Below are 143749 nucleotides of genomic sequence, written 5' to 3'. Positions count from 1 at the left end.
GTGACAGGCATTTAGACACCTTCTTCGCTCACAAATGCTGTGTGTTTAGTGTTTTCTGCTGTTTTTTCTTGACTGGAGCATTGTCACTAGAGCAGATGATGACTCCTGCCTCCTCCATGTTCTTGATATTCACTCTGCTACGCACTGTCACACATCTGCTCTCTTTTTTGGGGGGGTTACTTAATGCCAGTCCACCTTCATGTGGTGAGCAGCTTATTTCAAATAAGTGGTGTGTTGCAGGGGAAATATTGTCATTGCTCTTTTCCCAGCATCCTAGCTTAAGCTTTTGAAGAAAAATGGCTGCTTATTTAAATTTAGCTTTAATGTATGCTAGGCTGCAGTGTGTAATTGCTCACCACACCTCCTCGTGCAGAGGAAAGATTCAAAAAGTCTCAGAAGTAACTTGCAGACTCAGTGCCGAGCCTCCTCCCAGGCAGCTGATGGCTTTGGGGTTGCTCTCTCTCAGATCAGAGTCTCTTTTTGACACTGTTGTTTTTCTGCCAGCTTGACTTGAATCTAAGTGTCAGGCAGGTGTAGGAATGGCTAACCTTAGGAAACTCAAAGGAAAATAAATCCAAGTGAGTGCTTCCAAATGTCTTGCTGAAATGTGTACAAAACCACTTGTTCTTTATTAGTGTATGTTGCAGCCTGTCATGTTTTTTACTTTCAAGACCCATTTTTTGTGGTGGCAATCATGTTTATGTTTATACTGGAGCTCTTCCACATATAGGGAATTAAAGTCCAGTTGCCAGGGGATGACTTGTCGCAAACCTATCAAGTGTCTGTCTGCTCAGCCCTGCTGAAATGTCTCCATGTAAAAGGGAAATTATTACCTATTATGTCCCCTTTCTCTGTGTTGGACACTTTTGGGCCACTTGTCACTAAAGCCAGATTGAAAAACAGCTTACTCAGAGGGAACCCAGCAAGTCCTCGGACTGCCTCCTTTATCCTGTGCTAATGGGAGCCAAGCTCATCTCATGTATTGTATTTAGGTAAAAGACATTAAGGATTGTTAGTACAATGTCTGTCTGGTGTAGACTGTGCCCTGGTTATCTGTGCCTTAGTGTCTCCACCGCACACCACTATTTGCACAATCCAGCGGTTACTCTGAGAGCAAATGAATCGGTTTTCTGCCAAAGCACTGACCTCCTGTGATTGATTGACCTGGCGAACAGCCCTCTGCTGACAACGAGGTATAAAAAAGGGACTTCTGAGTAAATGAATGACAGTAGATTCCAAACTGCTTGGAGCCATGAGGGTGATACTGCTGGCTGTGGTTTACATCCCGTTCACCGTGGCTGTGGAACGGTAGGAAAACATCTCTAGCATTGCTGGCGCATGTCTCAGCTGGCTTTTTGGGGTGACCCATGCTTGTTGCTACCCAAGGTCTCAAAAAAGAGACAAATTTTTTAAAAAAAGAGTATATGAGAGCCCTAGAAAGGAGATCCAGTTAATTTTTTGTATGTTTATTTAATTTGCATAGAATCCCCCTTGTTCGATTCAAATCTATCAAGAAACAGCTGAAGGAAAAGGGAGAACTAGAAGAATTTTGGAGGAATCACAACCCTGACGTTTTTGCCCGGAGGTACCTGCATTGCTTCCCTGCAGATATTGCCTTATCAGTAGGAACCACTTCAGAAATGCTGTATGATTACATGAATGTAAGTACAGTTTTGGTAATGCAATCATAAGGACTTGTTGTTCTCTTGAAGGCAGATTTTTTTCCCAGTACATTTCAAATCTAGTCCCTCAATGAAATTATAGGGCTTGAGGTGGCTTGTTGCTCTATGCCATAAATATTAGATGATAAAAAATTAGTTTACCAGTCTGCAAAATAAAGCACATAGAGATCTAGATTAGCACGCGATTCAGGTAGAAAGCTGGCGTAGTCTAGCAGTAGTAGTCCTCTGACAAGTTCTTTTTTTTTTAGATCTGTATTGGACTTGGTTGGGTCTCTAAACAAATGTGGAAGGTTCGCCTGTATCAATCTTGGTTCAGGACTGGGTTTTTAGTAGCAGAATCTGATTATTTTATTTAGCTGTGTTCTATTTACCAGAAATTTGGTGTTTGCATGTTATAAAAAATCCCTCAAATCTCATTGATTTGATCACGTGGAGTCATAAATCTGTGATAAAAAAGACCCAAATAGAGTTTTTCTTTTTCTGCTTTTATCTCCTGTGTATTAAATATTAGAGACTGACCTAGGTCTCCCACTAACCTAGCTGAATTTACCATCCAAACTGAAAAAGGAAAAATATGAGTTTCATTGGATCTCAGACAGGCAAGTCAGCAGGTCAACCATTTTGTAAACTAACTGTCTTGGATTTAGGATTTTGTCCATTTGGATGGTCTCTGTTTTCTGTTTTGTTTTGGTTCTTCTCTTATGCTTACCAAAAGGAAAGCTAAATTGCAGAAATGTTGTGGAGGGTTCATCTGAACAGGGAAGGGAAAGCCAAATTAATTAATCAGGATCTTCCTGACACTTGAGGGCCATAAATAATATGTCAAGATGATCTAGAGATGTGTGTGAAGAACAAAGGAGACTGAAATCTTTCAGCCTGCTTTATAGCTTATCAAAGAGGGAAAAATCTCAAAATGACAAAAAAACCCACTTCCCCAGCATGTTCAGCTTGCAAAAGGAACAGTTCTGTAGAGGTTTCAGTGCAGTGTGTTTGTGGGTTTTCTGGGATTGTTTTTGTTTTTGGATGAGCTGCCTCACTTTACAGATTAATAGATAAAGGTTTGTTTAATACTGGAAAGAATAAAATCCTGCTGCACAGCTGGATATTCTCTTAAATGTCAAGTTTGCTTGCCTTTTCATGATTATCTCATTCAGACCATAAACTCCAGGGTCAGAAACTATATTCAGTGTATTCATTAACAAGTACGCACTTGAAGATACATATTCAAATATTTGTATTGCAACAAGAGGCTTGGGACTGGCTATTGCTTTTCTATCTGTGTGTGAATTCCAGAAATGCCTCTTCCCAAAAATAGGTCTCTTAATGCTGAAGTGCTCTTCCAGGGCCAAATAGGGGCACTTAGACACTTGCATTTGGGATGTGGATAAGCCCTTCACTCCAGCATTCACATGTTCACAGATTATCTCTAGCCTCAATTGGTATCCAGGGATGGTCAGTGGTTTCTTTATCCACTGGATGAACTTTGTTCAGTACGTCACATACAGTCTGTGCAACAGAATTCGGTTTTTGATTTGCTAATAGCTGCTAATTACAAAGGAATAATCCCAGCCATATGTGGCAGCGTTTGTGTCACCGGTCGGGGCCCTCTGACACTGGCAGAGGCGGGTCGTGCTGTCTTTGCTTCACTGATTTCTTACTGACATCAGTAGGGAGCTGCCTGAAAGCCTGCATGGTCGTGCAAGAGCTTTGTCTTGGGGTTAACCTTGCCGCCACTGAAGTCAGTGCAAGTCAACCATTGTTGACTTAATGGAGAACCCGACAGAGCGTTTGCTTAAAAGGCTTTAAGAATGCCGCACAGTTATGCACACAGCTGGAGTGAAATCTGCTGTCCTCAGCCACTCGTGGAGTCAGACACACTTCCCTGTGGCGTGCATTTATGTTTAAATGAAATTGCACCGAACTCCCTGGGAAGGCGTTGCACGATGCTCCCAGGTCTGCCTTTTCCTCAGGAACAGCTCACCGGGAGGCAGCCCGGGGCTGACCGGGTTGTTCCTCCCCCAGGCGCAGTACTACGGAGTTGTGAGCGTTGGCACGCCGCCCCAGAGGTTCACCGTCGTGTTTGACACCGGCTCCTCCAATTTTTGGGTCCCTTCTGCTTATTGCATCAGCGAAGCATGCAGTAAGAAACATTACCACCCTCCCTTACACTCCTTCTATCTCGGGAACCTTGGCCACTTCTCTGTTCCCAAGGAGCTCGCCTGCAGCAGGGATTTGGGAGGGGAGGATTTGGAGCACCCCGAGGGCCGCTCTCCCCTTCCTGGCTTGCTCCTCCATCTCTGCCCCTTCGTGCCACCCTGCAGCCAGGGCAGGGGCTGGATGCAGCTGCCAAGCACCCCTCCGCACCATGGGATGCCTGATGTAAAAGGCATGAAAATAAACCTAGGAGAGCTACAGATAGTGGTGGAAATGCCCATTTTTGTTTTAATTTGTCTTTAAAACCCCAAATAACTTCTGAGGTACAGAAAAACTGGGGTGCCTACAAGGAAACTGGCACCTCCATCAACACCGTCCTCATAAGACAAGCAAAAATCTGCCTCTCCTGCATCTAGGCTGGTTGTGCATTGAGGAGCAGGTGTGTTGCCGAGACCTCCCCTCGGTGCACAGGTGTCATTTGTTTTGTGTAGGGGTGCACCAGAAATTTAAGTCTTTTCTCTCGGACTCGTACGAGCACGGTGGGGAAGCCTTCTCCTTGCAGTACGGCACGGGACAGCTTCTGGGCATTGCTGGCAAAGACACGCTGCAGGTGAGCATCCACCTACAATGGGTGTCAGCCTCCAGGTCAACCGGGTTTTTAAGGCAGTTCAGATACTGGCCTTGCCCTGGTAAACCTTGCCTGGTTTAGGTAAGGGCAGGGTGAAGTCTCACCAATCTGCGTCTACCCAGACAAATCCCTAAGATTTTATTTTCCATTTCTGCTTCTCTCCTTGGGTTCTGTCCTGGGTTTATGAAGAAACACCCACAGAATTAATGTATTAAAAGGAATCAGTGCAGCCTACCTGCCAAATGGGCACCTGCTATATTGATGCACGTCACACAAGGATATCCAGGCTTTATAACCTGAATTAATCCATTGATCTGAATGTGAAACGTGACTAATTTATTGTAATTGATGGTGGTTTTACATTCACTTGTACCAAACAGATAAGTAACATCTCCATCAAGGGACAGGACTTTGGTGAGTCGGTGTTTGAGCCAGGAACAACCTTTGCCTTTGCCCACTTTGATGGTGTGCTGGGCTTGGGCTACCCCTCCTTAGCAGTGGGCAATGCTCTGCCCGTGTTCGACAGCATCATGAACCAGCAGCTGGTAGAGGAGCCGGTCTTCTCTTTTTATCTGAAAAGGTCAGTCTTAAAAGTGACACTACCAAAAAAGTAGTAAATCTGTTTTAATTGTTGATATAGACAACCATGCATTTATATAAAGCTTCAACTCTAGAAAGTAATTTCACCCATTTCTTGGGTTTTGATGTTTGGTTGGGGTTTTTTGTTTGTTTTTTTTGTTTTGTTTTTTTTTCAATTTGACACTGAAAAATATGGAGTGAAAAGGAAAAATGCTATGGGGAGGCCCATGAATTTTTGGACAGAGAGTTATTCTTGTTGGAGCTGGTCATAAACAAAAGAAAAGCTCCCAGCTCAGACTCACCATGTCTGAGTTGCCACAGGTTTCCTTCTGGCTCGTGGAGATGAACAGAAATGCCATGTTAAACCCAAATAGCCACATTTCAGAAAAGATATGTTGTTCCATAGTCTGGACCTAGCTGTAACCACCAATTTATCTGTTGTGAGGTGAGGGTAGCAACTGGCTCAACCTGCTCATGATGCCTATCTTAGCTCTCGGCAGCCTACAGTAAATCTTCTCAGAGGTTGTTTGGAGGCGCTGAGTTGGGATAGAGGCAGTTATAATTTAGAAATAATCCCTTTCAGCCATCCATATCTGAATTTAGGAAGGGCTGTGATTAATATTTTGATTTTTAAGTGTAACCTCATCAGTGCATGCTGGCACAATCCCATGTCTGTGTTAAACTGTCTTCTGCTTTCAGAGGAGATGACACCGAGAATGGTGGTGAGTTGATTCTGGGGGGGATAGACCATTCTCTCTACAAAGGTTCAATCCACTGGGTCCCAGTCACCGAGAAAAGCTACTGGCAAATACACCTGAACAAGTATGTATGTATGTATGAATACCTGGTGGAATTCACCTCCCCAGCTAAAACCCACAGAGACAGAAACACCTAGCAATACAGACGCAGGAGGACTCAACCGCACTGTGCCCTTGTGCCTCTCAAAGAGAAGGTTCACCAGCATGAGACCAGGGTTTATTAGCTCTCTAAATATGCTGTGATATGTATTGCTGGTTTCTGGGAGAGCGTGTTAATATGTTTTAATATGATACACCAGGGGTCAAGTTGACTCTTGGACTATTCAGTTAAGTGGTTGAGGCACCCAGGAACTGAATCCAGCTCCAGGTCCTGCTCTCATCCTTCTTGTTAACCTTGATCAAAGTAGTCAGTGTTCCTTTGTTCCTCCTTCTGCTCTGTAAAGTGATGAGGACACGTACCCGCGGGTGAGGACAAATTCATCGGCAGGAGGCAAATAATTAGGGCTGCAGGAGTCCTGACAGAGAAAATTGGGTCCACAGACGGGAAGTCTTCCTCATGCAGTTTCCTTTTATTGCTTTCTTGTCTTTTAAAGATGTTCTTGTCTTTTAAGACTGGGAAAGCTTGGCAACTAGTTTTAACTTCAGACTGTGCTCTGGTACTTCAGCTAGCAATAATGTGTTGCTTCAGTCATGATGTATATACCACTTGTTTAAAGATGCTTTATTTTTCACTTGTAGCATAAAGATCCAGGGCCGGGTGGCATTTTGCTCCCACGGCTGTGAAGCCATCGTTGACTCAGGCACCTCTCTTATCACCGGCCCCTCTTCACAAATCAGGAGATTACAGGAGTATATTGGGTCAAGTCCATCGCATACTGGAGAGGTAAAAACTATACAGTCAGAAAACAGCCAGAGAGGAAGAGAAACTGGTATTTGGTGCAAAGAGCTTATAGGGTGGGAAAATAACTGAAATTACTGTTCAGCAAGGTCTCAGGGAAAACCTTGTTTCCAGAACAACACTGAACTCAAAGCTCTACTGGTTTTGACCCATTTGCCTTGCTGCCCCAGCCTTCCTCCTAGATGCCCACCTTCTCTCCCATACTTGTCAGTACTGGTGCGTAAGGAAATAATGAGGGTTTCAGTTTGAGGAATTGTTCTGTATTCTGTCAGAGATCATTTTCTTTTGGAAAATCAGAGGAGCACTTCCTTTCAAAGTCCCTGGCTACAGCCATTGGCTCACTTGAGCTGGGAAGGGGTTTGGTGCTGATGGCCAGCCCCATCAGCATCAAATGGAAAGGGGAAGGTATTGTAATTACAGCCTGACAACAGCTCCCTTGACAGGAGCTCTCGCTGTCGGCTTGCAGCGGAGCAGGCGGTGCCGTGCTGGGCTCCCGGGAGGGTTGCACAGCTGTGATGCTCACAACACTGTCTCCTGGCAAATGAATCACAGGGTGTGGGACAGGCCTTGCCATCTCTTATTCTCCGTCCTGAACCTTATTCCTCTGTCTCCTTGCCGGTTTGCCTCTCTTCCCCGCTGCTCTCTTCTGCATTCCCCTTGCTGATGCTCCCCACTGCTCCTCCTCATCCCTGTCTGCCCTCCGAGGAGTACCTCCACCTCCTCCAGCAGGCCAAAATGGCCTTGATGTATCACTTCATGGCCTCTCTGGCCCCACACCTCCAGTCCCCTGCTCCCCGTGTCCCTCTGGGGGGCTTGTGTGAGCTGAGGTTGCTCGAGGTAGGTTAGGCTTTCCCACCACCTTGCCCAAGGGACAGGCTGGGATGTCTCTCTGCTGCTCTTCGCATCTTCCCGCTGGCAATTTGCAGATGACATGACCTTGTAACATCTAAAGCATTGAGATAACAAGCCTGAGACAGCTAAACCCACCTGAGTCCAGAGGAAGAACAGTTTTTTTTTTTAGTGTGCCTTATTGCTGGCCCTTGGCTGACTCCCACAGGTAATTACTACGTCGCCACAGCTCCTGTGCCCCGAGTAAAGCTGTCATGTACAGCTTCTGTCAGCTTCACAGTTGGCTTGGTCCTGACACAAAACTGCACTTGGAAGAAAATTAGGTGTTAAGGTTGCCCAGTGCACTGGGCAAAGATCAAAGTAGACCTTTAATCTGCCTCCTTTTGTAAAAGGAGGACCTGAAGTGACATCTGAGTAACTCCTGAGGCTTCTGATTCTTTCTCAGTTAAACCTTAAAGTTTGTTTTCATTCAAATTTTCAGATACATGTCAAACTGAATGCTTTAATGACAAGTTGGTACATACTAATGGATATAGATAAAATATGTATTTTCAATGCACTTATATTAGTGTAATATAAATGAGAAAGTAGTCATTGAAGTACATGTTTATATATTCCAGTGCTGATGTAAGAACACTCAGCCAGCACCACAGATTCTGCAAAAAAGCATCTTGAAAATAAGACTTTCTATGACTGTTTTTCCAGAAACCACAGACAGGCTGAGTATATTGGCTCAAATTTATCCCTGTATAAGTGGGTCCATCCATTTTACCAGAACTTTTATCTCTTTCCAGCAAGGATTAATTTGTTCTGGACCTACTAGCTGTGTAAATGCATTATGACTTGCCTCTCGTATCCTACACACTATTATACTGGTTTTTTTACTCTTGTCCTCTGTATCCCATGATTTTTTTTTTCTAATGGTACGACACCTGATAAGTGTGGACAAGATTTAGGATTGTGTTTTCGTAAAGCAGATTTAACAACAACAAGAAGTAGATTCTTCTTTCTAGGAAGTCTCTAAAACAATCACTTTAAACACTACAGTTTACATCAAAGATCCCTCTGGGGCTTGGAGCATTCTGCAGTGCCTTTTAAGATGCCAGTTGTTTCATGAAATAACTAGAAAGGCCAGGAAATGATCTTCTGTGTTACTGTAAGTGAATGTATTATTTATGGAAATTAATGACCATGCCTGAGTTTAGTCCTTCTTCTGCTCTTTAAATCCCACTCCAAGGCAGAGTATAAGTATAAAGTGCTGTATTCCTCACTGGCTTTTTTTTTTTTTTTTTTTTCCTAAAACAATGATGTTACGGAGGGATAGAGGTGAACTACAGCCGTAGGACTCACTCCACCCAGCCCAGGCCAGAGCATTGGAGGACTTTGCTAATATGGGCAAGCAGACCTTGCTAATATGGGTTTGTTGGGGCTCTCACACATTCAGTTTTGCTTCTGAGTTGTGCAGGACAGACATCAGACTTCCCTTTCACCTCGTTCCTTTTGGGGCTTGCAAGGATTTTCGTCAGCCCTGGATCCCTAGGGGCTTTGGTGCCATGGTCTGGGCTGCTGGGTTGGTTTGACCTCATGCAGGAGCTGGAAAGCCGGAGGGCAGTGTCGGGCCGTAAGTCAGCCTGATGCTGTTTCTCTGCAGTAAATTCGCTGTTACCTGATGCAAAAGTCTTGAATTCAAAGGGCAATAATTAAAAAAAAGGCAAATCAATCCCGTCTCAATCGGTGCTTCGCATACAGTTTCTCATAGACTGCAGAAGACTGTCCAGCTTGCCTCACATAAGCTTCACGATCGGACACCGCGAGTACAAGCTGACACCAGAGCAATACATCATAATGGTGCGTATCCATGGCCTCCCCGCTCCCCGTCCCCTGTTCCCCACTCCCCAAGCTGGGCCTGGAGTGGGCAGCAGCAAGGACACGTGCTTTCCCTTCCAGGAGTCTATTGAAGACCAAACCTTCTGCATGAGCGGCTTTCAGTCTCTTGACATCACCACTCGCGCCGGCCCGCTCTGGATTTTAGGAGATGTCTTTATGTCTGCATTTTACTGCATTTTTGACCGTGGGAATGACAGAGTGGGATTTGCAAAAGCTGTTCATAGAAAGGATTCCTACTGAGTTGTGATAATGTTTATTGTGCCTTAACCTGAATCTTAATGTAATGGTCTTTAACACATGTGTGAAGAAGGGCTTTAACTGAAACTCTGGACCTAAATGCAGTTGTGTTGACCCCTTCAGGTTTTAAGGGTTTTGAGGTGATCCTTGTCCCAAATTATACAGTTTGGTTCAATTTCTGTATGTTTACAACTGAGAAACATTTTTTTCCGAACAACTGATGGACACCGCAGCTTTCGGGATGAAACAGAAACAGCTCAGCACTCAGTTTTGCAAAAAAGAGAAGGGAGAATAAAAATTCTGAACAGTGCGAGGCTGAGAAGATAGCAGTTACGAGTGGGGGAAACTAGTCCCTGTCTGGCCTGGGTATCCTTTTTTCTTCCTGAGTGCTAGTTTCCACCTCACTTTCTGTTGACTTCCTTTTCCTCATTATTTTCCATGATTGGGGTTTTGTCCAACCTCATTTCCTCATTGCCACATAAATTCTCTTTATATGGGCTTGCTCCAACCAATTTATATAAAGAGGAATGTGACCGATGTCTGTGTGACTGCTATGCTTTCCACTCCTGTTCCTTGCACGCAATTTCCTGCTCCTTACACCATCTCTCAAACCTGCTTTTGCCCTTGGGTTCATTCTCACCTGACACATTTTTCCTCTTTTGGGTCTCGGTGTTTAATGTCCATGTCTTAGGTCAGATGCTGCTTTTAGAATCTGACGCCTCTGCCCCTTGGCGGTGCGGGCAGCTGGGAGCAGCACCTATTCGCATTACAAATCCCATGAGTTGTGATGCCGTGTGAAGTACAAACCTCACGTGAGTTACGAGACCACCACGAAACATCTACTGTCCCTCGCTCAGCTACTTCTTGCCAGCAGCAGCTTCAGAGGCGGCAGAGGTGTGAAACAGCCACAGGTAGCTGCGCTGATTTGGCAAAAGAAGATTCACCTGAATTATACCCATTGGAGTATTTGTTTGCATTGCTAAAGCTGGCACTGCCCCCGTACTCAAGTAGAATGTAACCAAGCAAAATCTGCTTTGGACTTAACACTGTTTCAGTTTCATTTTATGTTTTCTTACAGCAGCCTCTGTGCCGTGAGGCTGGAGAGGACAGGGAGAAGAGGGTGCAACAGCAATTGAAAATCCAGGTTGCTCTGTGTCCTGGAGAGGAGAGATGGGACATGTTGGGGTGTTGGGGCTGCTTGTATCTCCCTAAAGCTGTAAAACACCTGCAGCCCCAGCTCCGGTCACCTCCCAGGCAGGGCAGGGCTGTGGGGAGCTGGAGACCGGCCGCGCTGCAGCATCCCCGGGGCAGGGGCTGGTGGCCCCGGGGGACTTGCTGCTGCTGCCTGTCTGGATGTGCTTAGCACAGACCAAATGCGACATCCATTAGTGACCTTGGCAGTGCTAAGTTCATGGCCCTTTAGATTTTCAGGCTTCGGTTGTAAGACTCGGTAAGTATTACTGAAGTGAGACAGCTTGTGTGTGGGTATCATCTCTGAAGTACTAATCTTGCCTTCCAGTGTGAAATACCCCCTCTCTCCAGTGCATGTTTTCATGACTCTCTATTTGCAGCCACGTTGTGTTACACATTTGGCATCCAGGCTATCAGCCTCTAGCAACAGGGGCTCTGCTGCCAGTTGTCTCTTTTTGTAGACAAAATTGAGCTGTATGAAGTTACCGTGTATTTCAGGCTAATCTTGACTTGTTTCCCCTTTGTCCATACCACTCTTAAAGAACAGAGTGACCATGAACTAACTTATTTGTCTGGAAAATATAATTTGTTTGGTTGTAAACCAAGACCAACAAACAGCTATAAAACCCTATCACTCATTTAGCAGCAGTGGGGTATTTTTGTTTTCTCTACCATGCAGCATACTTAACACTCTGCTACATTTCCATTGTTTCTAAAATGCATATATATTCCTCAAACATGAACTCGCAGTCAGAGTTAGAGATCTGTTATTTATGACAGAGGGTTTTAAAGGTGGCGGGACATATCCCTGCACCGACATCTTGGCTCTACGAATTCCAGTGAAGAGCATTAGTGCATCCTAGAAATAGGTGGAAAGTCAGGCAGCACATGCAGGGATCAGCCCTCTCTTTGTTCTTATATATCTCACACCCTGCTCAAGATTAACACCATTCGATGACAGCAAGCTGCTGCTCTGGTCTATCCTGGCCCTATTATCTCCTCAGTCTTTTCCAGCTTTGCCAACTCCTGTAGGTCTGCCTCGCTGTTCATGGTAGACATCAAGTGGACTTACATTGTAGGTCAAACCTTTCCCAGCAGTGCTTCTTGACAGTTCAATACAGTCAAGACAGCTGTGTTTCTCAAAGTGCCTTTATTCATGCCATAATTCGACATTGTTTATACCAGTGAACATGAACTGTAAATTGTTGGGTTTGCTAAAATGGTCCATTTACCATGCTAAAGCAAAGAGTTTATCGAGAGAAGTGCCTGAGAGAGCACATAATCCTAGCAGGTAATTTAATACAAATCAGAGCCTGCAGATGTTTGCAAAAGTGAGATAACAGATTAAATGAGGAGAAGAAATTTTTCTGGTAATTCATCCCAGCACTAGCTTCTTCACAAGCAATGAACAGAATATTACAGCTAACCTGGAGCACAGCAGCCTGCTATGTGTGAAATGCTATTTGTGCATTGCAGATTACATTGTGAGACTTCAGAGCTGTCATTCCTAATTTAACATGCGTCTACATGTCTAATAGACATTTCTGTGGGACTTAACTGAAGCTTTTATCTACCTAATGGCTACTGTGTGCCCACCCTTAGCCTCCATCGGAGAATGAATACAGTTGCTGGGCCAGGGAGTGCTGGCAGAGCAAGTGGGAGAGGTAACAAAGTCGTTGCTCATGAGATGCATAATGTCCTGGTGGAAAGCAGCAGTGTGCATCCTAGGTAGCGGCCCGGCTGAGAAGAAGATGGTGGAAGATGAGCAGAGCTGGAGGATGAGAAGCTGGGAAGGCTTCTTCAGGTTTAGCAGTGCCAGCATGAAACATGCTGATCCCTGGGTTGGGGAGGATGAGCACTTGGCTCCAACACCTTAAGCCCTGGTGGAAACTGTGTGAAGAAGGCAAGGAGGTGTGATGGGACTGGGTCCTCAGTGCAGATTTGTAGTGGGCACTTCACAGTAATCTCTAATTTCTGATTTAAATTCCCTTACAGAGAGAAGCACAGTTCCTCAAACTTATGTACTGTGATGAGAGAGCTAGATAATAGGCCAGACTTTCTCCACAGCTACTGAAAATCCTTCCTATACATGTGCATCTGGGAGGAGTATGGCCAAATTCCCCTGAAACCTGTAGTGCTCTCTTGTCTTTGATGAAGTGCTATGGAGGAGTGCTTCGGGGTCCCAAGGAGAGCAGTAGTTACTTCATCTTTGGGCCTAGGTGTGTGTCTGGAGCTGTCTGGGTATGCTTAAAATGTCTCATTTATGCTGTAAATTTGCCATTTGTTAAAGTTAAGCTCGGTGGTAAATAAAGTTCCTTGACAGTTGCAGATGCAATTAAATTGAGAAAATATTGAATTGAAAAGTGTAGCTTCAGCTAGAAGAAGAAATAGGGAATAATGAAGAAAGAGAGAAAGCTGGAAGAAATTTTTTTTTCTCTGTTGATATAGAGAAGGGAAAACTATGTGTTTCCAGCATTGTCAGAGGCCAAGAGAGCCCTCTTCCCCTGGGACAATCAGCATTCTGGGGCTTTGATGACTGAAAAGCTACCAGTCCTATCTTTTAGATGGTCCTTTCTAGGGCTGCTAGGCTAAGGTGCTGTTTATTTCAATATAATTTCACTTTGTTGGGGTCCTCATTGCGTTGGTCAAACCTGAACAGAGCAACTTGATTTGCTTGAGGACTTGTGAAGTGGCAGGGGTGAGGTTGCACCAGGAACGCCTTACTCCAAAACTGTGATCAAACCTTGCTACTCAGCTGCTGTCAGACACCGGCGTCACCTCATCTCACAGTGTGAAGAAGTGTCTCTGTAAGTGCCTGGGAAATCTGTACTTGGCTTTTCCCATCATAATTCCCATCACATGAGTTTAAACCGCTCTTCCTTGGGCTAAGCATCCTCTGGTTCCTAAACTGATGGGGATACACATGCTTTTGTCTAGTGTCTTTGGAAGGTTTGAAAGGGTGGCACTGCTCAGACCATGTCTAATGCACACATTATCAGGAGCCAGTTCCCAGACTGAAACAAAGATGGAAGAAATGGAAGTGGGGAGGGAAGCTGATTGTTTTTCAAAGCCTACCCAGATGAGATAGCAGAGTCCTGCTGTATGTGATAGCCTACTGGAAGGGCTCCTCACCTAAGTTGCTGGCCAAAGGAGCAGGAGCAGGTAGGTCTGTTCATTTCCTTCCCAGCTTCAGGTGGTCCTGAAGACTCACAGAAACCATTGGTGCTATTGGTTACCCTGGTAGAGATGCTGGTTTATTGTCTGAAGTGCAACCTTCCAAGCAAAAGATCTGGGTGGACTTGCTGTCCACACAGTCCACACTGCTTGCTGACTGTTTCAGCCCCCATACTTTTCCGTGTCTCCCCCTCTCTCTGTTCCTCCCAGCCCCTGAGTTACCTGGTGTCTCTCTTGTCTAAGGAGACTGTCTACTTGGATACTTACTTTCAGGCAATGATGGCATTGCACTCTGGACTGTGTTCATGTAGATGTGGATGAGATCTAAAACCAAAGAGCTGCCGCTGCTTTCAGGGCCTGCTTTGAGATTTCTTGAAGGAGCAGCAGCTGAAAGGCCAGGTTGCTACCAGGAGGTTTAGGGAGGTGACTTGGACACCCCTGGAGCAGCTGGAGCCACCTAATGCTGGCTTGGGTTTGGGTTAATGGAGAATGTGTGTGGTACATCTGGGCAGCATGGGAATGGGGTGGGGGGATAGGAAACAGAGAGCAATATTTGCTAGCAGTCCTTGGCTATGTGGTTGTCTCCCTGGGATGACTGCAGTCTGTGTGCTTCCAGATGAAGATCTCTGCAAGAGTGGAGCCCTAAACTCAGTTGCCCCTGCAGCTCCATCACCTCCTGAGAGTGTCACAGCCCTGTCATCACGAGGGAGGGCACCTGGGAATGGCATTTTACAATAAACGACCACTAGGTACACCACATACATGCTCCAAGAAGCAGAGACCAAGGCTCAGACCTCCCATGCCCAGCTTATCAGCAGTTTTGCCTCTTCGATTTTTCTTAATGAATTTAAACATTTAATCCTTTTATTTTTCCAGTATGTAGTGGCATAGCTTCAGTAGGAGTGGGGCAGGCTCCTGCCCCACAGAACGAGGAGCCTGCTTTTTCAAACATTCCTCCAGGTGCTGAGAGATGCTGGACTGAATCTCTCCAGGCTGAGGAGGGAATTGAGCTCACACCTCCCCTTCTAGCCACTTGAGTAGAAACTAAAATTGTTGGTGGGTCTTACAAGGATGTCATGGACTTTGATCTGAAGGAGCACCCAAAGGTAGCAGTGCTCAGGGTGGATCCAAAGTGGACAGAGCCACCTCTGCTCTTCTGATAAACCTTAGTGTTTCCTCCAGGTGAGCCTACACAGCTTGCTGCTGTGTGTGCTGGCTAGTTTGCGTCCACTCCTGAGGCTCCCAGCTCTCCCCACAAATTTTTTCCCCACAGGGTCACAGATTTCAAGCCAGCAACCAAGTGAGTTAAAGCATGCCGCCACAAAGACTCCCATTTAGGTGCCCAAATCTTGCTCAGGACTTGTCTGAGCATCGTGTCTGCACTTTCAGCAAACCTGTGTGAGAACCACTTTCAAGAGAAGATGAGAAGTTCAGTGAAACCCAGGGGAAGAACAGTCAAAGTTTTCTTTCAGTTTTTTCATTAGAAAATTCTACTATGGCTGTTTCTTTACTATCCAGATTTTCCCATAAGTGCTGCATCTCAAACACCTCTGGAGCAGCAGCAGAAGTAACATTATTTCCATTACTGAAGGTCCTTTGTTGTGAAGTTGTCCCAGAATCTGCTACAGGTGGTGCAGTGTCAGCATTTGACACTGTACTAGGACTATGGAAGCTCGGTAAACTCCATCGCTGAAGGTTTCTCTCATGATCTGTTATGAAACCAGCTATGTTACTACCATGAGGTTCATGTTTGGGCTCCCCTATCACAGTAGGAAGTGACTGATGCACCTCAGAGCCTGGGAGGTATGTAGTCATTTCTGGGGGGAAAAAAGGATCGTCCAGAAGAGTCACATTTGCCTCAGTTAGGCTCCTTTGGAGCTTCTCTTCTGACAGGCTTGCGGTGCGCTTCATTTGCAGATCTGGTTTGCCCAGCACATCAGGTGCTTGCTCCTCGGCTTTAGAGATGATGACCTCAGGAACTGGCTTGTTTGTCTCGGATGAGGTGTCGCTGTCGCCGAAATGTGCCTCGTTCCTTGTGGTTTCAGTTATGGGTCCTAGATCTCTGCTACTGTGAAGCCTGTTCCTTCTGTCAACTGCTTCATGTTTCTTCTTGAAGCTCGAGGTAGAGTGTCTCCCCTTCGTGTGCATTTCCTGCAACCGTCTGATGTGCCCCTTCTCATCTGCAGGGAAAAACACCGAATTCTCACTTGTCTGCCGACTGTAGCGCCGGTGAGCCGGTGATGAAGGGCCCTCATGAACACTGAGAAATCTCTTGACTCTTCTCAGCACCGAATGTTGTCGTCGATGTTTCTCCTCTTCCCAAGGCCACTCTTCCCCATAGAGGAATTCGGTATCAGCCAGCCTGTCAAATAAAGCCAGGTAGTAGGTGTCACTCATGTATAGCAAGAGTGCGATCTGCATGCACATATATCCTGCTGTCTCAGCAGGAAGACATAGGAACTGAAGCCCTAGCGTGTCCCCAGAGAAGGGCATAGAAGGGTTGAAAAAGGGATGGGGGTGATAGGAAATAGTGCCTGTGTCTTTGGATCAGCCAAATCACACAGAAAGCTCTCCACATCCAGATGTCTCTTCTCCTGAGGACCAGGCTGGGAGGGCATCCAGCCAGTAATCTGGCACCATTTCATATTAGGACTGCAGCCTTCTGTGGAAGCTCCACATGGTTAATCTTGTGCTTCAGGTGACAGAAAGGGGAGAAAGAAACACTGCTTGGTGCTCTAGATACTTTTTTCAGCAGAATCCTTTGCACAAAAATAACAACAGTGAAAAAGCTACTCCTGGAAGCAGAGTGCGACAGTTTAAAAAAATGTTGGAATTACTCAGATGGCCAAATCTCACTTACTTCTGAAGCATGACAGTGTTGTCTGAAAGTGCCACCTGTACCTGGTACTATTCTCCTGCCTGGCCTCGGTCGTTCATGAGAACAACTGTTTCTGTGTCTGCCAGGCAATTCAGTACACATTACTGACTCAGTGCAACCCACAAGACAAGCCAAACTGGCCCAGTTACCTGTCCTAAGGGCAAGGATGGCAAAGGGACTCAGGCCAAATCTGAGGTGAGGAGCACAGGGAGGCATCTTTAACCCGGAAAGGCAGAGGAACCTCATCCAGCATTTGTGAAGACCATAGAATGGTTTGGTCTGGAAGAGACCCTTAAAGGCCCTCTTGTCCAATCCCACCCTGCAATGAGCAGGGGCATCTTCAGCTAGAGACCTGTCCAACCTGAGCTCGAATGTTTCCAGGGATAGGGCACCTACCACCCCTCTGGGCAACCTGTTACAGATGTTGGCTTGAGGAGGCTGGTGAAGACTTGGGTTCAAGTTTTATATATTGCTTTGGAATTGGATGAATCTTTAGACCTCATTTTTGAAGTCTGCATAAGAACTACCTTTTCTTTTTTTTTAGACAGAGATGACAGAGAAACAGTTCAGAGGAGAAAAGAAATAATAAAAATGTCAAAACATCAGAGCTCTTTGCATTTCACAGGAGCTAACATGGAGCTGTTTTTCATTCACTTTCCCCTTAATTTTTTGTGTGAAGTGCTTCTTATTAAAAAATAGTTTGCAGACTTAATAATGTTTCTTCGTTGCCACTTTTTTTCCCCTAAGAATTTCAGTAAAATAAATTTTATCCTGTGAGTTTCTCTTCTTTACTTTTTTACTTTCTTCTTTGCTTTTCTTTTGGCCATTTTATAGTTTTACCAGAAGGAAATAAATTCTGAAAATGTTGTATGTGATAAAAGGAACTCATATAAACCATTGTTCTTTATAGTAGAATGCATGCAATAATGGAAAAATAAGAGGAATGAAAATGAAAAAACACCAATTTTCAGGCCAAATGAAGCAAAAAATTAACCACATTTTATTTTGATAAAAGCTGGAAAATTTTGGAAAAATGGAAAACTTCTTGAGATAAGTTTTAAAGGTTAAAAAAGGGCTACTATAAAGTTTTTTAAAAGATTTTTCAGCTAAAAATGTCTACTTGCCCTGGTACTTGTTCGGGCATGGTGGCATTTACACTTACTGACCTGTTCTATATTAAAGCACGTCACAAATGTTTAAACTCAACAGCTGCTAAGCTAACTGGTTTATCACCAATTTCTCATATAGAACCTGACAACATGGGCCAATCCTATATCCTCTATATGTTTCCTTATAATGATGGTTCTTGTGTTGATCTCTGCAAATAACTCCTTTATCCCTTCACAAAATCTGACCGCTGTGACTTCCATGCCTAGATTATTAGTCAATGAAATGTCATACTATGTTTAAGATAATTTCTTGTTTATATTCACAAAAATCTGGACTGATTTTAGCCATCATCTGCTAGCTAAAGAAGCAAAGGAATAGCTATTTTTCTAACTAGGGTGTGTGTGAAGAAGCTGTAGTAGATAAAGAACTGTTAAGAAAAGTCAAGTCACCGTCTTCAGGTTCCATCCTGGGCTCAGAGACTATCAACAATTTAAGCTATGGATGCACAATTCCTATAAGCACATTGACCACTGGAGACATCATCCCACCAACACCAGCCTGTACACTCCCTTCTAACATAATTTTCCATCTTTCCCACTCACAGTATCATCACAGCCCGTAGCCCTATGCTGACTGTCCGTCAATCAATGTGGGCTGTAGGGGTGGTGACCTTTCTGATGGCATTAAGGACCCTTAGTGCCACTCACCCCATTTCAATAGTCGATCCAAGAAATGAAGGAATACAGTAATCAGCAGCTGCTTTTGTGTAGGGTGGCCGGGCAGAGGAATCATTCCAGTAAATATCTTTCTCCATCCTTGGCAAATTCATGTGCATCTCGTCCACCGCCAGAAGTGAGACCTTAGATTTTTTTGGTATAAATCATGTCATTTTCAACATAGTACAATATAAGAAATAATCTGCTTTTTACTCCCTGGGTCAACATTTCTTTCACAAATCTTTTAAAGTAAGCTGTGTATGCTGGGCTGGGCATTGGGAAGAGACTCAGTATTATAAAATATGCCCCCTAGATCCTCCTATACTCATGAAAGCATACATTTGATTGTAATTTGCGTCTTCTATGCTGCAAAGATATTTGAGTCAGATTGAAGTCCCTTCCTCATGCTTGTTATAGTCAAATGGACATGTGATTCTCCATGTGCTATGGGAAGTCTGTATAGACTATTAATTGTGCTCCTTAAAACGTCCAGAGGTCGAGAAGCTTTCTGATAGGCTTTGTTCACATTTTAAGACATTCAGAACCAAGCATCTGACCATCCTGTTCTAGGCCTCCCAATATATTTTATACAAAGGGCTCTGAGGCACAAGTAGACTAAAATGGTGTTAAGGCAGGGAGCATCTTTGACAGTGTGAAGGCCTTTCCCACTCCTGCGCGTACCTGCATTACTTGCTTTGCTTCATATGCTGGTTTGCTTGCCTTGCCCTTGCTCCCTCTAACACCTGGGCTCTGCTTTGCAGTCTCAGTTGTCCCCAGCAGATGCGGGGTCCAGCGGCAGCTCAACCCTATATTTGGCTCTTCCTGCAAGGGGAGCAGCAAGTGCCATGGGAACTCTTCATGTTTTTGGGCTCCTTCATTGCATGACAGACAGGGCCTGTTTAGGAACTGGGGGTAATTGGAATAAATTGGTACCCTGGCCATTTTACAGCTCCTGCCACTGAGGACACTGGCCGACCACAGATGCCATGGGCAGCAGCATCACAACACGAATTATGGTATGGGCCCTGCCTATTAGTTCAGGACCCTGCTTGGTCTTTTTGGTATCTTCACTGCCTTTTTTTTTTTTTTTTTTTTAAGGAAGTTTCATATACAATATTGTAATCTCTAGACATTCAGATTAACAAAAATTGTTCTTATCTATGTGGGAATAGATGGCTTTTGGATTTTGCAGGATTGACCTACATTACATGTTTTTCCAGGCATAAAGAGAGATTATGGTTTCAGGTCAGCTGTTTGCATGTTTAGTCAGGCATCATAAATGCCAAATACCAAAATCAAGCTGCATTAGCTTGTAAAAAACAAAAGCTGGGGATCACAGCCATAGGTACTCCTTCAGGGAAAGATTTTGTTTTGCTGACACTTGTTGCCCTTAATTTCTACCTCAATATAAGAAACAGGACTAAATGCAATGATAACCTATAGTACAGTAAAGCCGGAAGTAGAAATAACAACAGCAACCTGTAAATTTCTATCGATACACCAGTTAGTTTCAAAATCATCATCATCTTCTCCAAATGGATTAATAAGTTGTTCAGCGACCTGAAAGGAAAATGAGACAGTGAATAGAGGTTGGCATGCCATGTCAGGACTGCTGCCGCAGAGAAAATAGGATCAGATTTTTCTCTCTCTCCCTGCCTGTCACTTGCAATCATAGCTTGAGCTGCCATATGATAGGTTTGCCAGCCTAGTGAAGGAACATCTTGCTTTCCCTATGGATTCATACCTCCCTGCCTCATTGGTGCTGTCAATCATGATTGTTGGAGCTGGCCTACGGGGAATTGAGACACGTCTGGGCCACGGTAATTGTCACATAAGACAGTCATTACTTTCCCTTACTGTTGTCTTTGGCTGATTTAAATGAATGGTTTAGCAGCTAGAGGCTCTGTTATTTCATTATGGTCACAACACTCCACCAGCCCATTGGGTCAGCATGCCTGAGCCCTGCAGCGGGCGTCTGCCGGAGGGAGTACAGCTCGTCTCCCCAGCTCAGCCCTGAGCCCCTGACTCTTTATCGGGGGTGATGCTGATGGCATCCCTCTGAGGCTTTTCAGGAAAAGCAGCCCACCAAAAGGCTTGACTTAAGTAGACACCGGGAATCATGCTACCCAAAGCCAAGAAAAAGGATCTGAGTTTGTTATTTAATTCAGCCTGCTAGTTTGGGTTTCTGTACATGAAGTGATTAAAACTGCAGGGGAGAAGCCCATCCTGTGGAGAAGATAACCAAACAGTGTGCTCAGGCACCTTTGTGGTGAGACTTCTTAGTCTGGGAACTAGGCTGGGAAAGGAAACCTCTCTGGCTGCCCACAGCCTTATCCAGTCCTTCCCTAAGAAATAAATAAATGGAAAATCAACCAGAGACGGCCTCTGCCCCACCCATGATCACCAAAGTACATTGGGGGGGGGGGGGGTGGGAAATTCATAGCTGCTGAGAGAGAAGAAAAAAAGATGAAATAAGAAAATTTTAAAAAGATAAAAAATTTTAGGAAATTCAGACTGATTCTCTATTTCTCAGTCACTTGATACACTGAGTTTAATATCATCTCCCCTCCGTGCTTTTATCCTTCTGTTTGTCTTTTTAAGCCCCAGTTTGGAAGCGTGTTACATCCTTGCTGACCCCCCAAGCTTTCCTGGTGTTCACCAGGGCCATGTGTAGGAGCAGTGGCGAGATCATCGGTTTAATGTGGATATGGGTGAAGCGACTGTATGATTAAATAGACCTGCTCATGGACCTTGCTATGGACAGCTATGAGCTAAATAACTTATAATAGTAAGGCAGTCACTCCCTGGCTATTTATCCCAATGTGCCTCTAGGTTGTACCAGTGGGTAAGCACTCTCCTAGGCCACCACTTTAGAGACCAGTGGTCAAGACAAATGAACTGCTGAGCAGACTAACACGACAAAAACACCTGTAAGGCAGGAGGAATAAAAAGGAGATGGGGACACCTCTGCTCACACTCGCTGACCTGGCCCACGGCGTTACATTTTGGGTATAGCTATGGAAGTGCTGCAATAGGAATGATCCAGAACGCAGACTGTATTGTAGGTCTCCAGGGAAGACACTGGAACAGCTCAGTGTGAACCAGGGGATCACCACCCAAAAATCCACTGCAAAACCTGTCATATGAGCTAAAAAGATTGAGCAGAACTGGGACAGAGGCAACAGCAGCGCTGGCCTTTTCCTTCATTAACCTGGTCCTGACATGTGAGACATGACTTTATTCTCAGGAAAGGAATATAGTGCTGGACAACTAAGCCCTGTATTTGGATGGTCTGTCTATTCCTGTAATGAAAATGGGGATTTAGAAGTGTCTCATGTGATGGGAAACTTTGTCCCTGTATTGTAGGTATAAAAAAACAGGCCCAAGGCCAACAAATGAGCTCAGTTTAGTCATCATTTCTGAGGAATTGCCAGGTTACTGGAAGTCAATGGCTCGGGGTCCTTTCTGCAGCCTGGCAGCCAAAGCCCAACACACTCAGCAGGAAACCGGCTGTAACCTTCAAGACAGAAATATTCTGACTCAGGGGCACCGCAGCTTTAAACAAACCTCCAGTCTGAGGGAGCATTGCTGATATTAAATTTGCTTTTTAAGCCTGCTTCTCCTCCGTTTCACTTCCTTATGCAGAAGATTTTTCTGTTACAATGTCATCTTGTACCTGATGCAGCCAGGAGTTGGCTGGAAGTTCTGAGTCTAATTGAAAGAGATGCTACTAACAGCCTTGGGTGCCGATGAAGGGGAAACCATTCTCCCCTCAGGAGCACCAGCAGAGTGGTCAAGAGGAACAGCTTACAGTTTTGTAACCTGCTAGTAAAACCCTGGAAGACATTGCCTAGAGAAAAAAACCTCAAATTTCTGCAGGAGCAAAGCGCTCTCTCCTCTCGGTTGGTCCCTATGCAGCAGACCCCTTTGCCCCCCCTCCCTGATTTCCTAGGACACAGGACTGGACGAGCTTGCCCTGCAGGGATTTTACTTTCCCCCACAATCTGCCAGCTTGGTGTGCTGCCCTCTCTTCTCTGCCCTTTGGAGTTGGCTGTGAGAATGGCTGTGAGAAGGGGGCTCTAAAGCTGGCCAATTTTGTGCAATTTATATTCTCACAGAAAAGTTAGCTCTAAGTTTCCAGCCATGATTGATAATCCCAAAAGGAAATCTTAATGCACATAGACCCTAATGTACTAGCTTGCTTTTTATTTGAAACTTTTTTCCAGTTAGTCTACCTTGATACTCACTACAGAGGAGAGAACTGGCATGAGGTATGTGGCTTAATTACTCGACTATCAGATCAATGGCGATATGTTAACTGAGCAGGCATCAGTGGGCTGATGAGTAGCATCCAATTCTTTCTATAATTCTTCTTTTTAATGAACATTTTTATGCGTTGGGGTTGTAGCCATTATTGGCTGTCGCTGTTTGATAGCTCTCTGGAACCGGAGACCTTTAATTGCCTGCATCTGATTAAGTTAATAGCAGATACTAAAGGCTGGCTTTGATCAGAAGAAGTAAGATGCAGTCTCTTTCAACCCACGCGAGGTCTGCAGCAGTATCTCCCCATTGCACAGTGGAGTGGGAGAAAGGGTTCTTTTTAAATCTTTCATCTGTCATTTTATAGGCCAAGTCCTGGGACCCAATCCTGATGGAGTAATACTCCACTGGGGAGTTGTGGCTGCACTGGTCCTTTTAAAATGGGCTCTTTCAGGTTCCCAATCATTTCTTACTGTAAGATCTGACAGGGGATTAAAAATGTATTGCATGATGTTTGTTTGTGACTACAGGACACTTCGGGCTGAATTCAGCTTTGGTGTAACTCCATTTACCTTCGTTGATTTTACAGTATGCCAGAAATCTGACAACTTTGATTTCAGCTCTGACATCTTCATCAGCCTCCCCCCAGGAGGGTTCCCCCATGACCTTTCTAGAAAGCTAGTTTACCTTGAGCCATCCTGCGTAGAAGAAGAACTGTAGCAGTGTGAAGATTGGAATGTAAAGATCTAAGTCATGTCCCTGGTATCCTTGGTCAGTATCCAAAAATTGGCGCCCTATCAGGCAGGCAAAGAAAAAAGTATAGACTGCAAGAGTAACAACCTGCAAAGAACAAAACTTCATTGAATTAATGTAATAATACAATCTTATGAATAAGGCAACACATACTCAAAGGTCTCTGACCGCCTTTTGCGTATAATTTGCCAATCTATAGGGAGGTATTACAAATAGAGAGTCCACGGGAATAATTATGAGCAGGAAGAAGACTCAGGAAACATAAAAACATTTCAGTGCTTTCCTCCCCTCTCCCAGATCATGCAAGGACTTCATCTCCCCATTAAATATGACTTAAATAGTTAGCCAGGCCTCCGTGATCACGAGGGACTCAACGAGTGCTCAACAGCTCGGAGACCCTGGTTGAGTCTATGGGTGTTTAGAACCAAGCTCCCCTTTTATGAAAATTGTGTTTTGAATTTTGTAAAGGATGATAGCTCAGTACCTGGGTATAGACCAATGGAATTCCAACCCAGTCATAACCAAACAAAAGACTACACCAAGACCGGTACTTATTCATCTCCTAAAAAGAAAAAAAAAAAAAAAAAAGAAAAAAAAAAAAAAAGAAAAAACAAACCCCAACAAACTAAAATTGCATGGGGTTCAATTCAAATTACAAATATTTTGTTACAGTTTACTTTTGCACATATAAATAGACAGAGAGATATGCAAGTATAGTATGTATAAATCGATACTGTAATTATATCCAACACCCCATTGTCAAATTTGAATATTCACTTAGTTTACGGAGTTGGAATGCTTAGTATATTACATATTTCTTCACAAATTATCTCGTCTTTCTATCTTATCCACACTCTAGTGATACATGAAAGAGAATACATCATATCATAAAAAGGGTGTTTGACCACTCAATGAAATATTGAGGGAGGTTATCTTCCCTGAAACTGATATTAGAATCTTCAAAATGTCAAATTACTCTCATTTTTTTTCCCTGCAGCAATAGAACAAGTATGAATTTACAGTGATGTTACAATAATTTTTTACTCATCAATTTGCTGCTTCAGTTAATCCTTCTTAATCATATAAACACAATCCCAGCAAACTGCTGCTGTGTGTGCTTGAGTGTACATCGTTACACAGAGAAAAGTGGTATAAATCCTGAGTTAAGACCATTTAGATGACACTGGAGAGCTGTGTGTGCTAAATCAAATTATGTAAGTGAAAAGCTACCACATAGCATTTTCAGATTAATTTTCTGTAGATTTACTTTTTCTACTTACATTCATCAGAGTCTGCAGATCTACACTGTCTCGGATTCTTCCCTCTTTTCGTGCCTTCGATGCCAAATTTCCAAACCAAACAAATGGAACCCAGTATTTCAGGTGGGGAGACTTAAGGTCATCAAAAATTTTTCTTTCATATCTTGTCATAAAACCTGTTTATTTCCCCGCCCGCCCCCACCCCCCCCAAAAAAAAGACTTAATTTATTCCATGCTTTCGATGCTACTGATATTATAAATTTTTAATATGTTTGAATCTGTTTATGCTATATTTTCATAGAACTATGCAAAACACTATTTATAATTCTAACTAGTAGCTTCCTCCTTTTTTTTCTTTTTAGGCTTTTTTTGCCAGGGTAGATGTTGCTTGAAACAACTTCTCTTTTGCAAGAACTACCTACGCAAAATCCCTTTTGATCAATTCTTGCAATAATTTGCTATTACTGTGTTCTCATATCTGACCTCTGACATATTGTAGATACATATAATACTAGGAATTGTACAGATTACTCTAGTTTCATATTCTACTTTCAGAAAAATAAGGAACAAGATATATCAGTCAAGAAACTGTCACCTTTCAGCAATGATGGCATCTCAACACATGTTGTAAGGGCAGTTATGTGACCTTCTGATTCTGATAATTTTTTGGTAAATCTGCAAAGCAGTGAGCAAGCAACAGAGGATACAAGTGCATGCATGAAACAGAGCTCAACAGAGAGTGTGCCTTCTGCCAGCGAAATACTTCCCTGCCAGATTGTTTCATGTTTTCTTTGGGGTTGCGAAGGCGTGCAAAGAGATGGAAAAGGAATCCTGCACAGAAATCCCGCTGCTAGTGGGACGAGGGGCCAGATGACGTGCTGTGGGGCTGCGGGCTGAAGCTGCTCTCTGCCTGGCAGTTTGCCTCGCTGGGGTGCTGGGAAGGCATCATGTTTCCTGCAGAGTTCCCCTGGCCTTGTGAAGCCCTGCTTCCCCCTGCTGCAAGCAAGTCCAAGGTCAGGTAGCAGGGGAGCCAGGGCTGCGTGTGGCAAAACCTGCATCAGAGCTGCTCGCTGCCTGGGACTGGCACGGGAGCAACCCTGCTACCCCCTTGGGTAAGAAAGCTCCGCTCTGCTGTCCTCCTTCCACCCACCTTTTGAGAAAAACAACCTCAGAGAATTCATGAGGGGGAACCTCATATTTCCTTTGTCCAAATCCTGGATATTCTGGGATTGGATCAATCTTTCAGGTTTCTTCTTAGCTTTTGCTCAGGTGTGTGCCACCTACCAGGGTGGGTATAAGGATTCTTCTGTTGTGTTGACATTAGCTCCAAAACAGGACAAAGTTAGTAACATGGCAGCCCCAAAATAAGTGGCTCAGCCAATCAGTTACAAGTTTGAGTGCTGAAAATTCAGTAAGGGAATTGAGAGTAGATGGGATTTTTTTTTCTAGTCTCCAACTAGTAACTAAGAATTGGCCCATTGTTGCTAACATTGCTAAAGATACACAAATGAGCAAAAAAATAAATATACACAAACTCAGGTGTGTTTTGTATAAAAATGTGAGTAAGGTAAAAGGAGATTTGTTAAACATGGCAACCTTCTTAAATATTCTCTTGAGGAAAATGCCACTGCTGCACAGTTGCAACAAGTCAACACAGGAGGTATGAAATACTGCAGCTACTGAGAAGGAACGCAAAGACAAGACAGAAAATTATGTGGAAGGGGAAAAAATCAGTAGCAAGACACAGTACTCCTGCAGTATCCTAGAATCTAAGAACAGAATAAGATATAGCTTTTAAAAGGTCCCTGGACAGTTTGCAGCTAGCTCTCATAATCAACTGCACAGAAATAATCAGGCAACCAGACAAATTGACCTGCTAGTCATGACTCCTGACTCCTAAAAGTCAGTCTTTCAGGCTTCCTTTGATTTTTGGCTGGCCAGCCTGCTCATTATGAGACAGGAAATGATGTTTCTATCAGGCTGAAAGATAGTCAGAATATCAGAAAATTGACAGTCTGGAGTAAACACTGCATGCAAGTCATTTGAGAAGCTCTGGGAAGTCATTATCTGGAAGGACACAGCCTGAGGGGGTCACAAAGAACAGCAAATCTCCAAGGATTAGTTCAGCTCTCCACTGAAACTGGGTAACTTTTTGTTCAGAAAAGCTCAACAACACCTGGTTCTTTTAACAATAACATTCAAATTGTCATTATTTTAAAAGTTAAGGTGTTCATGTTTGTATTAATTAAATATTCTCTTTGATGGATATTAATAATGCAGAGTATCCTTATCACAGAAAATATTAAGCAAATCTAGATTGCTCTTACTGCTGGTGGAGGTTATGGCAACAATATACAGTTCAGAACTGCTTGCTATTATTGCAGCAGTAAAGAAACACTATATTCCATCAAATACAGGGTAGGATATTATACCTCAGTTATTAAAATCAAATGGTTTCTAAATATGGTCATACTATTTTTATTCATGAGTATTCAAAGATATAGCTGAGGAACAATCTGAACAGTAACTCTTGTTTTGACAAGCACTGGAAAACGGGAGCAGTTGCAGAAAACTGGAAATATTTGGCAAATACTGTGCCATGGTGTTGAAAAGGATGATCTAAGGAATGACAGGGCACTGAATCCTTGTGAAAGTATGAGCAGGTTGACATGGGATGCAATCAGTAAAGAATCAAAGGACACTAATGTGAACAGTGTCAGCCAGAGTGATCTTATGGGGAAATTACTGATGAGAACACAAGCCTGGCTGGAATAAGTCACTCGTGCTCTCCTTCAAGTGATTCGAATAGCATTCAGTTCTCTCATCAAAACTGAATGGTTGGAGACAAGATAGGTTGAGGGTACCCACATCAAATACTCTGAAGACTAGAGGTTAGAGAAGGAACTGAACAGCAGTCATCTCCCACATCTCCGGAGTGTGCTAACAACGATCGAGCAGATGAAAGTTTCACTTTCTGCTTCTGTGTTATGTGGGAAAGAATTAATTCAGGTGCTTCATTCCAGTAGAGGGTTTGGCACTGCAAACTTCAGCTGTCCGTAGGTATTCATGTAGTTGGGCTCACACCTCATGTTTCTCTTCAGCATTTCCTACCAGCTGCTTTGGGCTGCTCTCCGCTGAGCTGCTGATTCATTACTCATGTTCTTGAGCACCCAACTTCCCTCTTGCACCTTGCAGCCAACAGGATTGGTATGCTCGGGACTGCTGCTAGGCATTTGACAGTTACAGCAAGTGTGCCTCAGTGCTCAGCATCGTAATGTCACGAACCTAGATACATCTACTGCCCTCAGCTTCGTAAAGAATGTTAAAAAATATAAAAAAAAAAAAGTTTAGAAAATAATTAGGAGGAAGATCCAGCACTGAAGACCATCCCTTGTAGGGAGATACTACAGAAGGTGAAGCTCCTAAGTTTATTCAAGTCTTTATACACTCTGCTAACAGGTAGCTACTGAGAGAAAATGGTGTTAATTAGAATCTAACGTTAAAATCTAATTAAGAAAAGAATAACCCAAATGCATTACAAAATCTGATGACTAGAAGATGACTCTCTGCAAGTTTAGACTGAGAATAAAATTTCACTTTTCAACAGCAAGTTCACCCTTGTGAATGTCCATTCACCTAAGGTGTGATGTAGTCTCCATTATACCCAGTTGAATTTTAAACCAGGGCTGGTTATATTCCTAGAAGGTAATACAGCTCAGTCAGAAATTGCACCATGATAAAGACTGTTGTGAGTAAGCTTTTATGTCTTGTGTTATGGATGAGTCAGACTAGAATATTATGATACTGTTCTCAGATTTTAAATTTATGAATTTAAGCAGTTCATTTGCTGAGAAGGGAAATGTGTAGCAATAGTTATGCTGTGGCAGTTCTCTGATAGAGAAACGCAAAATCGGCAAAATTTGCTTCAATGATGACTGTGATGTAAGTATTAGATTCTGCCACTCACATTCATATTAAATGTTGCATCCCCATGCAGTCTGATATGCCATAGGGAGCTGTGGGGGGGATGGGGAATAATTGCAGAGTACTGTCTTAATCACTGGATGTTAATAGGAGCAAAATATACCCTCAGGTGCTCAGTACTGCATCGACAAAAAAATCTGTGGCACAATATGTATTAAAAGCTACAAAATAAGTACTGAAATCCACAGAGCTAACTACACTATCAATACTTAGTTATACAGTTTATAGTAGAGTATTTTCCACTGCTAAAAACCAAAACAAAACTTGTTTTTCAGTCTACAATTTTTGTACAACCATGCAACATTTTGTCTCTTTTGGAACAGATTGTCTTTAGCAATAGGGAGGCAGAGCTGGATTAGCCTGCTGGAAATGTTGTAATTTTCCAGTGTGTACTAGAAGCAGATTGCTGGGGAGAGTGACAGAAGCTTCCTTGACCTCTCACAGGCTCAGGTAAACAGTTTTGTTGAACAGCACAAGGAAGAGAACTTAAAAATCCAACTGAATCTAACATAAATGATTTTTTTTTTGGTAAGGTCAGTGCATTCTGTATTTTGCCTGGATTTTTTTCTTTAATATCCAAAGTTTCTCACACATATTTGAAATGTGTATATGTATATATACACTGAATATTTTCACTTGCTACAACTTTACTTACTGATCTCTGCCAAGAAGAAGAATTTTAAGAAATGTAAGATGTTCAGTAAAAAAATGTATGACTTCTCCTATTTGGAACATATCCCCACATCTCTGTGCTGGTGTCCTACCCATGACCGACCAAACCAGTCAGAAGGCATGGCGTTACACCTTGCCTTTAAATACTCCGTGGTCAGTTCTTCATAGACAAGCAAAGTAGTCTTACATGGTTTAACTCTCTTCCCCATCATCACACTTGCTGTGTTATCAAAACAAACAGAAAATAAAGACACACTTAATACTTAGTATATTTATCCCTGAAAAAACTAAGTTTAAGGTGAGGTTGTAAATTCAAATAAAATACCCTTGGGACTGGGTTTTTTTAAGTGTATCACAGTAAATCTATGACCTATGCAATCTACTTACAAATAATTGAGATAAATCTGTACTTGTGAATGACTGCAGAGCCCAGTCTCTGATACTCAAGACAAGGTAATATTCTAGACAATGAGGCAATGCTGTATAACAAGTCACCATTATTATTGCATCATACTACAGCACAACTACATTATTTTTCACGCTTTGGAGAATGTTGTACCTGTTCTGTATGCCCGTGTGTTCGGGGCAGGCCTACTGCCTCCATGATGTCTGAGAGCAGATCCACGCAAGAGCCTGAAACTCATTGGATTTCCATTGTGTCACTAGATGAAGACTTTAAGAGTATTAAAGATGCACGCTTAAGGGCATGTTATTTAAGCCACTGACAAAAATGTGGTAGCTTTGACATGAGTTAGTATGAAGCACACATGGGGCCAAAGAGGAAAGAAAAAATTGGTCTGGCTCCTTCCGTCCCTGTTCCCCACCTCTGAGGGAAAGGGAAGACATTCTGGGGAGAAGGACTCGGCAATACCTGCTCCTACGACGTGGTCCATGGTGGGAAACCTTTTGTACACGGCTGTGCTCACAGAGCGAAAGATCAGCAGAGATGTTAAATTCACATAACGCATGAGAGTCCTCCTTAACAAGCGCCCATATTCATCTCTGCCCTGGACACAGCTGGAGATGAGGAACATCAGTCGATCTGGCCACGGCAAGTTCACAAATTGGTTCCACCAGCGATTCACCACCAAAGTAACATAGAAACCTGTAGGTTAGAAAGAAAGAACAAAACTCCAGTGCCTATTAGGATTTCTGTTTAGGATACTTTTAGTTTGCGGAGTGTTACTCATATCACTAAGCTGCTACACTTCCCAGAATAAATGTAGTAAGTCATGTCAAAACCCAGGATGCAATCAATGTAAATTATTTAATAGACACTGCAACTTAATGGCCCATTCCAGCTGAGTACCTCATACTCATGAACTTTCAAATTTCCTCTTCTGTAGTAAACTTTGAGTGGATTTAGTGCTTTGAAAGATCAAGCACAATGTATCAGTGTTAGTGGGCACTGTATACACATATACATCATATACATATACATATATGGAAAGTTTACTCTTTTATTGGTATATTAAGAACATGAGCATAAATGTTGATGTGACAAAAGTGACTTGAATTTAAGGAGACCTGTTGGAAGCTGATGATTTTATTGTGAGCCTCTAACATCCCATATGCCCCTCAGCACTGAAATTCTTCCATGCATGGACATTCACAGAATGCCTGAACAAAGACAGTGTTAGAGAATAATTTCACACATAACCAGTACTTACCAAGCACAAAAGTTACTGGGATTTGTTCAGCATATTTGTCACAGTAAATTGATAATTTTTCAAAGAACCGTTTTTGGCTACCTGTAAGAAAAAATCTGCAGCAAAAATAAAATGTATCTGTCCTTTCATCATATTCTGGCACTAGCTACAAAGTGTGAATACATATAAATAATCAGGTACGTGCAATCAGGAGCAACTTTGGCTAATATCTTCAAACAAATTCTTAAAGGTAAACTGCTGAACACTTTTGACGTAATAAAGAAGCTGGAGGAGAATACAATATTATTCCCTGGTTGATGCAGTTTTCTCATGACTAATTTGAATAGTACTGCTAATTAGGATCAATATACCTGGAGAATTAGCTTGCTATCTCATACAGACCAATGATGATAGTAAGCCATAAGTCTGCAGGTAGAGCTTGCTCTCATTTTTCAGAGGGCTACTTAATAAAAATGCTCAGATCAGCTTGAATTGTAAAAGGTTACCAATCTATGATTGCTCTTATTTGAAAATGCTACATCGTTGTAGCATTTTTTACTCTTACTCCTATGAAATTTCTCTTTTCCACAAGATTAAAAATACAACAACTATATTTATTTTGCAGTGAGGAAAATATTCACCAGATAATAGAAAATAAGTGGAGCATGGTAGCTTCTGCTCATGGAGAAAGATATCTAATGAAATACAACAAACTTAAATATAAAGAATTATTTTATTTGTATAGATTAGTATTACAGTTATTCCTGGATTTCATATGAAAGGAACACATAACAAATATTTGGTGGGTTTTGCTTACAATTGTGCAATAAAACCTGCAGTTCATATAGAAGGCTTTCCATGGTGTATTTACCATGGTCTTTAATTGCCTAACATTTCAGTAAAACTAGATTAATTTAAACAAATGTGTGACTCTGGTGTTTCTTTATGTATAAATGCTGTAATCTTCTTTCTGAGTTCACAGGTATAGATTACCGAACCTTTTGGAAGATTAGTGATTAATCACAGACAAACTAAAGCTCATTTTCTCTTTGCTTCACATAAAAAGAAAACACTGAAGTCTAATTACAGATCAAGGTAAGAGCTGAAGTATGATTTTGATACTTCTGTGTAGTGTACTTCATCAGTTAAAAATTTCATTGTGCTAATTGATGCACTGCATCTACCACACAGGTGTTTAATTCACACATAGGTGGAAGAAGCAACTCTCCTTTTAATGTGACCCTCCCAGGTGCTGGATGACACACAGGTAATAACCACGTCTGGTTTCCATGCAGTTTTGCTTGGCTCTCTGCAAGCTTAAAAATAAAGTTTGCATGCTGTCCTAGCTTTAAGCAAAACTTTGCTTTTCCTGACTATATAATGTGGCTCACAAATTATTACTTTTTGGAGTTGTTAAAGAAATTACCACTGAGCAACTGAAGACACAGTTCTGCAAGTAGAACAAAAGGTCTATACTTATCATGTAAAGCAGAGAGGCAGGCTCGCCACTGCCAACTCAACATCAGAATGATAAAAACTATGTAACAGAGGCTAGCTATGGGTGTTTATTTAGCCTAACTTCAGTAGAGCGGTTTCTCCATACTGGACTGAAAGTAGAATCAGCTGAATATGACAGGCAGTATTATACTTATATACTACATGCTTTCTGCGGAATGCTAAAGTAAATGTAGAAATGAAAGGACATTTGAAAAGGTCCAAGGAAAAGACAATAATTATGGAGTAACCTCCCCCCCAACCATCATTCATCAGCCTAATACTATGAAATGTGAAACTTCAGTATAACATTTAATGATATGTGAATTGGAAAGAGTGTACCTGTATAATACACTTATTGCTGTGTAAAGAGTAGCAAAAACAATAAATTCTCTGTACAGCAATTTGTAGATGCTGCCTTTCCACTTTAGGAGTAATCTGTGAAATCCAAAGAAAGTGGCATTCGCTACTTTGCTGGAATAAGTGACTGTCATCGTCTTGGCAGGCTGTGCCTAGAAACAGTAGAAGAGAAGCAGGAAACCAACAACATTTTAGACAGTGTATCTTAACCTGAATTCATCTTGCATAGACAGATATATAGATATACACGCACATACATACATATAATAGTATACATATACATAGATAAATACATGCTGTGTGTACTTATATATATGGAAAGGGAGAGAGAAATGAAAAACTTGCAATTACAAACCCCATTAAGACCTGCAGATTGACGTATGTGAGGCTGCATTTGGGCTTTATTTCAAAGACCACCCAAAAGCAAGAGCTATCACCAAATGTGACCCTGCCTGGGTGGCAGCAGCAAGAACACATTACACCTTTGCAGCCTCTGCTTACTTTCAGTTTGCTCCAGTCCGGTGTGAGCAAAGAAAAGGAAGCAAATAAGCTTGAAAATTTTTTTAGAATTTTGTCAGCACTCCAGCAAGAGAAATAAAACTAAATTCCACAAATGCACCTTCCTCCCCAGTCAATATTTTTAGCTGGCTTTGTTAATTATACTCATCTAAAACCAAATGAGATTTGGAGACTGCCTCTTTCATTAACAGTTACGACAGCAGCTGAGATCAGCTGGGGAACCCTGTTATTTCTTGTCTTGGCAGCTAGATGTGCTCATCAATACTTCAGCATTGCATGGCCATTCAAAAAATGCCACAGGGTTGCTCAGGTAGGCAGCGTGCAACACAATGTAATTAAAGGAGTACTAAAAGTATACAGGTAAATATTTTATGCTGGGTTTGTTACTTGTTTTCCCAGTGTAGGGAGATGCTACAGGATCTTTTATGTTCTTATAAAAAACCCACTAACTCCAAATGTGGATGAAATCAATTTTGTACAGCTTACAAGAAAGGAAGTAACTAAGACAAGCACAAAACCTCAGTGTAGTTATTGGGTATCATAAATATGATTTTTGTCTATAGTTGCTTGATGCCACTGTAGGTCATTTACTCTCAGAAAAAAAATCTAAACCCCTAGTTAATAGATAGCTTGATAATATTTGATTCAACTTGGCTGTGTCTCTGATGCAGAGCATAAAGTAAGCCATTAAAATTCAGCTGTAAAAGTGCCACTTTCTCTTTTAGTCACCAAGGGAATCAGCAGGGAAAAGACACCATAAGCTTTCTATTGCTGACAGACTGTCTCTTCTCATCTGCAGAATGGCTGCTTGAGGTTTGCTAGCATGGGTTCAGAGATTTTGTGTTATTGTTTTTTTTAAGATGCATGGGTTTTATTCTTTAGCATCCAAATGATAGCTTTCCTGTTTCTGAGACTTGGCACAGGACTTTAATTTTTTTTTGTTGTCATTGCTGATCTCCAGAAAGTTCAATTCAGGAGCCATACTGGCTGACTGGCATGCAGAAATGCAGTTCTGTCTGCTGAAAAGCCTGTGGTCAGGATGCAACGCTTAAGAAAATGGAAGCAGAGATTTCCATTCTCCAGCAGAAATGGGGCATTATAAACAAGGGGAGAAGTCTATTGCTGGTCCACAGGGGAGGAATGGGGTAAAAAATACTCTTAACAATACACTGAGTTTCCTGGGATCACTGTGGGAGGCTTTAGTCCTTGCCTATTGATGTTGGGGAGTAGGTGTGTCCAAGCCATATTGTCAAGAAGCATGTCTCTATCTCCCCACTAATATCCAATTTGTAATGGAAACCTCCAGTGGGACTGTCTGCATCTAGGGACTTAGATCTAGAAAAGATACTGGATAATGTGAGGGCTTGTAGTCTGGCAGTAACCCAGACCCCCAGTGTAACACAGTGCAATGATTAGAAGATGAAGTTAGACAAATGCAGTGTGAAGTAAAACATAAATTGCTAACTGTGGTGGCAACCAAATATCAGAACAGGGGAGTGGATGGACACCCTGTGGTTTAAGATCTTTAAGATGAGGGCAGATACTTGAACAAAAGATGAACTTCAGGAAGAATTGACTTAGCTGGGACATACAGAGTTGGGGCTGAGTGACTCTGCTGGTCTCCCCTGCTATCTGGGCATCTGTGAAACTTTCTGTCCAGTCCCTTCTGTCATGGACCATGAAGGGAACAAGATTACTTGCAGCCCCCTCACAGTATCTGCAGCTCTGCAGGAAGGCAGCAATTAGTGTCAAATCCACGGCTCTGTTTCTGCATCTGGGGTTCAGGAAGGAGTCATCCTTCCAGGCATCAGTGACTGGATGGTGCCAGAAACTGTCCAGTAGCTGCGCTGGACAAAATGGGTCCACCTCCTCTACAGAGCTGCAGCAAATCCTGTCTTGCATGACCTAGTGGATGGGTTTTGGCCTCAGTTGCAGAGCTGTAATGATAATAGGATTCAGGATTAAAAATATTTTCCTCCCCATTAGACTGGGAGAGAAGAGTTTTCTCCATGAAGTGCAATTTGCCTGCTTAATTTAAGCAACTATATTTCACTTAATTAGATTCCATCCATCTCTCTTAGCACTTTACTTGATTCCTTTGGCTCTGAACAGAAATTCTTCACATTAGATTGGGAGGCACTGTGTACCTGCAGCTTTTTATTTCTGCCACTGAAATGGGGCAAAGAAGAGTGGGACTGTTACAGCAATTTCAGGCTTTGGTTCCTTGGTTTTCTTGCCCTGCCTTGCATGTGATGCACTGTGTTTTATCTTCCTGCTAAGCAAATGCTTTATTGAACATTTATCATTAGGTTCATACAGGGATTTCAGGGTAATGTAATTAAACATCCTAAAATACACATTAAGTCATATTAGGTGATTTAAGAACACTTCAGAATATATGAAGCTATGAAAGAGAGCTATGTGTCTGTTCGATTAGATTTTACAACATAGCAAATGTAGATTTAAATCTGAACTCTTGTTTCTTTTTCTAGAAGCAACTACAGCTGCTTGGGTACAGTCCCCCCTCCCCCGTCCCCACAATGAGAAGTTTTGGCGTAAAGCCTTGTGCTGGGTCTCGTTCTTGCACCGTGGTCCCATGCCCTTGGTTCATGGGCAGCATGTTGATTGAGAGTCCTTCCAACATTAGTCATGGTCACAGGAAATTAAAAAGCTACAGCTGAGACGGACAGGAAGAGCAAAGCATAATGATGTCCCCCAGCACATTCCTGCCTAAGCGCTGTTTTGGTCGGGATCGAAGAAGGACAGAGAGAGTTAGATTAGATACCACAGGCACTGGTGTAATGAAAAACTTTCCTATTAGTTGTGTTGCCCTTAACTTCATTAGCAGATATAGAGCTAGGTTTTCTGCTGGTATAGATTTATGAGCTTTGAGGACATAACGCAAGTTATGCCTATTTTATGCCTGCAGAGACTTTGGCTCATATCTATGACACTGCTTTTCCTTTTGCTCAGTGATTTTTCCCTCTCTGAAACTTTCTCAAACACAGGCTGAAAGGTGAGTTATATATTATTCCACTTCTGGTAAGATCATCAGAAGCCTTTAGGCATAAACACCTAAAAATAAAAGATTTTTTTCCCTCCCTACTAATACTGAGCCCAACTGTAAATGGATTTTTGTCTGGCTGAGAATTTCAGGATGCATTAGAATTCAGAGAGAAACCACAGTAAAAATTAACAGCCATAAGTGTTTCCTAACTGACCATGAAAGGCACATTACAGAATGTATAAATAAATACTGCCTCTGTGTGGACCTACCCCTTGTTATTGTATCACCTTATTTCTTGGTTTATGGCATAGTAGAGAAAGTGAGCGAGAGAGAGTTAAGCCAACTATAAAAGCATATTAAGTTCACACTATATCCACTGACCTGCTATTTTGATTCAGCAATCCAAGCCTGAAGGCAAATCCTGGACCCTTCCTCTTTCTCAGACGTCCGAAACAAAGTCCCCTTCAAGTCTGCAATAGTCACCTTGCTCTTCCCTTAACCTGAAGCAAGGGGTTGCTGCTGCCGAGCAGGAGGAGTGGACTGACAAGAACAGGGGTTAAAATGTCTTTCCACTTCTGGAAGTCTGTTTTTGCCAAGTACTCTGTCCTGTCAGTTACAGAGGGAACAAACGCAAGCAGCAGCAGCAGCAGCAGCTGCTGATCTTGCTCTTTTCTAGTCTATAATTACAACGCCACTTGCCTTCAGAAGGACCCCTTTCATTTGAATAAAGAATCTTGCGATGGTTTGTCTGGCACCTCCAGTTTTCTACATTTTATTTCCTGTCCCCAAAATGGGATGGAAAAGAAGGGAGCATTTTTCTCAGAGACTCCTCTTGAAAAGAGTGATTGCTCTGAGCCAGCCCTGTGAAGACACATCAATGAATAGCACTGACGACATCTAAATGGGAAGACCGGAGACAACCCCACCAAACTTGGGAATGTGTCCCAGCTGCACCCTGAAGCACACCTTTGCTGTGCTGCTGCACTGCTGATTTGAATGGGGAAATCAGGACTCTGGTATATGCTGTAGAAATCACCCATCCCTCAAAATAGGCAGAGTTGCTGTTACCAAAAAACTCAATGAACCTATTCGTGATGGTGCATTCAGAGTGCGAAAGCCTTTCTGCAACTGCAGGATCTGCACAGGACTTCTCCCTTCCCCTTTGCAAAATGAGATGAACTCTGTCTTTTATGACCCATGTCATTAAGAGGGAGCTGTAAAAAGTGATAGACTGTGAAAGCCCAGGAGATGTCATACAATGTTGCCATAAATCTCTACAGAGATTGAAATAATGTGACTGTGAAGTAAATAAAAAGAAATTGCAAGGGGAAAGAGTAAGCAAGATTTATAAATTTTATACATTTTATGATGAAAGGTTTTTTCCCCCTGCCTTAGTCCCATTAAGCTATTTGAGACTACTTAGTTAATTAAAACTCTCTCGGAAAGAAAATAAGTTGCTGCCATTGTTTGCCTTTATTCTCACTGGCAATGGCAGAAGGAAGACACTGATGTCAAAGCAGGCAAGACATTAGACTGTGGCATGTGTGTGTCAGGCAGTGGCCTGTGGTGAAAGATGACAAATCATTTTAGCATTCAGTGACTTGGCATGAAGAAATATACTGCCTGATCCTATTACAGTGACTGCCCTCTGCAAGAAAAACTCCTAACAACAGGGATATTTTAAGGTCACTGGTAAAATAATTACTTAGACCTAAAACATTTCTCTTTGCTGAGTGTAATCGTTTGCTGGTCTTGCTGAGCAGTAAATAATAGCACCTCTGTGTGTCAGTGGGTATCAGGTGGTTTTCCTGGCAGGTCTTTGGTCTTCCTGCAGATTGGAGCAGCTGGGATTGCTCCACTGGCTCTGAGTTGTTCTGCAGAAGACATGAGTTTTAAAGCTCCTATGTGTTCAGAAGCAGAAATAAATACAGGTTTCCAGCCGTGTAGCTCCTTTGTGACTGGTTCTGTAGGAAATACTCCTATTTTTATCACTAGGGTGCCCCTAAGTCCTTGCTGGATATTTCCCAAAGACAAGTGATGTTTTTATCTCTCCTTCTCCATTTCCCCTCTCCCCAAGAGAAGCATACTCGATGGGTGTAGAAGCCCTTGCCAACAGAGTCTGCTGTGTGGCTTTACTGCACCCTCTGATTTGGCTGGGGACATCCTTTCCCAGCTAGTGGTTCTCCCATTTTAGGGGATATTTGGGGGTCCAATCCCCATAGGTTGCCTGGGTCCACCTGAATGTTGGAATAAGGGGGGAGGGAATAACAGCTTGTAACTGCAATGGCAAAGTTCTCAGTTAATGAATTTACGACCCTTTCTAGCTGATGCTAACATCTGTGTTAGCATGAGTGAACAGAGACCTTTACTGTAAATTTTAAGGCAGTCTTACATTTAGAGTCAGCTCTTCAGTTTAGCTTTGTATTGTTATTTTGAATCCACAACATTAACAACACATTGGTGGTGGGCTCCAAAAACTCATTTATTACAGAACGGCTGTGAAAGCCATCACAATAATTCTTTGGTTCAGCAAGGACTAGCTACAGAGCTCCACAAAAATCCTTTTTTCCAAGACATTAGAAGTTGTCTTTTGCTTTAGAGACAGAGGATAAAGATGGGGGCTTGGGAGGGAGGAAATAGCAGCGGATGCTTCTCCCAGCCTCTGACAAGTGTCAGCTAAGGCTAAAGACTGAGAAAACATTGGTTAATGACAGTCACATTCCTTTGCTTCCGGGTGATGTTGACATGGCCGTGACAGTCCTGCTGTACAAAAAATGCCTGCTGGAGGTTTGAGAGGGATGATGGCAAAGCAGCCACATGCAGGACATTGTGGCAGTGAGCACACAGCTAAGCAGAACTGTAGGGAAGCATTAGGGCACAGGGAGGCCTGTGGCACCCGTTCCTCTGCCCCTCCACCGCTGGGCTGCAGTCTCACAGGGGTGTTACAGCACCAGGGATGGAGAGACGCCGGGCACAACTGTCTCACGTCCTCCTCCCCACCGTTACTGGCCACCACATACCAGCGGCCAGAGACAACGTGGCAGTGGAAGCAGGGTGCCCAACTTTGGGCCTCTCTGAGGAGGAGAGATGGAGCTGGCAGGCAGAGGGATGAAGGGAGCGGTTTCATGGATACTGCTGAGCTCCTGGCCTCCTCGCAGGTAGCAGCAGTGCCCAGTCGAGGTTGGATTGCTCCCCTAAGGCAAATCACCCTCCGGAGCAGGGGTCTTTCCTGCAGCCTCCCTGCAACTTGTCTAGCAATAAATCCCCATTGCTGCATGCTGCTCATTGCTGATGAGCTTTCAACAAGGCTGGGATTGATACACTGTGTTGGGCCAGTGAGCATTAGCCGGGCAAGGCAGCCTTGGGCAATTTGACAGGAAAGGAGACACGGGTTTTCTGGAGCATTATCAGTCTGGAGTTATCAAGGAATGAGCCTGGACTAGTTCCCAGAGAGTCAAGAGAAAGAATTTTTTAAAAATGATTTCTTCCAAGCTGGTATGGTAAAGACTACTCCATCAAACACTGAACTTGGGAACAGACTGAAGAACGGTGAGACCTGCAGTCTGCAACCTGTTACTAGGATCTAGAACTCACCTCTCATATTTTCTCATAACCCTGTCTTTTTGCCAATTTTGTTGAATGAGTACACCTATGCTATGAAGAGCCACCTGGGCAATCTGAAAGATGTCCTAGCACTTTAATACATTATTTAGTGAAGAAGCACATTCACATAGGGTGCCAACTGATTAATTGTCTAATAGGCAGCAGATGCATACAACATATAAAGGAAATAAATAAATATATATATTTGAAGGAAAAAAAGAAGAAATACTTCCATAAGGATTCATATTTTTATTTTTTCCCCTCTGCTTTGTGACTGTTTCCACCGTAAGATATATGAGTGGTCATTTATTAGTCCACTGAGTGCACTGCAGCAAATGATGTTTTACGGCAAATTCTTAAAAACTCATAATGAGCAAAGACCTGCAAACTGTTGCTATAATTCCAGTGCTCTTTATACTATAAACCATTAATTCTTTTCACCTTTGTATTTAAGAAATGATTTTGCAGATCTTGGAGACCATTTAAAATCTATATGGAGTCTTATTATGGACTATTAATCCAAATGAAGTTATCTTCAAGCCATGATAAGTAAGTAATACTTTGTTAAGATATTCACACCTTTGTGATCACATGCAATTATCTTTAACAGGTCTCATATTGCAGACAGCATGCAGAAATTCTGTTTGTGTACACTATGTTCCTACAAGGTTACCAAAAAAGGATGGATTTGTGAAGTGTGTAAAATAGTATTTCACATTTGCAGCGAACAGTTTATCACTTGTCCTTTTTCTGACCTTTTCTGATGGACACCCTTAGCAAATGTTGTTGCATCATCATGAAATAGGAGCAAAAGGGGTTCTTTTGTTTTACAAGTGTATATAGTAGACAAGAATTTGAGAGGTCTCATCTACAAAAATACTTTTCAGAAGTTCATCTGTATATGCAGATCTACTAATTATCACTGCTAATGGTGTATTTCGCATTCCTGTTCTCTTGATGTGCTTTGGACACATAAGTCACACAGAGACAAAAACCAAGTGCTGTGTAACTAGTCGGGTTTCTGCTACTATCATCCACAGCTGTTTAACAAGACAGTGCAGTGCAACAGATGGTAGAAATCCATGAAATACAAGTTATTTCATTTATTTGTGCTTCCTGCTCCTCTTTCCTCTTGATTTTTGTGCCCATCTATACTGGAAGATTTCTGGAAGAGACACTAATTCACACTGTGTGTTAGTGAAGCTTCAAGCAAACCATCAGTATCTGTAATGACAATGCATAATGCCAATATCCAAAGAAATGCCGTAATAACTAGGCTAAAATGTGGTCTGAACAACATAAAAAAAATTTCTTATTGAAAAGCAGTGAATAATTAAAGTGTTAGGAAGAGGGCAGTATTAAAGAAGCTGCTGTCATAGTCTCTCCGACAAGAATATATTGAGTTTTGCTTTATTTTTCTACTTACTGTCACTTGCTTCTGGAATTTCTGTCTTAAACAAATTAGTAAATTAGCATAAAATGTCCTCTGCCCATAGAATGAATGTATAGAGAGCTGCTGTGATATCTTACAGTCTGTTTCATGAGAAAAATGGCAATAATTAAAAGTTAATCTAGTGGGAGAGATACCACTGTACTTAGCATCACTCAGTGTGGGTTGTGGAAATATACTTTAAAGGAGGCTCTTTTATCTCTGGAAGTCACATGATAGAATACTTCAGAGGATTACAAATGAATTTGTCTGCAGGATAAAGCCTGCTGCCCCGACAGATTAATTCTTTGAGTACTGTAAAACCATATTCAGAAACACTTTGCTTTGCAACTTCCTTGTAATGAAATAAACATAATTTGTTATGTGGTACTGCTGAGTTTGGTATTAGAAATATTATTATTACTGTGACTATCATCAGCCTCGGCAATCCTCTTATTGCCGGAAGGCACAGAGACACAAAAGCAAACTGATGTTACGGTACAGGACCCATCAGATGGAAGATGGGATCAACAAAGCAACCAGGAATAAGGTGTCCAGGAACTGGGCTCAAAAGCCAATGCCTGGATTGACCAGGAAAGTTTTCTCTTGACTTAAGACCTATCTATCCAAAGTGCTACTTATCTTGTTCATCTGAAATTGGCTGGGTTGCTTAGTTAATACACGGTAACGTAGCATCAGCTTAAGTGAAAGCCAAATGGTCAAAAAGGCAATCTCAGAAGGAGAGGTGCTTGATTTTGCTCCATGGACTGGCTCTTCTGAAGTCGGTGTCTGTGCAGGACCTCAGCTGGACTGAGGCCCTGGGAAGGAACGACTTTGACCTTGGAAGGATTCCAAACTACTCCTGAGACATCAAACAAGAACAGGAGGAGCTGCAAGATGAGCAAGTTTATCGACTGCAGTAAGAGACCATAACAACTCTGAACCAATAAGAGACACATTGGAAGAACTGATAACCCTGTACTTGGAACTAGTTTTAGGTGGATAGATACTAGAAAGCTTGGGAGCCTGAACTTTTGAACTTTTCATCTTACTACGCTTGCGTGATGAGCTTATGCATATTAACTTCTGTGCCCTGGCAAGAGCCAGGGTTCATTTCCATGAACATGCAATGTATGAAAACATACATGAAGGGGCGCGTTGGTAGGCGATCTGGAAAATCTGTACACCCTGTAGAAAAAGTATAAAGGAACAAAGGAGGAGAGCAATAAAGGCTTTTTGAGGCTTTTTGCTTTGGGCTTTGATGTTAACTTGCTTTAAAGAAGAATCTGTCTTGTAGTTTTGTCTGTCTCGACTGTAGTTTTGTCCGTCTCAACTGAGACAGGTGTCATTCTGCTTCACAAGATGACCAGGGTTTCAAATCTTCTTGCACAATGTCAATCATTTGATATTGGATAATTTCCTTGCTTGCCTAAAAATGCAGCTGATTGCATACCATTTGCATAATCATCCTTTTGTACATGCAGAATACTGCAAAACTGTGATTTCTTTTATTTTTTTAATGAAATTATGCTAACAGAATTTTGTATCGTTATGGACATTGAATAATATTGATGGTTGACAAATAGCCTGTGCTTTATAATGTATATTAATGTCTCCTGCACTTCCTGGGGAGTTATATTTGAGAAGTGGTGATCTTTTCTCACATTGGAATGTTTCTTTTATAAGAATACCAAAAGTGTTTATTTGTATTAGAGTTAATAATGCATCTTTCTTTGTAAAACAGGCATGTTTGTGTTCTCAGTCAAGATTTTTAAGGTATCACTGGAGGCGTCATAAACTCATGTTCTCTATGGCTTAAGGGGCTAGGTTTTTAATGAATGGTGTTATATCTCTGAGAGTGTGAAAGGATAACTCTTGTTCCCTGCATGGAAATATAACAACAACAACAATAATAACAATAACAGTGATAATAACAATACAATAATAACAACATAACAATGGACAATACACATAACGGCAGAACGGAACCATTCTGTTTCTCCCGTTTAATAATTAGCAAGGACAGCTTTGCTTATTCTTTGAAGAAATTCCCTGTACAAACGTATTTTGATTTGTGTATATGAGAAACCACCTGTAAGAATGGTGATCCAGATTAGTGTACAACTTCAAGAGAATAACACTGTGCAGTAACGACCAATGCAAAGCTGTGATGTAATTTACCATATACAGCACTGTTACAAACTGGATTAAACCATGCTGCAGCTGGTGGGAGAAACGATACCCTTCATTATCTATATTCAAATTAAAGGGGACCTCAACGCAAAATATAGAGCCATGTTACCACTGAATCCAACTGGGATTGTAAGGATGGAGGATTTCCTTGACTCGTGTCTTGGGCAGAGAGATTTGGGGAAGTATCTGCTTGTATGAGAGAGAAAGGGAAAGATGAGACAGAAGAGACTGAAAGAACGAGAGGGAGACTAAGAACAGACAGAAAAGCATTTGAAGGGAAAACTATTTAGAAAAGGCAAGTTCTTTTGAGTTAGGTATTGTCTGGAAATGACTTGGAATGGTTGAGAATAAGATTATTGGTATTTGTGCATAAAAAAGGATTACATCGTGGTGGCTGACCACTTTTTGTAAAGGGAACAACTCACAAGAGTTCTTTTTCTTATTTATCTAGTTTTAGTTCAAAAAATCATAATAATACTTACTGCTATTAAAAAAGGTACTCGATACACATTTGAAAAGGTTAAAACTGAGGACTTTACTCTGCGACCCAGGTGGTCCCACCAGTCCTGTACTAAAATTAGCTCTGGCTCTCCTCCCTTGCATACTTCAATGCTAAACATTTCCCTCAGAACTTCGTTTGTTCACTTTGTGGATATTGATTAAGAGGGGAAAAAAAACGGAGTATAAAAAGGTAAAGTAGCATCCAGGAAACAGAATAATAAGTTTATTGAACCAACAGAGATAAACCGCTAGCCTTTCCTTTTTCTGTAGGCAACAAACCCAATCATTTCTACCTGAACTGCAACAAACCTTCCCATTCTCTGCTTTCTGCAACTTTTCACTTAGAAAAAAATGCCTAAACAGCCTGGGTAGCTTTTGCAAAATACGCAATAAGCTGTGCTTGTTTACGTTGGTTCAAAGTCAAAAGTCTCATTGCTCCCCCGGACACGAGGTTTAGTCTGTGAGTCATGAGCGGATGAAACAAACCCTGCGCTTGTCGCGTCGGTGCTGAACCAGTACATGTCCCAGAACAGGCACAGGCATCGACTGGTGCTGGGCGGGGAATCTATTCTTCACACTCCTCTGTGTAAATCCACACTTTGACTATTCTAGTGAGATGATGGAGAAGTTTTCCTGCCATGGTAAGTGAGGCCACATTTCCAATCAAGGTAACACGGATGTAAATGCTAGTGGAGGCAAGGCTCCTCAGGGGCCTGGCACTTTTAATGTCACTTTGGGAGGTGTAACAGAGTAATCCCTCTCTTTTGTGGAACTGGAACTGTTCTGGTTTCGACACTACATCAGCATTTTTTACCCTCCACTCAACTGAGTAAAGGATTCGGATTACTTTTCAGAAATGCCTCTCTGCTGTGCTGACCTTGCTGAGCTTTGCCACCATGAGTGTGCCAAGCTGGAGAAGACAGAAGGAGACAAGGAGAAGAAAAGGCCACCCTAAACTGGGAGGCGTTCCTATGCCCAGTGGAGTGGTGTCCATACCAACTAGGTAATGCTGGACTGAAGATGAATAAAACAGTACTTCTATCACATCGGGAAATGGTTGGTACCTGCAAAACCTTTCCCATAAGATGAGTTTCACCTCACAGAGCAGAATGTAGCAATAACTGGCAGCCTTGGTTGAAGTCTGGTTTTGAATCCCTGTGTCACAGCAAAAATGAAGAAAAATCAGCCCATTAAAGCCACATCCTCCATTTTTATAGCAACTTCAGTCTGAAAGAATTAAGACCTTTGGAAAAGTCATTATTTAAACTTTATCATGTGACCACACGTTATGGGGAAGGAGGAAGTCTCATGAATTTGAGTTTAGAGATAGATAAATTAAGGCAGGGAGGGTACCCAGGTTCAAAAGAAAATTGCGAATAAAACAAACCAAAGGATTCCTGAATCTTCACCCTATGCTTTTCACTGTTATTATTTGGAGCACTTGGTGGAGCTATTTTTGGAGTCTCATCAGATAAAAGGATTCTTGAGTTTTAACTATAGGTTTGTCAGGGCTGCAAAGTTTATTTGGCTTTTGGGGGGTTAATTTTTAGGTGAAAATGTATTTTGTATTTTTATTTTCTGATTTCTGAGTTCAGATTTGGCATCTCTGCCGTCTTCCAACCAGGGATGAACATGTTGTACTATTTTTAATCACACTCTGGATCCGTCCCTGGCTTGCTTCTAAAGATAAATGAAACCACATGTCAGTCCTTACATAAGTTGGAAAGGCCATTTCAGTTTTTTTGTTTCTTCCGCTTGGTATTAAGTTATATTTATAAGCACCTTCAAAAATCCTAGGAGCATTATTTATTTTATATGCAACAGAAGAATCTGCCAAGTTGGGCGGCTTGTTTGCAGAATCAGTCTTATGGTCGAAGTGGACAATCATAAATTACTGTGCTCAAAGAGGAAATATCTTTTTAATCCTTGTAATGTAATAGTTAATAAAGAATTTATATTCTTTATTCATTTGTATGTTCCCTGATTAGGCTGTGTTCTGTGTAGTCTATAAAGGTTGGGTTTTGGTTTTTTTTCTAACATGGTAAAGAATTTGCCATTCTTGTTGTATTGAGTTCTGCTCGTTCTGTATAGATATATGCTGTGTGTAAAAGGAATTTATTCCCCAGATTTGTATTTTTTGGTATTTAAGCCTTGATTTTTAATTAAGGAGTACAGGGCTTTAATGAGCTTTCACTTTTTAGACCTCATTTTAAGCTCTTATTTCTGACACTGATTTAGTGTGTTGACAAATCTAACAGAGGAAAGTACTATGAAGTGGTTTGAAGTTTTGATGCTGCAACAGATTTGTTGTGTGATTTGAGCACATCACTTGAGTTATTCCGAGACAAATAGGAAATAACATATGTGATATAGATAGAGTTTGGTAAGGCTTTTGAAATTCCCTCCTATGACATTTCAGAAAAAAGGGAGGGGCACACTGTCCAGCATAAAATACTGCAAAAACAATACAAGACTTGTATGAAACCCATCCTCAAACCATGGTTTCGGATGGCTAATTATTAAAGTACAGCATCTCATCTCAGAGGATCATTCTGGTTCTGATAACATTCAATACTTTAATAATGACTTGGATAATGCAATAGGGAATACACTTTTCAAATTTGGAAGATGTGAAGGACCATACGCATTTTTTTCAGAACAAGATTAGAATTCAGCAAGAATCAATGGACATCGAAGAAAGTTCACAAGTGAAGTCACACACGAGTTGGAGAAAGACTGGTTAAGCAGCATTCTGCTGCCCGAAGAAAAAAAGCAAGGGATCTTTGCTGGGATGTATAAGCAGGTGTGTGATATATGCTAAAGCCAGTGCTGTTCAGACCTCAGCTGGGATGCTGTGCCCAGACTTGAGCACTGTTCATCTACAAAGATGAGGACCCACAGGAAGAAGCCCAGAGAGAATAATAAAAACAATTGGAGGTCTAATAACCATCACCTATGAGGAAAGATTAAAATAACTGTGTTTATCCTTTGAGAAAATGGAGGGGATCGATGATGCCATCAAATACCCTGAAGATTGTTGCTTCCTGGATCCACTGAGATAAGCTCATTACCTCTTGTCCTACACTACAGCAAAGAAGATTAGGTTAGACTTTGGAAAATATTTCAAACTCCAAGGTTAGTTTGGAATGCACTGCTCAGGGAGGCTGTGCTGCCATCTACCACCTGAAGTTTTGAGGAAGAGCTTCAGGAGCAGATAAGATCAATCCTGCATATTTGCCATTATTTTGGGGTTTTTTAGGGAGTAGATTTGAAGAAAAACACAGACCACACTGGTTTTAACGTTAGTTGAATCAGAGAAGGCAGCAAAAAGTTAAGATCTGTAGTTTTAGGACTCCCATAAGATGGATGCTTATTTATGCCAATGTACCAATTAGATTTGCTTTCCAAATGCTTAGCTAAATGTTGAAGAAATATGCCTGACTGGGGAATTCTTGTCTGTACGATGGCTCCCAAAATGGCTAGCACTGGTTCAGCTGAGCAAGTACAAGGGGGAAAAGAAATCTAAAATAGATAAGATTTATAGTCTCTGTACCTTTTCTGTACATAGTGGATCATTCTTTGGTTCTTTTCACTGTGCTATGTGCTTGCAATGCATGTGTAACGTATTAATAGATTGATCCTTTGGTTTGCTTGAGTTTATTGTTTTATGACATCTTCAGTGAAAGGAAAGTAATCATTACAGCTTATTCAATATTAAACAACCAATAAAAGAAACAAGTAGGAAGTACCACAGGCAAGTAGAAAATAAGAATCCAAAGTTTATCTGCTTTATGTATCCATGAAATTGTTGAGCCATCCTCCCCCACCACACACTTGAACATCTTCTATAAAGAGAACAACCACCTCATTCTTTTATTCCTCCCAACCTGTAGGAGGAAAAATTTGATTAGCTGGCATTTGTGTTTGTGCGTATAGATGAGAAACTTTAATAACTTCAGATCAAAGAAAAATTATGCACTTGGTTTCTTTAAAGTCCTGCAGCCATTTTTGCCTTCAACAGAGAAGCCTGCCATGGTCTGGGGCTATCTTCTGCAAAACACCTTTGTCCCTTGTGCTTTTTCTTTTCTTAAACAGATTTCTTAAATCCAGTGGATTGATAGCTACAATTGAAGGAAACAGCCACATTTGAAGACATTCTCAGACAGCTCGTTCAAATGCAACAGAAGACCTGGACAGACAGAGATGCGGTTCAGGGGGACTCTGTGCAGTGTGGGAACTGTTTGCAATGATGTTTACCATGCTGTGCTCCAGTATGACTGGAGAGAAGCTATGCAAGTGAGACTGTCAGTTGTTAGCACATAGATTGCTGTGGCCAAGTCTGTGCCAAGATAGCTTTCCAGATTTCTGACTAGCTGGAGAATGGGAACTTCTGATTTGGGGCATTTAACCACACCGAGAAGCTCAAAAGGGACAGATGAACTGATTAAACAATCTGAATGAATAGATTTGATGGGAGCAGCAAAGAGTAGTGTTCATTAGAAACAACGCAGTTTCAGCAAAGTCCGTCCTCCAGATTTTGTACATTGTGCAGTTTTGTTGAATGGTCCTGTCAGATTACATCTATTTAATCAGAGGCTGCACCCATGGCATATGTTATTCCACCAAAGCAGCAAACTGTACATCACTTTCCACTGGCAACAGTGACTTTGCTCATTTAGAACAATAGCAAAGTATGGTTTTGTTTCTAAAAGGACTTCCAGCCTTCCTGATTGCCAGGAACCTAAGGGCACTAAAAGGTCTGAATTGGCCTGATCAGCTTCATCTGGGGCCCCTACTCAGCCACCTTCTTCCCACAGTGGGCAGGGACTCCACGGCTTCATTTAATCTCGGGCTCAGGCCTGGGTTTTGTTTTGGGTGAGCCTGCTCTAGTTGTTCCCTTCTTAGGTGAGTGTCTAGACCTACGTCATAGGTGTAGGTCTACATGTATGTTCCTAGTTCTGTCTTTCGCTCTTCCTGACAAGACTTCCTGGGTGGATCCTGGACTTGATTTGAGATCTTGCATCGCCCGATGGTCACCAGGTGTATGACAAAGCCTGTTGCTATCACTATCCTAGCCCCGTTCTTGACTGGGCCCTCGCTGGTGGGGTTACCCTTGGCTCCCAGCCTGTGGTGGCTGGAGAAGTAGCCCTGCCCTAATGCTTATGTGCAGCTCAGGAAGGAACTAAGGCCTGAATAAAAGTATTATTTTAAAATAGCCTTTTTTCAAAAAAATGTTTAATTCTTTTACTTATATCTCTGGATTTAATCCAAATTGTTTCAACTTTTAATTTTAACCACCTAAGTTATATTTTCTGTGTTTTGCTGCTTCCTGACTCTATAAAGTATTACGTACAGAAACATACAGGAGTACTTTGACAAAATAAATCTGTTGGTGATTAATTTTAGCACAGTCAAATGTCTTTGGAACTATACTGCTTTTATTTCTTGAAATGCAAGATGTTTAATCTGGTTAAAACAGCAGGTTGTCATGCCAAGTACAATCATTGTAAAAGATTAAGAGCTATAGGATTACAGATCCTAATTATAGACTCTTGTCAGTTTACTATGTCTTAATACATTGTTTTCAAGTTCGCATTCCACTTGTCATGTCTCTTTCATGATCATGTTATTAATGAACTTTCTGAAGCATCTTTTAATTTGGCAAGCCTGTATGCTGATAGCACTTCCTGGGTTCTACTGTATGTTAACATTAGCAAATGAAATAATTTTAAAGGTTGGAGTTCTTCAAATTGAACACCTCCGCTCTATGAGGCTTTTTCTCAACAAACTTCAGATGATATTACCATTCGAATATTCCACTTTTTGCACTGCTTGGTTTCTTGGTTTTAGATTGCTTCCAGAAAAGCTGTAGACTATTTTCTGTTGGCTTTTTTGTGGATTGAGCCCCCTTGTAGTCAGTGTAGATTTACATACTGAAAAGGAATATAGAAGATATTATTACTTATTTACTTTATGATGCATGGTATTGATATGTTTGTCTTTTGACATCCTGTCTGTCATATTATTTTGCCCTCAATGAACTTCTGGCTTGATGGATGCTACTGTGAAAGTGCCACAGAGAACATTATTTGACTGTGTCTATGTCCTGCAAGACTGGCCAAACAGGATTCTTTCACATTCAGTGGAGAGCTGTCAAGATAATTAACGTTTCAATTATTGACTGGAATGTGGTCTAGATTCCTTAACTGATGAATGGGGCAAGATCTCACTGATGTTAGTTTTGTGCTAAAGTTCCTCACCATTGCAGCACATGGTTCAGGTCAGCTGCACTAACAAGAAAAGTACATTGTCCAGCCAATACTGCTGTCATTTGAAGCGTATTTTTTTGGCACTGTAATCAGACCAGTGGTAAAATGGAGTCTTGTTTATAGCAGCTTTCCAACATTTTGCCTACTGCTTTTAAAGACATAAACAAAACAGTACAGGTCTGGAAAGTGAAGGCTGCATGTTAACCCCTGAAAAACTGGAAAATTACCCCAACTACCATGCGTGTGTCAGGGTGGCATAATGATGGCTCAGGGACATATTCAAGCCAAGTCGAAAGGTAGTAGTAATATCTCCTTATTGGACAAAGTAGTAGAGCCGGAAAATCACATCATTTTAGCAGGTGAGCCCTATTTTAGCTCTATATGTGCCCTTATTTCATAAGTCTTGTGCATATAAATTACACTTCAGTCTTTAATTATTACATACTTTAGGCAGGCTCAGAACCTGATTTGGAGCAGTGCATGCCCTGTGAATGAAAATCACTGGATAATGATCTGGCATATGTTTCATTTTCTCATTTTTAATTGTGTAATCCTTTGTCTTTGTTACTGTACACCATTAAATACAGAATTATTAACTTCCTTGTGTTTTTCACAGTAACAAAACACTCAGACTTTAATAGCCCTGTCCTTGCCTGCCCTTGAACAGAAGCAATGTTCTACCCCTCTCTTCCAGGTGATGAGTGGAGGCACAGAGACATCGGCCGATCTGTCCTGAAGCCACAAGCATTTGCAGCCTGTCCGTTTGCAGCCTCCCTTCCTGTGAAATGTGGCACCTGACAGCACTCAGGCTTTGCACTGTGTCAGCTGTGAGTCTCTAGTACCTTTCCAGGCAGGCCCTAAGGAAACAATCCAACATTATTTTGTGGTCACAGTGTTTTCCATCGGCAGCCCTGGCGCGGTTTGTAGCGGAGGGACAGAGGCTGCCCCTGACCCACCCGTCCCTCCAGTCGTGTCCCCTTTCCCCCTGCCTCAGGCCAGACCTTCTGGCCCCTGAAACCTCGACTGCCTGTTGGCAGCGCGGCTGATCATCAGGAGTGTGAAGGAAAAGCCTCCCTGAAACCGCTCCTTGGAAGCGGTTTGGGCGATGGGTGCGTGAGGGCAGAACAGCGAGGCCCAGGCACCACCTCTGAGAGTCGGCTGCCCTGGCCGGCCTTGCACCTCCGCTCCTGCCGCAGGACCTGGCCTCTGGAGGCTCACAGCCTGTCCCTGGCCCCGGGGAGACTGCCATACGGGGAGGGGACGGGGACGAGGGGGACGGGGACGCCCACCACCCCTCATCTTCCCGGGGCCGGCGCCTGAGGGCGGTCCCCCCCATCCCCGCTAGGGGGCGGCGGTGGGGACCGCACGCACCTGCCTCCCCCGCCCCCCCCCCCGCTCCCCCATTCCTCGGGCGGTGCGTCCGCAGGGCGCATGCGCGGCGGCAACCCAGCGCCCCGCCCCCCCGGGTTGGCTGAGGGGACGCGGTGCGGCGGCGGCCGTTCTCCCGGGGCTCGGCAGGTAGGTGGCGGGGGGGCTGCGCGGCCCCGGCCCCGCTGCTGGGAGAGGGGCGGCCGGCCGGCCTGCCGGACGGACGGACAGACAGACAGACAGACAGACAGGGCCGCGGCTTCCCCCTTAGCGCCGCCGCACCTGCCCGGCGACGCGCTCCCGGGGAGCCTTGTGCCCGGGCGGGCGGAGCCGGCGCCCGCCTGGGAGGGTTTACCCCTTGCCGGGGCGCCGTGGCTGAGGGCGGGCGGGTTTCCTCGGCTGTGGGGAGCGGGGTTGGCGGTTCCCCCCCCCCCCCCCATCCTGCGGAGGGCAAGTGGCGGCTCGGGCCGTGCCGCTGTGGCTGTTCGCGGCGGGAAGGCGCCGCTGGCTCCGTCGGGGTTTTGCGTGGGCGCGGAGAGGGGCGGCCGGCGGGCGGGGGTGCGCTTGGTCCCCACATCCAGCCGCGGTCGAAGGCAGTAACTGCCCAGAAGTAGTTCTCGGGGATCACTCCGGAAAAGTATCGGGAGCACCTGCCCCGAGAGAGCCGGCGGCGGCGGACAAAGAGCCGTCGCACGCCCGGGAGCCGGCGGCTCGGAGCAGCCGTCCTCCCCTCAGCGCTGCCCGCGCCGGGGGCCCTGCCGAGGCGTCGTAGGGCCGGTGGGGAAGGGCGACCGGACAGGAGCGACTGAAATGAGGAGAGGAAGGGTTGCGAGAAGAGGTTAAGCTGGTCCTGAAGTCTTCTCCTCTCACGAAGCCCTCGGGCGGTGCGGCGGGGGAAGGGGAGGGCAGGGCCCGGGGGGTTCGCGGGCTTCGTGTGTCCCCGTCCCCCCGGCCCTGCCTGGGCCCGGGGCGGTGGGGCCGAGCAGCGCGGTTGCAACCCGGAGGGGAATTCTGCTCTGTGGGAGTGGGGGGCTGCGCTCTTCTGTAGCGTTTCTGGTTGCTTGAAGGTCTTCGAGCAATATTGAGGTTAATACCTGGTCGCCGATAAGTCGTCTTGTAAACTCTAGGAGTTAAGTAGCAGGGATTTCAGTGCACCTTAATTTTGTAATGCAGTTACGTTAGAGAGTAAGGCTCAGAAAGGAAATTCTGGTTACAAGTTGATTGCAAGTGATGAGCTGTGCAGAAATTTGTGCTGCCTAAGTGCTGATGCTCCACTAGTTTCTGAGAGTTGCAGGGCTCTGGAAGCAGGAGATCACTGAGTGGCCAAAGCCTTGATGATACCCTCAATGCTCGTCTTAATGACAAAAAGCAACAGTGTTTTCATCGGTTTGAGAGTGTTGTGTTTGCAGATAGTGTACTAAGCTTTATATTGCTTGATTTGTTCGCTGTGTTCATTTGTAGGCGTGTTCTTAGGAAGTATCAAAAATGGTGATCTAGATGGCTAAAATAATTAATCTTCCACAGGCTTGCCATAACTGTGAAATTATCAGCTTCTCTTTTGAAGCAGATGTAAGGTTATTCAGTCTAGAAGCATGTATTGGCAGCGACCATCTGTTCAAATATTTCTGTTCCTCAGTAAATATAGGACAAAACCTGAGGTCTTGTTGCATTAATATTTTTATTGTTGTTTTTAGTATAGATCTGTTTAATGAGTTCTGGGAAGAGTTAAAGTCAGGCCTTCTGTGTTTGTGTCTTGGCAGTCATTCATCTACTGTGCTTGGTTAACGTTACCTAGTGAGCAAAGAAGGATAAATAATTTACCATTCTCATTATGCTTTTAATAAATAACAAATGGGAGTGTACCTCACAGCTGTGACTGAAATACCAGTCTTGTTACACTATATCTAAAAGGGGAATTTTTTTCAGGAGGAAAATGGTCACAATAAGCCTTTTGATTATAGACTGCAGCTATCTTCATAGCTTTTATTGACTTGATTTAAAATTCATGTAAAATGCCAAATGAGCTGATCTGTCGCTGTTCCACTTACCGTTTATGGATTTTCCCAGAAAAGAAATGTGTACTTTGGATTTTTATTTTTAAGACCCTTTTTAATATGGCATTTAAAATCTTGTCTTACTGAAACTTGGTTAAAACTTGTATTAGACACTTAATTAAGCTTAATATGTGAACCATTTTTTCAGAAATTAAATTTCTTTAAATGCATTTGCAGATACATTCAGAAAGCTTTACATATGGAAATTTTGATCATTTTTACTTGAGTTTACTAATTGAATATTTTCAGTGTTAACTGAAAATGAGAGGGTCTTTAGGTCTAAGTCTTGGCAGGAATGACACTGCAGTCACAGTCACTGTGATCAGGCTTAAACCTGAGATGGGATTGTGAAGTTGCTTCCAAGACAAGGCAGAACAATGCTCTGTTTTAACAAGAACAGCATCTGCAGAGGGAATAGTATTTGCAGCTAAACGAACTTGGTCTAGAGAGACTCTATGAACTGAACAGCATCCTTTGAATGTTTGTTTACAGTAAAAGTTTGCAGTATTCTACCTTGCAAAGCACTGATTTTTCTCTCTAGTAAGAGGTGTACTATCTACCAGACTCTAAACCATGTTTATTTATAGGTTTCACAAGCACTTCATAAATATGGGTCACTGAATCTTGTGTACTGCTTCTTTCTGTAAGAGACACAACTGCTGTCTGCACTTCTATTTTTTCTAGTTGAAGATACTCCTATAATAAAGTTTTCAAAAGATAATTTTTTTAATCATCAGTTCAACAAAACAAATTCTTTTAACTTTATAAAATCTTGCTATCAAATAGACTACGTGTTTCTTTTAAAACAGTGTGAAATAGTGTTTTGAATGCCTAGCATGAGAATAAAGAATAGAAAAAGACCCACATCATAGCATTATATGACAACACTAGTGAGAATGCAATAGAAAAATAGTCTTATGTTGAACCAAGTGTGCGTTTGCTAGCTCTTAAATTCTGTAGACTTGCCTAACTTACAGTTTACCTTCTATTTACCATCTTGCCTAATTTACCATCTATTGGTAAATACGTGCAGTAAGGTCACTTGCAAATAAAACTAGAATATGTAAAGACTGGAGTAGTTCAGTGCTTCCTTTTCTCTTGTATTTTACGGGCTCAAAAAAAAATTTGGTGTGTATTTGGGTTCCTGAAGTAGAAATTTATCATAGTTGTAAAGGTGGGAATTGTTTTTGTGCAAACCGTAAGGGAATTCCTGTATCAAATATTGAATTGTGTTTGTGCAGCTGAACTGGCATCGATGACAGTGTTTAAACTTCCTTGAATTCTGTAGCTAAGCTTAAATATAAAACAGATTATGAAAACTTTTGTCCTATGCCAACATCTGATGAATATCTCCTACTGGATAGATCTAATTGATTTTGAACCTTAAATTAATGTCCATATACGCCTTACTACAATTTGAGGTTTTCAACTGCCTGCTTGCATCTGATCTGTATGTAGTAGCAGTACTTAACTGTACTGCTTCTTTAAAAGGTATTTATTGGTCCGCTACTCTTAATTCCCTGCTGAGTTCTTTAGAGCTTAAAACATATTACATTCCAGACTGCATAATGCAAAATATTTCAAAACTTTTTTTTTAAACCCACTAAGAATGCAGGCCCAGTGGTGGGCTAATGCCAGTTCTTTTGAGGAACTGCTAAAAAAAAAAAAATCCACTTTCCTATCCCCTCCCAAATTAACTGAAGCAGTCTAGTAATAGTCTCAAGGACTTAATTTATATTTTGAAAGGCCTGCTGTGTGAAGATTAAAACGTTACAGCTAATAGGCACCTTTTTTGGTAAATGCTAACTAGAATTTACTTGTCATCAAAAAGTTTAGAAACAGTAACTTCTTTTTTTCCTTATGTGATTTTTTTTTTTTTTTTTTTTTTCTCTTGAGCAGGTATCTGTTCTGTTATGATGGTGTTCTTTATTAGTAAAGCTAAAAATAAATTTTTTCATGTGTGAAATGTTTGGTGCTGGTATTGCTTTTAAATGAGTTATAACAATTAGGAGATTGTTCAAAGTTGTCATCTTCAACCTGTCTTGTATTTAAAAGCAATCTGTGGAAGACAAACTCCAGAGTTTATAGTAGGCGGTTTTCAACAATACTTTTTTTTTTTTGTTTTGTTTCAAAGGAAAACAAGCCACAATAAATTACTGCTTTTCAGGGAGCTTTTTACTATTTAGTTATTGGCTGCTTTGATTCAGACGAGTAGCTGAACCCCTCTTAGAGTAATAGCAAGAATATTAGATTAAGCGTTTTGATTTGACTGCTGTTGAAAATGTTCACACTTCTCGATTCCTCTTAGAAGCTATAGAAATGTGTTAAACTGACTGTTGTTAAACTGATTTCTTTGTAGTACGTTTTTGTTTAATATTAGATAAAGTAACAGGTTTGAGCATTGTTTTGTCATGAAATTATGTGGGTAGTCAGCTGTGCAAGTGTAGCAATGGAATGGTAATAAAAAGCTGCAACATTTTGACAGCTTCCACCAAATTTGCATTATTTCCAGATGAAAGCATAAGGAAATTAATTTATTTTGTTGTTTCATCCTGATTTATTACAGTACTTGAATTTTGTATGTCATCCAAATTGCATACTATCAGCTAAGACAAAAATAATCACATATTTGGTGGTCACTAATGCTATCTCAAGCTTTTACCGTATATTAATGTTATAGAAAAAGTATTGAGAAAATTCATTATTTTGTGTAATAAGTGTGCTGCCCTGAAATGTCAGAGTATCAGCTTTTGTTCACAGTAGCAGAATTACTACTAAAGAGTGCTGTGTCAACACTGTAGGTTTTTACACACAGTCAGCTTGACTCCTAGTAAAGCTCTCTGCTTACCGTGCACTTCGTGTTCCCTCACAGCAAGGCTGTTCATTGCTGCCTTAGTCAGTAATGTGACACCCCTCTGCCCCCCCCAAACCCTTAACCAAAGCCTGTAATCTTTAATGACTCTGAAATGTACTGTGCTTTCCCCACCTCTTTTTGTTTACTATTACTGTGAAGTTCTTTCCCAAAAGAGAGGTTTTATTTTTGGGACCACCTAGCTTTTTGCAGGTATGTTTGGTTTCATTAATGTGTAACGTGTGTTCAGCTGACGTCTTGGTAACAACATAATGGTGGTGAGTCTTGAAACTGAGTTATTTAATATGGGCTTCTTTGTCTTGCATGGGTGGTGTATTCGGCTTCTGAGTGAGAAGTAATGCTAGGAAAGAAAAAAGTTGTGAATGGAAAGTGTTTTACACAGATGGTATGCTTTTTGAGTGCCCATTTGACAGGCTATGGGAAAAGTTTAGCTGAAGGACTTTATTTTCAGCTCTTCCAGGAATAACTTGTATAAATTTTTTATGTACTGTATTAGAAAGAGCTTGGTTTTTTTATAACTGAGAAGTTATGCATGGATTTATTTACTCATAAATCTCTTGTCTGTTTAGGCTGAGACTGATATTTAATGTATAAGCAGGGTGATATTCTTGTAAATAAATCTCCATACTCTTTTTGGGGTTTTTCTTTTTGGACTATTCAAAACACTGCAGGATATAGGCAGGTTAGGTGGAAAAGCGTAGGAAAGGAGTTAAGTGGAACATTTCTCATAGGAGTAGGAGCATGTAGGTGGGATATATATATATATATGTATGTGTATATATATTTTCTTTAAACATACTACTTTGCTTATTATAGATTGATGTGATGGTCTGGAGGGGGAGCTAGAAATGCATTTGAACATTTGGAAAATAATAAGCAGGTGTCTAATCCTTTTTCTCTGTGTGAGCTAGTGTGACTTTATGCACTTTGTAATGTAGCTGAATTTGTGTAAATTATCTTAAAATATGGAGTGGCACATCTTTAAGCCTGTTGCTTACTTGATGTAGTTAAAAGCATTTGCTCCAAACAGATAGCCCTAAGATCTGTACAGAAATAATAATATACATTAAAAACTGACAAATAAGTTTTTCCTGGACCATTTTTTTTTCTTGGAAATGGCTAAATAGTGTTTTTAAAAAATCAGTTTTGGGGAAAAAAAAACTTCCATAGAAAATTTCAGCCCAGTGGGGTATGCAACTGAAAATGACCAGTGTTTCTGGTGATGAAAAATATTATGGTAACACTATTGAAAGTCAAGTCAGATTATGAGTTTTCAGTGGAACTAGGAACATGTCTTTCAAACTTGAAAAGGAAACTAGTCAACGGAAGGGAAGATGTGGCAGATGAGTTGTTCCGTTTTTGCTCTCAGCTGTGATCTCAACCTTTGCTTCTGTTGGGCAGGTTTTGGTGCACTTTCCTAGGTGCTGTAGGCATAGAAAAGGCAAAGAATCCAGGCAGCCTTTCTCTATCCCTGTTCAGAAGCCTGCATCTCCTGTTAATTATGAAGGCTGGAATTCAAAGAATTGTGAATGTGAAGAGGCATCTTGGCGACGTTGCTGATGCCGTATTGGGTATGGCTTACTTTGGTGGTGGAAAAAGGAGAGTGGTGGGAACAATAAAAGCGAGTGTGTTTGTGTAGATGTGAGCCTGACTTGGAGACTGGTGAGATGGTTATTTTTTAACTGGGCTGATAAACTTTAAAGGACTGTTTCTGCAATTTTATTTTTTTTCAAGATGGCAGATTTTAGCTTATTAAATGTAAAATAAGGATATGTAATAGTTGCGCTGTAGAGCTGGAAATATTTTTGAAATTTAACCTTGAAGAAATGTCCTGTAGTTCTGTTAGTCCCTCCGTTTTAATTTGTTAACTCAACAGGCTTTGTCATCATGTAGAGCTTGTAATTAGAATACTTACAATAGTTTAGAAAAACTATAGGGAAAGCAAATAAGAATATTTTTCAAACTTAATTAAACTCAAAAATAAGCTATTCATCTCTGTGTTATAGTAGAAAAGCTCCAAAGCACAAAACTGTGACAGTGTTTTTCTGTGTAAATCATGTTTGTGCAACTGCTGTTGGTAGCTCAAAATAAAACAAATTTCTGCATAAAATGGAAACCGCCCCCCCCCCCCCCAAACAAAACAAACCCAACCAAAAACCCAAACCCCCACAAACCAAATCCCTTTTTATTCATGTAAGGTCCTTTTTGTCCCTTCAGTATGGGCAGTTTCTTAGAGGTGGCTGAATTTTTTGTGGGAGCAATTAACAGAGACAGAGAAAAATTAATATATTCTTGCTGTCTGAACACATGAGTTTCTTCCACATGTGCCTGATAATGTGGTAAAGCAACTTGTTTAACGTGGACGTATACACACTCAGTACAGTACTTGAGATGCAAAACAATTTTGAACAGTGTTTTTAGAGTTTAAGATGACCAAAAAGTATTCATGTAACTAAAACTTTACTGCATATGCTAATTTGGGGATTCCATACTTCATATTTTCTATGTGTTTATGAAGTAGCAAATGAACTGGACATACATGTAAGTAGATGGCATCATGTCTTCATGGTTATGACCATCATCCTTCTAGATCTTCTCTGCTTCATCTTTTCAGTTATAAGAGCCAAGCAGATTTCTCCGTAAAATGCAATGTAATATTTCATTTACATGCTACGGTTATTTTTTTGCATGTTAAGTACCTTTGTGAAGCCTTCATTTTCTCTCTTCTTTATTTATATAACATAGAAAATGTTTTCTGCAGTGAATAATCACTGCTAAGTAATTCCTTTACAAATTTATCCATACTACTTCCAATTCATAGTTTTGAATGATGCAAAGATTTTTGTGATCTTTGATAAACTGTGGGAAAACAGTTTTTATTGGAGCTTGTAAAATTAATATGTTGTACTTGTTTTCGGTTGAAGTTATGAAAACCGTATGGAATTAATAAAAAATAAATTAAAATATACTGTCAGTTAAATCACCTATTCATAGTACTCTTTTACCTGTAGTATATGTTTGGTATGATACTTACTCCCAATTGTCATCATCATTTAATCATGTGATGTATTAAATACACATCATTGTACTTCATGAGAAGTCCCATTGGCTAGTTCTGCCATTTCAGTGAACTGTTACAAAGTCAGATGTGTAATTTAACCAGAACTGCTGTGGACTGTAGTTTATTTAAAGGTTCACTGATTTCTGTCTCTAGATTATTTGCTTCATTGAGATTAAAAGTGGAAGCTTTAGGTTTTAAACTTTTTTTTCTTACTGGTTCCCAGGTCTCCTCCTCTTTCATGAATGTAATACATTTATGTTTTGATATAAAACAGCTCTAGATTTCATTAAAGATGACTTTGTTTTATGATATAGAGCATGTTCTTGATTTCATCTTCTTATTTAGATGCAGAGTCTGCTATTAGATCTTCTGGACTCAACAGTCCAGTGTGTGGAAAAACATATTTGGTAGTTGAAGTTCATACTTTTGCAAGATTAGTCCACAGTTTTCATTATATCACAAAGTATTCTGAATTTATTAATCTGAGTGGTGCTTTAATTCATCTAGTTGTCAGGTATAATTAAATATTTCTTGTTTGCATTCTGATAATGTGATTATTTAATTCAGGTTTCATATGATGAGGCTTTTATTATGGCCAGTGACCCCTTGGAAGGCTTTCATGAAGTGAACCTCGCTTCGCCTACTACACCAGATCTTCTCGGAGTAAATGAGCCAGGGACTCAAGAACAAACTACCTCACCCAGTGTTATCTACCGACCACATCCTTCTGTTGTGTCCTCCACACCAATCCAGCCCAATGCATTAAATGTTGCTAACCTTCCCACACAACCTGTTTATTCATCTCCCAGACAACTGAATTGTGGAGAAGTGTCAGGTGTCAGGTCAGTTCTGTGTGTCTTTTTATTTAAATTGATGATATATAAAATGTTTGCTTTACTAAAGATATCTTTTTAATATTATTTACAAAGTTGTAATATTAAATTGTGTCCATAATGGTATGTTCAACACCACTATCGCCATTTCTAAAATATTTCTTCTTAATCTATTATATGAATAAAAAATGTATCACTCTCTTTACAGCATCAATGTTACCGACGCAGTACTTTGTTCTACCTCTGGACCCCAGGGTGGGTCATTCAATCACAGTAATTCCAGAAAGGAGAGCAATAACGTAGAGAGAGAGTTTTTGCAGGGTGCTACAGTAGCAGATGTTGCTGAAGGAAATGAAGATATTTTTGGGTTGAGTACAGACAGTTTATCTCACTTACGGAGCCCATCTGTACTGGAAGTGAGAGAAAAGGGCTATGAACGATTGAAAGAAGAACTTGCAAAAGCTCAGAGGGTAAGGCTCGTTGTCTTGTCTCCTCCCACTTTTTCTCTCTTCAAAGCGGTTATGATATTGCAGAATGATAGATGGGCCAGAAGGTGCAGTCTGAGTCTACTAATTTCTTACAGAATTATTAGAACGTAATTATTTTATGTAAAGTTTTCTGAATGTGTGGAATGCTAATGTCTTAGAATTATTCCTCGATAATGTTTTTTTCTAGTGCTGCTGCTACTTAACCATGGAAAGCTTTTGCTGCAGTATTTGGTTAAACATGCTTTTTCTTTGAAATGTAGACCATTCCTTCATTCTGACATTTGAGAATAGGAGTAATTTTCTGTCATTCCATTGTTATCGTGTAAGTATTTATAGACGCTGATTATATACTTCTTGAGTCTTCTTTCTCATAGAGTATAAAAGTGTAGCACGTGTCATGGAATATACAGATGCTTTAGAACAGGGGCACTTGTGATGCTTCCTAGGGGAATGCCTGTGGAGAAAAGCAGCAGTGAAGATGTCACTGGTGTTCCTTACTGTACTGTTACACCACACTTCAAATTGAATATGGATACCTTTGAAGACATTGTGGCTCAATTCATTAATATTTGTAAAGCGCTTTGTCTTGTTTGGATGGATGGTGCTATATAAATGCAAAGCCATTATTATTCATTTTAATATCCCTCTGTGCTTAAACTTTCAAGTAGTTTTTGTGCTATTTGTATCTGTGCCCTTTCCTCTACATGATTCCATTCTTGTTTAGATTTAAGCTCATGTTACCTTGTGTTTGAACTTGTTTTCCTCTGTTTGTTACCTCATCTTGTTGAATGTAGTCATCATAGTTGCATTTGCACTTGTTAATGTGAATCTTAAATATGGATTCAGACATCCCTTCTTCTGTTGATTGTTTTACTGCTGTGCAGTTGCTTCCTTTGCTAATGTGTTCATTTGCTTAGCATTTGACCACTGAAAGGAAACATTAACCTGAGCTAAGTTTGAGGACCTTGCATGTGAATATATAATCCTAGCAGTTAAACTTGGAACCTTAGAAAGTAAGAACAAATTGAAGTTTAAACTTCAGAAAAGCTCTTCTAGCTCCTGACAGTATACCAAAGTACACCTAATGTACTTGAAAACCACAACTCAGATCTGCTGCTGTTACCTTGGAATGATCTGAACATGTTATTCCAGTGTATACCACTTTGTCTCTTAGATTGAAATGTTTCCTTTTTCATTCTGAAATTTTAGGTCATTTCTAAGGAAATGGCATTAAGGCTGCTAGGACGTACTAACTGCATGTTACATATTTGCAAACCCTTTTGGTCTTCGTAACAAAAGCGTTTCAGCACTAACTTAAGACTGTTGATGTCAAAATTCTTGCTAATTCTCACCCCATCAGGCTGAGTCTTGCCAGTGTTATACTGGATGGATAACTCCATCTGCTTGTCTTCCTAAACTTGCACTGTTCCAGAATTGCTCAGTAACACAGGAGTTAGAGCAGGAGTCTTTACAGACTGTACAACAATAAACCCTATTTCTTCCATAATATCTACTTTCTTCCACTTCCTGTATGAGGACTAGTTTTTTTCTATCCCTAATGCATCTCTGACTGCTTTCTTTTGAAAGTCATGGCTGTTTACAAAAGGCTGTGCCCACTCCGTGATAGTCAGTGTGTCATGTAGTCTTTAAACTTTTATTTCCAAGTATATTCACATTTGTCAATGAGTACTCAGTTTAAATATCTTTAGGGATATAATTAATAGGTAGTGCCTGTGCATAGCTGGTTATTTTTTGCATAATGTTTTTAAATTCTCTGTAAGTCTTTGCTGTTTATTAGGAACAGTGACAAAAATGTGAATTACAATTTGCACTTTAATTTTGTGAGCTCATTGAGCCTGGAAACTTTACAGACTACAAACTTCCCAGGAGTGAATAAAGTAAACACAAATTTGTGATCTTGTATTTTTAATTTGTTCCAAATTTTTTACCCAAACTGAATGTTATTGTAATACATGTTAAAGATTGATTTTAATTTGTTGCAGCCATGATCAGAAAGGGAACTAGAAAGGCAATAGGAATTTTGAAGCTTAGGAATCCACTATCTAATTATTTTCCTGTCTCCAGAGTACAACATCTTTTCTTAATATGCTCCCAGTTTTTTATATTAGAGAATATATGTATGACATGTAATTCTTAGATATTTAAGTATGGTTCCTGAAGAGAATTGTTCAGGAATAGAATAAAGATCTAGTCTGTCCTTTTTTTTTTTTTTTTTTTCCCTTTTCTTCTCTCCTCTCCTTTGTGTATGCCTTGTCTTTCTTAACACCACAGAGAGCACTTCTCGAAATGAACAGCATTGCTGGCAAAATTGTTAAAGTATTTCAAAAATTTGTTTTTTGATGAGAGGAAATATACGTTATACTTCAATCTATATTGGTTGCAGCATCAAATCATGTCATAAGATTTGGAGAAAGGTTGGGTCAGAGGTAACAGCCAGGCAGCATTCTATACTAAGGGAGTATATAAGGTTGACCATACTTTTGCTTTAAAATGCCCCTTTAAGTAAAATGACATATTTTTTTCACTCTTTTGAGACCATTCAGGTTGTTTTTCCTTATTTTTTCACTGAATACTGAATTTCTGACTTTTCTGTAAAGTGGAGCTGAAGAGCCCCTGCTTTAGATGATCTGAACTTTTCTGGTTGTTTTGCTACCCTTTTAAAGCAGCATCAGGAAAACTGAGAAGGTGTTAAGGCTTAGTGATTCAATGCCTGGGACCTGATCTCCTCATGTCTCTGCATTTGCATTTTTTCTACTGTGTTTGGATTGAGCTGTGTCACCGTGGTTACTAAAGGACGATCAATGACATGTAGATAACATCTGAGAGAATAGTCATGGTATTTTGATATATGGTATTTCTTGATGTGCATGTTTGGCGGAGTCCTCACAAAAGAATACCTTTTATTTGCTTTTTATCTTTATTAACCAGCACATTGCATGTGTTTTTGATAGCTTGCTTGTAGTTTCTGAGCTTTGGCAGTTCATAGTCGTGTTTTCCTTGAATTTTTGTGTGATTTGGCCCTGAAGTTATTTCCTCATCAGTCAGACTGTCAATATAATTGTCATCCATGACTGCAGAGGGAGACTTAGGTTTCTGTGTTGATATATTTTCTCTTGGAGTATTGAAATTATTAGCTGTCACTGATGGTTAGCCTGCTTCTCTGATGAGGAAAGAGCAGTCTACCAGAGATGTTGGTTGCAAATACTGTATTTGGTTTGAGAATGAATTCCACGCTTCCCACTCTCTTTAGAGTAAGATCTGTAGGCTTGATGGTAACAAGTAAAACCATGCTTGACTTTTGGTAGTAGAAATCCGAATTACTGATATTTCCCTAGCGGAGTGAAATTGAGAGTGTTTTTCCACACTGATACAGTGATTATTGTGAAAGAGGTGACAGTATAGAAATTCAGGAATGTAAATTTCAATGTGGTTTAAGAACTTGATCCTCAAATCTAGGTTTTTCTTTCAAAGGCTTCAATTTCTGTATGCGTTCTTCATCTCAGAAACAAACTTGAGTGTTACAATTTGATCTCTTGTCTTCGGATATTGTGTGTTGATACAGGATTTGAAGTAGATTTTTTTTTTTTTTTTTCCATTGTTCTGTCTGTGTCATCAAAGAATCCAATGTAGCAGAGGCTATTGCCATTTTTATAGTGTTTCTGCTCAGGCTAACAACTGGCAGTTAAATCTCTTTATTTTTCCACAGTAAAACATGTTTTAAAACTCTGCATGGATTAATGAATAAATGGATCCACAATAACTACCCAGGAATTCCAGGAGTACTATACAGTACATTCAGCATTTCAAAATTTCTGTTGTTGTTTGTTTGTAAGTTAACAAACAATAAAAATGAGGATGCTCCAGAACAATATACCATCCCAGAACTCCACTGAAGAGTACGCTTTCAGGCTTTTCAAAACCAAAATTGCAGTTAAATTTTAAGGCCACTGGCTTGTGATTTAGATGGATTGGTCCTGTGAAGGGATTTTAGCTGTTTGTTGCTGTCTTTGAGTGATGAAAGTTTTCAGTTTCCACACCTCTGATGCTCTTGTAGTGTATCGTAGACAGAAATTTTCTGAGACGAGTAGAAGACTACATGCAAGCAAAACAGCAGCATCTTCACCCATACCATAAGATGATAATTCAAAAGTTAGTGAAATGCTCTTACCTCTGAAAAGATATTCTGGAACTTCTCTCACATTAAACACCCTTGTAAATGTGGTTGAAATGGACTAATTTTTATGTAGCTTGTTTAATGTGAATGAGTGAAGACCAGTCAAATAGAAATGTGTTCCAATATAAATATGAACTTTTTTGACAACTTCGCAATTCAGCAGTATCTGATTTTAGGTGGTATCTGTAGAAGATCTTTGTTTTTTCCTTGGTCTTCTGCATCTAGTTATGACTTGGTTAAATTGCTGAACTAGATGCAAGATTATTTTCTTTCTAGAATTAAAATATGAATGGGTTTGAAGCTGTAATTAGCTTTTCTTTTCTCACTGGTTCTTTCTAAAGACCCACCTTTGTAGTCTGTGGATATCAAAGTGAAATAAGAAATAATATGACTCTCTGATATAGTTTGGGGTTTTTTTTTAAACTTTAAGGGTTTTTTCCATGCAAGTTAAATTTTTTCATTACCTACTTCAGTAACTGCGTGTGGGGTGCTTTACAATAGCTCATCCTCTTCATGTAGTTACTGTTTCAGAACAGTAATGTGGGAAGGACTGCAGCATGGATGGTTAGTACAGCACATGCAGTTGTCCTATCTCTATATTGTTTATGGCTGGGCAGTCTCCACTAATACCTTTAAGACACAGACAGTAGCAGTGTTTCTAATAACTGTTAAGCTTTTGCTTTGGGCACTCTATTTCTGTCCTGCTTAAAAAACCCAAGCTATTAAACTCGCTTGGCAATATAATGTGTTATATTATGCTCCTCCTGAATCATGTCATGGAAACTTGCCCAGTGTTTGACAAATCTAGCTAAGCAGCCATGCGTAGTAGATTGCCTGGTGTTGTCTTCTTTTTGTTTTCATTAAGTAGCTTTACTTGTCTGCCTAAACTTTATCTAACGCCCCCATATCATTCCAGTTGCAGGGAAAACTGTAATCATCTCACTTAAAATCGTGTACTGGTAGTGGTAGCCCAAAAGTGAACTTGGGGTAGTTCTACTTTCATTGTGAGATTGATAACTCTTGACCTGAATACTAATACAACCTCCTTTAAAGATGTATTGATGTGTATGTAGCATTTTCCTTACAAATCAGTGAATCAGACGAAAGGAAATATATTGATTTATTTTCTATATTTCTAGGAACACCTAAAACTTGAGCTTTAAGTGTTTTGCATCAGAATCTTTAATTTCCTTATTAATAACCATACTTTATATGGGAAATAATTTAAACCAACACAAAATTAATTAAATTTTGTTTCCCCTTTCTTTTTTTAACCTCTTCTTTTTTTCCAGTATTTTTTTCCACCCACTTTGGCTTTTTGTATTCATTTTTCCTTCTTCCCTCCATCTGTAGCTATTTTCATGCTTTGCTTTTTTTTTTTTTTTTTCTTTTGTGTTAGTGATAGGTCACTTTGCAGATTAGCTTGTAAATATGAGTTGAGTACTATTTGAGAAATACTGTGTTTGGAAAAAACACCATAATTTAAGTGGTGCTTTTCAACATAGTTAAGAGGTTGTATATGGAAAGCAAAACTTCAGATAGCAAACAAACTAGACTAAAAATCAATCAAAATGTCCAAAGTTAAAACCAGATAAAAGAAGAGAGAAGTAATGCCTTTGGCACTAAATGAGTTGAGAACAGTCCTTAAAGACTTGTCGACTTTAGGAGATGAAGTCAGGTAGGACCCTTCATAGAGGAAAAATCTATTGCCAGTTTCACTGCAGAAATTGAGAGCAAGACCTAATATCAACGTGCTACAAGGCAAGATGTAGTTCCCCACATTGTTGTATACAACATTACTCAATCATGCGGACTTTGGGAGAAATACTAACCACCTCCTGGAAACATGAGGGAAGCTGCCATCTGGGCTTTTTTACGACTCTGTAGTGACTGGCCTCCCAGAGTTTTCTGAAGGCAGCTGTTTTCTTTACTGATTTCTGGAAGTTTTCAAAGCAAATCATTGCTAGATCGTATATGGAGTCTTTAACATGTCAGTGACAGACTTGGGTCCTGCAGATGGTGTAATAGCTAGCTTGGCAGGGGGAAAAGAAGAGGAGGAAGAACTAGATAGGGGTGGAAGGGGAGTCATAGCCAGAAAAAAAAAAAAAAGGCTTGAAAGGTCAGAATGGGCTGTCTGCTGCTTTTCTTTCCCTTACTTTTTCTCTCCGTCCTTCTCTTGCAAGAGACTCCAGTGTTTAATGGTTGGGAAAGGGGAGAGGAACTCTTCTTTCAAATTCCTTGTCAAACTTTTTGTACTTCTCTGCAAGTTACCCCACTTTTCCCCTGCCTTAGGACAGCACAGATGAGACTGGACACGTGTAACATTTATGCTACCCAATCTGTCTTAAAATCTTACTGTAAAAGTGGTATGGTCAGGCCTTCTCCACTCAAATTTGAGTGGTGTAGACCAATAATATTTTGAATTTCATTAAGTTGCTTTGATTTATATATCTGCATAAACAAGAGCAAGGATATAATTGCAGTATGATATTGGAGTTGTATTAGTTGTAAAGAGGTATGCAGGAAACTTTATAGTAAATTATGTTTTAAGATTCTTTTAGAATTGGTGATTTTCTTGAGACAAAGCTTTCTGATTATTATTTAAAAAAAAAAAATTACCTTCCTTAAGTGTCTGTTAAGGAATGGATGGACAGAACTGATATTCTGTCTGTCCCAGTAATTAATTTGATGTGTATTTTAAGTGACTTTAGTCTCCTATACTTTCAGGAAGAAATTTTTTTTTTTTTTACTTTTGAGTATTTTGGCAATGCTGATGTCTAGCTTAGATATATTTTTGATTGGCCTGGTATATTTCTGTATAGCAGGAAGAAATAGCTTTGTATGTATAGCATTAATTTAATTGCTTCTAGTGATAAGATTAATATTTTGAAAGGCTTTGTTTAGCAAAGGTTTTGTGTTCCTCTGATTTTTTTTTTTTTCTTCCCCCTCTCTGTGGTATTAGCTTTAAAAGGCCAAATTACTACTCTAAGTCAGAATAAATAACTTTCAATTTTCCATAGGAGCTGAAGTTAAAAGATGAAGAATGTGAAAGGCTTTCTAAAGTGCGAGATCAACTTGGACAGGAATTGGAAGAACTTACAGCTAGTCTGTTTGAGGTTTGTTGGAGTCTTCGATGTGATATACTTAAAGGAAGCTGAGCCAGATGTTTTATGTAGAATCAGTATATTGTATGCTGAATTTTTCTGCAATAAGCTTATAAAGGGATTTGTATCCTCAAGACCTGGGTGTGTTGAAGTAGAGGCTTAAGAGCAAGCAGTAGACTTTTCACTTAGGTGAAAGAGACCTTGTTGAGCTTGTCAGTCTGCCTAGACACAAAATGAAGAAAATAAGGAAAATATATCAGAAAGCTTAAAACTATTTAGGCTTATTTTTTGGCATAACTATTTTGAGACAGCTTCTCTGTCTGACAACAAGGCTATCTAGATAAGAGCTAAATTGGGGGTTGCCATGGTGACTAAATAAAAAAATAACATAGTTCCAGATCAATGGAGGTAGCAAGTACATAACTTAAGTGTGCTTTCAGCCTTTGAATTTTGAGTCTGGCAGCATGCTACTCCCACAGACCTGAAAAGAAACATTAATACTGAGTGATGCATCAGGATGGAACCTGGTTACCAAGTGAGAAGCCTGAACTTTAAGTGGGACCTTTTCATTTGAGAAAAAGGCAGTAGTGCCAGCAAAGATGGTGAGCTTGTATTACGCACAAAAAAAAAATCTTAAATCCATACTTGAAGCAGGATCAGTTCCCATTTTATCACAGGAGTATATATAGGAATGCCTAGGGGCTAAATTGTGATACCTGTGACTGTCAGAATAAATGTCATAATCCAGAGATGATTTATATGCTTACTAAATCCTAAGTATCGGTTTTCAGTAGATGCATAAAAATACAATATTAGGTATGTTTTAGAAGCAGTATTTAAACCTATGCTGTATTGGTATAAAAATGCTATTAAAACCTTGAAAACACTGACATTCAGAAATCAAATTACAAACTGCTCTGTGGGTTGGCAATGCATTTTATTTCATCATCCTGGTAGGGCAAAGTTAATTAAAATATTAAGCAGTTCCTGTGTGTAGAGAATAAATGGGAGACTGGAAAGGTACTTTTTAGCATAAATACTTGTGTATGGGTGGAGGGGGGGGAAATGTTTGACAGGTATTTTAACCTTAGAGGAATAAAAATAAAATTATCAGTGAAATTTTATATTGATGACACTTAATAATTTAGAACAATGTACCAGTTTGTTAAAGCTATGTTTGAAATATAGGAAGTTATTACTAACTGAGTTTTATTCAGAACTGTTGTAGGTCTGTCACTTGAATTTTCTTCTGTGATTTGATTTCACTAAGAGGCCCTGACAAAACACATTGTTGAGGTTCCTTGGTTTTTGCACTGGAATCTACAGGCTTTGAATTCATGTTCTATTCTGAATTCCACTAATTTCAGTGTCCATATAAGTGGATATGCTAGAGCTTGTATTAATGCGTCCCAATGGAGGATTGTGACTTGTTTTGCACAGCTGGGTGTATATATTACATTATTACACTGTAATAGCACTGTAACATGCTTTGCTTTCAAAGGTGCATCACTAAGCAGAAACTGCATGGTCAATGTTAAATGTATTTGTACACATTGTATAAATGTGTATGTTCCCATTCCTGCATGTGTCTGTTGTTACTTAAGAGAATTTTACAAACCCATACTATACAGCTGTGTTGTATGCCAGTGGGAGCCAGATCTTTTGGTATGATGATGTATGAACTTTTTTGTTTTATTTATATAGCGTCCAGATACGTGCTAGGCGCTTTACAGATATGAGAAAGATCCTATCCCAAGTAATTTAGTCGGTGGCCCTGATCTTTCAATCTTTGCCTTCAGTAAGTGCCAAGAACAGTAATTTGATCACAGGCGCAAATTGCTGGATCAGAGCCTGAACAAATACATTATGCAGACAAAAGGCTTATGAGGTAAAAGGATGTTTAAAAAATCCCCAGTCCTTTTATGCTTTCTTCTTTATTGGCTTAGCCTTGTTTCTTTACTTGGATTAGTTTTTAGTGCTTTTTCTGTTCTACTTAAGAAAAGTTTATTAATCCAGGAACTATTTTTAAGCTGTTCCTTTGTTTTATTGATAGTAAGAATTTAAACTTCATAGTTGTTTGACCAGTTCTGTCATGCAGAAGTACACAGTTGACTAGAACTGGTTATTCTGGCTAGAAGACGGGAGAAGTTCTTTTGAATGTTCTACTGTGCCCATGTTGCTTTTGTTGTTACTGGTTGAGTCTTTCTCTTGGGGGTCAAGGAACTCCGACTTATCAGCCACCGAAGCGTGACTGGAGCCTGGCGTTCATGACAGGTATTGTTCCTGCTGGAGGCGGGGGTGGAGTTGCTGAATTTCTGAATGTGGGCTCAGGACCAAGGAGAAGAAACTTGGTGGGCCAGTGATGAATTCACATGGTAGATTAGTAGGTATTCTTTGGTATGTTACTATTTAATTTCAGACTTGCACAATTTACTATTTCCAAGTAGTCTCCGTGAAGCAAAACTAGTTTTGTGTGGTGTTTTTTTTTACTGGTTCTTGTAAATTATGTGAAGCATTTATACTAGCTAAACGTTTTTTTTTTTTTTTTTTTTTTTTATAGGAAGCACACAAAATGGTTAAAGAAGCTAATGTCAAACAAGCTGCAGCAGAAAAACAGTTAAAAGAAGCACAAGGAAAGGTGAGTTCTCTTTTCCAACATGTTTGCTTTGTCTTTTCACATGGCTGTAAATCTAAAGTTTGAGTCATAAAGATATAAACAGAGCATTACCTGTATACATTATTAAAATATATACTAAGTCGTTCAGTGTCACCTTGGTGTATTCTTAGCTAATACCTATGGACACAGCTGGTGTTTCAGTGTTATATCAGATAGCTAGCAAGGTGCATAGGAAGGCAGTGTTACTACAGTATACAATTGCATAGGCATCTGTGTGTTAGTACTGTTGGAAGATGAAATCTTGATTTCATAGCCTAATACAAATGACTTTATTTCCCCCCCCGCACCCCCCCCAAGATTGATGTCCTCCAGGCTGAAGTAGCAGCACTGAAAACACTAGTACTGTCCACTTCACCGACATCTCCAACTAAGGAGTTCCAGTCTAGTGGAAAAACTCCTTTTAAGAAAGGCCATGCAAGAAACAAGAGTACAAGCAGTGCTATGGGTGGCAGTCATCAGGATCTTACCATGATGCAGCCAATTGTAAAAGACTGTAAAGAGGTAACAGTATGAGAATTGTCTTTTTTTTTTTTTTTGCTGATAAGCTGGCTTTATTGTTTTGTTTTACTCACAGTAAATCTAGTATATATTAAATCTTCATGTAATACTGACTATTTCAGAGATATTTTTATTAATGAAAGATTTTCTTACATACCAGTAGGTGGTGATTTTTCCAAGTCTTGTTTATCTTTAAATCATTAAGGGAGGATGAGATAAGATTTGAAATATTGGAATTAGTAATTTAAAGATGGGAATTAAAAAGAAACAAAACAACATTATAACTGAATGATAAGTCCTGGTGGCTTTTTACAGGGTCTGTCACTGAAAGTCTATAAACTTTCATAAATATTCCATAAACTGTCATAGGAAAGAGGAAGAGTCATTTTATAGATCAATAATGGGTGAAAGAAGCTGGGGAGAAGGCGGAATCAATGATTTATTAGAGAACAGGAGGAGAGTTACCACTGGAATCCCAGTAGGTCTTGTGATTTTTTTTTTTTTTTTTTTTTTTTAAATCTACTCATGTAAATAAAAATGGGGAAATAATGAGGCGGCAGGTTGGTGCTTGAGTCCTTGGGATGGTACTAGCAAAAAGTGACTGAAGAGTTGAGAAGGATCTTATATTACTGAGTGGTAGTGGAACAGCAGATGAAATTCAGAATCAATAAATGAGAAATGAGAGGCATCTAGGGAAAAAGTCCAACTCTAACAGACATACAATTGTGGATTTTAAAATAGCTACGTTGTGCTGGAAAAAGAAAAAAAAAAAAAAAGTAGTGTACTTAACAAATAATTCTCTGAAAAACACCATCTCAGTGCTCAGTGATGGTCAAAGGCCCACAGAGCCTTAGGAATTGTTAGGAAAGAAATAAATAGCAAAAGAAAAAGCCTTATACCGCTGTATAAACATGTAGTAAATGTGTATGTCTATGCATGCATCTACAATATCTTCGTCTTGGGGCATAATGAAAATATGAGGAAGTGTGACATACATGGTCAAAGCTGTGGAAGTATTTCTATGTAGAGAGAGACACCTGAGGTAGAACAAAAATCTATACAAACACAGGTGGCATGGAGAAGATGAATGGTGAACAACTGTTAATGATTTCTTGTAATAAGAAAACTCTGGAAGCAAAAAGGAAAATCATTTTCAGTCAGTACATAATGAAATTTTACAATTCATTGTCACAAGGTAGCAAGATTTAAAATATAAATGTGTTCAAAATGTAGTCATGAAAAGTGACAGAAGAGAAGCCTGTCAAGGTATATGGAAGATAGATATGACATTTGGCTTAGGAAGCTTCTTTAACTACAGATTGCAAGAAGTTGGAAGGCTGTAAGATTAAGACATATCACTGTCTTTCCTCTCGTACTCCTCTGCAGCAAGCTCTGTGCCTGCTGGCTGTTGTCAGAGGGGTAACAGGCTAACTGGATCTTTGATGTGATTCACAGTGGCCATTTTTATACTTGGTTTTGCCAATTGTAATTAAATTGCATTTATACTATACAACTTTTTACTGTAAATCTAGAAAATAAAGTAATTTTCCAGTTTCTGTTTCATACTTGGGCTTCAGGAAAGAAAAAAAAAAATAAGCCAGCTTTACATCCTGCCTGCCCGCTTTCGGTGGTATCCAGGTTATTTCCCTTATTAAAATTGCATCCTTGTTGCTCTTCAGAAAAGGGGAGAGCTGGGCTGCAATCCAATTACTTTGTAAGCATCACGCTGAGGTCATGACTCAATGAAATTTTTAGGCGTCAGGCAAGAGTGAGAGAGGGGAGGAATCTGTTTTGCCTCAATTTCTTGTGGAGAGAAAGTGGTGAATGTGGAGGATGTGCTGCAGAAGGTCCAGTCTGCCTAACATTTTTCTTTAGTTCAGTCCCCTTTTTGTTGGATGCATAAGGAGACACTTCAAGGCTGCTCAAAACAGGTGACTGTTTCTTCCAGTGACAGCCCAGGGAGTCAGTAAGAAACACACTGATTTTCCACCCCCTGAGACTTGTCTTTCTGTCTCTCTTCTGAGCAGGAGTATTTAATGGAGTGCAACATGGGGTGAAGAAAGCAAGAGTGCCTCTGGCATGGTGGTTAGAACATTGTTTTAAGCAGGGGAGACGTGCCTTCCCTACTGCTTTCATTATCCAGTGCTTTGTGGTTTGGTTTACTGCTTTTGTTTATTGTTGATCTAAGGTAAATGTTTTTGCATTTCTGGGAGCTGGCTTGGAAACCCTAGGTCTTCCCCCGTCTTGCTAAATGTTTTTGCCGCTGAGTTAGATTACGTTGTGCATGTTATTCTGACTTTGAGTGACTCCGCTTCAAAAGCGAGGCTGAGAGAACTTTTGCTCAGGGGTATGTAGCGGCCTTGTGGTGTGGGGAATTATAGCTTTGGACCCTTATGCAGAGTCCACCACCCAGAGTTTTGCATTTCAAGATGCTGGATGGAGCTGGGTGTAAATACATGTCAGCTCTTGGGTTTCTTTGTGGAATGTATACAGAGTTAGAGTGGCTGGCTGTCCATCCTAAATTGCAGTAGAGACAGAAAGGTGCCAACATCCCAGGGAAATACTTCCTAGCATGTGGAGTAACCTCTAGGATGAGTAGACATGTCTAATTCAGGTATTAACAGGATTTAGGCAAACTGAATAGCTGCCTGGATCTTAGGCAGGCAACGTAAGTGCTGATGAATGTGTTAGTGTTCTTCAAAGAGCTGAAATGTTTCTCTGATGTCGTATTTTACTGTAAAATGAAAACATCAACAGTTTAACTAGAGTTATTATTACAATTGGCTGTATATTTAATTGCAGATAATCAAAACTGGTCTAGTGAAAGCTCAAGTAAAGGCAAGGAGGAGATACACATGTAACACAGTGTAGACTGGAAAGAAAGAGCATCAAGCTATATTCACTGAGCAGTTTTTTCAAGGCAGCTTCTTTATGAATTGCAGGTTTGGGGAAAACTGAGTTAAATCTAGAAAATAACGAAGTTAATAAGAAATGCATCTTAATTTTTAGAGTCATATAGTACAAATCAAAAATTACTTTTTTTTCTGATGGTATCTTTTGATTGTATTAATTTTAAAGGCAGATCCAAGATGGGTTTTAAAGGATGGGAAATGTTCCTTTAGGGAGCAAGTTACACCTATTGAATTTCATTTGTACAACGAAGTTGGTGGCTTAGCAACCAGAACATTTATGGACTAGCTTAATTAAGACGGCTGTTCCTGATCGTACCTGAATGTAAGGCAAGTAGCTCTAGTGGAAAACAAATTTGCCAGTCTAATTTTTGTAGGTTCTTTTCAAGAAAAAAAATGACAAAAGAACTCCCCAAAGTATATATGTAAAAGAATGGTGAAGTGCTGAGAGCTCAGAGAAAGAGTAATGCATGGGGAAAGAACAAAAGACAAAAGAGGTTGGTTCAAGGCAGAGTACTGATATTTCTAATAGGATTAAAAAGAAATTATTTTATTTTTTAGCATATGATATTTCCCCCTCTTTCATTATCTTATCTATATTATTTGCTTTAAAGTTACATCCTGACTTATCTTTGGCCTGCAGTGTACATCTCTTCCTATAACTTGAGGTTTGGGTTTTATGAGTATAGGTCTGCTTTAGTACAAGAAGGGGATTTAACCAGCTGGAGTGGAAAAGTGCTGAAGTCTGTGTCAGCAGAATGTCAAACCAGTCCGAGGATGATGTTGCATCTGAGGAGCAGGATGGTGTTGTGTATTCCATTGTGGAATGGCATTAGTCCTTTACATTGGATTTGGAGTGCATGTAGGAAGCGCTCATCCCACTCTGTTACGTTCATGTCTTGGAGCAGTGTTGGTGCCTGTGAACAGGATCCTTCTCAAGGAATCCTACACCAGACAATGTGCTCTGGGGTACCTCAGTGTGTTCCAGCTGTTAGGGGGTTGCCAGCCTATGGGACAGGCTGTTGCATAATGCAAACGTGGATTTTTAATAGTGACCTAGTACCAGTCTCCTGAATGCCAGACTGCTAAACTGATCTCAACGTGGAGATTACAAAACAAGATGTTTTCAAAGCAGATAAAACCATCTCTTCCTAACACAGAGCTTGCTCACTCCTAGCGTGATTTAATGGGTTGTTTTAGTATTTCTCCATTAACAAGAGGAGCTATGAGGGAGCAGGCTCATAAATCATGCCCGGTGAATATCTTTGCCTTTGTGTTGTAGCATGGTGTTGGAGAGAGTTTGGGCATAAAGATGAAAAATTAAGAATAAGGGTATATTTTTATTTGATTTGTATATTGAATTCCTGTTTTCCTGTGTTAGTATATTTAGTGTGCTAAATGTCTATTTTCTTTTAGTGTTCAGATAGCAGTGTGCTACGTTCGGGTGCAGGGTAAGTGTATAAGGTGTCTAGGATTGCAGTTGTTTTCATTAGATTTCTCTGCTTTTCTGTAACTTGCAGAAATGGAGGTGGACTAAGATACTGTAGTGAAGGTACATAATGAAGAAAATTTTTTTTTTTTGCTTTTTTTCTGTTAAGTAATCAGTTAAGTTTTTCAAAGCTATCCCAGAAGATAAGGAATAGGGAAGAGGTGTTTAGCCTTGTCCCTGGGGTTGTGGTGACCAGTGAATGCATTACCTCAGTGTCTTGAAAATTACATGTTTTGATTTGCTTATATTTACAGTCTTAGGAAAGTGGATTTAAGAAGGTGTTCATAGCTGGGGCATGGTGACATTCTTTCACAGTGCAATGGAAAGCATTTAGTTTCAATGTTCATTATTTACCTGTGGATATTTGCAAATGATAGACACTAGTGTGATAATTGGTACTAAAATATGTGAATCTTTGTGTTCTAGGCTGACCTATCTTTGTACAATGAATTCAGATCTTGGAAGGATGAGCCTACAATGGACAGAACATGTCCTTTCTTGGACAAAATTTATCGGGAAGATATTTTTCCATGTTTAACCTTCTCAAAAAGTGAGGTAATGGAAATAGTCTAAATGTGGTCAATGACACTTTTCCCTTGAGCATGTTACATGAAGCCAGTAGAGTATTAAAAATGTTTTCATATGAAGTTTAACCATTTTTGTTTCATTACAGTGTGACAGTTTACAGTGAAGTGCTGAAGTTTAGTCAGGAGTATTGAAATGTTAATTTTTTTCTTCACTGTTTCATTTATGCTATTCCAGATATGGTCTTTTTAGGCCTATTCCTTCAGATATTACTCCTATCTGGCAGAACCTGGATGGTGGGTTTTTTCCTGATATTTCAAAGATACCGTTTTGTAGAAATAGTGGCCTGTCACTGTCTCTTGTTTATATAGGGGGCAGTAGAGACCAATATATTTAATTTTGTGGACCAGTTTTCTCTCGTATCGGTCAGAGCAGGCTGCAAGCACAGTCTGGGAGTTTTCTTGAAGAGAGGTTTGAATTATAAGAATTAGACTTTGAGATTTGATATGATTCAACAGAGGCAGTTTGGGAATATGGTTTTAGATGAAGTGAATTGTGACACTTTTTTTTTTTCCTTGTATTATTCCCACATACTCTCCCATACAGAGGAAAGACTGGAGTTTTACCCATCCTGGGAATAACGTGGAGCCAATTCCAGTTCCAACTGCTTTATTTAGTTTTTGTTCTTAAGCAGCATTTACAGGCTGTAATTGTCATAGCAGTCTCTAGGGGAAGGGCACCATATTCTTAGATATTTATTAAAATAAGAATAACAAATTTTAAAGTCCTCAGGCTTGATTTCTCCCCCCTTACCCCACCAATAAAATTAAACACCTCACGTGGAAAATGCTGTATTTTCTTTATGGTGTTTATCTGTTATTTTCATGTGGTGTCATGTTCTTTTCCCATGCTTTCATCTACTGTTTGCTGGCCATAAGCATGCACGATCTTTTAGTTGATTGTATACCAGCTCATTGTGGTTGGTGTACACCATCATATGAACCACTCCCACTAAAAAGTTTACTTGGTTACTATGGGAATTAAATTGCTTCTGCAGTATGTATAAGTAGGCCATCCTGTTGTCTTTCCCAGCAACTTCATTTTGTTTTTTCCTGCTTCAGTGGTGATATAATTACTGTAGATTTGTATTTCCTCTTAAGGAAAGAATGAGGCTTCTAGCACTTGTAAGTTATATCGGTTACTATTTCCAGATGCTGTGCATAGTGACCAACTTCTGTTTTCACTTGTATATCAGTAAACTAATGTTCAGTAAACCAAACAATAAACAATACGTGTATTGTGGTTTTAAGTAATTGGAAGTGCAGTTAACTAAAGGGTTGAAGTATTATGTTAACTGAAGGGTTGAAGTATTACATTAACTCACAATAGCCTCTTGTGTATATGTAGTGTTTTGCTTTTGAGAGATGGCAAAGAGTATTTCATATGAACTGCTTTAATAGTAACATTCTGTTTTTAAAATATTCATAGTGCAATATAAAAATATCTTTATTACTCGCTAGGAAGGAACCTTGGCATAGAATTATTTCACTAATAACATAAATTGCACCTTCTTTTAAATCAAGTAATGGCTATTACTTGTCCATACTTAATCAGTAGGCTTGGGCAAGTGTTGACTCCAATCAAGCAAAATGGGCATATTTCTAGTGTCTTATTATTGTGTGTTTATAAAGAATTAACATAAAAAGCCTGAGCAAAGTTGTGCTTTGTTTCTTGGGAGATGATGTTTTAACTAGACTAGTGTTTGAAAGTTGCAACTGGCTTTTCTACATATTCTGCTGGCTTTGTTTGAACATCTTTTGTAAACCTTTCTTTGTCTGAAAAGCAGTGGCATAATATTTCCTTGTTTTTTGTAAGATAAGGAGGTGTGCTACATCATTTTATGTTTCTACAGAGCACAACGAAATTGAGCATTTTTTTTTTAAATAAGGAAAGCTTGTGCTGTATACAATCTGACAAGAACACTGCATGTACAAATGTATGTGCTATTTGTGCTTATGAAAAATGACTGAAAATACAGTTAACATTTTAATCAAACTTGATTATATTCCTGGCTATAAAGGCCAGTTATCTTGCCTCAGCGAGGGCAGTCTTATTTGGAGGGCAGAATTTAAACAGGAGCCTGGAAATGGGACTTCTTGCTCATGATGCAAGCAAAATCTGATTTGTAATTGAATTTCTGTTTGAGTTGGTTTTGTTTTTTTTTTTTTGGTGTTCCTAACTTTGCAGAAGATGAAATATGTCACTGCTTTGAGGCAATGGATAACACAGAGCTGTTTTTAACTGCTTTCTAAATTTCTCTTGCAGTTGGCCTCAGCTGTTCTGGAAGCTGTTGAAAACAACACTCTGAGCATTGAACCTGTTGGCTTGCAACCTGTTCGATTTGTGAAAGCTTCTGCAGTTGAATGTGGGGGACCAAAGTATGTTAAGCTAACAGACAGAGGGGAAATCTTGACTCATTTGAGATAACTCTTGGATTGAGAAAACTGCTATCAACTGATCACCTCAGTCAAATTCGTGTATCTTAAGCTTCATTTCTTAAAATCTAAGACTTCAGGATTGCTGTAACAAAATTTTATGGGGAAGTAAGCAACTAATGAATTCAGCTTTAAAAAAGACTAATATAGAACAAGACTTTTAAGACAAATTCCCATTTTGGGAGAGCTGTTTTCTTCACTTACGATGCCTTGGCTGCAAAAGTAACATTCACTTTTTTTGGAAAAGACCATCCAGATACTAAAACTAGGGGCTATCACCTGGAAAGCATAGTGAAAGAAATAGGTATTGAAGTAGGACAGGCTGAATATCAGACATCTGGAGTATTGGGGCATAAGAAATTTAGGACATACATAGCACACTGACCAAGGTAGCTGAAGGATTTGAGATGAGATATGTTGACTAAATCCTCTGAATTTAAGAGGAATGTAATGAAGCAGGAGTGAAGGCAAGTTTGAACCTAAAGCAGGAAGTATGCTTGAGTGAGGAAGGTTATTTTAGAAATTTTGGAATGATCCTGGAAGAATCTGAATCAAGACTTGTTGTCAGGTACTGATATAGGCATTAAAGTTGGGTGGGAGGGACTTGCCTGAGGCACTGGGGCTTTGATGGATATGGAGGAAAAGGAAGGGATTTGTAGTGTGCTTTAGTGTATGTCAGGGTTAAGCAAACAGGGTTAATCTGGAGCCTTTCAGATCTTGAGAAAGCCTTGACTTTTCTGTTGGCCATATTTTGGACAAGTTGAAAATTATTTCTGTAATATTTATTTTGACAGATCTCAGTTTTCTGATTGAAAATATTTTGATGCAAGTTTTCTTCTGGCTTTTAAGATTCTGCCAGCAACATGTGCTCACAGCCCAGAAAGCCAACTGTGTCCTGGGCTGTATCGAGAGCAGTGTGGCCAGCAGGTCGAGGGAGGGGATTCTCCCCCTCTGCTCTGCTCTCGTGAGACCCCACCTGGAGTACTGTGTGCAGATCTGGGGCCCCCAACACAGACCTGCTTGATTGGGTCCAGAGGAGGCCACAAAGATGCTCAGGGGGCTGGAGCACCTCCCTTCTGAGGACAGGCTGAGAGAGTTGGGGTTGTTCAGCCTGGAGAAGAGAAGGCTCCGGGGAGACCTTATAGCGGCCTGCCAGTACTTAAAGGGGGCTACAGGAAAGATGGAGAGGGACTCTTTATCAGGGGGAGTGTAGGGATAGGATGAGGGATAACTGTTTTAAACTGAAAGGGAGCAGATTTAGATTAGATATAAGGAAGAAATTCTTTACTGATAGGGTGGTGGAGCACTGGCACTGTTTGCCCAGCGAAGCTGTGGCTGCCCCCTCCCTGGGAGTGTTCAAGGCCCGGCTGGACGGGGCTTTGAGCAACCTGGGCTGGTGGAAGGGAACCCTGCCCAGGGCAGGGGGGCTTGGAACTAGGTGATCTTTAAGGTCCCTTCCAACCTGAACCGTTCTATGATTCTAGGAGTTGATTTTTTTTTTTTCTTATCACTATTGGCTTTTAGTCCTTGTTTTTCCTCTGTTTTTGAGTGGAAGAGAAAGTACATTTAACATTTCACATTTTTTACTTTCTCTCTAAAGAAGCTGTATAAAACAAAAACTGTGTTTTATGACTTAGGCTTTGATCCTTTCTAGTCTACAAAATTCAGTCATTTGTATATTTTTCTGCTTACTCCTGTTACTTGAAAACACATGAGCTGTAACAGCTCTTCATCAGGACCCACCACCAATAATGGAGCTTCTCAAGGGGTGGTGATTTCAAGTCTAAGATACACTGCTGTGAGCTGTGTTCCATGAATGCAGTAGAGAATATGGGCAACCAGAAGCTACTGACATGTCACATGTCTTTAAAGAGCAATTGGCAAATTGATTTAAAATCATTGTGGTTCAAGCATCTTCCTTATGTCTTGAAATGATTAAATAGTTACAAAAAAACCAGGAGACTGAATTACATCATCCAGAAGTTTCTTGAGACTTTTAACCTATTTTCTCCAGTGTAACATAAATTTTTAATTAGAATTTATGTAATCCTTACATAGCTGGATGGTTATAGATTAATGCTTTGAGATGACAATGCACAAATTGTAATTTAGTTACTTTAGGTGTATCAAAAAGCCAGGCATACTCCCTTCTTCCTTTTCCTGCTGTCATGTAGTGACAAAAACTTGGGTGGTATTGCTTGTAGATAAGTAATAGGTAAGGAGTATGCAGTATTTAAGTGTAATTTGACAGCAAATGTGCTTTGCCTTATATGTGATTATTGGCACTGAATGGGAAACAGCTGTTCCAGTTTTCACTGAATCAGAGTAGCAGTTTCACTTTTTTTTTATTTTTATATGGTGCAAAACACTATTTGTATTGAAACCATGTTCTTAAATAGGTAATAAAATATAGACAAACTATAAATAAATAATAACAAAACCCAGACTAATATTTTTTAATTCTATTGTACAGTTGCCTGGGGGATGGGGGAACAGATGCATAAAATAGTGGGTAATAGCCCAAGAGCAAAATAAGTAGTGTAGGGCAGAGCGCTGTGATAATAGTGAAGAAAGGTTCTTGATATACAGAAGCTACTGAATGGTGCCTGTGATGGTGTGTAGTAAGTGCAGCCTTAATGAAAGACAGATGGGTTTCCCCACATGATTTGAATAATGGTCCCCATGGGGAACAAAGTGTGAAGCTGCATGTGTGCCATACAGTGCAGAACTGAGTCATTAGTAGTAACTGCCATGCCAGCATTTAACCTGGTGTGATGGAAGATAACATATAGAAGGTAATTCCATAGCCAGAAGGAAAAAAGGGCTTTATTTTCCTAGCATTGAGCGTCTCTTCCCACAAAAGCTTGGCAGAAATTGTGGTCAGCTTGCTTCAGCTACTGTTGTGGTTTAACCCCAGTTGGCAACTAACCACCACACGGCTGCTCACTCACTTCTCCCCTTGCCCCAGTGGGATGGGGGGGAAGAACCCTCATGGGATGAGATAAGAACAGTTTAATAATTTAAATAAAATATAATAATAATTTTAATGAAAAGGAAGATAACAAAAAGAGAAATAAAACCCAAGAAAGGCAAGTGATGCACAGTGCAACTGCTCACCACCTGCTGACTGTTGCCCAGCCAGTCCCTCAGCAGCAATAGGTCCCTCCTGGCCAACTCTGCCCAGGTTATATACTGTGCATGACATCCTATGGTATGGAATATCCCTTTGGCTAGTTTGGGTCAGCTGTCCTGGCCGTGCTCCCTCCCAGGTTCTTGTGCACCTCCTCGCTGGCAGAGCGTGTGAAACTGAAAAGTCCTTGACTTAGCGTAAGCACTACTTTAGCAACCACTAAAATATTAGTGTGTTATCAACATTATTCTTATATTAAATCCCAAACACAGCACTGTACTAGCTACTGGGGAGAAAATTAACTCTATCCTAGCCAAAACCAAGACAGCTACTGTAGGATTTCTTGGATCAATGGCCTGCTGTCAGTTCTCATAAACTGCTATGGAAAATCATATACACTCTTCAATTTTCTCATGTGGACCAGCTGCAGGCTATTTAAAAGGACCTCTGAGCCACTGTTTAGAACCACAGAAGCTTAGTAATTTTTGTTTCACTTTTGAAAGGCTCCTTGTTCTTAGACTCCCTGGTTTTGTGAGGTAGAAATGGAAGGGAAAAAAGCCAGCAGCATTTAAAATCAGTGAAACGGTGGATGCCATGACAACCCAGTTCATCTAAGATGCTGCAATATAGAAATTGCAAATAAATTAAACTCCCATTTTAGTTACATTTATTAAGATTGTATTAATAGCAGTTTCTTAAAGAGATTCAAACCTTCTTTTTCCAAAGATTTTTTGGGAAATTTTAAAAAATTCTTTGCCTTTTCCTGAATTGTTTTTTGGGAAGAACTTGTGGTGACTACTGACTTTCCCTTGTTCCCGAATGCAGCGTACTTGCAATACACCAGAAGTAGTAAATTTGATTATTTTACCATCACTTTTTATAATGGTAATGGAAAGAATTATTGCCAGACAGCCTATTTTCCTTTGTCCCAAATTATTTTGTACTCAATATAAAATATTATTTCAGTTTGGACACAAATGCAAAGCTGGTGTTAGAACGCATCTGAGAGAGGCTTCAGAGAACTGACTGATACTCTGTAGGACTGATTTATGATGAAATGCAACATCAAGCAGATCTTTTTAAAAAAATGTTTAAATATTGGCATTAACTGATAATTTAAACCATGTATATTTCACATATGAAGAGTTAATTAAAAAAATTGTACTGTTCCAGAGTTGTCAAGCCAACTTGAATAGTGAATATGGAAGTACACGACCAGAGCTAAAGAAAGTTTTAAAAATCAGAAATTCATGATGATGTACAGATATTGAAGCAAAATTAGTCCTTGTGGAACTAAAATAATTGACAATATAATGTAATAATTGTAACTTGTAAAATGAAGGCAGAGTATCTGTGCCAATGTGAAGCAATTACATTAACACTTTAAACGCAGGTGTTTAAACATATGTCAGATTTGTTTATTAAATCATGCAAATTTGATGTTTTGTAGGAAATGTGCTCTCAGTGGACAAAGTAAGTCATGCAAGCATAGAATAAAATTAGGAGATTCAAGCAGTTATTACTACATTTCTCCTTTCTGTCGTTACAGGGTAAGTAGATTTACTGTAATTTCACTTTGAGTAGTAGTCATTTAGTTAGTTTTTCCATACCATTATACAAAATTATATTAACCACCATTATTTTTATATGGGTTCAGATCACTTCTGTGTGTAACTTCTTTACGTATATCCGATACATCCAGCAAGGACTGTTGAAGCAGCAAGATGGTGAGTAGGAAATTGTATTTGGCATAATAAATAAAAATTTACATAGTGCATGTGCCTAAAACTTGCAATCTGTGCACAATAGCAGTGACCTTGCAATATAAAGCTCTCTGTTGGTAGTCGTTGTTCTAATTATGAGAATGTAGTGATATTCCACCCTCCAATAATTTTTTTTTAACAACAAATTAAAAAGCAGTGATTTTTAGTCAATTTAAAAACCTCTTATTTAGTAAGAAATGTTATGAAAAATTCTGTAACAAGAGGAGTTAGTCACAGTTTTTCCACACAGTATTTAAAAATCAAGTCTCTTTCACAGCATATGGAGATGTTTTAGACCAAAAACCCCTCAGTTTAGTTTGATCTGGGTTATTTTTTCTTTTTGGTGTGTCTTCTCATTTTGTGCATTGAGAATTCAGACAGCAGTTCTTGTCAGACTATCTTTCAGGGAGAAGTGGCAAGGATGACAATATTTTGGGTTAAACTGTAAAAAATAAACAGGAAACCATACTGAAATGGCTCATCTGAGTGCAGCTGAGAAGTGAGGTCCCAGTCATTGCTGCTGCATGGCAGAGTCTCTTGATTAGGGCTGTGGTTATAAATGTAAGGCTTGATTATTCCCTACCCTAAAAGGGGAATGTGTTTTTACTGCCATTGCTTCAGGCTATGTGAGGTTGTTTTGTTTTGTTTTGTTTTTTAACCCCCACCATTGTTAATAGGTCACTTTGTTCCTGTCAGAACAGCATATCCATCTGCCTATTTAAACTGTCTGCATGGTAATTTGGAAATTGGCTTAACTCTGCTATTCAGTTTCAATATGTCCATATAAAAGAAGATGGTTATGAAAATATACACGCTGTACACCTAGTTAGTTAATTCTGGAATTTAAAAAATACATTCCATGTTGGAGTTGTAGTTATTGGTCTTCATTTGCAAGAATGTTTCACTTGTTTATCACTATAAAAAAAAATTACAATGATTTGATTGTGTTTAAACTGTATACAAATGATTTAATTGTATTTCCTGTCCAGGTCAGAGAATACTGCCCAACAGCCTTCTGTCCAAGGGTTTTTTGAGACAGACAATATCACTTATGCTCCTGGATTTGATAAACACAGATAGCAGAAAGCGTCATTAGCCCTGTGTCAATCGTTAATGAAAAAATTGCTTTCACTTTTAAATTTTTTTTTTGTTGTTCAGTTGCATTTTTGAAAGTAGCGTAGAACAGTATTGTAATGTTTATGGATGTCTGTGCTTTGCATTCTTCCAGTCTTCAAGTCTGTGTTGATTTGCTTCATCCAGAATTTGGCTAGAATTAGCCCCACTTTGATCTACCTCACCTATAGTCATATCTTCTGATGTTTCCCAATTTCAGGAGCTCAGTATTTTTGCTACAACCAAATCTTTTGTTTCCATTTCTAATGTGAGGTACTCCTGAGGTGATAGAGAGTGTTCCTTACAAGAAAATAATACTTTCCTTGTCAGAGAGAATTATTTTCATGGAACTCACCAGAAATTCACCTCTTTCATATGCTAAATTATTTAATGAAACCTTCAGATGGTGGTAATTTTTACTGATTTACAATTTTCAAGATCTGCAATGCTAGTGTTATCTAAGTTTTAATTTGGTTTATAGTTAAAAGGCTGTTGCTTTGTCCAAAAGGACCTATATAGTTTCAACTAAAAATTATTTACTTTGCTATCGAGATAAAGTCATTATTATTTTTACCATCACATACTGAAATATTTTCAGCATTATCAGAATTAATTATTCTTCACAAGAAGCTTTGAAAAAACTTGAGTTTGATGTTTCAGCTCAGTTGTCATCTTTACCATTAAAAACATTGAATGTGCATTTGTAGCTTTACGCAAATATTTCAGCAATACCTTTACAAGAATGTAGGCACTCATGATAATTGTCTGTGTAATTCATTACATGTGTTTCTACTCATGCACCATACGATTTTTGAGACAGAGATCACTTTCACAGAAGTGGTTATTGAAATGTGGTAGGGAAGACAGTGTACTTGTTGCTCGGGTTAATAATCTTTGTAGTCATATTCTACATCATCGTCTTGACTGCATGGAAATTATTTTTGTCCTGAATAATTAAATACTCGGTAATTTTGATTTGTATTACTGTGGCATCTAGAAGCTTAAAGTATGCACTAGGCTTATCAAGTTTATCAAAATACAGATGAAACTTAAAAAAAAAAATTCTTTTTTCTCCCCAGTTTATTGTTGCTGGCAGATTACTAGGAGGAAGAAAGATTACAAATGGAAAAATTACAACAAAATTACAGATTTTGTGATGAAACTATTCTTATCCAACAAGTTATACTTTTTTCTTCTTGTAGTCCTTTAATTTTAAAGAAAATGAGTCAAGGGGCAGGACAATTAAAATGAGAAACTGCAGCTAATTGAAGCTGATAAGTACTGATGTATTTTTGTTCCCCAACTTAAAAAGAAATCATCTAAAAATGTGAGGAATTTTCATAGGGCCATCATTTAGAATTTTAAAAAATAAATACTTCAATAAATTTTGTCAAAATCAAGCACAAACAGCCTTCACACATACTAATTCTGGTTTTACTAGACGTTTGTTACTTCTGAATTTTCCCTAAACTGATATACAGTGAGTCAGCCTGCATGCATCAGTTGAAATAAAATATGAATTCAGTACGTTTAATGGTATTTCTGTCTTTTTTTAGTGGATCAGATGTTCTGGGAAGTTATGCAGCTGAGAAGAGAGATGTCACTAGCAAAACTTGGCTATTACAAGGAAGAGCTCTAAATCTTTTTACTCTTGCGCATGCATGAACTTCATTGAATATACATAACTAAAGTTGCTGAATCTTTTTTTGTCACTTGGTATTTATTTCCACAAAGTGGGTCCAGATCTTTTTCCTTTTGCAGATTGCACTAAGAAGTACTGTGATTGTTTTAAATTGACCTATTCTGTATATGCATACATATAATACTTAGTTGAACAAATGTGGTAAGCACTTGCAAGGTGTATTAGTGACTGTAATTTACATTTAAAGACAAAACTTCTGATTAAAGTGCTAGTCTGAAGCAGTGTCTGTCTTCTGTTCTTTATGGTGTAGAATGATGTGAACCTCCCTGATGAGTCATTTCAAAATGTAAAACTGAGATGATTTTTATGAAGAGAGAATAAATGCCTGACATTTTCTTCACTGTAGTGTTTAGATACCTCTATGTGTGTGTCTCTATGCATGTATGCCAATACAGTTAACAGACAACTAGGAAAACGTGGAATTCTTTGAAGTGCCGCTTTCCTATATTTTTCAGTTTTTTTAAAACAATGTAAGAAGAGAAACATATATAGTGAAGAACCAACAGCATAATAAATCTGGGTATCTTTTCTCTAAAGGAGGGTGCTTTTCAAACATCAAGGAACAATGGAATTACCTTGGTCACTGTTTGGTTAGAAATTGATCCTGACTCCTATCCGACTGCTAAAAACTTTTTCTTCCCCTCTAATTTTCTTTCATTAGAATTTTTAAATTCCTTTAAATATTTTTTTTCTCTTTTGGGGAGAGGATTTTCAGTTTCCAATGTTTTATACATCAGTTTCTAATATATTTATTTTTATACATCAGACTTTCTACACTGAAAGCAGACAGTCAGGTGAGAAGGAACACAGTTGTGGGTATGTGGTAGACTTGCTATGTAAAATCCCTTTGGAAAAACACTAGGTCTTGATCATGACAGCCATTTATCAATTATGAGTGCATGCTTAAAGCATTGGCAGGTAAACTGGCAAACATAAGAAGTAAAGACAAGTTTATATATATAGCCTGTTCTTTAACAAGAAGCATCTCAGTGGATACAGATTTATTTTGTTTAATGCAGAACACAGACAACGCTATCCATCACTGTCTTACTCGGGAGTGTTCTTTATTTTTACAAAAGCAAAGGGAATGATCAGTGAAATTTAATACCATACTTGTGTTGCTTGCACGTGTACATGCCTGAAAACGCTTTGCAAGCATTGGCTTTGATCAGGCATTTCAATGTTAAGATTAAAACAAACAATTGGACCTAAATATTTTACTAGTAGTGGAGTATGTCCAGCCTGGGCTATTTCAGTACTGATGAAATATTTTTATCAATCTCCTGTCACGGAGTACTAGTTCCTACTGTAGAAACCTGAAAGAATTCTACTTTCTGTTGTTAAACGGTTGTTTATTATTTCAGTAATGTGAAGTAAGTCTCATTTTACTCACTCTTGGAAAGCAAACTATAGTTGTCAGTACTGTGTTTTATGTTAGGCTCATAAATGCTTCCTAAATGATTGTTAATCCTTAGTTTGCATAATGAAATCAAACGGTTTCCAGGATTAGTTTAACAGTAGGGAAATGCTAGCTAGTAGCTGCTGCTATTCTGACTTAATAATCCTTTACAAGGATTCATTCAAGCAGAGAGAAGGGTCCTTTCTATACGTGATAGCGTCAAGACATAAAGGTATCTAAAGTTCATTACGCTGAGGTGATTTTCTTGTACGTTGGGTACGTCTTTGTAGTCCCTAGTATCTCAGTGGTAATGACTGGCTCGACTACATCAACATCTTATGAATACTGATCAGCTTGCTTCTGTCTTCAAGTCCCTTCCCTGAATTTTTTTTCTATGTTTTTAATATAAGCTGCTTATCATGAGAAAGAGGTGTCACTGTGAGTGCCTGGGGCTTGTAAAAATTGCGCAACAGTTACTGGTGAATATAACCACTTCAGAAAATGGCCTTATTCCAGACTACTTGACTTCATTGAAGCTTTTGTTCATAATGAAATGCTTCTTACAGATGCCTACTACAAACAACTTGAGTATTTTTTTCCTGTTTGCTTAGGGGTGACAGAACAGGGCAATTTTCAGCGTACAAAGATCAATTTAAAGAAAGTGAACTATGGTTTGCTACTAGCCTTAAAAGACCTTTGTTCAATGTTCAGCTTTCCCATATGTTTTTCAGTGTTACCACAGACAAACAGGTTAATCTGTAATTTAGTTTTGTTGATCATAGTGTAGAACTTCTGCTTCCCTATAATCAAACTGCTGTGATAATACAACTTTTTTAGAGCAGTTGGATAGTCCAATGCTCAGCTGCTTAAAAGTGATAGTACATACGGTGAAACTGGTGATGGCTTTGCTCTTGTATTTTTGATTACTGTTGCCTTCATCAGTAGTATTAATGACATCACCTGTGTGAAAGTACAGAGACAAGTAATTTTTATTGCTTCATTTTTTGCTCATGTGTAATTATGGTTAGTACTGGGACCAAAGGTCCTTAAAACAAGGACATAAGATAAATTGAACGGAAGAATGCACATCACCTTCATCTTGCCTCAAAAGCCTTGTTGGATTCTCCTTTGCATGTTGCACAGTTCAAGTGTAGCCCTGGCTGTAATTATGGAGGAATTAAATCAGCTGGGACAAAGTCATTGACATCTCTGACAAAAACACGATGTGTTCCTTGGCATGTTCGTAATCATCTGGAAGAGAGACAGCGCATTTTTCTCAGTAGGACTCTTCAAGCAGTAGGAAAGCAAAACATTTCTCCTGGCTTTTCATGGATGTGGTGGGAGAAAATGAGGCCTTGCAGCAGTTCTTTGAAGGTAAGAGTCTAGTTTTAAGAGAGAGTCTTAAAAATTTTTTGGTGGCAGCAAAAATATGGTAATGGGGTTAACTGAAGGAGGAAGAAAAAGATCCCCCAAAGCTCTGTTCACACAAAGCTGTCGTGTGAGGCGATGCCAGAATGAAATAGTACCAATGGTACAGATGTGTTGCAGTGCCTTTTTATTTGTACTTTGGTCAGAAGACCGAAGGGAAGGTGCACCCAGCAGAGCCCACAGTACCGGCCCGGTAATTGCCAGGAATCAAAACTGGGAAGTGGCTGAGGGCTCCTTGCAGTTTATCACTTCTGAAATCTGAGCAATTTTCAGGAGATTAGAGAACTCTTTCCCTGCTGTATCACTTCATCTCAGCTTAAAGAGGGGTTTCTTTCCACTAATATTCTTCTGAAACAACCTGACTAGAATTGGTAAAATGACAATTGTGGCAGTATCATTGGGATTCTTCTGAGAAGTTAAACTGATTTTTTTGTCTTTTGGCTGGGATCTGTCTTTGTGCGTTTTTCCCTAAGACATTTTACATTCAAGCAGGCCCTGTTAGTTTTCTGCCTTTCTCTTGCCACACAATTTACTTTCTAATAGATTCCATAATAAAACTGTGTTTCTCAGGCCCTGTTGTAACATGATTCAAAATGACTGTTCAAAGGCTTATGAATTTTTTACTTTTCTATTGTTTATTAAATCTTTGCTTTCCCTTCTTCAGTTTACACTGTGGGGTTTTTTTAATATTAACTTTTCTATTCCAGGCTTCTTTCTGTATTTGTGTTCTTTCTATTACCTGTGCAAGAATTCATGTGATACTGATCTCAAAGTAACTTGGAAAACTACCTTTTCAGTTTTGGATAATGTGGACAATTTTTGTTCCCCTGCATTTGATTTCCATTATGCTTAATTAAAGATTCTCCAGCATTGATAAATAAAATGTATTTAAGACAAGAAATTTAAATTAGTGAACCACAGTCTAGGGCTGCTAGCCAGAAAATGTGTTGTTTATAGATGTTAGGAAATTCATACCATGTTTCTTGAGTTCTTGACGTTAAGTCATGGAGATCAAAAGCTAACAAATTTTCTTGGCTTTGCTTTCAGCAACATGATGTTTGTTTTTATCAACCTATTTGTTCAAATACTGCATTGCAGAGTTGTTAAATACTCAAGATAGTGTTGGACATAAATAAATTTTAAAAATTTTCAGAATATATTTTTAGAAACTGATTTGGAAAACAGGGCTTTCTAGGGAGTATGGGTTGAGTTCTGTTGGCTTTTGTGACGATGATACTTTGATGGTAGAAGGTATCTCAGATTTTCCCTGTATGAACTCTTTAACAAGAATTACTAATTGTAATTCTAAAATTACAATCAGTACTTTACCCTTTTTTAGAAATTAGTTTGGTAGAACATCTGTCTGGGCCAGTGTGAAGGGGAGAGGCCCTGTCAATTCCATTTAATGGCAGGAAAAAGGAAACGTTTTGGGAGGTTATGTTCCTTTGGTAATGTGTGGTTCTGCTGTGTAGTGCTAGAATACAACAAAGGTCTGCTAACGCCATGCAGCTTGCGGGGATGCTGTTAGATGGCTGAATTTCATTATCTGGACACTGAGATTAGACGTGTGTCAAGGCTACAAGAGCTAATCATTCATTCAGCGTGCAGTAGCTAGGCTCCTCTTGCTGTTAAACCGTAGGTAAATCTGAAAAGGGAACGCGTTGATTTAAAGCAGGGTTTGCACTCTTTTCAAGCAGGGGTTAGCTTCACTGAATGTCAGGCCAGCTTTAACGGAGGGCCTCTCTCTGCTTTAGCACTACGGCTTCTGGGTTAGCTTTATAATGCCACCTCATGAGGCAAGAGTAATAATCTGCTAGTGCTAACTTGGTGGCCTCTGAGATTAGTCACAGCGGTGTTAGAACATCGTCTTTCAAGGCTACAAAAAAAAGCTGAGTCCTGCAATATCAAGTGGAGAATGCCATTGCTGAGGAAGTCTCTGCTTTGTCAGTGATTCAGTTTTGGCTTCCAAATGCATCAGCTGGCAGCTAAGCATGTTTATAGATCTGTCTTGTAAGATTATTTGAAATTAGTTGAGCGAAAAGGATCCCATTTTCTCCATTGCATTAGTTCCTTACAGTGCATATTTGTTTTGACACTTGTTAGTAAGATAAACTCACATTGGCAATATTGATAGGGGACAGTCTGAAAAAGGAGGGGTTTTTTCAAGGAAAATGAGAGAATGTTTTCCTGCCAATCACTTTTTTCAAGTTATTAGACCTCTTAGATTAGATATGACTGACTGAGATTTGACCTTGGCTTATTCTCGTTCAAGTAAATGGCTTTTGTCTTGTGGCTGTGCTGGGAAGTTCTTGTCTTCGTTTCTGTTTCATTTCACTCTCACACTAGAGATTTCATTGTTGGTGTAAGTTTTTTACTATGATTTGTTTATATTATTGTTTTTAATTAAAACATTTGCATTTTAGAATCAGTAACTTCCTATTTTTCAGTGGAAGATCAGAACTCCTTCTCAGCTCTCGTGTCTCTGTGTAATAGAGCAATCTGTTCTTCCTGACATTATCAATGGGTTGAGAAACTTGAATCAAGGCTGACATATTTACACTGTTAAACTCAGTCTTCTATCTTTTGTTGTTGTTGTTGGAAGGTACATTGAGGTGTCTGAAATGTGTTTGGTCTCAGTGCTCTCTGTGATCTAAATAAGTCTCTTAGTGGAATCACCACACTTCTGTATACTCATGCTCCTGCGTGGATAACATGGTATATAGTTTAGAACTCTGGGTAAATAAACTGAGCCACAGAACAAACATGCCATTAAACACAAAACACTTAAAACCCAGAGGTGTCTTATACTATTTTAAGGATGAGAGATTGAAACAGGAATAAAGATGAAATGAGAAATTTAAAATATTAATGGTAAGATTTGTTTCTCTGGCAAATGTTACTTTGGGGAACAGCCACCTATCTTGACACAAGCTCACTCCTTACCATGTGGAGTTACATATATGTGACGGTGAATAACCTAGGCTGTGATGGGTCCTGGCTGGCTGCAGTTCTGCCAGCTACAGCTGTTTTGTCCTTAAACCCTTCCTGTTTCCTGCTGCCGTGTGCCCGAGGTTCACATCCGTAGCTGTGCTGGCCCAGTAGCTTTTATCAATGACTCCAGGTCTGTTCCAGTCAAAATGAACTGGACTGTCTTGAACAATTTAGTGACCAGTATTTGAAGTTCTTTAGCATGAAAGAAGTTATGCAACTATAAGCCCCATAAGTAATACTCACCTTAGTGTAAGTCAATGAAGTTCAGCTGGACTTTCCACTGAGCCTGTATAGTGGAACTCATAAAGTGCTGAGGCCTGTTTTAGTGGTAAAGTGTCTTCAGCTGAAAATCAGTTAATAATTCTCCAGCAGAAACATTTCTCTCAAGATGCAGGGGATTGTAGCAAACATTGTGAATTTTTCCTTTGAGCAAACAGGTATTACTGAGCACTGACTGAGTTCTGTGTGCCATTTTTACATCTCAAGCTATGTTTAAGGATTGTTCCCCATATAGAGTAGCTAATGTTTTAACACTAATTTTACTACAAATAGCTGGACTTGGCTGGGAACTTTCTGGCATCCTCTTTTAATGTCAGGAAATGATCAGTTTAGTATTGTCAATACTAGGAGATTGACAGAATATTTTACTGGTTACAGACTGAATTTATGTTTGCAGGAAAAGCACCACTGTAGCCTGGTTATTTGGGTACTCTTTCGGAAAGTGATGGCTGTGGTTCAAGCCAAATTCACAAAACTGTGTGACTTTCACTGAAATAGCCACTCTGTTAAAGATGTAAAACTTACTGCAAGGAATTCCTGTTTCTCTGTCCCCCACCCTTCACTTTGCTTTGAGATATTACTGAGAAGGAGGCAACTGATTTAAATGCAGACATATGTAAGGCACTACATGGAAGTGTTGGGGGAATTAATCAAGGCAGGTTATTCAGGGATTGAGACTGTTGGCTACAGGACTATAGGGTGAAGCTCAGGAGCCAGGTGATGAGAGTCTCAGGGTGGGAGAAAAGGAGGGAATGCCTGCCAAAGAGCAATATGTGAAGTAAACAGCTGCCAGATTAGGAGGCTGGAGTTCAGGCGGCTCCTTGGGGGCCTGGGGCTTGGAATTAGGGATAGACTAGGCAAGAAGGGACAGAGAAATGCAAGCCAAGGATAGAACTGACAGGTTTTAGACTTCAGATTGAAGAGGGCTGAACAACAGAATATCAAGTTTATGAAGAAATGAGAAAAATATAGTCATGCTGCCTATGACTGCAGTCTGTTCTGCAAACAACTGTGTGTGAAACTGCAGACACAGTACGGTCTTGGCCTTTCATCTTCACCAGTTTCTCGGGTAGCTGGCAATCCTTTGCACAGTGACACTAAAGTTGGATGTGTCACCCAGTGCAGACTCTTCCCAGAGATGTCTGGGCACATTGTGGTCTGGAGTGTGGACTGGGAGCAGAGATCCCCAAGCACTAGCTGATAATTAAGGCTGCTGACTCCACATATTCTCTGGCAGCTCTTAGCCAGCAGCACACCTCTCAGCAGGGCTTGTCCCTCCACATGTACTCATTTCTCTGCTCTTGCAGCCACCCAACATCCAGGCGAGCGTCTGGCTTGCATGCTAGCCGTATCCATTAAGTACTTATTGTGATCAATTGCCTCTGAAACAGATGCCACCATTTTAAATAAGTTTGCATGTGATCCAACAGCTCCCCTGCTGCTGAAACAAATGCCAGTGCAAGCACAGGGTGCCACTGGCCTGAAAGTACATTCAGAAAGAAAGAATCAAGTTCTACAGGGCAGGCAAATGTACTGGCTCTTCTGTGCACTTGTATCACAAACTTTTATTTGTGGTGGCCTGGCTGCTTCCTGGTGTGCTACCATCCTCTCTCAGCACAGTATTACTTATTCCTTCCTCCTCCTCCCCATTTAACTGTTTATGCAAAGTGGAGAGATTAAGAGAGAATGATACATATTGCTGTTGTCATCACTTAGCAACAGATCTGATCTCTGGACTGTGGGATGCCCATACTAGAGACCCTGTCCTTGTTCCGTTCATAACTGTACTTCAAAAGAGCTTGTCTCCGACCTTGGTCAAAATAAGGAATTCTGGTTTTGTGGTACAGGAAAAACACTTTATATTTGACGTCTGGCCTCATGTTAACAATAAAATTGTATCATTCTGTATGAGGGCCAGGCAATTTGAACAAGAGGAATAGGGGGGTACAAGGAGGAGAAGGTGATTGAATAATTTTCCTGTAGACTGCATTAGCAAAAGAAGCGTTTGAGATTCAAGGAGGGATATCCTAAATTCAGACATGAACGAAAAGATGAGAATCCAACAAGTCTGAGGGAGGCTGCTAAGGAAATCCAGGCTCATCTGTACTCTCAAGCTGTTTTTTCAAAGTGCTTTGTTGCTACTTCAAGACTTCCCATGTTACAGTTTTGCTGAGGCAAGTATGTATGCTGCACTTATCAAATCTGTTCTTCTCTGATGTGTGGAAGACAGGTTTGTATGCAACGCCAGTACACGGGGATGCAAGGATCTGTCAGTAGCACACCTGCAATTCACCATCTCACAGTGAAAGGCAGCCAAAATTAGGTCTGCAGCAGTGAAAAGCAAACGATGCCTAGATTAATCTGTGATCACAAAGCAACTCAGGAGCTGTTTATTAGCAATGTGGGTTTATGTATTAAGAGAAACACATGTGGGGATTCTAACCTTTTGCGTTCTCCCGCTCTGCTGCAGAGCTGAGGGGAAACGGCGGCTGTCGGCCCTGCGGCCTGGGCCCACGCAGCTGGGGCTGTACCGGCCTCCATCTTACCTCGGGGAGCTGCCGGGCAGCGCCAGGCACGGCGCCCGGCCTCGCTGGCGAGAGCGGCAGCTCCCAGGCCCTTATCTGGTTCGCTTTCTGACCCGCCACACCCGTGTTTGTGGAAGGCTGGCTGGGGAGCTGGGCAGCCTACAGAGCCCTGCTGGTTGGTTGGCTTTTTTAGAGAGTTCCGGCTGACTTTCTGCAAAAGTTGTCATGAATTCTGGTGAATTTATAATCATAAAATTTGTTTGTAGCCTTCAGTTACCAAGCAACAAAGGGCAAAGTACCGAACCTTTCTATTCATTAATATTAATAAATTTAACATGCTAGTGGGCTGTTTTTTCAGGGACAATAAAAGGAAGCCACCAATCAAACACTTCTAAACCTTTATTTGTGCTTTCTGTAAGCTCAGGGTGGTGTATTTTTAAACTCGGTGTTTTAGAAACTCGCTTGCAGTACTAATGCAGAAAATGGATCTGTGTGAGACAATGTCTGAGCTTTGACCCAATCGCCTCACCAGTGTAAAAGACTATGAAGTTATCTTCAAACCCCCTTTTTCCAGTTGCAGACTGGGGCCCTTCAACCTCTTGCTGTGGTAATTCAGTGAAGCCTTCATGCTATGCATGAACCGGTGTTTCCCTGGTGCTGCTCTGCCATCTTCATCTTCCCCCGCACATTCTTGTTTACTCTGCATTTCCCCTCATCCTTTCTCCCCTTGACTAAACCAGAAGCGTAACCCACCTGTTACACACAAAACAGGACGGATCTGGTTTTCCTTTGTGCAGGAGAGAGGGCAGCATTACTTAGTCTGAAGTATTTACAGTTCCTTTCTAATTCCACTCTCATAATTTGTCTTCTTGATATTTTTAATTTTAGGGCAAGATGTCTATGGAGCCTTGGAGAATCCCATGGTGGATACAAGTATGTTGGAAGAATTCATCAGCAGCGATGCAGAGTTTGGAACTTTGTAAGTATTACAGCAATACATACTTCTTCTCCTTAGCAACATCTCCTAAATTATTTTCATTAACATCATGATAAAATCTGAACGTAACGGTCAGACCTGAAATCTGAGTTTCAAGAGGATTGTGGCTCTCTTGATATTGTTACTTGAAGATGTGTAAGACTTGGAAAAATGAATTACAGACAGTAATGGAAATACAGTTGTCTTGTTCAACAAAATGAATGATAATGAAGTCTGGGATAATTCAGAACTGCTATGCTAATTGTGACATTAAATGCAAAGCTGTTATTTTAACATTCCTGTAAGTGCTAGTTTAGTGTTTATGTACAGAATAAGTGATATAAGTGAGACTAATGTATAATAAATTGAGAGAATAATGTAAACCTCCCAGTTTTAGGGAAGCGGGGCTACTGATTTCATCCTTATGCTTCATTCAGAACAGAAAAACTGTCCATTAATCTCTCTAACCTAAAGAGATACAAAGGATACATAATGCAACAGGTCATGGTCAAGGGTGAAAAGTTATGCAGCATAAATCTATAAAAGACTTCCAGCCCAAATCTTTCATCTAGACAACTGTTAGATGACTGCTGTTCAATGCAAAGTATTATTAATGGGCTGACACTTGCACTTGCCAAGAAGCAGAGTGAGAGTGGATGTTTTAAAAATAATTAAACATGGGATTTTTCATTCTGGACACACTCAGCAGCACACATATTTACTTACAGTGGGCTAAAAAAGCTTCTACCTGCTCTAAATCATGAATAATGAATTGATTCTCTCTCTACCCATGCTATAAAAGAAGAACGAAGAGGTGGTTGTATATTAATATACGTAACCTTTATTTTTAGAGTGACTAAACACGTGTCAGGTTAAAGAAACTACCGAACTCCTGAATTACAACTTTAAAATGTTTTTCTTTTGCTTTTATAAAAAAACCACAGCAGAAATATGAATGTGTGTGTATATATATATACACACTATTATGTAGCTTAGGTATGTTAGATACTATAGTTGTAGTGCTACAAGGTATTTACATGTGAGAAAATCTGTAAAGCTACTATGAGTTTGGAGGCTCAACAGGATTTTACACTGATACTACAGTCATGCTTCATTAATTATGGGATTAAGAACATTTACTGAATCATTAAATCTTTAAAATTATGAAGTACTTGCAGACTATCTGTGCAGGAACAGAACAGCATCTCATAAAGGAACTTCCCAAAACATGTCAAAGGAGAAATATTAAAAGCCTCCATATATATTTTAAAAATGCAGGTTAACATAAAGTCGCATGCAATACTTAATGCAGAATGCAATGAAAAGGGTGCTGTTACCACCAAGGTTTTAGCTGCATCTGAAAGTGTCCATTACAATCATTTTGCATCAGACAGGCCATTGGCGTCTTGTTTATTCTCCTCTTACACCACCCGTGAAGCACCATGTGATTTCCTCATCTTTTCCTACAGTAATAGCTTATTCTTGAGTGGTGAAAGGACAAAAAGGGTTGTCATGTCCTTTCCGAAGTAGGCATTTAATTGACGTACTATGTCTGTAATACCAAATCACTTAAACTACAGAGTATTTTTTCCTCAAAAAGCACAATGCCAGTTTCAGTAACGTTCTAACTTGGGGACACATCCCTAGTACCTCTGTACTTTATGAATAGTTTCTTTCTCTGAGAAAGTGTCTTTCTCCGTATTTTACTGAAATACTCTAACTTAAAGCAGAAATTGCGTACCCAAGGCACCATTTGAAATCAGGAATGTGAACCAAATGTGTAGAAGGGAAGTTTTAGACTTTTATGGGTGTCCCTTTTCAAATTTTACAAGGCACATTTGGAATTCAGCTGCTACAGATCAGGTATCTCCCAGAAAAAAATAAAATATTTACTAACTCTCTATTCAAAGTTGACAACGACGTTTAGAGCAGTAGACTCGGTATTTAAAAGCATCAGAAAATTTGTTTGGAAGGAAATTAAAGATTATTCTAATGTGGGATTTGTAAATTTATTTTTTTTTAACAGTAATCATGTAGTTGAAGCTAACCCAAAATGCAGGGTTGTGGATATGGCATGTTAGGAAACCAGTAGTGATACCATTATGAAATACAGAAGAATGTATCAAAAGTAATAGACTGTGACCCAAAACGAAACTGTTCTCTCTCATGCCATCCAAACTCAGAAACACAAAACCTGAAGTAGAAACAGTAGAATGAAAATTAGGTGATGGAAATTTTCCATTGATGCTTGAAAATATTTGCTGTGTGTGTGGGAACGCATGTGTTTTATGAAAATTAGGATGTCCCTTTAAGCAATTTTATTTTATTCAACTTCTTCCAAAACATTGGGCCTTAGTAAAGGAGGTGCGCACTAACTTTCTGTCATCCTTCCTCCGCTCTAGCATTTTTAGCCTAACATACATCTTAAGCACTAGTCTTTCAGTTAGTGCTTCAGAGCAGTGTTTGAGCCTACAATACACAGGAATACCTGAAAGGGTTAAGATCCCGTTTCTTGAAACTCCATCTATTCCTAATGTGATCGAGCAACCCTCTGTAGTTCCTTTAAGTGGCAGCAAGACGGCATAGGATTTTCTCTTCCTTAAGCTGCTTTGAAAGCACTATCATGGACTGAAAAACTTGAAATAAAACAGGAGATGTGGCAGACCTGTGTCCTCAACTGACTGGAGACAGAAGCATCAGCTCTCTGCAGCGGTCTGCTGTTGATTTAGGATACTGCTATTTTCAATGCAGGAGTGAAGTGCTTTTGCTACATAGTGTGGGAGCACCTGCTTGTTGTTGTGAAGGACTTGGCCTGGCTTAAACTATGATGTAGTTTCAGGTCTCGCTCTAAGAAAGCAATCCTTTACACAGTGTCTAATAGAAGGACTGTAAGTGTAAAAGCAAAACAGTGTCACAGGGACATATAATACAATATAATCAAGCATATGTACCAAAGAGTAAATAATCAAGAACCTTCTTTCAAACCTCAGGCATGTGAATGGGCTGAGCTGTTGGAGACAAGAGCAAAGCTCTTGGTATCAGCTGCATCCAAGGAAATACTCACATCCTGCCTGTAAATCAGGAGAAAGCTGGACAGTAGAATGTGGGCTGGCATGTTCTTGTACAAGCAGTGTGCTTGAAGTTCTTTAGATAGGAATCAGGAGAGGTCATCTTTCCAGAGATTTACCTGTTTGGAGTAACAAAACCCAGCGAACACTAAAAATCACAGAATACACTTAAGTTATTTGGCTTTCCACACTGACCTCTCCAAGCAAAGTTGTTAAAACATAAATCTCTCCTGCTTGGCAATGGGGTTTGGCAAGGAGGTGGCTGTGGACCTTACTGGGCCCTGCGCGGTGCGCCCTGAGGGGTGGTTCTGTAGTCAGGCTTCAGCAAGGCATTGACATAATCGGTCAGCAGTGGTGGTGTTTGGGTTAAAACGTGACTGAATGGCTTGTTTTCTGTGAGGAATGAGGTTTGGTTAGGTTTGGTTTTTGGTTTGGTGTTTTTTTTTTTTTTTTTAAATGTTGTTTTTGAAGCTTTTCTTTGGGGAGACTGTTGAGATGGACCTGTTAGTACTTTTTTATTTTCAGTTCCTCCGTGATTTAGTATTACTGGTCCCCTACTATATTCTTCCATACAGAACTGAGAGATTGTGTATGACTGGAAAGAGGGATTGTAGCTTGTCACTCATGGAAGCCCCACGTTAAGCTCCTGGATCTTTTTGGTAGTATTAGAATTATGTAGAAGAGAATACAATTACAATATATAGAATTACTCGCCTTGTTTCAAACCGGGCAAGTGCTTCCCACCTGTGCGGCAGCCCTGCTTCACCTCGCTCTTGGGCCACCTCTCGTGATGAGCAAGGTGCTAAAATGGGACCTGCTGGCATCTGATGGGGACTGAGAGTGCTGTGGCTACACTAAGGTTTTAAGAAATCGGCTAATGGATGAAGATACTACAGATCTTTAATCTGTAGTCTAGAGAGAATGGGTTTAAAGCCCTTGTGAGCTCAGTGTATTCAGAGTTGCTGGTGTGCCCAAAGGTAACTGAAGAACAGCTCATGGGAAGGAAGGATTGAAGTCTGCAGGTTGGGGAGAAGGATTTGGGCAAGAACTGGTAGAGGTGGGGCCTCCTTGCATGAGGGAGAGGTGGAGGGCCATAGAAGATGGTCCGATGAAGTGTAAGTGACCTTGCTCCTGTGGGAAGGGGCAGCAACCATGGTAAGCAATGCTTCCTGAAGACCCTTGTCAGTTGCTTGGTGGTCCCCTTCCAGCTGCTTTCAGCATTGCCTTATAGTTGTCCGTCATGTTTCCTTCCAGCAGGAATTAAAATCTCTCTTTCATCCCTAGGCAAAGACAGTTGCCAGACTCCCCACCAGACTCTGGATCGGAACCATGTTCTCCACCACAGCTTCAGAGTAGGTCACATGAATTCGGTCTCCCAAGCTCGTAAGAAGGTCTCTGGCTCCTCTTCCTTGTCCTTACTTTCTTTTCTGTTTACTTCTTGCAGCCCCACGGTATGACCCTACATGGCCCAGTGGGCTGCAGCCTCCACTCCCATGCCCATCTGCTGTGGCACCCAGCAAGCTTCCCTGCAGGTTCATGGAGACTTACTCTGACCCCAATGCCAGTGGGCATCTCTGCACCATCCCCCAGGGCTGCTGCCTGAAAACAGAAAGTGCTGTGACTCCTTGGAATAATTCTGCATCCTCCAGCTGTTTGGGTTTTAATTATTCATACTTTCAGCCAAATGCATCTCAGATTTCTGGGTAAATGATAAAGGTTTTATGCAATGGGTGAGACAGATACAAAAAAAAAGTAGAGCTGGTAGAAGACAACGGTTTAAAACTGGTGTAGAATCCCTGTGGGTGTAGCATTTTCCACAGGAGGGCAGTGTTTAGACATTTTTGAGACACCTGTGGTTGAGTGTTTAACTATCTTGACGTTCAGATTGGAAGTAGGAATGGATTTAAATTTTGAAAATGTTACAAGGCTAAAGGGAGATCAACAGGTGCATCATAACTGGATTATTCAGGGATTTTGCAATACCTATTGCAGGGATTTGTCCATAAGGATCTGACAAGTAGCATGAGACAAAAAAAAATAGTCGTATCTATGTAAGCAAGTGAAATGGTATTCATATAACATCTGCCATATTCACCCACTAGCATGTTGTGGATGCATAATTATTTAAAATACACTCAGTAGTGCAAGCATCCAACCATGATACCTATTAAGAATGAATTGACTGATGCATGCCAGAGGGGGACCTCTCTGGTTGTTGGCAGAGAAATGTGAGTTCACCAGTGGTAGTCATGGGCTTGCACATGTTCTGTCCCTGTCTCCTCTTCTGTACAGAGCTCAATTATGTGTGAGATGTTTTCTCAGTGGAGTCGTTTGTGTTCTTTGTTTTCCAGTGGAAGGTGCCAGTTAGTCAAAATCATATTTTTTTTTTTGAGGGAATACTTTGGTTATTGGAACTTAAGATACAAAATAGTTCTTGACCAAACATGGAACTTTTGGACAAACCCAGAAAAAGAATAGCAATGTGGTGTGTAGGCTTTTTTCTGCTCGTGTCTGCACCTTAGTTTGAGTACCTACTGGGCCTGACTGAGACATGGAGTTTGGCATGTTTTTTCCCCCCGCCCAGAAGGAGTGACCATCTGTCAGGATATTCTAGTTTACATTTTATAATATCAAAATTTTGGAATAAGGTTCTTTTCCTTTGCAGAATGGAGCGTTTTTTGAAATGTCACTTTCTGGAAAAAGGGAAAGCTGTTACTCAGCAGTTGCCCCTTGAGATTTCTTCATTAATGCATTAGTTTAACTGCTTCTAGTGTTTTCTGTATAAGAAGGAAAGTGAGTTCATGCTTGGTGCAGCACAACTATTCAAGATAAAGCTGTGATTTTAATGCAAATGTCAGGAAACGGTAAAACCCTGCTGCTTACGCATTGTGTAAATTTTTATAAAGAGATCAACTTCTCTATTCATATGAAGTAAAAAAATAAACTAATTTGTATTTTTGAAGAAAAAATTGCATAATTCAGCTTTAAAAAACCAACAACAATCACCTCCTGGCAAATCAGAATTTGGGTGATAATACAGTTAGAATGAGATACGTGGGTGTTCTCATGTTGCAAATCTGCAATATCTGTATTTGAACTTACAAATGAGTAACATAATGTGTGTTTTTGAAAAAGTATTTCTGCAGCATCAGGCAAAAAAAGGAAGCTCTCACAATTACTGGGAGATGCCACTGATTCTCCAGTCCGGTCTCAGGACTCCAGACAAGGTAATCAACTGCGTGAAGATGAAATTTAATGTTTTGTGCCGTAGACAAGTAAAGAGCACAGCTCCTTCTGGCTCTGAAAAGGTAGTGATATTAGCTGTCTGTACTCCACTATCAGGGTTTGGAGGAATTTACCTTTTCAGTGTTTTTGAAAAGCAAGACCTCTTTTTATTTGGTGAAGAGAGAAGAAGCATTAGAGGTTTGTGTTTCATGAGAACTCTCTGGACAAAATATTCTGCCCTTCTCCGTGTGTGAGCCTGCAGTATACAGATGATACTATACTCTGCTGACTTTGCTTGGTGCTAAATTGACTGGGCAAAGAAACCATCTTGGGTCAGCTTAACAGGGAATTAATGTGATGGATGAACAAACAGATTGCAATTTCCCTTTATCATCTCAACTCCATATTTCTGCAAAGTGTAGCCATGCGCAAGCTTGGTAAAAGCTCATGTTCTTCCTCACGCCTTCCCCAAATTAATTTGATTTGTTGTTTTATCAAGATAAAAATGCTAAGCTTATACCAGTTGATACAAAAAAGCTTATCAGGCATGTACAGAAATGGATCAGCTTCTGTGAAGTGTGAGGCTCTCTGTGAATGAACAGTTTGTAATGAACAGTTTATCTGAGGAATTTCACCCTTGTCTGTAAGTGGAAGATCTGGAAGTTGCATGTTACTTCTTCAAAGTAAGTTATTTTTCAGCATTAAATCCATCTTTTAGAACACTTTTAATGAGTAGCAACTGGATTTAGTAGGTTACTTTTCTTTTGGTGTCTTTTATTTGATCAGTGTTGCTTGATTGTGAATAGTCCTCTAAGTCTGCCACTGCTGGAAAGACAGGATGAACAGATGCTTCTGTATCTAAAATTGCTATTACTGTTTTTAATATGTAAAGACATGGCTTTAAAATATGCTTTCCTTGGGAGTCACTGTTAATAAAAATGCACTGGCACACGTGCTATTGGAAAAAGAGCACGGCCATTTGTTGAAATGACATGGGCATCATTTAAAAATGAGATGCGAATTTCTTTACTGTGGGTTTTTTTTTGTTGTTTGTTTTTTTTTTTTTTTGTTTTGTTTTTTTTTTTAATATTTTCACTCTGTTTATGTCAGATGTGGGGAATTGCAAATGAAGTTTGGGCCTGAAGTGATTCTGTTGGCTCTGTCTTACTGTGCTGCCACTGGCTGCACATGGATCTTAGCTTATATGCTCAATGACATATTTTCTCCTGCCCTTACTGTGTTTTGTTTACCTGTCTCTCTTATGACATTCTCCTCCATCTTCATAAAATGTATAATATCTCAGAAAGCATTAACCAGTCAAACAGATGTAGTGATAAGTGTGCTTGCTGTTGGAAAACTATGCGTCCTGCTCTGGAACAAAGTACCTGTTGCAGTGAGTTGGAGTATATTCAGTTTAAACCTGTAGTAGAGAGAATGGGAAACGTATCTAATTATTTTGCTTAATTGCTTCTTGCAGTATTGCAGGTTTACAATAAAATACGTAGATTTCCTTTTTTTTTTTTTTTAACTTTTTCTCCCCAAAGGAAACTATCCATCCTTTTGGGGAGGATAAAAATAGGAAGTGCAACTTGTGTAATAGTTTGCAAATCAGAAAAGCTGAAAAATTTATTTTCTAGGGCAGGGGAGTATAACGCAATCTTCAGGAATAACTGCAAAAGACAATCAGATTTAAATATATGTGCCATATATTTGTGCTTTATTTGTATGTATATATATGTAAATATATTTATAAAAATGTTTATGCAGGATTTTTGGCTAGTGGCAAAAGTTACAACTGAATTGTCACTATCTTTCCACAGCAACTGTTAAGGACTGTGCAGCTGAAGTGCAAGAATATGACAGTGATGGACAGAATGCAGCTTTGGAAAAATGCTGTCAAGCTCTAACATGGCAACCATATCAAACTTCTCAGTGGAACAGCTTATTTAACTCTAATTATGAAAAACTGTAAGTGCTGGTGTTTGCACTTGGAAAAAATGGTTGCTTGGTTTTTTTTTTTTTTTTTTTTTTTTTTCTCCTGGTATTTTAGTTTTGTAGAAATAAATGATACTTCTGGCATCCCTTGTTCTTACTGAAAATAAGACTGGAGAAGGAGGTATAGCAGGCATGATGGAATATGAATCTGCAGATGTATCAGATAAGCAGGACTTTAAACACTAGTTGAAATTCATGCCAGTTTTTCTGATTTCTGCTCAGGGATTTAGGGGCAAAATCAAAATGAGTTTAACTTAAAATACCTGTTAATTTTTTTATCTTTTGTCAAGCACATTGGGGCAATTAATTACTGAGCATATGACACCTTTCACTATAATGGCCTAAAACATTAAAGAAAAATGGAGATAGGAGATACCTGTAGTACTTCTGGGCTCATATAACCTAAGTCTTAATAGCTATAGACATATATATATATGGCGCACAACTGTGTAGTCAAAGATTTAGAGTTTTCCTGTATAAATCAGAACTGTAAATAATTTTTTTGCCGCATGATCTGGCAAAGGTCATTCCAAGTTCACTTTACATCCCAGGTTTTCTCCATTCTAGTGTTTAGTGAATGATCCCTTTTAACAAAAGCCCTTCTACCGTGTCCATTTATTCCCCAGGATTGGTGCAAACTGTCACTGTCTCCATGGGACTTAAATAGCATAGTAAATTTCAATTTTCCTCTAGTCCAACTTGATGAAAGCACTCGTGGGAGTTCGGAGTGTATCAGTGTCATTGTTGGACACTGATGTTTGTGTACAGCCTGATAGGGGCAATACACATCTTACTGTGTCCCACACAACCCTTCTGAGGTAGTGACATGACAAGAGACAGCTCAGTGTCTACACATTTCTACTCACTGTGAACTGGATGGGCCAAGGAAGCTCCAGCAGTGTTTGTGATGTGAATTGTCACTCTAGGTAGAAGTGGCTTCCAACTCCTGTTACGCTTTCAGTCCACAACTACTTGAGAGAGCTGTGAGCAGATGGTGGGAGAGCAATCTAATTACTACTTAATTACTTTCTGGTTCCCATACACTTAAAATTGAAGTTCCAGACTCAAACTTCTTGGTGGATTGTATCAACATAGGCAATGTGATGCTGAGAATTAAAGCATCCAAATACATGTACTCTTGCCATTACTGTGGAAGGAGATTGAGCTATTATTTGCAGAGGAAGTCAGTGTTGCTTTTAAGTGAGCTCAATGGCAGTGCCTGTGTTCCAAGATGCACTGTAACTATGGCACAGTGCACAGATTTTGAGTAGTGATCCTGTATTCTGTTAGCCTCAAAAGGGTGATGTGCTTATCACTGGTCAACGTAGATGGATTGGTCCTGTACCTAGAAATTGCTGTGCCCACTTTAAGGGCATTTCTCAGGTTAATTACTGTTTTCCATTTTATTCATCCAGTATTTTAACCTTGTGATTATTTCATTTTCGCAACAAAATGCTGTAGGCTGAGGTAGATTCATTAGAAAAAGTTACCATTAATTATGCCCTGCATTCTGTCTGCTTGGCACTTTCCTAGCCCCTTGTCCCCCTACAGTTGTGATTGGTGGGACTCTGTTCTGAAGATGTTGTCTGAAGACTCAAATTCTGAATAGAAAGAGGAATTCAAAGTGTATTTCTAGTAGAGGTGCTTGTGTGACAGAGGTATCCCTCACTACCTAATTGTTCTTCCAAGTTTTACTGTACTGCTTGGTAAGACTGAGCATTCTTTGTGTGATCAGATCAAAATTAGTATTTGCTCTTAATTACTGTAAGTGGCAAACTCAGAAAATTATAAACATGAAATTCCTTTTTGGGAGTCATTGTCCCAAGTAATTCAGTGTGGAGAAATGGAAATTTATACTTTTGCTGCTCAATCAGCTTGTCTGCATGTAAACAAATACTCTGAAATTGCTTTAAGAATATCAGCTAATGAGCTTTCTTCATACCTAAATCTGAAAAACAACTCTTTTCCCTACTATGGAGTAGAGACATTTCCTACATAAATAAAAAGAAGTATCAGCTGTAGGAAGAAACTGAAGAAATTTTGCTTCATTAAGAATGATGGTTTAAGGAGATGGTAGACACTTCGTTATAATATTAAATATGAATTAACATATGATTTAGTAGTTTTGAAGTAGTTACAAAGTAGTTTTCTCCTTATTCCCTGTCCCAGGTAATCAGTGATTGTTTGAAAGGGGCCTTTTGTTCATAATTTATAAAAACCTAATAAAGTCTGTATGTTTCTTGTAAATTCTGTACTTTTTTATTTTTCCAACTAATAATGTGGAAATGAATGGATGAATTCTAAAAAGCCATCTTCAGTAACTGTGTTAATGAGAAGTTCTCAGTAGCATCAGACAAGATCATCATTATCAAACTTCCATTAGCAAGAAAAGCCAAAGCCCATTTAAGATAACCTTGCTATGTAGTCCTGTTATTTCAGAATTATCCATCACTTAAATGAGAGGACTAGAAACATTGTTGAGATGATGAGTTCACTGGCTCTTCAGAAAGATCTTTTGATACCTGTCCTTGTTTGCTGTGAATCATAAGGGCAGAATACTCTTTCTCTTTGGGTGACAAATTAGCCCCTTGAATAAATAGACTAGGGTGTCCTATAGGATGGGGTAGGATGGACAACATTATAAAGGAGAATTTTGTAGTCATCTGGCCCCGGGGTCAGTACTGATAGCTTTTCTCCTATCTTGAGTAAAGCCTTATTGGAATCCCAGCAGTTTCTGCAAAAGCACTTGATGTGGGAATTCAGGAACAAACTAGGGACTCTTGCTGGCTCATTAGCACGTTGTTGTCTGCAGCACTCATTCAGCTCTGGTTTTTATAGCAATGTTATAATGAATGCTTGAATACTCTAAAAGGTTTGGTTGTGCTTTTAGGTGCACAGAGTTCCTTTATACCAGATTTGTAAGTGAAGATTATGTAAGCCTCTCCACCTCTGGTTTCCAAACGTTTAATGTGTCAGACTCGAATTAGAGTACATTTTATATGCATTTTCATTTTTACACCTCTGAGAGGCTAAGAAGAAAATACTCGTAGAGCTGGTGAGTGTAAAGATGTATTTCAGCTCCCATTTTGTCAGTAAAAATCAGATGGATTTTAAGATCATATAAAAAATAGGAACTCAAGATGTCCTTCAAATATGCCTGTACTTAAAGTTGCTATACTTCCTTCTTGTTTTTGCAGACCTGCTATTGGATATCACATTGTCACAGATAAAGGATTTAATTTTTCAACAACAGATGATGCCTTTGTGTGCCAGAAGAAGAATCATTTCCAAATCACAGTTCATATTAGAATGACTGGACATCCAAAATATGTCAAAACTCAGCTGGGGGGGAAACCAATAGAAAAGTTTTACTTGAAAATTTTTGGAATAAAGGCAAGTATTTCTCCTTTTGGTGATTATTACTTTTATAAGTTAGTATGTGATTATCCATAAAATGAGGTAAATAATTGAAACAAACTATCTTCTTTGTAATTTCTGACAAACTGACAGAGGAGAACTCTTTTAAGTTACTAGTGGCTTCTGTATGGAACTCTTTGCAAAAAAAAAGCGATGTTTTATGGATGCTTGTGCTGCTATATGCTGAAAGACATCATGTTTGCCTGTTTGCCATGGTTTCACTGACTTCCCTCTCTTTGGCTGAAATTTTGTTCCCTCTATGGGGAGTTTAAGGGCATCAGCTGGTGTGTAAGTGGCCAGTCTACCCATTAGTCAAAAAGACATGTTTATAAAAACCAGTTCAGAAGGCAAAGAAAAAGAATGAAATCTGTTTTTCCTGAACAGTTTATGTGAAGAAAACCAACAAAATTTCCCCATTTCTTCTTGCCTGTCTTTCCATTTTCATTTTAAAAACCAAATTCTTCCCAGCCAGTAAAGGTCCAGAAGCTTGCATATACAGAAGCAGTAAGAGAAACTGTAATCTTTTTGAAAGATTTTATGAGTTTTTTTACTTACTACCAAAATTCAGTGATTTAAAAAATCCATGTAGCTGTTTTACAAGGCAGTTGCTACCAGATTTGCTTAATGCGTTCTAATGCAGAAGCAATTAGCGAATATTACTGTCATCTGTTCCCATCTGAAGCAAAGTGCTGCTTGGTACCATTACAGAAAGGTACAGAAATTTACATTAAAATAACTTCTGGAACTACCTTGCATAAGTTCAGTTCTCATGTTAAATATCTACATTTATGCTTTGGGATAGAATGAGGCAACAACAGTCTAGATTCAGAAAGCAATTTTTCTTTTTCAAATTGATGCATGACTTTTTTTTTTTTTTTTTTTTTCCCCCACGAAGTTTTGGGTCTTGGGTCTTCAGACTAGCTGTCAGGTGTCAATTGATCAGGAGTCAGTTCCTGTGTTAATTTCTATGTAGTTCCATGAGAAATGAGAGATATTTCACTTTTTAAAACACAATTTACCTATTATTTTCTATTTAAAATTGTATGTTTGAAAATGTAATATTCGTGACATTTTTGAAAGTTCTTTTTTCTTTGTAGGTGGAAGCTCCAAATCAAACAGTTGCTATTGAACAGTCTCAGTCAGATCGAAGCAAAAAAACTTTCCATCCTGTTAAGTAAGGATTTTGAGAAATTATTCAATTTTATTTCAGTACGTGATTGAACTGAAATGTGAAGTAGTTGTTTCCTGGAACCACAGTAGCTCTAAGCCAGTTTTCTGATCTTTATCCAAATTCCATTCTGGGTGTGCACATAGAATCATAGTAGTACCTGGTCTCCCTTCATGAAGGAAAATTTTCAGCAGCTTTACAAATGTGTTAAGTATGCCTATCCAAAATATTTATATTTACCTAGCAACACTGCTGTATGGTGTTTAGAGCTGTATGGCAGATGCATTTCCCATCTTAAAAAATGTCAGTAAAGTTTCTGTTCTACATGAGCATGAGATGTATTTTCAGTGCTTTTAAGGGGGAGTGCCTCTGCTAGGAACTTAAGTGCGGCTTCCTTGGAATTCTGCCGTTCTTCTGCATCTTAACTCACTGGCAGAATCAATGTTTGTTCTTCTGGCAAACATGTCTCCTGTTGGAGCTGTTCTGTTCTCTATAAATAATTAAATGAGCCTTAAAACAGAAAAAGATAAGACAGTGTCAAGTTTGACAAGTGCTGGGATAAAGACTGCAATATATAATCTACAAAAATGAACTCTGATCTTGGGAGAAGAGCTAATTTTTCACTAAATTATCTCTATCATGGCATTTTTCTTCATTTTGCATACTGACAAATAGATTCTGTGTGTGTGTAAATTGTTTCATGGGTGACCATTCAATGGACTGTGGTTTTCTCCCTGCAAACTATTTATTCATATTATTTATCACTTGCAGGAGCATTCACACTATGTATTTGAGACATAGGTGTATATTTTATACTTCCAGACACACAAATTAGGTGCAGGTGAAAAAAAGAACAAGTAAAATTTATTTATTTTAATGTGGAAATTCAGATCCAGTAATAAGCAATGTTAACTTTGGCAAGCAACAAATACACATCATATGGAACATATACGGTTTTATTATGTTGAAGACTGTGTACAAACAGACCAAGAAACACAAGACTATTACTAAGAACAGTTTCCCACTGCTGGTGCTATATCCTGTTTATCTCCTTGACACAGTCCCTGTGTTTTTAATGCATTTTTATAAAGCAGGGTTACTGCATTTTTACTGGGATTCCTCTGCTTTTTTTCATTTGCTAGTTTTTCTTGAAACTGTTTTAATGAGTTTGAGGAAATCTGACTTAAGCCAGGTAGATCTCCAAATGCTTATTTCCCTGATCTTGTTTCCTTTTCTGTTTTAGAGTTGATCTGCCAGGGGACCAGATAACTAAAGTAACGCTGGGAAGGTTGCATTTCAGTGAAACAACAGCAAATAATATGAGAAAAAAGGGGAAACCTAATCCTGACCAGAGGTATTTCTGTAGCTAGTTGGCCTCTGTGTGTGAAGTGGACAAGAGGTCTACTTTAGAATGTCACTGATGTTTTTGAAAAATCTCAGTGTTACCAAATCTGAGATTTTATTTCAAATTCTGTGATATTTGGTATCTGCTTAAAGGCCTCTCTTCTAGAGTCACAGAATGATAAGAGAATAAAAGAAAGTATCTTATCCTCATGGTTAGAGATTGTTTCAGGAAATCATAGCCAGAATGATGGCTGATGAAATCAGGAAGCCAAAAAAACAGATAATAATTTTCTTCTGGGGAATGAAGGGTCTTCACTTTTGAGTCTTCATTTCTTAAATTTGTCAAAATTATTGTAATCTTTGATCATTTTCAGTGATTGTGGGGATTGAAATAGCATATTACTTGAGAGCGAAGGTAATAATTTTTCTTTCATATTGTAACATAAATACATTTAGAAAATGTTCTGGCTATCTTTTTATGTATCAGTAATAGCAGCTGTATTTAAAACTTTTTATTTTTTTCTGTGAGAAGACATTACTTCAATGATTGTCTTGATTAAATCAATTTCAAATTAGATACTTCATGCTGGCAGTTGGACTGTATGCTGTCTCTCAGGACCAATTCTACCTACTGTCTGCAAATGTCTCTGAAAAGATCATTGTGAGGGTAGGTAAAAATTTATATTGCTTTCATGTGAAAAGTTTTTACTGTTTTGATATTCACAGGAGATTATGGGGGGTGATTCTTGGGCATAAAAATTACCACTGACTCAAGAATATTGAAGAAAAAAATGTACAGTTGCATACTGTATGAGTATGTTGTCACCTTTTAATTATTGGGATTTTAAAACATTAAAAGTAGTGCTGTAGAAGAATTTAAAAAGAAGCTTGTTGTGAATTCCAATACAAAATATGTTGATTTTTCCAGATTGTTTATTCTTTGAAGTAAAACAATTTCCTGCACTTGCCAGGAATTTGGTAAATGCTTTCATTGGCTAGATGCTTCATTTTCAAAGGAGGATGAGAAGGGAAAAAAATACAAGGAAAGAAGATCAAGCAGCTCTAGGAAGATTGAGACCCATAGCTGCCCCTTTCCAGTGTGTTTCCAGGGTGTGTCAGCTCTTAATTTGTTGGTTGTAATATAGGTTTCAAAATAGAAAAGGGAAGAATTGGTCTCTCTTCCTGATGACCATGACTTTTCAGTCCCCTGATCCACATAAAGTTTTCCTTTGAATACTCAGTTTTAGCCTACAGTTAAGGTTAGGCTTGGAAGAGGGAAGAAACCCAGAGCTCTGTTGTAACAGGAGCTATGGAGGGTTAGGGTTAGGAGAGAGAGAAGGTACAGAGCCCCAGCATGAGTGAGGTTGCAAGGGAACTGCCAAGGGAAGGTGGAGACTACCAGAAGCTTTCAGTCCTGGCCCCTTTTTCATGCGACTAACAGCTGGTGGTTAATGTTTGAACTGGGCATAGTCTAGTTATGGTTATTTCTAAGGTGAAAATTATGTTTAGGGCTTAGAAAGATAGGAAATGCATAGGTGCGATGGTGGGGCTGTGGAGGATGGTGAGGGCCTTCAGAAGGTTGCAGTTCAGTGAACTTTTTTGTGAGGGCCAATCAAGGATCTGCTTCTTGTTTGCTGGGAGTCTTTTTAGTCCTTGGCTTATGGTGAGGAATAGGCTTAGCATTTTGTTTTAAAGTCAAATAAGACCAAGAGCTCTAGTGTACTAAGTGGGGCTCGGAAGGGGCTCCTAAAGAAAGGTGAGGGCTGTCAAAAGCTTTTAGTCCTGGCATCATTTTTTGTAGGCCATTGCTTGGGTCCTTTTTGGTGGCACATCGTCTGCCTCAGTTTATGATTACAGTCTGGTTTTGCATTTGGGCTTGGAGAGAGCAAAAGTGCAAATCCCCAGTATGTGTGGTGTTGCACAGGGGTTTCCAAAGTAATTTGAGGGCTTTCAGATGGCTTCAGTCCTGTCTCCTTTTTCATCTGGGCCATAACTTTGCGTCCTCTTGTGCCATAAACCCTCTTCCTGCAGTTACGGCTAGGTTTTTGGAGGGCGATATGGCTGAGAGCTCCTTTTTGGGTACAGCTGGAAAAGGGCTTTGGAAGCAGTGTTTGGAGCTCAGTAGTTTTCTGCCCTGTTGAGAAGTTTTATCATCTTGGCCGTTGCTGTGGGTTCTTTTATTCCAGGACACCGAAGCATGGTGTTTGTATCATTCCTGCATATTTAGTTCTTTTCCTTTTCTGTCCATTTCCACAATACTGCTTTCGTCTGAATTTCTCTTTCTGCATCTAGCAGTGTTACAAATATAATCTCTTTACTAATTTGAGTAAGCTGCTGAATTTTCATGTTTGACTCATCCTTGGGATTCTTGTTACCTTATAAGATATATATTTTTATGTAACATTTAGAAATTTACATTTTTCTACCATTTCTAATGTAGGTTCTTTTGAAATTTCAATGAGGAGAGCTCCTTTGATATGTGTGAGACAGCTTTTTAATAGGAATCCAGGGAATGAGATTTTGCAAACCTGGCCACTATTCCAGACAAAGAAAAGAGAAGGCAGAAAAGCAGAAGGATCAAGAGGCTGTGATTTGAAGTGGTGAAAATATCAACAGGAAAGATGTAAAGAAAAAAAAAAAAAAGTCATTTTCCAGATGTCTGACAGGGCTTCAGTGGCAGGGTACAGTGAGCCAGCCACTGGCTACCTTAAAGTGGCAAAGCTGTGCAAATGCGCTGCAGGAGAAAGCAACTCATGTTCTGGCCCTTTATACACTCAACAAAACTACCAGCTGAGTAGCGGTTATCAGGCATATCAGATCATGCTCTAATTGTGGCAAACAGGGATAAGTGCAGAGCGCCATGTCTTGTAGATGGCAAAGCCTTGTGAAAGCCAGGCTTCTTTAACTGAGTGTGAACTTTTTATTGTGATCATACTTTTGCTCACACTCTGTTTTTAAAGATTGAATTCAAAGTTTAAAAAAAACATTAGCAAAGTTAGTTGTTGAAATCAATTGCCTTTTCTAATTATACACACTCAGTTGTTTTGTTGGTGCTCTTTGAAAGACCCTGTTTCCTTGACATGAAATCTCTAATGAGTGAATTTAAAACATTACAGAAGATTTTGTGGGCTACATGTGTTTAATCTCTGCCTTGTTTGCTCTTTTCTGATTTCCAGCCTCAGCTAAAATTTATTGGTGAATAAAGAATGATTATGTGGCATAATATCAAAGTTAAAATTTGGAAAGCTTTGGACATTGACAATTTAGCTTAAGGTGATAATAAATAGGTTTCAAGAGAAAAAAAAATGAGGCCAATGCTGTGTGAGCAAAACCACTTAGAAATGACTCCACCTGTTTTTTTTGTTGTTGATGATGTGTTAGAAAAGCTCTTGAATACAATCTAAATATTAAAGATTCGGCATTTCATTTTCCCTGAATTTCTAATGGAATAAGCGATATATCTGTGCTATACTATATCTTTAAACATATTTTTTTCTTCCAGGCATCTAACCCAGGGCAGTTTGAGAATGACAGTGATGTACTGTGGCAGCGAGGACATGTTCCAGAGACGATAGTCTATCATGGTCGAGTAGGAATTAACACAGATGCACCAGACGAAGCACTGGTTGTCTGTGGAAATGCAAAAGTTATGGGCAGAGTCATGCATCCATCTGACAGCCGAGCAAAACAGAATATCCGGGAGGTGAGGGCTGTGGAGTATTTAGGGCATTTACGTTTGCACCACAGCACATGTGTGGATCATTGTTCTGACACGTAAAGCTGCTTCTTTATCCTGGCTGTGCTGAAATGCTGGCCTAAAGAAACCAGATGTACCACTGCGCTCTGTAGAACCATTGCCTATGGACTTTGGAAGAGGCTGTCTGTAGAAGCTGGGATATCTATGTAAATGGGAGTTGTCAGGCTGAAGGGTAACTGGAAATACAAATACAAATAGCACTCTGCTGATGGGGAGTGGGAAGATTGTCCACATTTTTCAATGTGAAGATTGGCCAAGTGGCCGTGTCAGGTTTGTTGCTATCTAGGTGATGTCCCAGATGCCGTGACATTCCTAGTGAATCTTGGTATTTGTCCAACTAGGTTGATACAAATGAGCAGTTGAGAAGAATTACACAAATGAGGCTGGTGGAGTATGACTACAAACCCGAATTTGCATCTGTTATGGGAATAAAAAACACCCATGAAACAGGTATTCAGCCAGCTCTGTTCCCATTTTCATTAACTTCCATTGTTGTTCATTGTGCCCTAGTGCCTTTTAACACCCTGATATTTCATCTCCATTTCTTAGGATACTACAATTGCATGCTTTGTTGTTTATCTCTTGGAATATAAAATTGTCAAAATTAAGTATTTCTGGTAATTTTCCAAGTTCTGTCTCAATATTTAAAGATAGGAGGTTATTTTTCCAGAGATTTAATGAGAATGAAGTACGTGATCACAAACAATTTTGTTCTTATTGCAGAGAAATGGAAATTCTAAAGGTTTCTGTTTGTTTTCTGTGATATGGAAAAAAAAAGTGAAATCTTAGGTTTTCCTACCGTAGAGAAATTCTAGATTGTGTTTGGCCCTACCTGGAGCTTTTAGGATGGGCAACTCAAAGCACACAGCCATGGTCAATGATATGCCACTGTGTTTCCTGACTTTAGTTTCTGTTATCTTGTGAACAGGAATAATAGCCCAGGAAGTGAAGGAGCTTTTACCTCAAGCTGTTAGAGAAGTTGGAGATGTTGCTTGTAATGGTGGAGAAAAAATAGAAAACTTCCTCATGGTTGACAAGGTATGGTCTTAAGAGAGAAAATGGAGGTGTGTATTTAGACTGTTCTTTTTGTATATGGATCCATAAAACCACACCATCCTTTATATAAAGCTGTAGGCCTCCACATGTACTTACAAAAAGTGGCAAATCACTGAGAAATTATGAAGCACCAGGTGTTAGTAAATGGCTGAATCTTCTAATGACAAAAAGTATTTACATTAAAATCTCATTATAATAATAAATAAATATACAGTAAAAAAGGCAAAAAACTAACTTTGCTGAATAAAGGTGGATAGTGATTTCATAGCACTGGTCCAACAAGTGGGACTCCAAAACATTCTTTTGTGTTTACATTAATTAAGTGTTCCAGAAGTGAATTAAGCAATGATGGCATTCTGTTTGTTAAATAAGAACTTCCTTACTCTAATCCTGACGTAATCACTTCATACCAAATACAAATCCTAGCTCTTTGTGCTCTGTGAGAAGGGTTTTTTGGCCATCTGAAATTCTTATTACAGCTTCAAAATCATATATTACGAAATACTTGTGACACACAAAGTAATTACCATGCTCACAGGTTGGAAATAATGCCTTAGTCTTTTGTCCTGTTTACTTCCCCTCCTTTTCCTGCAGAAATAGGACTGGAAGGGGCTGTCAGTCACAGAGTCCAGTCACACATGACTTGTCCTGAACATTGCTCAGAGCAGCCCCTCTGTTGTGCGCTGGTTCACTGCAGGTCAAGGACCACTTCCCAGCTTTTTCCCACTTACAGCTGATAATGGGAAGAATCTTGTCTGGATGATGTCATGAACATGATCCTATATTCATTATAATCATGCATTCTTTCATTATTCTATAGAAAACATAAGTTTACACCACCAGACTTGGAGAAAATGTCTATAAAGAATACTGCATTTCACTTGTCTTCTTTTGACTGGCTACAAATAAGTTAATTTCATAGGTTAAATCTGCTAGGCTGTATTCTATATAAAGGAATCATGAATTAGACACTTTGGATAAACCTGTGGAAAGAGCACTTTCTAGAGATACTGTTGAAAAGGAGACTGTTAGAAAATTTGCTGTGTTTGGTCAGGGTTCCAGCCTGTAGCTGATTTCTAGATGCGCATAGAAGATCAGTGGTGTTAGTGACACTAGGCTCTTTTTGCTCTTGAGCCTTTCCTGTTACATTGTCTGACAGCTGCAACATCATTTGCATTTTTTGAATCCCCCCTCCCCCCTCAAACTGCCTGGGGTAGTCAGTTTTTTTCTGACAAAACCTCTAGGTTGGACAATTGAGCTTCTGATTTATATCTCTATTTGCTGAAATATCACACAAAATACCATCTGCAACAGTGCCTGACAGTACTGCTGTTTGGGCCCATTGTGTTCCCTTTCTCTTCTGTAGCTTGGATCTCTGGACAGTGCTTGCCAGGATGTTTTCCAGGGATGTGAACTAGCAAATGGAGAAAGCCTGCTGCATCCTGCAGGTCGTGGTTCGGCTGTGGATGTGGCCCAAGCAGGAATGAGTTGTTATAGCAGTGGCTTATTTGCTTCTTAGCATTTTCTTGACTACTTAACTAGGTTTGGGATCACTTCACAAAACATTTTGACATTGTTTTACTACAGTGAGGTAAATCTGTGCTTTCTCCTCTTTCTCCTAACACCTGTGGCAAAGCATGTGAATGTGAAATCTGTGACCTTTGGGGTGACAGGGCCAATAGCTCAGCACCTTGAGCTGGAAATGGACAGTGCTTCATATTTTTGCGGTTAGTTAGACAGGTGATGAGGCCTTGAACTTTGTTTTCTCACATTCCAAATTTAGTTCCAGATAAGAAGGATATTGGCTGATTTGGTTGTGTCTCTTTGTCAGTTACCTGTTTTGGAGCTGTCAAACTCTGTAAAATTAATCAATTCCATTACACATTCAAGCCAGGATTTGCTATTTTCTCAACTGTGTGGAAATTTGCTATTTTGGGACAAGAATCTTTCTTCTCTTCTTAATTGCACCGTGCTTACTACTCCTTCATCAGCGAGGCAGTTAAACTCCATTTTCCCCAAAGAAAGTATTCCTTCACTGTGCCAGATGAACCATTTTCTCAGCTAGTTGAAGTCACCTAGAAGAGGTTCATGCATGATTTGAAGAGAATGGAAAGGGCAGCTGCTACATATCATTGGTATGAGGACAAGTGACCGTATAAATGATTTCACAGTTCCAGACACAGGAGGTTATTTTGAAGTCACTTTTTAGTTAAACAGACTGCTGGTCTTCTGGCAGTACAGAAGTTTGCAACTCATCAGTGATACCTGTGCTCCGGTTCTGTTTATACAAAATACTGTCTGTTTCTGTAGAATGCAGTCACCTGTAAAAGAAAGGTGTGTGGCATTTACAACATGAAAGGCAAAACTCTGCTTTTGCCTTACTTCTGCATGACTTGACTAGACTGGAACACTTAGCAATATTAACTGCAGTAATAGCTTCATCCAAAGTTTAATGGCATCAGTCTGATCGTACATTAGTATAAGAAAGTAGTTCTTTCAAACACAGCAAAGAAAGCTTGCAGTTACCATGCTCCTTCAGTGGATCAGTAACCATTTTTGGCTCAGAAGTGGATAAAATACTTACTACCTTCAGAAGTGGATGAAATTCTTATTACCTGGATGGTTGTATTGAGGGCTTCTCCAGCAGCAGATTGATACCTAGATGATAAGCAGGGGCTAGAATAATAGGAGGCTTTTCCTGGGTAAAATATTCAGAGGGAGTAAATGGAGTGTGTCTAAACTGTGTTAGTTGCAGAGCTGATCATGGTATTAGAATTTATAGGACTCCTATAAGAGGTTGGAAAGGTTGAAGGGGAGAATAAAGTATTATGCCATCACAACTTGATCTCTGATTTGGATCTTTCCCTGTCTCACCAATTCCTGTATAATTCAAGTTATATGTACAACATGGATAGAAACTCTGGCTTGTCCAAGCCAGGTTAGTCAATCCTGTAGGCAGATAGTTGGATGTACATTTTGCTAAGGGATTCTGTAGTCTGTGTTCAGCTGCAGCACTACAAATCAAATAGAAGATGCCTGTTGTGGCAGTGTTAAGGTTTAAAATTCAACACAGTATGACTGTAAAATATAGTTTAAATTCTTGATCTACAAAGCCCTTTAGCTTCTTCAAATTTTTCTGCAAGTCCTCATTTTCAAATTACAGCAAATTGAACATAAGCAATTTTTACAATCTAGCAAAAGGGTTTTATAGTCATAAGTGTATCCCACTTACAGTGGGATAACTTGTGTTTGCATGTTAAATATTCAATGTATCCTTACATAGGTGAATTCTGTACTCATTACTACTTGTTACATCTGATTGATGTACATACTGTATGTACTTTTTTCATTGTTTTGCTTCTCAGGATCAGCTCTTTATGGAGAATGTTGGTGCCGTGAAGCAGCTTTGTAAACTAACCAACAATCTTGAAGTAAGAATAGAAGAATTGGAACAGTGGAATATGAAACTGGCCAGGCTGAAACGGATGAGCAGTTTAAAATCAACAGCCAGTGAAGAGAGCAAAGTCAGGTATCTCTGTCAGAGGTGTTCTCAGATAGTTGTCACAGAAATTGGTGAAGTGGTTTCTGTGGTAGAAGCAAAAACTGATTTTGCTTGACAGTGGAGTTCAGCTCATTTCCAGCATGTAAGTTGTGCAAAAAATGCAAATTTCTCATATTTTTTAACTCACTGACAAAATTAATATTTGAAGTGGCTGTTAAATCACAATAATTTTTGTAATTGCTTCAGTTGCATAAAGCAAGGGCAGATTATGTCCATTTACAGTTCTGGATCCTGGAACTTGCTGCTAGGAGAAATATGCAGAGCTTCTTCAGCAAGAAAGAATCTTCATTAGTGCTTCAGTGGAAGTGATGAACATTTCCTATTTCTAAACCATTTCCCCAAGTTTTCTTTGAAATCAAATGTAGCATTTAATAGCATTCACCTGAATGAAGTAACTGGAGGCCTTTGTTCTTGAAAATGAATCTGCTGACACTTCTGCCTTTCTCATTTTAAATGTTAAAATTGCAAAAGCAAGTGACATTAACACTCTATTGAAAATGCCTCTTTTTCATTTACTAGTTGCTGAAGCATTTGAATATTAAAGAGATCTTGTCTCTTACAGCAGGTATAGTCGAGCTACTAGTCTTTTGCCATCAAAAAAATCAGTCCTGCTAAAATCCAGCAAGGTGAGTGAAATTAAATATATGAAATATGCCTATGAGAGAGTCTTTGTAAGTGCTGAAATATTGGTGAAAGCTTTCATGTTTCTAAATTTAGAATAAAATTCCTTAGCCAGAATTATTTACTGCCATGCTAGAAGCTTAAAAACTAACCGTTCAGAGATAGAAAATATGTCAGACACTTCTGCTTCTTGCCTGTCCATTGTGTGTGTGAGCAGATCCATGCTGTGTAACGGTGTGAAGGTGGAGGTCAACAGGACAGAATTGTTGAGTCTATAGTGCAGTGCACTACACATGTTACAGTGCAGCCCTGCAGAGAAATGACCATTTTGGTTTGGATAATTGTTCCTCAGCTTTCTTCCTTGGATGAGTCTTTCACTGTGTTTTGCAGTTAGCATCTCCTGTTTTGTGCTGAATTATGCTGTCTTTTAGGTGGTTAAGACCTGGACAGGATGTTGTTGCTATTGCTGAATGGCTTCCTCTTGCCTATATCCTGGTATAGAAAGAAGAGATGCCTTTTCACAGGGGTTGAATTAGTTAGGGAATGTATGTTGACCTTTTTCAAGACAGTCTTCCTAGGCTGCTAAGTCCTTTTCTTTAAGATGAACCAGCACTCTTTTGCCTACCTTGCCAGTGCCAAAGAGCAAGACAAAATAATAGGTCAAATGTTCTTTATTCCATAATGAGAATCAATTGCTCCATCATCTTAGATCATCCTACTTGTCTGGAAAGTGCTCCTTTTCTGTATTTATACCAGCCCTGGTTTAACATGGTCTGAGCATATACTGAAAGCTGCTCATCTTTTAGTTCTGGCCACTGCTTACTGAGTTCTTAATTTGATTTTGAAATGCTTCAAGAGTATGAAAAGTGACAAAAATAAAAGAGAAGGAGCTGTTATTTTTACCCATCCTTTCTTCCCGTGTATTGTTTGTGACTATCAACAGCATGCAGCACACTCACAGTTTTAGGGAGCCTTTCATTACTCAATGTTTTCTCTCTAGATGTTGACTCCTATATAAGGATGACTTGTATGGTTCCTCTGAAGGAGACAAGGTTAACTTAAAGTCAGGCTAGTGTAGTATTTCTTAATCTACTAGCAATAGCTCAGTTATGTGCCACTTAAATTAACCCAACATTCGTTTTTTTCTAGGTTTGCTTGTCAAAGACAAAAGAGTCTTTCTCCGTGAAGATTTTCCGGGTGACCATAATAGCTTTGATTGCTATTATGGCACTATGGTAACAGTTCATTGTCAACAAGTTGACTTGTTTCTCCCTTCCTCTTTCTACTTATCTCGTCAGAAAGAAGATTTCAATTTTTTCCTTCTTCTTACTCTTCCTACTCAAAGAACATGATGTATTAAAAATAACTGTGAATATGCCTGGTAATATTGTAAAGTTGAAATTGTTTTAGAAAAGCGAGATACTCATGTGGTGCGCACACAACTAATCTGTCAGTGTCACAATGTATGATGCACCTTGAATGTATCTCGGTGGCTCATGCTACAGGTGCAAATCTGGACTCGTGAGACTGCATGTTTTATGCAATCATTCTGTGCTGAAATACGATTTCTGATGTACAGAGTGATTCTGTTGTGTGAAATGAAGCTAAGCTTCTTCCCAATGTGGTGGGCAGTCCCGTGACTCTGAAAGTTTAACTTGTGACATTGGACTTGTCGAAAGGAAAGTATGCGCTGGACGTTTGAGATTGCCATTTTCTGTTTCTAGTCCAAAAACCTGTTGCTTACAATCTCTCTGTGAACTGAGTATTTTGAACTGGTGTTGTGATTCTATTTACAATGGAAAACTGACCATATTATGTGTTGAATACAAGTATATGTATATATACAAGTATAAGAATACGATACTGTATACAAGTATCTGATCTAAACCCCATTAAATTCAGGCAAAATTTTTCACACTAAAGGGGAAGTGATCAGATAGTTAACTCTTACATTACTACATTTGGACAAGGTGCTGTAAGGTATTATTCATGTAATGTTACATAAAAGATGGATGTAATTCTACAGAATAATTCTCTTTCTACAGTGCTTTGACGATATCGACCCTATATTTACTTAGCGTTCATGACAGACATTTTGAAAAACATCTGATTTACAGGCAAGTAGTTAAATTAGTGTAGTGAATTAGAATTAGTAATCTATTGTGGACCAATCTATTTTGGTCCACAGCTCTGATGTCCATTTCTTAATGAATTGGTTTTCTTTTTCTTCATCATCAGTACCTCAAGTTCTGTTCTACTCTCTCCCTCTACCACTACAGCAGGTACTGTATCTCTGCTGGTCTGCATACACATAACAGGCCTTCAATTTCTGTGCTATTATAAAATGCCAATAGACACACAGCACTAGTGAGAATTGTGTCTTTTTGTTTTTTTTCCTTTAGCATTGCAGGGGGAAAGTACAATTTCTCAGAGCACACAACCCATCAGCAGAATCCCTGAAGTGAATTTCTGTGACATTTTGCCTTGTGACAAGGTCTATTGTTGTCCAATTCATCAAACAAAAGTCAAATCTCTAAGTTATGAGAAAAACAATGCAAAGGAGAAACGTAAGTTGAAACATAAATTTCTATTATTTACTTTTTAAGTAAAGGCTATATGAAGAGTGTGAGGGAATGGGCAAGAATCTTTAAAGGTAGTTAGCTTCCTATGAAAGAGCCTAGTCCAGAGAACTTAAAAAATCCTGATATAACTAATCATCACTGCAGTTGATATGTTTTTGAAAAATCTGGCCTGGTTATGTTTAAGAATTTTGGGTCCTAAAGTGTTTTGCCTGGTGTCCCTGTTCTTCCTGACCATTCATGGTAAATGATTTCATGTGAACCAGAAAGTCACTAGTCTTTTTAATTAACCTTTAGCTACAGTTGAATGAGGGTTGATTAGGAGTAGTAGAGGGTGAATTAACAGATCTAAAAAATCCCAAAACACTTAATGGTGTCAGAGTGTGGTGATGCTATATCTTTTCTGTGGGCAGAGGCAGAAATTCAACTGCCAGAAAACATAAAACTTAGAATGAAAACTCTGCTCATTCAGGCAGGGTTTTTGAGTAGAGAAATGTTATTTGAAGTTAGAGCTCTATGAAATAAATTACTTCTACTGGAACGAATTTTATTTCAGATATTGTCTGTCAGATGTTATATGTGTACTATATGAGTAGGTGTATTGTCTACAACTTTTATAATATTTATAAGAAACATTTTATACATAAAGGTATGCACAAGTTGTTGGAATCTGTATTCCTCTTTCCCAGACTTTAACCTTGTCAATGTCTGGAAGCAAGTGTTAATATTACTAAACCCAACATTTATACTCTTCCTTTCTTGGCCTTGGGAACAACTCTTGCACCAACCACGATCATCGAGTTGAGGTGAAATTGGGGATGGATGTAGTTCAGCCTCTGAAATACAAATGTCTGCCAGGGCAGGCATTGCCAATTGCTGTGACACACTTACCACATGAGCTGTTTTGGTGGCATTCACCCACTGTCCATTCTTTGTACTGCAAAGTGCTGCTGTCTGCACACAAGCTGCATGGCATGTAAGTGGTCCCTGCGGTTCTTGTGATTAGTGCTGCAGTAAGCCCTGTGGCAGATACAGCTCAGTGCAGTGCTTTCAAGAGGTCATACCTAAGTGATTCGTATTACTCTGAAACCTGAAAGAGTGTTGATTAATTAAAAAGACATTAATCTCATTTACAAATGAGGGAACCGTAGATGGATGAAAATGAAATATGAAAACCTTTTATCCCCAGCTGGCTGATTTTGATATTAGGTGGAAAGAGAAGATAAGCATAAACACAAAGCATTACCTTCTCAAGGTCTTATGCTCCAAATAGCATTAAGTGTGGATCCAGGAGTGAAAAATCAGCACAGTACACAAGCTACTGAGAGATTTCAGATCTGAACAAGTTTAATGAAGCTGAATGTATCCCCAGATGGAAGGTAACAATGTCAATATGAAATCCAAACAGAAGGAAAACCAACAAGCTGCTTAATGTAGCTGTAGCCAGGATAAATGAAAAGGAAATTGTTTTCAGAACAAAATCTAAGAGTTAAATATGGGTAATAAGATAAACTGGATATTTTAGAATCAGATGATTAGTCTGATTCATGGCAAGATAAAACTATTTGAAATTACAGTTGAATTAAATGCTAATTTAGGAGTTCATATTTAACAGACCTTTTACTGTTCCACCATGTGATACCTGAATACTGTGGGTGCAGGCTACTATTGAGTGCATTCATTGTAGCTCCTAATCCCTTGCATTTCAGATTTGTTGAGGAAAAGACTGTTAGGAGTGTTCAAGTAGAAACAAAAGCATTAGTTAAACAGGATAAAATTTATTAAACAAAAATTCAGCACATCTTTATGAAGTCTAGCTTCATGTGGCCTTTTTTCCTCATACTTTGTCTTAGTAACTGTTTTCTCTGAAGGATTTAGCCTTTTTAACTCCTGTTGATTTCAGTGGAACTGAGGAGCATGAATACCCTTCCGCATCTGGGCCTTTTCTGCTCTCTGCTTCCATGCCGTTTGTGCTCCGTGCTCGCCCCTTCATGTTAAGTGTCACTGGTAACCAGGGGCTGTCCTTACTTTATCTTAAGAGTGTTGTTTCTGACTTGTGTCTGTCCTGTCACAGTAAAAGCTTGGTGACGGCTCCTGCTGGATTTTGGTCAGCTTCATGCATTTGCATTTATTGCCTTCAGACGGTAGTTAATGGATTCATAGCAAGGTACCACCACCACAAGAAATCATCATCAGGTTTTTTTCCATACTGCTGATATAATATTACAACTCAGGTGAACTAAAATCAGAAAGTGTTAGAGGAAAAAAAAAAAAAGGATACCACATTATTGGATTTGTTGATCTGAATCTTATCTGAAGATAATGGTTGTTCTCATTACATTCTGGTCGTGCTCGTACTTTTATATTTGTTATTGAACTGGATCTTCACACCCCACACAGGCCTTTAAGAAAACCCTCAGAGTTACTGTATGTGACAGAGTGGAAGTTTAACATAATTTATTGAAGGCTGCTATGGTGTTTTTTGGTGGTTCCTGGTGTTCTCAGTTGACAACTTGGGCTCCAAATAAAAATAACATCATGGTCTGGTTTTCTGCATTTCACTTGGATTGCATCAGCTTAAAGGAAAATGAAATAGTAATTTTGTGATGAGTGAAAAACCAAGCAAAAATGAATTTCTATACTGGTTACTGATTTGGTGTAAATAGCTGAAATCTTAGTGAAGTAAATCTGTCTTCATCCTAGTTTTTATACAAAATTCTGATAGCCATTTAATGCTTTTTTCCATCATCTGTGAAAGAATCACTGTATTAAATGTTTAATAATTGCGAATATTTAGTAAATATTCCTGCCAACACTTGCACAACTGAAGTATTTTATCTACAGAGAAAAAAACATTTTTCTTTCAGTGAGCAATCTTTTACCTTTACTAGGGGATACAGGTTTTCCTACAGAATAGTTCTCTGTTAATGAAAATGCAAAATGACAGAGAATGCTTAATGCATTGCTATCATACCTAGACTATTAAGAGAAAACTGAAGAAAGTGAAAGGAAGATGTAACAACTAGTTTGTAAATTAAAAGGAAGAGTGAGAAAATGAACAGGCTTTTTTAAAATCAGCTTCAAGACCTACTGTTTGTATATAAGTGATTGCATGTGTTCAGTAGCCATTTTTCTAGGTGTGTGGAACAGTGTAAAGAAATGGAACAGCAGATGTCTACTAAATGCAACAGTTACCACCTAAGTTGGCAGAACTGGTAGATTTGTATGATGAGCAAGTAAATAGAAAACAGATTAAAGGGATAACTGGCAGTGGTATCACAGTTTCATAACAAAGCACAAAAATAATAGAAATCCCAAAGATTATTCTGTATTACATTGCTTCTGGGCCCTCAGATTCCAGTTGTTGATGTGTTCCATGCTCTTGATCACCTATTAGCATGAGAAACGCGTGGATTTTCTTATTTCCCAACACTGAAATGAAAACCAAAATCTGGAATGAATCAGAAAACAGTAAGGTCAATCCAGCTGTCTTGTTTCAATCTCAGTGAAATAAGACATTTTGATCCTTCCTTTTGTAAAATAAATTTTTATATAATGAAACAGTGACTTCTGTTCTAAACAGTCATTTTGAAATCAGAATATTTCCTTTTGAAAACGTGGGAATGGAGCATTTTGGTATTCTAGAAATACACAATTCTGTTTTTTTTTCACAGATGAAATGGTATTTGAGGAAGCATGTTAGTTTAGGCGAGATCAGCATTTCTCAGTGCCAGTTTATTGGTAACCTGTCTCAGGACAGATTCTTGGCTGGCAATTAGTGTAAAAACACAGGAACAGCTTTAAACTATTTCCCATGGGATTGGAGGGCCTTCCCCAGGTTGTACTGTGTGATGATTATTCAAAAGATCTTTTAAAGTTCACTTTTCTAGAGAAGTGCTGAGAAAATTAATAGAATAATAATAATAAAAATTCATCAGTTTATATTTCCCAGCCTAGTTCAATGTTTGAGATTACAGAGGTGACATCAGTGAACATGGTGATCGTGTTGTTAAAGCTATGTATTAGTTTCTTTAATTTGGTGACTCATCCTTCTCTCTCTGAAGTCCTGTGTCTCACTCAGGTCAGTCCTCAGTGACATCTCACACTAAAAAAGCTAAGTTATTCCCCTTGCCTCTATTTGCGTGGCAGATGCCTATTCTTACTAATGCCACTTTTTCACTAAGAAGATAGGGATTTATGATCAGATTTGTGCTGAAGTGCCTGACTGGATGTTGACTTCTGCTTTGGCTCTCTGTTATAACAATTGCTGTTATTCTGTGTGTGGAGTGAAATCTTTTCTTTTAGGCTATTTTTTGAATTGCTTTAGATATCCTGTAGAGTTTCAAAAGCTTGTCTCTTGTTATCTACAAACTTCTTTTGACTGTGTATATCTTCTTCTGAATAGAGGTGCTTTGTATTTTAAAAGTTTCTCTTGTGGGTATGCATGCATTTATCCAAGAGACAACATAACATCTTCTGGTGGTGTATTCATATTTTGCCGTTACAACTGTGCAAGGCTAATTGGGGAATGTCTGTACATGCATCCTTTCACAGGAGACAAAAGTGACATGCTGCCTGAACAAGATCCAGTCAAAATATCCAGCGGAAGACCTGACCTTGGAAATGACTGTAAGTCCCATATTTTTTCAAAGACCCATTGAAATGTATGCTTGTATAACTTTGAAGAGCTACTTGTAGGCTTGGAGTTCTGCTGCTGGAATTTAGAGACGTTTCATTTATAACTGGTCATTATAGAGAATAAACACTTAAGAATCTATTAAATACCTGTGGTTCACTGTAATTTTCATGTCATTTCAATTTATTCTTGTATCTTCATAGACATTCTGGCTGCCTTCTCTAGAGAGTTCTTAGACTTAGCTTCAGATGCAGTAAAATGACAGGTGACAACCCCTCTTGACAGGGGCTAAAGTCTTGTTAGGTGCTCAACACTGCTAACCCTTTTACAGCAAAATGCTAAAGGATATGAGTGTAGTTTTTGTGTAAAGGAAGCATTTGGGGTTTGGCTCAGTTGACCGAACAGATTAAAAATGTCAGCTGCTCAAAGGGGCCATCTCTACCTTAGGATCCTGACACTGCCTGCATAGGTGGAGATGACACGAAGTTCTTTGACACAAGACTTTTGGCTTGATTTCAGGCTCCCCTTTTAGTGACTGTGTGCTGCTGTCAGAGCCAGTCTGGGCTGAAAATACAGCTTTTTTTTCTGTGAAGATGAGTATCTTCTGGTTACATATGTTATAATGGCATGCTCTGGCATTCATTCAGTATGAGCAGGATAATACCTTGTCTTTTCTGTTTATGTGGATGTTCTCTTTTAAGGCTTGGGGTTTTTTTATATAAATATTCGATTAAAAATTAGGCAATATTTGGATGGTAAACCATCTATACCCTGGCATGCATTTAAAGCAGATTGCTACCCAGGGGCTGTGTGAGATATAGAACACAGGATCTGCTTGTTGCCTGGGTACGCCCCTGTAGGATGATCTGGGAAAAATCATTTCCCTTCTGATTTTTTTTTGCATGGCTACACACCTCAGAAAAAGGCCTCTGTGGCATTACTATGATACGTGTTGTAGTGAGGTGCTGTGTCATAGGGATGTGTTCTGTGCTAGTTCTTTGAGACAAAGATGCTCCATTTCCCTCTGTCACTTAAGCATACATGTGGATATTTGCATGCTGAAAGTATGTACTACCACACACGTGTTTTATAATCAGAGCACAGGTCAGCTAATAATCACCAAGTTTCCCTGCAAAGTAGGGAACTGTTGCTGTAGAACAGAGGAACAGAAACACAAAACCAATGTTCCCATTGTGATGTGAAGAGCAGGCTTAGGCCTGCTGAGCCAGGTCCTCCTTGTGCCTCCTGCACCACTCTGCAAGACAAAATATCAGCAGCTTGATGCTGTAGGCAACAGCTGAAGTCTGGCTATCTGCTGATGGCTCACACACTCCCTCCACACCTGGGTCTTCCCCAAACCTTTGGAAGTGCGAGCCTAGGTCCACTCAGGGGGATTAAACCTGTTCAGCCCCTTCTGTCTGAGGGCCCTCCACGGTTCAGACTGAAGTGTGCTGGTTTAGGTGTCTAAGATGCTGCAGGTCCTGACTATGGCCCTGCACTGGTTGGATGCTGTAGATGTATCCAGAAGAAATAAGCTTTTCAGGATGCAGCTCAGTGCAGCGATTCCTAGGCCAGATGTGAAAGCAGAAGCTGTGGTGCTATGTTAGCACACTGCTTCTTGCCACCTAACTCTCTGCAGTGTTAATCTGCCTCAGGGAAGAGCCACACCACTGTGGCTATACTCTTCATTGTATATTTAGAATCTTACAAAACTCTTAAATTCTTGCAAGTTCAAGGCAACATTTTATGAAGAAATTATAATATTCATTAGAGTTAGGTAGTTTTCCTGCACATAGGATTAGAAACAAGTTTTGTTGCATTCCAAATTTTTTCTCTCAGCAAAGGTAATGTTTTTCAAATTAATGATGACTTGCATGAGCATGGCTTCTAGTACTTGACAATGAACACTGACGCATTTGTATTCTACTTGGGCTGCCATCAAAATAGCCTTCAGTGTCTGCCCCAAAGAAAATGTTACAATATTTATCCTTGTAAATTGAATGAGGATCTTATCTCTCCTGTGATGGCAGAACGAAGGTAATCAACCAAAGGCTTTTCAGTGACAGCTAATTTAGAACTGCAGCAGCTCCTGTAGTGGCAAGCAAGGGAGTAGATGCCACTGTATGAACTGCAATTTTATTATGTTCTTATCTAAGATTCTGAAATAATCAAGTATAAAACATTATTCTTAATACTTTTAGGGATTGATACAACAGTCAGTTCCATACAGATTTTGGAAACACAGCAAAGCATTGACAGTCGCTATTGTAGTAAAAATCTACAGTGCAGGTAGGTAAATTGTTTTATTTTGCTTTATTATATTAAGGAGATAATTGATGACAGCCAACATGGCTTCCCTAAGGGCAAATTGTGCCTGACAAATTTGGTGTCCTTCTACAACGGGACTGCAGCGTTGGTGGATAAGGGAAGAGCAACTGATGTCATCTACCTGGACTTGTGCAAAGCTTTTCACACTGTCAGACACAACATTCTTGTCCCTAAATTGGAGAGACATGGATTTGACAGGTGGACCACTTGGTGGATAAGGAATTGACTGGATGGTCACACTCAAAGAGTTGCATCAACGGCTCGATGTCCAAGTGGAGAGCAGTGATGAGTGGCGTTCCTCAGGGGTTGGTGTTGGGACTGGCGCTGTTTAACATCTTTGTTGGTGACAGGGACAGTGGGATTGAGGGCACCCTCAGCAAGTTTGTGAAAGACACCAAGCTGTGCGGTGCAGTGACACACTGGAGGGAAGGGACGCCATCCAGAGGGACCTGGACAGGCTTGAAGGTGGGCCTGTGCAAACCTCATGAAGGTCAACAAGGCCAAGTGCAAGGTCCTGCACATGGGCCAGGGCAATCCCAAGCACAAATACAGGCTGGGAAATGAGTGGATTGAGAGCAGCCCTTGCGGAGAAGGATTTGGAGGTATCAGTGGATAGAAAACTGAATATGAGCCAGCCAGCAGTGTGTGCTCACAGCCCAGAAAGCCAACTGTGTCCCGGGCTGCATCAAGAGCAGTGTGGCCAGCAGGTCAAGGGAGGGGATTCTCCTCCTCTACTCCACTCTCATGAGACCCCACCTGGAGTACTGTGTGCAGATCTGGGGCTCCCAATGCAAGAAGGACACAGACCTGCTTGAGCAGGTCCAGAGGAGGCCACCAAAATGATCAGGGTGCTGGAGCACCTCCCTTCTGAGAACAGGCTGAGAGAGTTGGGGTTGTTCAGCCTGGAGAAGAGAAGGCTCTGGGGAAACCTTATAGCGGCCTGCCAGTACTTAAAGGGGGCTACAGGAAAGCTGGGGAAGGACTCTTTACCAAAGGGTGTAGAGATAGGAGGAGGGCTAGTGGTTTTAAATTGAAAGAGGGTAGATTTAGATTAGCTACAAGAAAGAAATTCTTCACTGTGAGGGTGGTGAGGCACTGGCACAGGTTGCCCTGGGAGTGTTCAGGGCCAGGCTGGACGGGGCTTTGAGAAACCTGATCTAGTGGAAGTTGTCCCTGGCCATGGCAGGGGGCTTGGAACTAGGTGATCTTTAATGTCTCTTCCAACCCAAGCTGTTCTATGATTCTACAATTATGGTGGAATAAAATACTGTTTATGTGGCATGGCTTTTTGTCTGGCTTCTCACAGTTGTTTCCTCTAGCAGTCAGGAGTTTCTCCTACATTTTCATATTTTTTCTTTTAAAATTTAACTTTCCTTTTTTTTTTTTTTTTTTTTTTTTTTTTTTTTGCAAAGATACTGTGTATCTCAAAATCCTATATGTATTAATGCCACCATTTTTAGGTCTGGAAATTACAGCTATGTTATTCCTGTCAACAAATACACACCCATGGATGTAGAAATCTCACTGGAAATAAAGTAAGTACAGTTAAAGATAATACATAATAAGACAGCGGTTCATTTTTTGAATAGTAATTCTTGCCTGTTTTCTATTGTGCCATGAATTTGTCCCAATTCAGAGGAGTGGGACAAATCTATGCACAACTGAGTTCTTAAAGCAGACCTTTGGGTGGATCCTTTGCTGTCACATAGGCCCCATACTGCTCTCAGCCCAGTGACAGTTTTACCCATTGATGCAGATATTAAAATCCAGTAGTCTTAAGGTTCAGTCTAATAATCATTTGAGCAAACATGTATGCAGATATGATCAGGATTGTGGCCTTTGGCATAGGGATTTGATTTTTTTTTTGATGTAGCGAAATATTATTAGGAACATACATAAATAACTTCAGGGAACACCTTCTTTTGGCCTGTTGTGCCAAGCCCTGTAAAGGGGATTCTTGTGCAGGAACCTCTGGTAATGCATAAAATTGCGACTTACAGCAGGAATAAGAATCAGGCTTATTCCTCTCGGCACATATTTTCTCCTCAAATAAAAGCCTAGCTCCATTGTGTTCTCCCAGAAGTAACAAGTCCTTTCTTTTGGGGTTCTTCTCTGAGAAAGGCCAGCAGTACCCAGAACAGCTGCCAAACACTCTGCTTGATGACACTTCATGACTTCAGTCTGTCCAAGAAAGGGCTCTGTGAAGTTATGGATGGTCCTTAGGTTCAGTCTTTTGATCTTGAATGTTTTCCTTGTAAACATCTGCCTTTTTCAGATAGGAGGAAATGTAACAGTACTCCTGAAGTGCCTGTTTGTTTTCTACAGCCACTGAAAATTTGTCTTTTAAGTGTATGCCATTATAACCTAATAATACAGCCCTCCCATGTAGGGATTAAAACATCATACTCAGAGTTTCAGTGAAGCAGTTACTGATTTTATTTTGTATATTGGTTTGTGGTTTGTGGGGAGGGGGATTTTCAGTATATACATCTTCTATATACTTCTACTAAATGAAGCCACAAAATTAAAAAAATCAAAACACTTAATGAAGCCTAAACATATTTGGATTACTACAGTGTCCAAATACTGTACGATAATGTAAATACTTAAAGAATTTGGAAAACTTTTAGGCCTACTGAATAAAGTCAAATGAAACCAACACACACTAGATCAGCTTATCTACAACAGAGAATCTGCATTACATGCTTTAAAATTGATGTTTCTTACAAAACTTTGTTAATGTTGTGAAAGCACATTTTGTTGAGAGGTGCTTTGTTGTTCCCCACAGCATAAACTATTCATGTCACATTTTCTTCACCTTCTGCTTTCATTTTTTCTGCTAGCCATTGTCATGTCTGAGTTCCTTTCGATCTCCAAGGCATTTTTGTTTGTTAGACTCTTCTCAGAAAAGCTGTCTGGTAAGCCAGGAAGTGCTGGAAGCTCTCTAGGGATAGTTTGGAGAAGATATGACCACAAGGCCCTTGCTTTTGAAGAATTCTGAATGAAATTTTGTTTACGACTGCTTTCCCAGACAAAATCTGGGATATTTTTACTTCTTTTTAATTATATATTTCCATGTGTACAATGGCAAATGGGAGTTATTTATACAGGTCCCTGTTTTGAGGCTTATTATGGGTTTGTCTTCCATAATATTGATGTTGTGTTTAGATGCCTGGGTACCCTCTGGCACAGGTATATTATGCCTATGCATGATGTAAGCCATGCAACTCAAGCATATCATAAAAACCCACATACAATAGCTTCTGGTATGAATGTACTTGAGGTTTGAGGAAGTTTAGTGTACATTTCTAGATTTATCTTAATGACTGTAAAGATCACCCAGATTTCCAAATGCAAAACACGCTTTATTCGTGGGAAGGAATGGGGCAAGCTTAGAGGTTGGTGGCTTACGTTTATCTCCATCATATCAGTCAGTGAAGTAATCTCCTCTGCTTTATTTCTCCACATATCAATTCTTTGATTTTGTTTGCCTTGTACGTATTTTGTATTTATATATATGATTCTGCTATTTAAGAGCAATCGAATAGATCCTTATTTTTCTCTGTTTCTTGAAGCACCACAGAACCACTAATTGTATTTCTCTGCAAAGTCACATTTGGAAATTATTGCTCCCATTATTCTTCAAGCCAAAACAGCAGGAAAGATTTCCTAGAAACCACACAGGTAAGATTTTTGCAGCAGTAATCTGGCTTGTGGGGATCATTTTTATAAACTACCCAGTACATGGCTCTTTTTTCCACTCTCGTATTAAAGGTAGTGTGCAAAACTGAAAATAAGATTGAACTTTATGTAGGAAAAAAGTGTTTATTTTGCTGATAGTTTTGGCAATTGAAGCCATGCAGTGCTGAAATAATTTATGATTAGCTTTAACGGTTCCTTGCTCTCCAGAATGGTGTTCCCTTCTATTAGCTCTGTTTGCTTTTCATAAAAGCATCTGAGTCTCATAAGTAGGAGGTCATGATGCCTCGAATGATGCTCTTGATTCAAGCAACGTTATGTGGATGCATTCCAGAGTAGAGGGAGATATGGAAGGTGGAATAAACTTGTAATATGTAGTTCTGCTGATTAGATTTATACACTACTGTTTGTAAGGAATGAATAAAGATATAAAAGAGACCATGAAGATCTTAATCTACAGAGTGTGGAAAGGAGGGTAGCTCGTGCCAGCTAGTCACCTTGGCCTTGTTAATAGTGTATTTATGGGCACTTGGAAAAAATTAAATAGTCCATTAGAACTTGACTCATAAAATTAATGGCTGCAAAATTCTGATCTTGATTGAGGTAGTAGAAATCCAAATGGTACTGAGTCTACCAGTCATAGCTGGCTTTGGCATGACCATAATGAGATGCAACCTTTTTGTAGGAGTCAGTTTTCTGCTGAATTTTATAAAAATCTATCTAGTGACTCTCTACAGGGACAGTTTTGAGTCTGCTTCAGCCTAACTCACCACTATAACCCTATGTATCTCAAAAAATACTTAAGAAATAGGATTACTTTTAACCCAGGGCCTTAGGAGGCAGTCCTCCAAACTCTTATCAACTCTACTGTTTCCATTATTGTCTATTGGTTAGTGAATTCCAGTTTTTAAGTCTTGAATTCACTGGAAACAATGGTAGTATTCCCCTTTCTTTCTGTGTGAACAGGATTTTACCTGTGAATCTCTCTAGGGAAAGTTCTTCATTGTAAAGCAAGAATTGTTTACATGTTGTTCTCTGAATTGGCTCAAGGGGAATAAAAGCTGTTAAAACGTGCTAGCTTTTCCCAGTAAAAAAATATTTAGCGACCAGATCTTGCAAACTTTTGATTGTCTCCAGTAAATTGATGAGGGCCTTTAACTCCCTTCAAATTATCTGTAAATATAAGACTTTTTCAAGGCCTTGATTTGTCTACATTGCTTGGAAATGTTTATTCTGGCTAAAACAGTAGGAAAGGCAGAAGCAAGGAGAGTAACATTTCTGAACACATCATAGGAGTAATCTCCCTGAAATTGGAAGTAATTTCAGAGGTTTTTTTAGATTTCTGAGCTATGGTGCCATGCATGGTATGTTCTTAATTGGTTTTAAATGACTTTTTCGGTGCTTTGTCAAATCAGAGCAGTTGGGATACCCACACCCTTAAGCTGACTTTCTGATCAACTTTTCAGATGTCTTTGCAAAAAGTTACAGGCTTCTCTGCAACTGCTGCAAAGCCATCAGAAAGCCAAAATTGTCCAAGTTTTGACCTGTCTGCTGTAATTCCAACAGAATTGAAATTAAGTCAGACCCAGAGAGTTTTGCAATGCAGAAATACCCTTGAAGCTTACTGCCAAAACTGGTCAAAGAGATTTCATGTGTCAACCTGAAATCCACATCAGAGAACTAAAGCTAACTAGCCTCTAGCAGCAGTGAGAATTCAGGTTTGATGTGACTCAGAATAGAAATACTGTCCAGTTGAAGAGGTTTTTTTCAAGAGGATTTTCCTAGGGACTGGAAAGCTTATTCCCTACCAAAGGCAGGGCAGCAATCAGTTGGTTTTAATAGTCTCACATAAGTTGTATCATATGAACATCTTCAACGGAGAGAATGTGTCAGAAAGTGAAGGGAGGAGGGAAAGATGAAGGAGTTGAAACACTAGAAACTGATGAAATAAAAGTTGCCATGGATCATTAGGTTAAAAAGAGGTGAGGATTGAATTTTATTTCATTCAATGTAGCATAAACATTTCAGATGCAAAATATATTATTTAATTTGTACATGGCAGGACATTGCAATCAAAAATAGCATGAAATCTTGTCCGCACCTGTTTTTGAAATGCTAAGCTACCCATATCTTTAGAATTTATAGAGGAACTTGCGCTGCCTTATGAGGAGCAGTAAAGTTGCTGTTTCAAAATCAGCAGAATTGCCATTTGCTACTATTACACCTGAAAGCTCTCGGGCCACCTGCCACATCAGGAACAATCCCTTTTTATTGTGGGGTTTGCTTGGAAAACTAGAGAGGGAGTTCAGTTATTCAGAGCCAGCTCAGCGTCTCTGGGAGCCAGATGTCTGTCAGTTCCTGGGCAGAGCTGATCAGAGCAAACCCACATTTGCTGGCTTTAAAGTCAGCACTTTGTCTTTAAATACTCTGACTATAGCTATCAAGTCTTGTTATCATAATTACTTTGCACTGCTTTTGTCAATGAAATGTTTCCAGAGCCTATCCTTCTCTCTAATTTAATGTGAAATAAGGTTATCTAATCTCTCTCTCTCATTTATCATCTAGGGACGTCAGCATATTTGGACTCTCCCTGTAGCTAAATTGTATGACAGTGCATACTATTTCCGTGTAGCTGCACCGGTAAGCCTTTTCAAATGGCATCCCAGCAAAAGACAAATAGCATCTGAACTGAGAGAAAATCCTATATGAATCTCCTTTATTTTTCTTCTGCAGGGTTTTGCAGGCTGCTCAACAGATCCTTATTTTGCTGGAATGTTTTTTACTGATTATTACTTCTATTTTTATCGGCAGTGTAACTAAAATGTTGCTGATCATTCCTGTTCTTTGGGGAAAACACGAGGAAGTTCTTGACACGAAAAAGAGACTTGTGAATGGCCCTGGATATTTTTTTTAAACCTCTTGCTGAGTTGTGTAGCAATTTCTTGGTGACTTCACTTTTAAATTAAAAAAGAAGGATAAAAATAAAGTGTTTGACAGCAGCCATAGCTCTGCATTTCCAGGAACTGTTTCTAAAAGGATGTGAGGCAACAGAATATAAGATATGTAAATAAAATAATCCCGTTGATCATAGTGAAGTCATATGACATTGTGTATATAGCAGACAAGAACAATTGGGTGGGAGCTCTGCTGAGATGGGATACACTCCAGTCCTCAGAAGATGCTAAAATAATAAAATGTTATTTGCAGTCAGGAGACCAGCTTCCCTTTATTTATATATAAATCTATTTTTTTTTTTTCACTAACAAAACCAAAACCAAAGAAAACGTTGAGACAGAAACGTATCAATGTGGAAATGCCCTTTAAAATATGTGCTGTAAGTTAGGGAACAACAGGTCAATTCCGTGGTCTGTGTAAATATTTCCATTTCAGAAAGCAGTGCCATCATTACCATTACAATTGTGTGATTTACCTTCTCTGCTGCTGGTTGAATGAGATATATTTCAGCTACTGGATTTTTTTTTTTTTTTTTTTAAACTGTACGGCAGGAATGAACTATTTACTCCTAAATTCAGGTTATTTTTTTCTTGGTGTTTGTGATTTGTGCTAGTGTGATGGAAGAATAGAAATATTTGAGAAGAATAATGTCTTGCCTGCATGGCTTTCTAAGATGCATATGGATACACACTTGCATGTGAGAAATCTTTCTTTTTATATTTAGGAAATACATTTTTAAGGTAAAGCTATTTAAATTAAATTTCACATTAGTTGCTCAGACAGAAGGAAAACAGATGGGCTTCAGATGGGGTTAACTGCAATGTCTGTGGATTTTTTTTGCCTTAAATGACTCACTACTTTGACCTCAAAAATATACGGGTTTGGGTTTGTTTTGGTTTGGGTTTGGGTTTTTGTTGTTTTTTTTTTTTGTTTTTTTTTTTTTTACTGGGAAGCATTTATGGTGCAGGCCACATGATCTGTAATATCCAGCTGGACTTGGAACTCTGGATTCAAAAGCATCAGAAGTTTGTGCCTTTAGTTTTTTATGGTCCATACTTGAAGGTAATTCCTAAGAAGAGTCACCAGGTCACAGATGATAACGCATGTGCATTTTGAACAAAAACTGTACTTTTCTACACCCACCTGGTTTTCATCACACTGTTCTGGGTTGAAATACTCTTCCCAGTGGCAAAGAGCACTGCAGTACGAGAGTGTAAGCTCCCAGTGTTTCCTGTCATCCAAAAACTTCCTGTGATTAAAGTCTGGGGTGAGATGCATGTTGAATAGCAACTGTTTTCTCTGTAAAAATGCTTGTGGTGACTTTATTACACGTTATTTTGCCCATTCAAGAATTTTCACCTAGTTCTTTACTCCTGTCACATGTTTTTAGTAAGGTACACTTCAAGATTTTGTTTGGATTTAAGATGACAAGTCGTTGTATGAAGGCTATGTTCTAACATGTCCGAAGTAACAAGAATCCACCTTGGCAAAAGCTAGGGAGGAACTGGCAGGAATGAAATAGTTGGCATGGAAAAATCTGTGATAAATAATCTTTAGGCTCCTGAGAAAATCTGTGAATGACAATGAGTTGAAAGACTTTCTTAAATGGAATGACCTATTAATAGTAGTGATTTGATCATTTTAAATGGGGGTCAGATGATTTTTGTCCCTTTGTGACACTAATTATATTGGGGTTACCACTGAATGAGTTAGTACATCAGGGGGCCAGGAGAAAAAACTAGTAGTGTAACAGAACCCTGAGCATCCCTGAATATGCTTTCATTTTCTATCTAGAAGTTTAGTTGAAAAAGAAAAACTTTGCTATTTGCCTGGGATTTCACATACACCACACCTAAACGTGCAAGAGAAGATACCCAATGTAAAGATTCAGCCTACACTTGCACTATGGCTCTTTTATCTGAGAGTCAGCCAGGTGCTTGGTCTCCTGGAAATCCCAGAAAATGTTTTAATTCTCCTTCCCCCTGGATAATGTTTTCATAATACATTGATTTGCCAGGCATGTGCTGGCTAACTGTACAGTGCGTGTACAACGGGTTCAGCAAGCCTAAGGGGTGTCAGCCCGGACTGGTTTTAGCTGGGATGGAGTTAATTTTCTTCAGAGTAGCTTGTATGGAGCTATGTTTTGGATTTGTGCTGAAAACAGTATTGATAACACACTGATGTTTTAGTTACTGCTGAAGGCTGCTCACACAGGGTCAAGGCCTTTTCTGCTCCTCACCCACCAGCGAGCAGGCTGGGGGTGCACAAGGAGCTGGGAGGGGACACAGCTGGGACAGCTGACCCCCCCTGACCAAAGGGATGTCCCAGACCATAAGATGATGTGCTCAGCAATAAAAGCTGGGAGAAAAAGGAGGAAGGAGGCGAGGGGACATTTGGAGTTACAGCATTCAGCTTCCCAAGTAACCGTTATGTGCTGGAGCCCGGCTGTCCTGGAGATGGCTGAGCCCCTGCCTGCCCACGGGAAGCAGTGAATGAATTCCTTGTTTTGCTTTGCTTGTGTGCAGCTTTTGTTTTTCCTGTTAAACTGTCCTTATCCCAGCCCATGAGTTTTCTCACTTTTGATTCTTTCCCCCATCCCACTGAGGGTGGTGTTTAGCTGCGTGCTGGGGTTAAACCATGACAGAGCCCCCCCAGGTACACAGTGGGTGATGTACATACCCGGATTTCGCTCCATTTTGCTGTCGAAATACAGAAGCTCTAGGAATGATTCTCACTCCCGTATCTGCTGAACCCTCACTTTCCTGTGTTTGGGGAGGTGGAACTCATCTTGACACCACTGGACTGGTGACATTCTCTATCTCGTGCAGCCCTTCTTCATTGTACAACATTGAACTAGGACTACTATAGAAGAATGCCACAGGGAAAACATGGCTGGCAGCATTTTTTGTCCTGAACAGCTAAAGGAAATATGGTTTGACTTTTCCAAATGAAAAACATGGTACTAAAAAGTTCAAGCATCTCAGTTGCTTTTTGGCATTTCTTTGTGCTCAGAGATACAGTTGCAGCAATTTTTAATGGTGGTCATTATAATGCAATTTGAAACAATTTTTGTGATACTGAATAACAAATTATTGATGTTTTATGTACATTCTACCTGGAACAGGAAAATCCCTTTCCCTCACTTATTTTTAACACAATCTGGATGAGCTGCAGAAACCTCCAGACACCCATCACTGGAATATTTCCCTCTAACTTGAGAGGGAGCTGAGGCAAAGCAAACTTCCATTCTGGATGATAAACACAGCTGAAAATTGCAGAAGGCAAAGGTAGAGCTGGAATAGGGCCATCTGGTACCATCTGATCTGGGTTTCAAGCCATGCTGTTCGTACCAAGAACATGATAACAGCAATTCATGTTTTTCCTTGACTGTAACACAAATTACCTAACCTTGCTTCCAGTAAGTTTGACCTAGTGGTGGCAGCGGCATTTTAAGTAAGGACCTGAGATCACTTGAAAGCCTGGCACACTTAAGTGAAGAGGCTACAAAGGGAAAATCCTGTATGGGCACCCCATGGAAACCAAATACGAGGCAGAAAAGCAGAGCGAGTGGTTCTGGGGAATGAGTCTGCAGCTGGAATAGCTGATAGCCTTCAGGCACAACCCTGTCTGAAGCTGTAGACAGCAGTGAGCAAAGGGGCATTTTGCTTGCTGGCTGCAGTTCAGTTCAAATGATTCTTTAGTTCAGACGAGACCTAATAGTTGGTGAGGCAGCGATTCATGTCGACCAGGTGAGATGATGTGAGCCTGCTGTGAGAAGCTAGTAATCCCAAAACTGAGTCTGGTGTCCCGCACAGCACAGGTCTGAAGGGAGACCTGGAGGTGAGCTTTTCATCGAGCCCTGCTTATGTACATTTTTCTAGGATCATAGCTTGCTAGAATCAGAAAAATACTTGCATTAAGAATTGTTAGTGGGTTAAATTCTGCTCACAATACAAGAAGTTGCTCACTCGGGGGTCACTGACTTCTTGAATTACAAATCCATCACATGGAACCTGAGCCGATCCAGCTGCAAAATGAAAACCTGATTTACATCAGGTTTACTCTTTCTGTTGGTCTGAGTGCTAGAGTATATTTGAAATAAATCAATTCATTGTAGGTATAGAAACTAGTTTCAGGATACACAGAAAATTAATCATAATTTATGAACTAGTTGCAGTGCTTTAAGACTTTTATATGATATGTTGCTTTATATGAAGACATGGCTTTTATGTATGACATTATAGTACACTTAAAAGCATTGAACACATCTGGTGGAAACTCATTATAGGAATCATTTGCTAATCTTACCTTCATCTTGGAATAATTCTACTTAATGTCCCAGCTAAACTGTGCTACAGAGAAACAATTTCCTGCATATTTGTGTCCTGTATTGCTGACAGTCTGCCACTGCAAAATCCCAGCTGCTCTGTTGGCTTCCATGGATGGCTCTTCCACGTGATGTTTGCTTCCTCCCACGTTCGCTACCTGTGGGACGAGGCAAAAGGCAGGACCAGTTGTTCTCATACTGACGGGGAAAGCAGGCTGCTCCCTCACACAGGGAACTCCTTCTTGCCTTTGGAAATACTAAAATTGTTCCTGTCTATTTCTTTGTGTGGGCACCAGTTTGGGTTTTTTTATCTTCTTCGTTTCAGATTTTCTTGAATCTTGTAGAAACAATATGGCTGAGCCTCTACTGAATTTTATTGTAATTGGTGCACACATTAAAAAATGTTAGTAAGCAGAACAGGGAGGTTGATCATATCAGCTTGGAAATTTGATGTTCTGTTTAAATCCAGGATTTAGTTCATTCCAGACAAAAGAATCTTGAGTGATGGCTCTCAAGTTTCTTTGGGCAGATGGTGCCTTTTTGAAACAGGATGCTTGGGAAATTTTAGATTGTAGATCCAGAGCTTTGGATAACGTCTTTGACACAAGGAAGCTGGGATCCAGGCTCACTCCTCTGTAGACCTGTGGCCACTGATGAAGCTTTTATGGTTACATTGCTCAGTAATAAAAGTTCTTGAAGGGGAAGAACTAGGAGTGGGGCAGTGCTTTAAGGGTAAATGTTTTAAACACACTGAGATGCTCATAGTGTCACGTTTATATATGCTTGGGACTAATCAGCACTTTTGAAAAATCAGGCCAGTGAGGAGTGTATAGGTCTACCGTTAGCTTTTCAGTTTGAACGCTTTGATCTTGACATTAACTCAAAATCCTCATTAGGCTATAGAAACATTTCTCTGGAAAAAGCACGAACATTTTTTTTTCCTGGACAATGATGATCAAGTAATTGGAAGAAACAGTTTTTACTGTTATATTTCCACAACCCCTCCCTTTTGCTCCCCATGCTCTTTTGCATGCAAAGTATTTGTTAAATTTTTCTAATATGTGGGTGTGTTCGCTCACTGTGGAATAAGTAATTTTAATTACCGTCTGCAAACCACCGAATAATACCTGGAGTGGCAGCTGCTGGCCATGTCCCACGCTCTCAAAATCATTTGGCTGAAAGAACAGTGCTTTCTAAGCAAAGGCCGAGGCATAAGCATGTCTCAGTCCTAGATTACATACATTTTGTCCTCTGGCTTGCTTCCCCTGCCACTAAGCTTTGGGGAGTGCCGGGGGGCGGTTGCATCCCGTGGAAGGCGCCCGCAGCCTGGCTGCTGTGCCCGCAGGGGCCCGGCCCAGCCTCAGCCGTGCCCAGCCAGACCCACGACGTGGGACTCGCTGAGCCCATCCAGGGCAGCAGTGGTGTTCAAGGCACTTTAGTGAGTCCTAGTGTGTCACGTCAGGTCTAGTGTAGGTTAAAAAACAAGAAAAATTCATGCACTTACAACATTTCCGGGCACTGACGTCCTCATAAATATAGTCTTCTCTCCCTGCTCCAGCTTCCCCAAATAGCGTGTTTTCTGTCAAAATAGCACATGAACGAACATTTTCACTGCAAGCCCAAGCCCTATATTCAAAATAACAGGTTTCACACTGGCAATCCTGACCCAGTTTTAACCCTGGTTGCTATGGTGCTCTGCAGGCTGGGCAGCCGGTGGGGCAGGGTGACGTGGCGATGGCACACAAGCCTTTTGTTGCTCCTTGGCCTGGGTCCAGCCAGCTTGTCTCCCCCCTTCTCCCCCCACCCCGCAGCAGCCTACATCTGCCAGACGCCTGGCTGCAGCCTCTGCCGCCTCTCTGGGTCGGTCTCCGGGAGGAACCACCTTCTCCCAGGCACCCAGAGCCATTCCCCTGCAGACCACAGCTCCCATCCTTCGGCTGCGTGCCCCTGCACTGGAAAAGGCTTCACCTTCCCGCTCCCGGGCTTTGGGCAGGCTCCCTCTCCTTCTTCACTCACTAGTTGCTTTCCAGCCGTCTTGTGTCCCGCTTTACTCCCTCCAAAAAACCGAACTCGTTACAATACTTTTAAAGGATGAGATTTAAAATAGGTCATCTTCTTAGTCACGGGTAGAAAGGGAAGTGAGTTTTAGGAACAGGATTTAAACCAAAACTCATTATTTTAAAGATGGATATTTTAATTTCTAGTTGATGTTAAATATATTGCAATTGCCTACACGCAGTAATATAAGCACAGGATTTGCAAATTTGAGTTTAATGTTAATTTAGCTGGTAGAGATGCTCTATGGGGTAATCAGTGCTTTGCATTTTTCATTCAATCCTAATGTTACACTTTCCCTTCCACAACATAATCTAAACCACAGACCAGCTGGCTGTGTTGATTAAAATCCTCTTTCTGTTTTTTATTAATCTTCATGGTTTTGCCCTAGAATTATGAAGTGGTCATGGTCTATCAGGAAGAAAATCTGCTGGGCCAGAATGCTGTATTTAAAATTTGAGATTTCTGCCTAAAGCATATTGCTGATTCCTAAAATAAGTTGTGTCCTGAGTGCTTTGTTACATCCTCAGAGCCTTACATGAGTTTGGAACAGAGCTCTTCAGGTTAAATTACTTACAGATAATTCATTATGTGTGTGGCTGACACATTTCCTCACTGAAAAGCTAGATTAAGAGAATGTCATTAGAGGATGGGGGTGACAGAGGACTTCTGTTGTCAATAGGCCTAATCCTGCCTTTTGGAGCTGTAGAGTTGTGCACACTCTTTGCGTGGACCCTCATTGCCTTTACCTTGATGGCAGAGGAAGAATGGACAGGGTCAGGGTGTTGCTGCAAGGGCGAGCACTGACCCAGACATCAGAGGTTCCTCGGGATGCACAACAAAAGGATGGGAAACGTTCTCAAGTGGAAGGTGATGGAGCAGTGGGAAGGATGCTCTGATTCCCCAAATTAGTCCAAAGGCTGCTGGGGCACAGCCTTGATCTTCCTTGCCCTGCAAAGCTCCTTGCACAAAGGCCGTTTGTTCAGACTGGGTGAGATTCACCCCAAACAAGTGACAGTCTCTGTGTGTTGTTGCTTTTTTGTAAATAATGATTTGATCACGATGAATTGATTTTTTAAAACTAATTTGATGTGATGATTAGGCAATCACTTTAGCATGTGTTTTTTCAATTATCTCTCATTAACAAAATGAGGCAGTAACTAAGCATAATATATCTTTTCCTGATTTCTCACAAGGTTAATTAAGACTGCGGATATTCTTGCTGAGGGGCTTGGATATCTTTGCATATAGGGATGGTTAAAGTGGTTATATCCTGTGGTTATGCCACTGTACTTTGGCCAAGATCCTATGTTTAAGGACGGTACTCAGTGAAAATGTTACATAGGTAGAGAGATCTGCCTATAGATCTTTGCTGCACTCTTCCCTTCCC

The 143749-nt window shown here is 39.9% G+C and overlaps 4 protein-coding genes and 1 long non-coding RNA gene across 10 annotated transcripts; 3 read left to right on the top strand and 2 right to left on the bottom strand.

Annotated features, from left to right (window-relative positions):
* Nucleotides 1-729: 729 nt before the first annotated feature.
* LOC104362117 (cathepsin E) lies at nucleotides 730-10207 on the top strand. The gene is made up of 9 exons (XM_009968370.3): nucleotides 730-1308; nucleotides 1484-1661; nucleotides 3705-3822; nucleotides 4328-4446; nucleotides 4845-5044; nucleotides 5743-5865; nucleotides 6540-6684; nucleotides 9298-9396; nucleotides 9496-10207. Exons 1-9 carry the CDS (start codon nucleotides 1223-1225, stop codon nucleotides 9673-9675), a joined length of 1248 nt encoding a protein of 415 aa, XP_009966672.2. The 5' UTR covers nucleotides 730-1222; the 3' UTR covers nucleotides 9676-10207.
* A 5285-nt stretch (nucleotides 10208-15492) lies between these two features.
* Nucleotides 15493-37238, bottom strand: BEST3 (bestrophin 3). Its single transcript, XM_009968366.3, has 10 exons — nucleotides 37080-37238; nucleotides 33155-33324; nucleotides 31340-31434; nucleotides 30541-30774; nucleotides 25035-25189; nucleotides 24239-24316; nucleotides 23689-23841; nucleotides 20221-20301; nucleotides 18733-18884; nucleotides 15493-16399 (listed from the first exon to the last, which is right to left on the bottom strand). Exons 2-10 carry the CDS (start codon nucleotides 33304-33306, stop codon nucleotides 15493-15495), a joined length of 2007 nt encoding a protein of 668 aa, XP_009966668.2. The 5' UTR covers nucleotides 33307-33324; nucleotides 37080-37238.
* A 14891-nt stretch (nucleotides 37239-52129) lies between these two features.
* Nucleotides 52130-87187, top strand: LOC104361708 (RAB3A interacting protein). 5 transcript variants are annotated; one of them, XM_032999857.2, is made up of 11 exons: nucleotides 52130-52211; nucleotides 60616-60890; nucleotides 61090-61351; nucleotides 68585-68680; nucleotides 71229-71306; nucleotides 71643-71846; nucleotides 76668-76796; nucleotides 79092-79204; nucleotides 83842-83941; nucleotides 84049-84118; nucleotides 86824-87187. In XM_032999857.2, the coding sequence occupies exons 2-11, from the start codon at nucleotides 60640-60642 to the stop codon at nucleotides 86904-86906; spliced, it is 1386 nt and encodes a 461-aa protein (XP_032855748.1). In that variant the 5' UTR covers nucleotides 52130-52211; nucleotides 60616-60639; the 3' UTR covers nucleotides 86907-87187. The 5 variants fall into 5 exon arrangements, with proteins under 5 accessions (XP_032855748.1, XP_032855749.1, XP_009966193.2 ...); XM_009967891.3 differs by lacking the exon at nucleotides 52130-52211 and adding an exon at nucleotides 58299-58558; XM_032999858.2 differs by lacking the exons at nucleotides 52130-52211; nucleotides 68585-68680 and adding an exon at nucleotides 58296-58558.
* A 2509-nt stretch (nucleotides 87188-89696) lies between these two features.
* On the top strand, nucleotides 89697-138123 carry MYRFL (myelin regulatory factor like). Its single transcript, XM_032999941.2, has 25 exons — nucleotides 89697-89742; nucleotides 96480-96570; nucleotides 100920-100987; nucleotides 101080-101338; nucleotides 102771-102862; nucleotides 104681-104828; nucleotides 108053-108248; nucleotides 109370-109446; nucleotides 110684-110794; nucleotides 111361-111451; nucleotides 114287-114487; nucleotides 114883-114991; nucleotides 115470-115579; nucleotides 118963-119126; nucleotides 119722-119785; nucleotides 120930-121015; nucleotides 121826-121897; nucleotides 122019-122062; nucleotides 122183-122347; nucleotides 126914-126988; nucleotides 129197-129284; nucleotides 130784-130858; nucleotides 132899-133007; nucleotides 135588-135662; nucleotides 135756-138123. The coding sequence occupies exons 1-25, from the start codon at nucleotides 89697-89699 to the stop codon at nucleotides 135840-135842; spliced, it is 2703 nt and encodes a 900-aa protein (XP_032855832.1). The 3' UTR covers nucleotides 135843-138123.
* LOC116963379 lies at nucleotides 125116-142351 on the bottom strand. 2 transcript variants are annotated; one of them, XR_004408131.1, is made up of 4 exons: nucleotides 142273-142351; nucleotides 141809-141883; nucleotides 140286-140462; nucleotides 125116-125810 (listed from the first exon to the last, which is right to left on the bottom strand). It is a non-coding gene; the product is annotated as an uncharacterized LOC116963379 (long non-coding RNA). The 2 variants fall into 2 exon arrangements; XR_004408130.1 differs by lacking the exon at nucleotides 142273-142351 and having other exon boundaries at nucleotides 141809-141986.
* Between the last annotated feature and the right edge of the window lie 1398 nt (nucleotides 142352-143749).

The sequence above is a fragment of the Tyto alba genome, unplaced genomic scaffold, assembly GCF_018691265.1.
Source record: "Tyto alba isolate M040663 unplaced genomic scaffold, T.alba_DEE_v4.0 Super-Scaffold_2, whole genome shotgun sequence".
Taxonomy (NCBI): Eukaryota; Metazoa; Chordata; class Aves; order Strigiformes; family Tytonidae; genus Tyto; species Tyto alba.
This window is presented reverse-complemented; position numbering and strand designations above follow the sequence as displayed.

Bases quoted from the DNA above. Each gene is read 5' to 3' on its own strand.
- LOC104362117 (XM_009968370.3), top strand. From the start codon at position 1,223: ATGACAGTAGATTCCAAACTGCTTGGAGCCATGAGGGTGATACTGCTG. The intron at 6,685-9,297 runs GTAAAAACTATA...CTTCGCATACAG, and splicing joins GTCCATCGCATACTGGAGAG to TTTCTCATAGACTGCAGAAG. The intron at 9,397-9,495 runs GTGCGTATCCAT...TTTCCCTTCCAG, and splicing joins CAGAGCAATACATCATAATG to GAGTCTATTGAAGACCAAAC.
- BEST3 (XM_009968366.3), bottom strand. From the start codon at position 33,306: ATGACAGTCACTTATTCCAGCAAAGTAGCGAATGCCACTTTCTTTGGA. The intron at 23,842-24,238 runs GTACTGAGCTAT...TGTTCTTTGCAG, and splicing joins TTCCATTGGTCTATACCCAG to GTTGTTACTCTTGCAGTCTA. The intron at 18,885-20,220 runs GTTGCTGTTGTT...AAAAAATCTAAG, and splicing joins GTATCGATAGAAATTTACAG to GTCTCACTTCTGGCGGTGGA.
- LOC104361708 (XM_009967891.3), top strand. The intron at 68,681-71,228 runs GTTTGTTGGAGT...TTTTTTTTATAG, and splicing joins TTACAGCTAGTCTGTTTGAG to GAAGCACACAAAATGGTTAA. The intron at 76,797-79,091 runs GTAATGGAAATA...TTTCTCTTGCAG, and splicing joins TAACCTTCTCAAAAAGTGAG to TTGGCCTCAGCTGTTCTGGA.
- MYRFL (XM_032999941.2), top strand. From the start codon at position 89,697: ATGGATGTGGTGGGAGAAAATGAGGCCTTGCAGCAGTTCTTTGAAG. The intron at 121,898-122,018 runs GCAAGTAGTTAA...CTTCATCATCAG, and splicing joins GAAAAACATCTGATTTACAG to TACCTCAAGTTCTGTTCTAC. The intron at 129,285-130,783 runs GTAGGTAAATTG...CACCATTTTTAG, and splicing joins AGTAAAAATCTACAGTGCAG to GTCTGGAAATTACAGCTATG.